Source organism: Panulirus ornatus, chromosome 19 (assembly GCF_036320965.1).
Source record: "Panulirus ornatus isolate Po-2019 chromosome 19, ASM3632096v1, whole genome shotgun sequence".
NCBI lineage: Eukaryota > Metazoa > Arthropoda > Malacostraca > Decapoda > Palinuridae > Panulirus > Panulirus ornatus.
In genome coordinates this window covers 305,683-449,861 of record NC_092242.1, presented here as the reverse complement: position 1 = coordinate 449,861, position 144,179 = coordinate 305,683, and the positions used below count along the sequence as shown (strand labels likewise).

Below are 144,179 nucleotides of genomic sequence, written 5' to 3'. Positions count from 1 at the left end.
TAGCCACTATCTTGTGAAAGTTGTATGCTCTTCCCATGAATAATTCTACTGTAGAAAAGTAAAAGAAATAGTTTCAGGAAAGAGTACACAGAGTGTTCCATTGATGATTCATGCTTTCTATCTAATACCACACACACCAACCAGTGCCATTTTGTAGGTTGCCATATATACTCAGGCTTAATACCATGTTGACATCACAGTTCTTTTTTTACCATTCCCTGTAACACCTTTTGCCTACATTGTGTGTTCAGTTTTGTTGATTCATAATCTTTAACAGTTAGTAGTTATAGACAGTACTGTATATAACTCCATATTCATGTGAAAGTTCTACTGTATTGACAATATTTTTCTCTCAGTAGCTACATCATTTCCTGAATTCTCGTACATATATTTGTAAAAATTTTGTATGGCCAAAAACGTGTACAAATGTCTGTGCAATACAGTGATCTGTGTTTGGAGAAGTTGCCCAAGTTATTCTTGTTTGAATGGGGAAAATGGCTCGTCTGATAACATGTAGATAGGTATGTGCACATTCTGATTTTTTAAAGTTGGTGAGCTGTTAGCATCACCAAGTGAACATTTAATATGCATGAACCATCATATTGCTTGAGTAAAACAAATTGATGGTCAACACATTTTTGGTTTTAAAGCAGGCAGAGTAAACAATTATGTACTTTTTTCCCTTAGACTGGAGTTTCTAGTTGTGTATTTCCAGTTTCTTTGAACTTGAGGGCAAACTTTATATGTTCATTTAGTTTATGTGAAACTAGTGATGAGTGATCACACTGCATAATGGACTTTTCAAAGAAATTTCTGAAAATTCTTTTCTAAGAAATAAAAAATATATTAATCTGTATGTAGTGTTTTAGCAACATTTTATTTTCTACTTAGATTGATTTTGTTTGCATCTTCAATATTTCTTTTTGTTTATTGATTGTTTTTTTCAAACTGTATTTTTCTGACATGCTTTATATTCAGCTGTGAAGCCTTATGCTTGGTGATGCCCAAATAGTATTTTCTTCAAGCATTTATTTCCCAAAATGCCCTTTTCACCCCACTAATCAACTGAAAGCCAACATAATTAACTTTTATTGTTGCATTAACTATCTTTTCTTCATGGCTGCCAAAATATGTTTTCACTTCCAAGGTGATCAACTGTAGTCCTTAGAACTCTAAACAGTCATGAAAAATTGGTGGCAAGACCAAGAATGCTCTGAGTGCATAAACAGTACACCCTCATGATTGTGAGTTCATGCATCTTTATTATATTTTCACCATAGTAGCAGTAAGTTGTGGGCACCATTATGTTCATATGTACAGTAGGAATATGTGTATCGTCTGCTACTATATATGGCAGTGTAGTTGAGCAGGTAGATACAGAGTTCCCTTGCTTACCACAGTTTTGCCAACCAGGCATCAAGTTTTGAGTATCTACAGTTTTCCACAGTACCATCAAAATTTTCTTTAACCATTGGATGAATGTCACATGGCCATGGGATACTTGTAGCCCAGCTTGGCAGACTGCCATTGCTAAGGATAAGCTGGAAGAGTCTCATAACCAGGCAGTGTTGCTTAGGTGAGTGTCAAGTTAGCCTTTTATGCAGTGAGCTGGCTGGCTGCTTTTGGGGAGTTTAGAGGCATGGCATCAGGGATGACATTCTGCCATTATATTATTACCTTACAGTTTTGTACATTATTTCTCAGTACTTTAAAAGAATAAGCATGTTATTTTTGAAGTCTTTCTCTCTTTCTTACTTGTTCACCATTAACCATCTCAACAAGGTAGCACCAGGAACATATGAAGAAAAAAGCCTTATTCACTTATGCTTGCTTTTATCCATGAAGTGTTCATTGTTGGACTTAAGGTATGTGTCTGAAAAGGCACCCTTTTTAACCTCCCATTTCCCACAGACCTTGTACCTTGCCAACTAAGGGGTCCTCCAGGAATGAAACCTCTGAGGTTGACAAGGAACTTCTCAAATGGAATATTCAAGAAAAATTACTTTATGCCCTTCCATTGCCGTAACATCTTGTAGTACCTCTCAAATGGAATATTCAAGAAAAATTACTTTATGCCCTTCCATTGCCGTAACATCTTGTAGTTGCACTTCTCCTTTATAAAGATTTCTTTCTCTGCATCAAGCTCAGAGTGAGTGCTGAGAGGAAAAGGACAATAACTCAACAGGAGATTGAAAGCATTCTCTTCCAATGATGTATATTTTTCCTTTACTCTCTCAAGTTGATAAGCATTTTCATTTTAACCTCATTCTTTCATACTATTTAATATAACATCATTCTGTTGGTTCTTATGGAATTTAAGATGTTTTTGTATTTAGAACAGTTCTTTTCCTAAATCAAATGTTATATTTTACAACTTTCAGATGATGCATTATGTTATTGTTTATATGCTGAAGTTTTATTACCAGTTCATTTCTCCATCTACTGTATACTGTGTGAAGAGTAAAGGAATTATAGATGATAACTTGGAATTGAAATTGTCTTGGTTCATCTGAATATATGTTAGATGTGTCTCAGTTTGCTACCACTTATCCTTCCTTCCATTTATATTCCTTCTTTATGTAGCTGATTGTAATGTAGTAGGTAATCAGCAGAATTTGTTTTTTATACTCTAAAGTCAACTTTTGTAAATGAATAGAATTCAGAGTAGATAATCTATTCTACTCTTAAATTTTTGTAAAAAGAAAATAAAGTCTATTTTTCTTATAAGAACTTTTCTCTCCTGTGATATCAACTAAATACTTCATCCTCAATTTGATATATACGTCGTAGATAATTGATCACAAGCTAAATATACATATAGAAGTAGTCATTAGGAACGTTAGGTAGGAGCCTCTGCAAACATTGCACTAGACTGGCCCTCTACCAGTGGCCTGTTGAGGGTGAGACATTAAAGGCTAAGAAGTGGCACTGGAGTTTACTAGTTATGAAGACTTTATTGCTGTGGCCATTCCCTTAAAGAAGTTCCTGAAGGGAACAGGCATCAGAGATATAGTTAGACAGAGATAGAATATATTCATTGTACATAGACGGGCTGGAGAGGAAGGTGTGTGGGGTCTCAGAGCATTGGGATGGGGGCTTGGGAGATACTGCAGTTGTTGTTAGCAGATGACATGGATCTGGTACCTCACTCCAAAGAGAAACCAGAAGCTACTGTCAAAGTTTGGCAGAATGTGTAATAAGAGGAAGTTAAGGCATAATGTGATCAAGATTAAGGTATTGAGGTGCACTAAGGTGGTAAGGCAAAGTAGGATGATTTTAGTGTAAGTTTAAATGGTGGCAGTGGATGGTAACATGAAGGGTGAAGTCAATAAGGAATACTTAGTACTTACAAGTACTTATGAGATTTTGCCAAAAGGCAAGAAAAAGAGACTCAGGTTCAGAGAGCAGTTAGGAGGGTGAAGAACAAGAGATCAGTGTCTCTAAAGACATAAATAGGCAGTTTTGAAGGTTAAGTAGTCCAGACAGTATTGCTCTGTGTGGATGCGAGTCTGAAGGTGTTGTCACTAGCATCTCTTGCATCAATTTCTTGTATCAGTTTTCTGGTCTCAGTCACATACGAGTAAAACTAATGGACAAATCAGTTTGTTTTCATCAACACAGACAAGCAAGGTTGTACTTACTATTAAGGAAGCTGTGACCATCTTTACTGCTGTCTAGTAAACAGTAAAGAAGGCTCAAACATGCTTAGAAAATGTGTTCAGATGCATTCATGCCTGGCATAAAGGAAACTTAAGTTTATATCACAAATGTGATATAGGAGAGTCCAGAGAACTCTTCTCTGAGCTCCAGCATAATTGTACTATGTGCTTGACTACATTGTGTACACCGATTCTTTAATCTCCCCTAAATACAATGGTACCTTTTATATTCAGTGAGGCATTCTTCACACTAGCATGAATACTATGAAGGCCTAGCAAAATTGCATCTCATGCAAATGAACTCAAGTGGTATAAATGTAAGTAAAACAGAGGTATTATTATTATTATTATTTTGCTTTGTCGCTGTCTCCCGCATTAGCGAGGTAGCGCAAGGAAACAGACGAAAGAAATGGCCCAACCCACCCACATACACATGTATATACATACACGTCCTCACATGCAAATATACATACCTATACATCTCAATGTACACATATATATATATACACACACAGACATATACATATATACACATGTACATAATTCATCCTGTCTGCCTTTATTTATTCCCATCGCCACCTCGCCACACATGGAATAACAACCTCCTGCCCCCTCATGTGTGCGAGGTAGCACTAGGAAAAGACAACAAAGGCCCCATTCGTTCACACTCAGTCTCTAGCTGTCATGCAATAATGCCCGAAACCACAGCTCCCTTTCCACATCCAGGCAACACAGAACTTTCCATGGTCTACCCCAGACGCTTCACAAGCCCTGGTTCAATCCATGGACAGCACGTCGACCCCTGGTATACCACATACTTCCAATTCACTCTATTTCTTGCACGCCTTTCACCCTCCTGCATGTTTAGGCCCCGATCACTCAAAATCTTTTTCACTCCATCCTTCCACCTCCAATTTGGTCTCCCACTTCTCCTCGTTCCCTCCACCTCTGACACATACATTCTCTTGGTCAATCTTTCCTCACTCATTCTCTCCATGTGACCAAACCATTTTAAAACACCCTCTTCTGCTCTTTCAACCACACTCTTTTTATTACCACACATCTCTCTTACCCTATTATTACTTACTCGATCAAACCACCTCACACCACATATTGTCCTCAAACGTCTCATTTCCAGCACATCCACCCTACTTCGCACAACTCTATCCATAGCCCACGCCTCGCAACCATATAACATTGTTAAAACCACTATTCCTTCAAACATACCCATTTTTGCTTTCCGAGATAATGTTCTCGACTTCCACACATTCTTCAACGCTCCCAGAACTTTCACCCCCTCCCCCACCCTATGATTCACTTCCGCTTCCAAGGTTCCATCCACTACCAAATCCACTCTCAGATATCTAAAACACCTCACTTCCTCCAGTTTTTCTCCATTCAAACTTACCTCGCAGTTGACTTATCTCTCAACCCTACTGTACCTAATAACCTTGCTCTTATTCACATTTACTTTCAGCTTTCTTCTTTCACACACTTTACCAAACTCAGTCACCAGCTTCTGCAGTTTCTCACATGAATCAGCTACCAGCGCTGTATCATCAGCAAACAACTGACTAACTTTCCAAGCTCTCTCATCCACAACAGACTGCATACTTGCCCCTCTTTCCAAAACTCTTGCATTCACCTCCCTAACAACCCCATCCATAAACAAATTAAACAACCATGGAGACATCACACACCCCTGCCACAAACCTACATTCACTGAAAACCAATCACCTTCCTCTCTTCCTACACGTACACATGCCTTACATCCTCGATAAACACTTTTCACTGTTTCTGACAACTTGCCTCCCACACCATATATTCTTAATACCTTCAACAGAGCATCTCTATCAACTCTATCATATGCCTTCTCCAGATCCATAAATGCTTCATATAAATCCATTTGCTTTTCTAAGTATTTCTCACATACATTCTTCAAAGCAAACACCTGATCCACACATCCTCTACCACTTCTGAAACCACACTGCTCTTCCCCAATCTGATGCTCTGTAAATGCCTTCACCCTCTCAATCAATACCCTCCCATATAATTTACAAGGAATACTCAACAAACTTATACCTCTGTAATTTGAGCACTCACTCTTATCCTCTTTGCCTTTGTACAATGGCACTATGCAAGCATTCCGCCAATCCTCAGGCACCTCACCATGAATCATATATACATTAAATAACCTTACCAACCAGTCAACAATACAGTCACCCCCTTTTTTAATAAATTCCACTGCAATACCATCCAAACCTTCTGCCTTGCCGGCTTTCATCTTCCGCAAAGCTTTTACTACCTCTTCTCTGTTTACCAAATCATTTTCCCTAACCCTCTCACTTTGCACACCACCTCGACCAAAACACCCTATATCTGCCACTCTATCATCAAACACATTCAACAAACCTTCAAAATACACACTCCATCTCCTTCTCACATCACCACTACTTGTTATCACCTCCCCATTAGCCCCCTTCACTGAAGTTCCCATTTGCTCCCTTGTCTTACACACTTTATTTACCTCCCTCCAAAACATCTTTTTATTCTCCCTAAAATTTAATGATACTCTCTCACCCCAACTCTCATTTGCCCTCTTTTTCACCTCTTGCACCATTCTCTTGACCTCCTGCCTCTTTCTTTTATACATCTCCCACTCATTTGCATTTTTTCCCTGCAAAAATTGTCCAAATGCCTCTCTCTTCTCTTTCACTAATAATCTTACTTCTTCATCCCACCACTCACTACCCTTTCTAATCAACCCACCTCCCACGCTTCTCATGCCACAAGCATCTTTTGCGCAAGCCATCACTGCTTCCCTAAATACATCCCATTCCTCCCCCACTCCCCTTACCTCCTTTTTCTCACCTTTTTCTATTCTGTACTCAGTCTCTCCTGATACTTCCTCACACAAGTCTCCTTCCCAAGCTCACTTACTTTCACCACTCTTTTCACCCCAACATTCTCTCTTCTTTTCTGAAAACCCCTACAAATCTTCACCTTCGCCTCCACAAGATAATGATCAGACATCCCTCCAGTTGCACCTCTCAGAACATTAACATCCAAAAGTCTCTCTTTCGCGCACCTATCAATTAACACATAATCCAATAACACTCTCTGGCCATCTCTCCTACTTACATACGTATACTTATGTATATCTCGCTTTTCAAACCAGGTATTCCCAATCATCAGTCCTTTTTCAGCACATAAATCTACAAGCTCTTCACCATTTCCATTTACAACACTGAACACCCCATGTATACCAATTATTCCCTCAACTGCCACATTACTCACCTTTGCATTCAAATCACCCATCGCTATAACCCAGTCTTGTGCATCAAAACCACTAACACACTCATTCAGCTGCTCCCAAAACACTTGCCTCTCATGATCTTTCTTCTCATGCCCAGGTGCATATGCACCAATGATCACCCATCTCTCTCCATCCTCTTTCAGTTTTACCCATATCAATCTAGAATTTACTTTCTTACACTCTATCACATACTCCCACAACTTTTCAGGAGTAGTGCTACTCCTTCCCTTGCTCTTGTCCTCTCACTAACCCCTGACTTTACTCCCAAGACATTCCCAAACCACTCTTCCCCTTTACCCTTGAGCTTCGTTTCACTCAGAGCCAAAACATCCAGGTTCCTTTCCTCAAACATACTACCTATCTCTCCTTTTTTCACATCTTGGTTACATCCACACACATTTAGACACCCCAATCTGAGCCTTCGAGGAGGATGAGCACTCCCTGCGTGACTCCTTCTTGTTTCCCCTTTTAGAAAGTTAAAATACAAGGAGGGGAGGGTTTCTGGCCCCCTGCTCCCGTCCCCTTTAGTCGCCTTCTACGACACGTGAGGAATGCGTGGGAAGTATTCTTTCTCCCCTATCCCCAGGGATATATATATATCTTTCTTTTCTTTCATACTATTCGCCATTTCCCGCGTTAGCGAGGTAGCGTTAAGATCAGAGGACTGGGCCTTTGAGGGAAAATCCTCACCTGGCCCCCTTCTCTGTTCCTTCTTTTGGAAAATTAAAAAAAACGAAAGGGGAGGATTTCCAGCCCCCCGCTCCCTCCCCTTTTAGTCACCTTCTACGACACGCAGGGGATATGTGGGAAGCATTCTTTCTCCCCTATCCCCAGGGATAATATATATATATATATATATATATATATATATATATTTTTTTTTTTCATACCATCCGCCATCTCCCGCGACATATATATATATATATATATATATATATATATATATATATATATATATATATATATATATATATATATATATAAAGAAAAAAAAAATATATATATATATATATTTTGGTAAAGTGTGTGAAAGAAGAAAGTTAAGAGTAAATGTGAATAAGAGCAAGGTTATTAGGTACAGTAGGGTTGAGGGTCAAGTCAATTGGGAGGTGAGTTTGAATGGAGAAAAACTGGAGGAAGTGAAGTGTTTTAGATATCTGGGAGTGGATCTGGCAGCGGATGGAAACATGGAAGCGGAAGTGGATCATAGGGTGGGGGAGGGGGCGAAAATTCTGGGAGCCTTGAAGAATGTGTGGAAGTCGAGAACATTATCTCGGAAAGCAAAAATGGGTATGTTTGAAGGAATAGTGGTTCCAACAATGTTGTATGGTTGCGAGGCGTGGACTATGGATAGAGTTGTGCGCAGGAGGATGGATGTGCTGGAAATGAGATGTTTGAGGACAATGTGTGGTGTGAGGTGGTTTGATCGAGTAAGTAACGTAAGGGTAAGAGAGATGTGTGGAAATAAAAAGAGCGTGGTTGAGAGAGCAGAAGAGGGTGTTTTGAAATGGTTTGGTCACATGGAGAGAATGAGTGAGGAAAGATTGACCAAGAGGATATATGTGTCGGAGGTGGAGGGAACGAGGAGAAGAGGGAGACCAAATTGGAGGTGGAAAGATGGAGTGAAAAAGACTTTGTGTGATCGGGGCCTGAACATGCAGGAGGGCGAAAGGAGGGCAAGGAATAGAGTGAATTGGAGCGATGTGGTATACCGGGGTTGACGTGCTGTCAGTGGATTGAATCAAGGCATGTGAAGCGTCTGGGGTAAACCATGGAAAGCTGTGTAGGTATGTATATTTGCGTGTGTGGACGTATGTATATACATGTGTATGGGGGTGGGTTGGGCCATTTCTTTCGTCTGTTTCCTTGCGCTGCCTCGCAAACGCGGGAGACAGCAACAAAGCAAAAAAAAATATATATATATATATATATATATATATATATATATATATATATATATATATATATATATATATATATATATTTTTTTTTTTTTTATACTTTATACTTTCTTCTTCCACACACTTTACCAAACTCAGTCACCAGCTTCTGCAGTTTCTCACATGAATCAGCCACCAGCGCTGTATCATCAGCGAACAACAACTGACTCACTTCCCAAGCTCTCTCATCCCCAACAGACTTCATATTTGCCCCTCTTTCCAAAACTCTTGCATTTACCTCCCTAACAACCCCATCCATAAACAAATTAAACAACCATGGAGACATCACACACCCCTGCCGCAAACCTACATTCACTGAGAACCAATCACTTTCCTCTCTTCCTACACGTACACATGCCTTACATCCTCGATAAAAACTTTTCACTGCTTCTAACAACTTTCCTCCCACACCATATATTCTTAATACCTTCCACAGAGCATCTCTATCAACTCTATCATATGCCTTCTCCAGATCCATAAATGCTACATACAAATCCATTTGCTTTTCTAAGTATTTCTCACATACAGTCTTCAAAGCAAACACCTGATCCACACATCCTCTACCACTTCTGAAACTACACTGCTCTTCCCCAATCTGATGCTCTGTACATGCCTTCACCCTCTCAATCAATACCCTCCCATATAATTTACCAGGAATACTCAACAAACTTATACCTCTGTAATTTGAGCACTCACTCTTATCCCCTTTGCCTTTGTACAATGGCACTATGCACGCATTCCGCCAATCCTCAGGCACCTCACCATGAGTCATACATACATTAAATAACCTTACCAACCAGTCAACAATACAGTCACCCCCTTTTTTGATAAATTCCACTGCAATACCATATTTTTTATTTATCTTGCTTTGTCGCTGTCTCCCACGTTAGCGAGGTAGCGCAAGGAAACAGAAGAAAGAATGGCCCAACCCGCCCACATACACATATATATACATACATGTCCACCCATGCACAATATACATATCTATACATCTCAATGTACACATATATATACACACACAGACATATACATATATACACATGTACATAATTCATACTGTCTGCCTTTATTTGTTCCCATCGCCACCTCACCACACATGGAATAACAACCCCCTCCCCCCTAATGTGTGCGAGGTAGCGCTAGAAAAAACACCAAAGGCCCCATTTGTTCACACTCAGTCTTTAGCTGTCATGTAATAATGCACCGAAACCACAGCTCCCTTTCCACATCCAGGCCCCACACACTTTGCATGGTTTACCCCAGACGCTTCACATGCCCTGGTTCAATCCATTGACAGCACGTCGACCCCGGTATACCACATCGTTCCAATTCACTCTATTCCTTGCATGCCTTTCACCCTCCTGTATGTTCAGGCCCCGATCACTCAAAATCTTTTTCACTCCATCTTTTCACCTCCAATTTGGTCTCCCACTTCTCCTCGTTCCCTCCACCTCTGACACATATATCCTCTTGGTCAATCTTTCCCCACTCATTCTCTCCATGTGACCAAACCATTTCAAAACACCCTCTTCTGCTCTCTCAATCACACTCTTTTTATTTCCACACATCTCTCTCACCCCTACATTACTTACTCAATCAAACCTTCTCACACCACATATTTTCCTCAGACATCTCATTTCCAGCACATCCACCCTCCTGCGCACAACTCTATCCATAGCCCACGCCTCGCAACCATACAACATTGTTGGAACCACTATTCCTTCAAACATACCCAGGGATATATATATATATATATATATATATATATATATATATATATATATATATATATATATATTTCTTTCATACTATTCACCATTTCCCGCATTAGCGAGGTAGCGTTAAGAACAGAGGACTGGGCCTTAGAGGGAATATCCTCACCTGGCCCCCTTCTCTGTTCCTTCTTTTGGAAAATTAAAAAAAAAACGAGAGGGGAGGATTTCCAGCCACCTGCTCCCTCCCCTTTTAGTCGCCTTCTATGACACGCAGGGAATACGTGGGAAGTATTCTTTCTCCCCTATCCCCAGGGATATATATATATATATATTTTTTTTTTTTTTTATACTTTGTCGCTGTCTCCCGCGTTTGCGAGGTAGCGCAAGGAAACAGACGAAAGAAATGGCCCAACCCCCCCCCATACACATGTATATACATACGTCCACACACGCAAATATACATACCTACACAGCTCTCCATGGTTTACCCCAGACGCTTCACATGCCTTGATTCAATCCACTGACAGCACGTCAACCCCGGTATACCACATCGCTCCAATTCACTCTATTCCTTGCCCTCCTTTCACTCTCCTGCATGTTCAGGCCCCGATCACACAAAATCTTTTTCACTCCATCTTTCCACCTCCAATTTGGTCTCCCTCTTCTCCTTGCTCCCTCCACTTCCGACACATATATCCTCTTGGTCAATCTTTCCTCACTCATCCTCTCCATGTGCCCAAACCACTTCAAAACACCCTCTTCTGCTCTCTCAACCACGCTCTTTTTATTTCCACACATCTCTCTTACCCTTACGTTACTCACTCGATCAAACCACCTCACACCACACATCGTCCTCAAACATCTCATTTCCAGCACATCCATCCTCCTGCGCACAACTCTATCCATAGCCCACGCCTCGCAACCATACAACATTGTTGGAACCACTATTCCTTCAAACATACCCATTTTTGCTTTCCGAGATAATGTTCTCGACTTCCACACATTCTTATATATATATATATATATATATATATATATATATATATATATATATATATATATATATATATATATGACTCATGGTGAGGTGCCTGAGGATTGGCGGAATGCGTGCATAATGCCATTGTACAAAGGCAAAGGGGATAAGAGTGAGTGCTCAAATTACAGAGGTATAAGTTTGTTGAGTATTCCTGGGAAATTATATGGGAGGGTATTGATTGAGAGGGTGAAGGCATGTACAGAGCATCAGATTGGGGAAGAGCAGTGTGGTTTCAGAAGTGGTAGAGGATGTGTGGATCAGGTGTTTGCTTTGAAGAATGTATGTGAGAAATACTTAGAAAAGCAAATGGATTTGTATGTAGCATTTATGGATCTGGAGAAGGCATATGATAGAGTTGATAGAGATGCTCTGTGGAAGGTATTAAGAATATATGGTGTGGGAGGAAAGTTGTTAGAAGCAGTGAAAAGTTTTTATCGAGGATGTAAGGCATGTGTACGTGTAGGAAGAGAGAAAGTGATTGGTTCTCAGTGAATGTAGGTTTCTGGCAGGGGTGTGTGATGTCTCCATGGTTGTTTAATTTGTTTATGGATGGGGTTGTTAGGGAGGTAAATGCAAGAGTTTTGGAAAGAGGGGCAAGTATGAAGTCTGTTGGGGATGAGAGAGCTTGGGAAGTGAGTCAGTTGTTGTTCACTGATGATACAGCGCTGGTGGCTGATTCATGTGAGAAACTGCAGAAGCTGGTGACTGAGTTTGGTAAAGTGTGTGGAAGAAGAAAGTTAAGAGTAAATGTGAATAAGAGCAAGGTTATTAGGTACAGTAGGGTTGAGGGTCAAGTCAATTGGGAGGTGAGTTTGAATGGAGAAAAACTGGAGGAAGTGAAGTGTTTTAGATATCTGGGAGTGGATCTGGCAGCGGATGGAACCATGGAAGCGGAAGTGGATCATAGGGTGGGGGAGGGGGCGAAAATTCTGGGGGCCTTGAAGAATGTGTGGAAGTCGAGAACATTATCTCAGAAAGCAAAAATGGGTATGTTTGAAGGAATAGTGGTTCCAACAATGTTGTATGGTTGCGAGGCGTGGGCTATGGATAGAGTTGTGTGCAGGAGGATGGATGTGCTGGAAATGAGATGTTTGAGGACAATGTGTGGTGTGAGGTGGTTTGATCGAGTGAGTAACGTAAGGGTAAGAGAGATGTGTGGAAATAAAAAGAGCGTGGTTGAGAGAGCAGAAGAGGGTGTTTTGAAGTGGTTTGGGCACATGGAGAGAATGAGTGAGGAAAGATTGACCAAGAGGATATATGTGTCGGAGGTGGAGGGAACGAGGAGAAGAGGGAGACCAAATTGGAGGTGGAAAGATGGAGTGAAAAAGATTTTGTGTGATCGGGGCCTGAACATGCAGGAGGGTGAAAGGAGGGCAAGGAATAGAGTGAATTGGAGCGATGTGGTATACCGGGGTTGACGTGCTGTCAGTGGATTGAATCGAGGCATGTGAAGCGTCTGGGGTAAACCATGGAAAGCTGTGTAGGTATGTATATTTGCGTGTGTGGACGTATGTATATACATGTGTATGGGGGGGGGTTGGGCCATTTCTTTCGTCTGTTTCCTTGCGCTACCTCGCAAACGCGGGAGACAGCGACAAAGTATAATAAAAAATAAAATATATATATTTTTTTTTTTTTTTTTTTTTTTTTTTTGTCGCTGTCTCCCGCGTTTGCGAGGTAGCGCAAGGAAACAGACGAAAGAAATGGCCCAACCCACCCCCATACACATGCCTTGATTCAATCCACTGACAGCACGTCAACCCCGGTATACCACATCGCTCCAATTCACTCTATTCTTTGCCCTCCTTTCACCCTCCTGCATGTTCAGGCCCCGATCACACAAAATCTTTTTCACTCCATCTTTCCACCAATTTGGTCTCCCTCTTCTCCTCGTTCCCTCCACCTCTGACACATATATCCTCTTGGTCAATCTTTCCTCACTCATTCTCTCCATGTGACCAAAACATTTCAAAACACCCTCTTCTGCTCTCTCAACCACGCTCTTTTTATTTCCACACATCTCTCTTACCCTTACGTTACTTACTCGATCAAACCACCTCACACCACACATTGTCCTCAAACATCTCATTTCCAGCACATCCATCCTCCTGCGCACAACTCTATCCATAGTCCATATATATATGGGGAGGTGATAACAAGTAGTGGTGATGTGAGAAGGAGATGGAGTGAGTATTTTGAAGGTTTGTTGAATGTGTTTGATGATAGAGTGGCAGATATAGGGTGTTTAGGTCGAGGTGGTGTGCAAAGTGAGAGGGTTGGGGAAAATGATTTGGTAAACAGAGAAGAGGTAGTGAAAGCTTTGCGGAAGATGAAAGCCGGCAAGGCAGCAGGTTTGGATGGTATTGCAGTGGAATTTATTAAAAAAGGGGGTGACTGTATTGTTGACTGGTTGGTAAGGTTATTTAATGTATGTATGACTCATGGTGAGGTGCCTGAGGATTGGCGGAATGCGTGCATAGTGCCATTGTACAAAGGCAAAGGGGATAAGAGTGAGTGCTCAAATTACAGAGGTATAAGTTTGTTGAGTATTCCTGGTAAATTATATGGGAGGGTATTGATTGAGAGGGTGAAGGCATGTACAGAGCATCAGATTGGGGAAGAGCAGTGTGGTTTCAGAAGTGGTAGAGGATGTGTGGATCAGGTGTTTGCTTTGAAGAATGTATGTGAGAAATACTTAGAAAAGCAAATGGATTTGTATGTAGCATTTATGGATCTGGAGAAGGCATATGATAGAGTTGATAGAGATGCTCTGTGGAAGGTATTAAGAATATATGGTGTGGGAGGAAAGTTGTTAGAAGCAGTGAAAAGTTTTTATCGAGGATGTAAGGCATGTGTACGTGTAGGAAGAGAGGAGAGTGATTGGTTCTCGGTGAATGTAGGTTTGCGGCAGAGGTGTGTGATGTCTCCATGGTTGTTTAATTTGTTTATGGATGGGGTTGTTAGGGAGGTAAATGCAAGAGTTTTGGAAAGAGGGGCAAGTATGAAGTCTGTTGGGGATGAGAGAGCTTGGGAAGTGAGTCAGTTGTTGTTCGCTGATGATACAGCGCTGGTGGCTGATTCATGTGAGAAACTGCAGAAGCTGGTGACTGAGTTTGGTAAAGTGTGTGGAAGAAGAAAGTTAAGAGTAAATGTGAATAAGAGCAAGGTTATTAGGTACAGTAGGGTTGAGGGTCAAGTCAATTGGGAGGTGAGTTTGAATGGAGAAAAACTGGAGGAAGTGAAGTGTTTTAGATATCTGGGAGTGGATCTGGCAGCGGATGGAACCATGGAAGCGGAAGTGGATCATAGGGTGGGAGAGGGGGCGAAAATTCTGGGGGCCTTGAAGAATGTGTGGAAGTCGAGAACATTATCTCGGAAAGCAAAAATGGGTATGTTTGAAGGAATAGTGGTTCCAACAATGTTGTATGGTTGCGAGGCGTGGGCTATGGATAGAGTTGTGCGCAGGAGGATGGATGTGCTGGAAATGAGATGTTTGAGGACAATGTGTGGTGTGAGGTGGTTTGATCGAGTGAGTAACGTAAGGGTAAGAGAGATGTGTGGAAATAAAAAGAGCGTGGTTGAGAGAGCAGAAGAGGGTGTTTTGAAGTGGTTTGGGCACATGGAGAGAATGAGTGAGGAAAGATTGACCAAGAGGATATATGTGTCGGAGGTGGAGGGAACGAGGAGAAGAGGGAGACCAAATTGGAGGTGGAAAGATGGAGTGAAAAAGATTTTGTGTGATCGGGGCCTGAACATGCAGGAGGGTGAAAGGAGGGCAAGGAATAGAGTGAATTGGAGCGATGTGGTATACCGGGGTTGACGTGCTGTCAGTGGATTGAATCAAGGCAGGTAAAGCGTCTGGGGTAAACCATGGAAAGCTGTGTAGGTATGTATATTTGCGTGTGTGGACGTATGTATATACATGTGTATGGGGGGGGTTGGGCCATTTCTTTCGTCTGTTTCCTTGCGCTACCTCGCAAACGCGGGAGACAGCGACAAAGTATAATAATAAAATAATAATAATAATATATATATATATATATATATATATATATATATATATATATATATATATATATATATATATATATATATATTTTTTTTTTTTTTTTTATACCTCGTCGCTGTCTCCCGCGGTTGCGAGGTAGCGCAAGGAAACAGACGAAAGAAATGGCCCAACCCACCCCATACACATGTACATACACACGTCCACACACGCAAATATACATACCTACACAGCTTTCCATGGCCCACCCCGGACGCTTCACATGCCTTGATTCAATCCACTGACAGCACGTCAACCCCTGTATACCACATCGCTCCAATTCACTCTATTCCTTGCCCTCCTTTCACCCTCCTGCATGTTCAGGCCCCGATCACACAAAATCCTTTTCACTCCATCTTTCCACCTCCAATTTGGTCTCCCTCTTCTCCTCGTTCCCTCCACCTCCGACACATATATCCTCTTGGTCAATCTTTCCTCACTCATTCTCTCCATGTGCCCAAACCATTTCAAAACACCCTCTTCTGCTCTCTCAACCACGCTCTTTTTATTTCCACACATCTCTCTTACCCTTACGATACTTACTCGATCAAACCACCTCACACCACACATTGTCCTCAAACATCTCATTTCCAGCACCTCCATCCTCCTGCGCACAACTCTATCCATAGCCCACGCCTCGCAACCATACAACATTGTTGGAACCACTATTCCTTCAAACATACCCATTTTTGCTTTCCGAGATAATGTTCTCGACTTCCACACATTTTTCAAGGCTCCCAAAATTTTCGCCCCCTCCCCCACCCTATGATCCACTTCCGCTTCCATGGTTCCATCCGCTGACAGATCCACTCCCAGATATCTAAAACACTTCACTTCCTCCAGTTTTTCTCCATTCAAATTCACCTCCCAATTGACTTGACCCTCAACCCTACTGTACCTAATAACCTTGCTCTTATTCACATTTACTCTTAACTTTCTTCTTCCACACACTTTACCAAACTCCGTCACCAGCTTCTGCAGTTTCTCACATGAATCCGCCACCAGCGCTGTATCATCAGCGAACAACAACTGACTCACTTCCCAAGCTCTCTCATCCCCAACAGACTTCATACTTGCCCCTCTTTCCAAGACTCTTGCATTTACCTCCCTAACAACCCCATCCATAAACAAATTAAACAACCATGGAGACATCACACACCCCTGCCGCAAACCTACATTCACTGAGAACCAATCACTTTCCTCTCTTCCTACACGTACACATGCCTTACATCCTCGATAAAAACTTTTCACTGCTTCTAACAACTTGCCTCCCACACCATATATTCTTAATACCTTCCACAGAGCATCTCTATCAACTCTATCATATGCCTTCTCCAGATCCATAAATGCTACATACAAATCCATTTGCTTTTCTAAGTATTTCTCACATACACTCTTCAAAGCAAACACCTGATCCACACATCCTCTACCACTTCTGAAACCACACTGCTCTTCCCCAATCTGATGCTCTGTACATGCCTTCACCCTCTCAATCAATACCCTCCCATATAATTTACCAGGAATACTCAACAAACTTATACCTCTGTAATTTGAGCACTCACTCTTATCCCCTTTGCCTTTGTACAATGGCACTATGCACGCATTCCACCAATCCTCAGACACTTCACCATGAGTCATACATACATTAAATAACCTTACCAACCAGTCAACAATACAGTCACCCCCTTTTTTGATAAATTCCACTGCAATACCATATTTTTTATTTATCTTGCTTTGTCGCTGTCTCCCACGTTAGCGAGGTAGCGCAAGGAAACAGAAGAAAGAATGGCCCAACCCGCCCACATACACATATATATACATACATGTCCACCCATGCACAATATACATATCTATACATCTCAATGTACACATATATATACACACACAGACATATACATATATACACATGTACATAATTCATACTGTCTGCCTTTATTTGTTCCCATCGCCACCTCACCACACATGGAATAACAACCCCCTCCCCCCTAATGTGTGCGAGGTAGCGCTAGAAAAAACACCAAAGGCCCCATTTGTTCACACTCAGTCTTTAGCTGTCATGTAATAATGCACCGAAACCACAGCTCCCTTTCCACATCCAGGCCCCACACACTTTGCATGGTTTACCCCAGACGCTTCACATGCCCTGGTTCAATCCATTGACAGCACGTCGACCCCGGTATACCACATCGTTCCAATTCACTCTATTCCTTGCATGCCTTTCACCCTCCTGTATGTTCAGGCCCCGATCACTCAAAATCTTTTTCACTCCATCTTTTCACCTCCAATTTGGTCTCCCACTTCTCCTCGTTCCCTCCACCTCTGACACATATATCCTCTTGGTCAATCTTTCCCCACTCATTCTCTCCATGTGACCAAACCATTTCAAAACACCCTCTTCTGCTCTCTCAATCACACTCTTTTTATTTCCACACATCTCTCTCACCCCTACATTACTTACTCAATCAAACCTTCTCACACCACATATTTTCCTCAGACATCTCATTTCCAGCACATCCACCCTCCTGCGCACAACTCTATCCATAGCCCACGCCTCGCAACCATACAACATTGTTGGAACCACTATTCCTTCAAACATACCCAGGGATATATATATATATATATATATATATATATATATATATATATATATATATAGATATATTTCTTTCATACTATTCACCATTTCCCGCATTAGCGAGGTAGCGTTAAGAACAGAGGACTGGGCCTTAGAGGGAATATCCTCACCTGGCCCCCTTCTCTGTTCCTTCTTTTGGAAAATTAAAAAAAAAAACGAGAGGGGAGGATTTCCAGCCACCTGCTCCCTCCCCTTTTAGTCGCCTTCTATGACACGCAGGGAATACGTGGGAAGTATTCTTTCTCCCCTATCCCCAGGGATATATATATATATATATATTTTTTTTTTTTTTTATACTTTGTCGCTGTCTCCCGCGTTTGCGAGGTAGCGCAAGGAAACAGACGAAAGAAATGGCCCAACCCCCCCCCATACACATGTATATACATACGTCCACACACGCAAATATACATACCTACACAGCTCTCCATGGTTTACCCCAGACGCTTCACATGCCTTGATTCAATCCACTGACAGCACGTCAACCCCGGTATACCACATCGCTCCAATTCACTCTATTCCTTGCCCTCCTTTCACTCTCCTGCATGTTCAGGCCCCGATCACACAAAATCTTTTTCACTCCATCTTTCCACCACCAATTTGGTCTCCCTCTTCTCCTTGCTCCCTCCACTTCCGACACATATATCCTCTTGGTCAATCTTTCCTCACTCATCCTCTCCATGTGCCCAAACCACTTCAAAACACCCTCTTCTGCTCTCTCAACCACGCTCTTTTTATTTCCACACATCTCTCTTACCCTTACGTTACTCACTCGATCAAACCACCTCACACCACACATTGTCCTCAAACATCTCATTTCCAGCACATCCATCCTCCTGCGCACAACTCTATCCATAGCCCACGCCTCGCAACCATACAACATTGTTGGAACCACTATTCCTTCAAACATACCCATTTTTGCTTTCCGAGATAATGTTCTCGACTTCCACACATTCTTATATATATATATATATATATATATATATATATATATATATATATATATATATATATATATATATATGACTCATGGTGAGGTGCCTGAGGATTGGCGGAATGCGTGCATAATGCCATTGTACAAAGGCAAAGGGGATAAGAGTGAGTGCTCAAATTACAGAGGTATAAGTTTGTTGAGTATTCCTGGGAAATTATATGGGAGGGTATTGATTGAGAGGGTGAAGGCATGTACAGAGCATCAGATTGGGGAAGAGCAGTGTGGTTTCAGAAGTGGTAGAGGATGTGTGGATCAGGTGTTTGCTTTGAAGAATGTATGTGAGAAATACTTAGAAAAGCAAATGGATTTGTATGTAGCATTTATGGATCTGGAGAAGGCATATGATAGAGTTGATAGAGATGCTCTGTGGAAGGTATTAAGAATATATGGTGTGGGAGGAAAGTTGTTAGAAGCAGTGAAAAGTTTTTATCGAGGATGTAAGGCATGTGTACGTGTAGGAAGAGAGGAAAGTGATTGGTTCTCAGTGAATGTAGGTTTCTGGCAGGGGTGTGTGATGTCTCCATGGTTGTTTAATTTGTTTATGGATGGGGTTGTTAGGGAGGTAAATGCAAGAGTTTTGGAAAGAGGGGCAAGTATGAAGTCTGTTGGGGATGAGAGAGCTTGGGAAGTGAGTCAGTTGTTGTTCACTGATGATACAGCGCTGGTGGCTGATTCATGTGAGAAACTGCAGAAGCTGGTGACTGAGTTTGGTAAAGTGTGTGGAAGAAGAAAGTTAAGAGTAAATGTGAATAAGAGCAAGGTTATTAGGTACAGTAGGGTTGAGGGTCAAGTCAATTGGGAGGTGAGTTTGAATGGAGAAAAACTGGAGGAAGTGAAGTGTTTTAGATATCTGGGAGTGGATCTGGCAGCGGATGGAACCATGGAAGCGGAAGTGGATCATAGGGTGGGGGAGGGGGCGAAAATTCTGGGGGCCTTGAAGAATGTGTGGAAGTCGAGAACATTATCTCAGAAAGCAAAAATGGGTATGTTTGAAGGAATAGTGGTTCCAACAATGTTGTATGGTTGCGAGGCGTGGGCTATGGATAGAGTTGTGTGCAGGAGGATGGATGTGCTGGAAATGAGATGTTTGAGGACAATGTGTGGTGTGAGGTGGTTTGATCGAGTGAGTAACGTAAGGGTAAGAGAGATGTGTGGAAATAAAAAGAGCGTGGTTGAGAGAGCAGAAGAGGGTGTTTTGAAGTGGTTTGGGCACATGGAGAGAATGAGTGAGGAAAGATTGACCAAGAGGATATATGTGTCGGAGGTGGAGGGAACGAGGAGAAGAGGGAGACCAAATTGGAGGTGGAAAGATGGAGTGAAAAAGATTTTGTGTGATCGGGGCCTGAACATGCAGGAGGGTGAAAGGAGGGCAAGGAATAGAGTGAATTGGAGCGATGTGGTATACCGGGGTTGACGTGCTGTCAGTGGATTGAATCGAGGCATGTGAAGCGTCTGGGGTAAACCATGGAAAGCTGTGTAGGTATGTATATTTGCGTGTGTGGACGTATGTATATACATGTGTATGGGGGGGGGTTGGGCCATTTCTTTCGTCTGTTTCCTTGCGCTACCTCGCAAACGCGGGAGACAGCGACAAAGTATAATAAAAAATAAAATATATATATTTTTTTTTTTTTTTTTTTTTTTTTTTTTGTCGCTGTCTCCCGCGTTTGCGAGGTAGCGCAAGGAAACAGACGAAAGAAATGGCCCAACCCACCCCCATACACATGCCTTGATTCAATCCACTGACAGCACGTCAACCCCGGTATACCACATCGCTCCAATTCACTCTATTCTTTGCCCTCCTTTCACCCTCCTGCATGTTCAGGCCCCGATCACACAAAATCTTTTTCACTCCATCTTTCCACCTCCAATTTGGTCTCCCTCTTCTCCTCGTTCCCTCCACCTCTGACACATATATCCTCTTGGTCAATCTTTCCTCACTCATTCTCTCCATGTGACCAAAACATTTCAAAACACCCTCTTCTGCTCTCTCAACCACGCTCTTTTTATTTCCACACATCTCTCTTACCCTTACGTTACTTACTCGATCAAACCACCTCACACCACACATTGTCCTCAAACATCTCATTTCCAGCACATCCATCCTCCTGCGCACAACTCTATCCATAGTCCATATATATATGGGGAGGTGATAACAAGTAGTGGTGATGTGAGAAGGAGATGGAGTGAGTATTTTGAAGGTTTGTTGAATGTGTTTGATGATAGAGTGGCAGATATAGGGTGTTTAGGTCGAGGTGGTGTGCAAAGTGAGAGGGTTGGGGAAAATGATTTGGTAAACAGAGAAGAGGTAGTGAAAGCTTTGCGGAAGATGAAAGCCGGCAAGGCAGCAGGTTTGGATGGTATTGCAGTGGAATTTATTAAAAAAGGGGGTGACTGTATTGTTGACTGGTTGGTAAGGTTATTTAATGTATGTATGACTCATGGTGAGGTGCCTGAGGATTGGCGGAATGCGTGCATAGTGCCATTGTACAAAGGCAAAGGGGATAAGAGTGAGTGCTCAAATTACAGAGGTATAAGTTTGTTGAGTATTCCTGGTAAATTATATGGGAGGGTATTGATTGAGAGGGTGAAGGCATGTACAGAGCATCAGATTGGGGAAGAGCAGTGTGGTTTCAGAAGTGGTAGAGGATGTGTGGATCAGGTGTTTGCTTTGAAGAATGTATGTGAGAAATACTTAGAAAAGCAAATGGATTTGTATGTAGCATTTATGGATCTGGAGAAGGCATATGATAGAGTTGATAGAGATGCTCTGTGGAAGGTATTAAGAATATATGGTGTGGGAGGAAAGTTGTTAGAAGCAGTGAAAAGTTTTTATCGAGGATGTAAGGCATGTGTACGTGTAGGAAGAGAGGAGAGTGATTGGTTCTCGGTGAATGTAGGTTTGCGGCAGAGGTGTGTGATGTCTCCATGGTTGTTTAATTTGTTTATGGATGGGGTTGTTAGGGAGGTAAATGCAAGAGTTTTGGAAAGAGGGGCAAGTATGAAGTCTGTTGGGGATGAGAGAGCTTGGGAAGTGAGTCAGTTGTTGTTCGCTGATGATACAGCGCTGGTGGCTGATTCATGTGAGAAACTGCAGAAGCTGGTGACTGAGTTTGGTAAAGTGTGTGGAAGAAGAAAGTTAAGAGTAAATGTGAATAAGAGCAAGGTTATTAGGTACAGTAGGGTTGAGGGTCAAGTCAATTGGGAGGTGAGTTTGAATGGAGAAAAACTGGAGGAAGTGAAGTGTTTTAGATATCTGGGAGTGGATCTGGCAGCGGATGGAACCATGGAAGCGGAAGTGGATCATAGGGTGGGAGAGGGGGCGAAAATTCTGGGGGCCTTGAAGAATGTGTGGAAGTCGAGAACATTATCTCGGAAAGCAAAAATGGGTATGTTTGAAGGAATAGTGGTTCCAACAATGTTGTATGGTTGCGAGGCGTGGGCTATGGATAGAGTTGTGCGCAGGAGGATGGATGTGCTGGAAATGAGATGTTTGAGGACAATGTGTGGTGTGAGGTGGTTTGATCGAGTGAGTAACGTAAGGGTAAGAGAGATGTGTGGAAATAAAAAGAGCGTGGTTGAGAGAGCAGAAGAGGGTGTTTTGAAGTGGTTTGGGCACATGGAGAGAATGAGTGAGGAAAGATTGACCAAGAGGATATATGTGTCGGAGGTGGAGGGAACGAGGAGAAGAGGGAGACCAAATTGGAGGTGGAAAGATGGAGTGAAAAAGATTTTGTGTGATCGGGGCCTGAACATGCAGGAGGGTGAAAGGAGGGCAAGGAATAGAGTGAATTGGAGCGATGTGGTATACCGGGGTTGACGTGCTGTCAGTGGATTGAATCAAGGCAGGTAAAGCGTCTGGGGTAAACCATGGAAAGCTGTGTAGGTATGTATATTTGCGTGTGTGGACGTATGTATATACATGTGTATGGGGGGGGTTGGGCCATTTCTTTCGTCTGTTTCCTTGCGCTACCTCGCAAACGCGGGAGACAGCGACAAAGTATAATAATAAAATAATAATAATAATAATATATATATATATATATATATATATATATATATATATATATATATATATATATATATATATATATATATTTTTTTTTTTTTTTTTATACCTCGTCGCTGTCTCCCGCGGTTGCGAGGTAGCGCAAGGAAACAGACGAAAGAAATGGCCCAACCCACCCCATACACATGTACATACACACGTCCACACACGCAAATATACATACCTACACAGCTTTCCATGGCCCACCCCGGACGCTTCACATGCCTTGATTCAATCCACTGACAGCACGTCAACCCCTGTATACCACATCGCTCCAATTCACTCTATTCCTTGCCCTCCTTTCACCCTCCTGCATGTTCAGGCCCCGATCACACAAAATCCTTTTCACTCCATCTTTCCACCTCCAATTTGGTCTCCCTCTTCTCCTCGTTCCCTCCACCTCCGACACATATATCCTCTTGGTCAATCTTTCCTCACTCATTCTCTCCATGTGCCCAAACCATTTCAAAACACCCTCTTCTGCTCTCTCAACCACGCTCTTTTTATTTCCACACATCTCTCTTACCCTTACGATACTTACTCGATCAAACCACCTCACACCACACATTGTCCTCAAACATCTCATTTCCAGCACCTCCATCCTCCTGCGCACAACTCTATCCATAGCCCACGCCTCGCAACCATACAACATTGTTGGAACCACTATTCCTTCAAACATACCCATTTTTGCTTTCCGAGATAATGTTCTCGACTTCCACACATTTTTCAAGGCTCCCAAAATTTTCGCCCCCTCCCCCACCCTATGATCCACTTCCGCTTCCATGGTTCCATCCGCTGACAGATCCACTCCCAGATATCTAAAACACTTCACTTCCTCCAGTTTTTCTCCATTCAAATTCACCTCCCAATTGACTTGACCCTCAACCCTACTGTACCTAATAACCTTGCTCTTATTCACATTTACTCTTAACTTTCTTCTTCCACACACTTTACCAAACTCCGTCACCAGCTTCTGCAGTTTCTCACATGAATCCGCCACCAGCGCTGTATCATCAGCGAACAACAACTGACTCACTTCCCAAGCTCTCTCATCCCCAACAGACTTCATACTTGCCCCTCTTTCCAAGACTCTTGCATTTACCTCCCTAACAACCCCATCCATAAACAAATTAAACAACCATGGAGACATCACACACCCCTGCCGCAAACCTACATTCACTGAGAACCAATCACTTTCCTCTCTTCCTACACGTACACATGCCTTACATCCTCGATAAAAACTTTTCACTGCTTCTAACAACTTGCCTCCCACACCATATATTCTTAATACCTTCCACAGAGCATCTCTATCAACTCTATCATATGCCTTCTCCAGATCCATAAATGCTACATACAAATCCATTTGCTTTTCTAAGTATTTCTCACATACACTCTTCAAAGCAAACACCTGATCCACACATCCTCTACCACTTCTGAAACCACACTGCTCTTCCCCAATCTGATGCTCTGTACATGCCTTCACCCTCTCAATCAATACCCTCCCATATAATTTACCAGGAATACTCAACAAACTTATACCTCTGTAATTTGAGCACTCACTCTTATCCCCTTTGCCTTTGTACAATGGCACTATGCACGCATTCCACCAATCCTCAGACACTTCACCATGAGTCATACATACATTAAATAACCTTACCAACCAGTCAACAATACAGCGACAAAGTATAAAAAAAAAAAAAAAAAAAATATATGTTTATCCCTGGGGATAGGGGATTAAGAATACTTCCCACGTATTCCCTGCGTGTCGTAGAAGGCGACTAAAAGGGGAGGGAGCGGGGGGCTGGAAATCCTCCCCTCTCGTTTTTTTTTTTTAATTTTCCAAAAGAAGGAACAGAGTGGGGCCAGGTGAGGATATTCCAAAAAAGGCCCAGTCCTCTGTTCTTAACGCTACCTCACTAACGCAGGAAATGGCAAATAGTTTGAAAGAAAAGATATATATGTTATTTGAATTTATGTTAAACTATGATACAGACATTTAAATCTCATTTTTTTTTTTTTAAAGCAGAACTCATTTCTTCTATTTTGAATTCAGGACTTATGGTTCATTTCTTGTTGAAGATAATTCCTTTTCTTCAAACACCTCTGTTAGAACAAGACCTTCTGGGCTATTTCACCCCTATGCATAAGATATTCCTGTACCTACACAGCTTACAGTTGAAGTAAACCCCTTTGCTGCTACCCAAAGGAAATGAAAGTACCTTTAAGTCATCTCCCAAGGCCAAGAGTTTCCCCCATGAACCTGAGCAGCTACAGGAAAATTCCAAATCGTAGAACAACCAGGCACAAAAGCTGCATTCGTTTCATTATTCAAATGTTATTTATTTCTGACATGTATTTATGAAACAACTTTTTGAGATGTAAAATTTTCATCCTCTAAAGGAATATAAAAAAAGTGTCAAATGAAGACTTTATTTTATGAGAGGTACACCTTGGATGTTATTGGGAATACAATAGTACTGATACATACTATGTGGCAGCTGGCAGGAATCGTGACACATCAAAAAAAGCACCTAAATGGCAGAAAACCTTTAATATGTTTAGACTAAATGAAACCACTTTGACATTATTGAAGTTTGGGAAAACTACATTTTAAAGGTGTATGAATTACATAAAAAATAAAGAAACCATCCTTGGATATATCATAACAGCACTTACAGTGATCCTCTCCCAAGTTTAATGAGGTATTACCATGCTGAAATTATGAGAAAAACTATATAGATTACATGACAAAATAATCATTCAGTGCCTAAAAATTAAGGATGACTCCAAAACACCTTGTCCTAACAGACCAACAAACTGGCAGACTGTATGACACAAGCTTTATTGCCAGCAGATATTTAACATGTTTAACCAAAAGGTACATCATGTAGTCAATAACAGGCTCAACCAACAGGCAGATCACATAGTAGTGACAGCATTCAACCAACATATTTACCAAGTTGTTAGGTTTTGAGGGACGCGTCAACCAACAAGCAAGCCATATGGTCTTGACATATCAACTAACATAAAATTCACATGGTTCTGACAGGTTAAGTAGCAGACAAAGTAATAATGACAAGTTATGCAGCAGAAAAGGAACTGAGAAGTTAAGCAGCAGGTTGAAAATAGGAAATGAGACCTCATTTATCCCAAGTGAATATGATTAAAAAAAAATTCTAGATCAAGCTAAATGTGGCCTGAAAACCTGAATCATTAGATAAATGAAAATTTTCAATTACGTACTTTAATAAACAAGTCAAATGGTAGCAAGTGTACCATTGTGGTGGGTTATAAGGAATTACTTATTTGTACAGTATGAAGAAAAAAGTTTTACACAGTTGGAGCCCCATCTCTTGAACTATCTTTACCTAGGTTGAGATTTAGACATTAAGCAGGACTAGTGAATAGCTATGACTGCAGGAAAATTTTTGATAAAATTGAAGATTTGTGTTTGTTTCATGTTGATGAATGTTATGCTCAAGATGACGTGATTATGTTCGTTGACAATGCCAGTAACCCATGTGTGAGGCAGAAAGCATTTGCCTGTTGCCTATTCACTGATAGCAAGACACAGTTGCCCTTACTGAAAGGGCTTATTCAATCAGTTCACTTTCCAGAGTTTGCCCTGAATGTTTCTTGTTGCTTTCCTTACCAAGCATGAATGATGTCCTGAAATATTTATTTCCTTGGACTGTATTCTTTCATTAGAGTGCCCCCTTGCTTACTGCATGAGACCACCACAGTTTTGAGTATATATATTTTTTTTATCATACTTTGTTCCTGTTTCCCACGTTAAGTGAGGAGGTGCAAGGAAACAGACGAAAGAATGGCCCAACCCACCCACATACACATGTATATACATACACGTCCACAAACACACATATACATACCTATACATCTCAACGTATACATATATATACACACACAGACATATACATATAAACACATGTACATAATTCATACTGTCTGCCCTTATTCATTCCTGTCGCCACACTGCCACACATGATATGACAACCCCCTCCCCCCGCATGTGTGCGAGGTAGCACTAGGAAAAGACAACAAAGGCCACATTCGTTCACACTCAGTCTCTAGCTGTCATGTATAATGCACTGAAACTACAGCTCCCTTTCTACATCCATGTTTCACAAAACTTTCCATGGTTTACCCCAGATGCTTCACATGCCCTGGTTCAATCAATTGACAGCACGTCGACCCTGGTATACCACATCATTCCAATTCACTCTAATCCTTGCATGCCTTTCACCTTCCTGCATGTTCAGGCCCCGATCACTCAGAATCTTTTTCACTCCATCTTTCCACCTCCAATTTGGTCTCACACTTCTTCTCATTCCCTCCACCTCTGACACATATATCCTCTTTGTCAATCTTTCCTCACTCATTCTCTCCACGTGACCAAACCGTTTCAAAACACCCTCTTCTGCTCTCTCAACCACACTCTTTTTATTACCACACATCTCTCTTACCCTTTCATTACTTACTCAATCAAACCACCACACACCACATATTGTCCTCAAACATCTCATTTCCAACACATCCACCCTCCTCCGCACAACTCTATCTATAGCCCACGCCTCGCAACCATATATCATTGTTGGAACCACTATTCCTTCAAACATACCCATTTTTGCTTTCCAAGATAACATTCTTGACTTCCATACATTTTTCAATGCTCCCAGAACTTTCACCCCCTCCCCCACCCTATGATTCACTTCCGCTTCCATGGTTCCATCCACTGCCAAATCCACTCCCAGATATCTAAAACACTTCACTTCCTCCAGTTTTTCTCCATTCAAACTTACCTCCCAATTGACTTGCCCCTCAACCCTACTGTACCTAATAACCTTGCTCTTATTCACATTTGCTCTCAGCTTTCTTCTTTCTCACACTATACCAAACTCAGTCACCAGCTTTTGAAGTTTCTCACCCGAATCAGCCACCAACGCTGTATCATCAGCGAACAACAACTGACTCACTTCCCAAGCTCTCTCATCCATAACAGACTGCATACTTGCCCCTCTTTCCAAAACTCTTGTATTCACCTCCCTAACAACCCCATCCATTCACAAATCAAACAACCATGGAGACATCACACACCCCTGTCGCAAACCAACAGTCACTGAGAACCAATCACTTTCCTCTCTTCCTACTTGTACACATGCTTTACATCCTCAATAAAAACTTTTCACAATTTCTAACAATTTGCCTCCCATACCATATATTCTTAATACCTTCCACAGAGCATCTCTATCAACTCTATCATATGCCTTCTCCAGATCCATAAATGCTTCATACAAATCCATTTGCTTTTCTAAGTATTTCTCGCATACATTCTTCAAAGCAAACACCTGATCCACACATCCTCTACCACTTCTGAAACCACACTGCTCTTCCCCAATCTGATGCTCTGTACATGCTTTCACCCTTTCAATCAATACCCTCCCATATAATTTCCCAGTTTTGAGTATACGTGCTTAAAATGATGTAAACCATTTTAACAAGCATAAAGTTTTAAACATTCGCAATATTTTTTTCCATTCGTTCGGCAAGTTATCACAACTGCTGCAAGCTACTTAAAGTTAAGCTTGACAGGATCCAGCACAGTGATGGTGTGAATATGCACATAGCAATAAGCGAGCAAGAAGACCATGTCATCCATGCTCTGCCTGCATTATTCTGTCCTACTGTGTTTCTTGCCAAGTGAGGAATTCCATGAGTGATATCAATGCATAACAAACTTTTGAAAACTTTCATTTATTGCTTTATGCCCTTAGATATGGCCTGTGCCAGAAGATGGGTAGGGAAGGTGATGTCTTAAAAAATTGGACCTATTTGATTGCCTTGCATGTGGTGAAAGTGCATCATCTGTTGTGAGGCATTTTGGTGATGATGATAGTCAACAGTCCGAACCATAACAAAAAATGAGAGCCTTGAACCGCATAGCTGGCTGGCTGTCTGCTTTATGAAAGTACAGGGGTTAAGTTCATGGTATCATGGGTGACATACTCCCATCACACTACACAGTACTATTTATTTACTACTTTTCTGTACAGTATTATACACAATTTCTTTATACTTTTGTAGGATAAACATATATGAGGTATAACATTCTAATTTTTAATTGTGGAATATTCATTACAGGACTTGTATCCCTGAGGTAAGGAAAAAAGAATTCTATGTTAACTAAAGGGGGCAGGAGCAAGGGGCTGGAAACCCTAACCTCCTTGAATTTCAATTTCTAAAAGAGGAAACAAGAAGGAGCTCAACCTCCTTGAAGGCTCAGGTTGGGGTGTCCGAATGTGTGTGGACATAGCCAAGATGAGAAGAAAGGAGCGATAAGTAGAGTGTTTGAGAAATCTCGATGTTCTAACTGTTAGTGAAACGAAGGTCAAGGGAAAAGGGGAAGAATTGTTTGGAAATGTCAAGGATTAGTGAGAGGGCAAGAGCTAAGGAAGTTGTAGCACTACTCCAGAAGCAGGAGTTGTAGGAGTGTGTGATACAATGTAAGAAAGTAAATTCTAGATTGATGTGGGTAAAACTGAAAGTGGATGGTGAGAGATGGGTGATTATTGGTGTATATGCACCAGGCCATGAGAAGAAAGATTATGAGAGGCAAGTGTTTTGGGAGCAGCTAAAGGAGTGTGTCAGCAGTTTTGGCACAAGAGATCAGGTATTTGTGGTCGGAGATTTTGATGCAAAGGTAAGTACTGTGGCAGTTGGCGGTATAATTGGCACGCATGGGATATTCAGTATTATGTATGGAAGTGTGAAAAGCTTTTTGAGTTGTGTGCAGAGAAAAAAAGACTGGTGATTGGGAATACCTGGTTTAAAGAGAGAAATACATAGGTATATGTATGTGAGTAGGATGACTGAAAGGCATGTAAAAGAGAGACTTATAGATGTAAATGTGCTGAGAGGGGCAGCTGGTTGGATGTCTGATCACTATCTTGTGGGGGCGGGGGAGAAGATTTGCAGAGGTTTTCAAAAAAGAGGAGACAATATCATGAAGAAGAGAGTGGTGAGTGTAAGTGAGCTTTGAAAGGAGACTTGTGTAAAGGTGTAAAGAGATAGCAGCAAAGACTGAGTGTAGAATGACAAAAGAAGTGTGGGGAGTGGGTGTGGGATTGGAGGTATTTAGGGAAACTGTGATGGCATGTGCAAGAGAGGTATGTGGCATGCAAAAGGTGGGAGGAGGGCAGATTAGATAGGGTAGTGAGTGATGGGATTAAGAAGCAAAGTTTCATGTGAAAGAAAAAAGTAAGGCATTTGGGTGGTACTTACAAGGAAGCAGTGCAAATGATTAGATGTATAAGATAAAGCAGCAAGAAGTCAAGAAGGTACAGGGGTTGAAAAAGATGGCAAATGAGAGTTGGGGTGAGAGAGTATCATTAAACTTTAGGGAGATGAAAAAGGTGTTTTGGAGGAAGGTAAACAATATGTGAAAGACAAGAGAACAAATGGGAACATCAGTGAAGGGGACAAAAGGGGAAGTGATAACAGACAGCTATGAAGTGAGTATTTTGAAGAATTTTACAGAGGGTGGATGTGTCGGAAATGAAGTGTTCGAAGACATTATGTGCTAGGAGGTGGTTTGATCGAGTAAGTAATGAAGGGTAAGAGAGATGTGTGGAAATAAAGAGTGCGGTTATGAGAGCAGAAGAGGGTGTGTTGAATGAGTGAGGAAAGATTGACAAAGAGGATATATCTGTCAGAGGTGAAAGGAACAGGGAGAAGCGAGAGACCAAATTGAAGGTGGAAGGATGGAGTGAAAAAGATTTTGAGTGATCGGGGCCTGAACATACAGGAGGATGAGAGGCGTGCAAGGAACAGAGAGAATTGGAATGATGTGGTATACTAGGGTCAACGTGCTGTCAATAGACTGAACCAGGGTATGTGAAGCGTCTGGGGTAAACCATGAAAATGTCTGTAGGGCCTGGATGTGGATTGGGGGCTGCGGTTTCGGGGCATTACACATGACAGCTAGAGACTGAGTGTGAACAAATGTGGCCTTTTTTGTCTGTTTTCCTGGTGCTACCTCACTGAAGTGGAGGGTAGTGATGCTATTTCCTGTGTGGCAGGGTAGTGACAGGAATGGATGCAAGCAAGCAAGTATGAACATGTACAAGTTTATATATGTATGTGTATGTGAAAGTATATGTATGTATATGTGCATGTATGGGCAGTTATCTATATATGAATGGATGGGCCATTCTTTGTCAGTTTCCTGGCGCTACCTTGCTGACACAGGAAACAGCAATTAAGTATAAAAGAAAAAATAATAATAATGATAAAATAATGTACATGTGAATATATGTATATGTCTGTGTTGTACGTTTATGTGTATATGTTGATATGTATATGTACGTGTACGGGCCCTTCGTTTGTTTCCTGGTGCTGCCTCACTGATGCGGGAAACAGCGATCATAATAATAATATAGTAAAAATAAATATGTTTTGGACACATGGAGATAATGAGTGAGGAAAGATTGACAAAGAGGATATATGTAGCGCCTGGAATTGGATGAAGGCAAGCAAGTACGAATATATACATCTGTATCTATGTATATGTGTGGGTATGTGTTGATATGTATATGTGCATATATGGGCATTTATGTATATGTGTCTATGAGTGGATGGTCCATTTTTTCATCTGTTTCCTGGCACTACCTTGCTGATGCAGGAATCAGCAATCAAGTATAATAATAATAAAATGTGTGTGTGTATGGATGTGTCTTGCTTCATCTGTTTCCTGGCGCTACCTTGCTAATGCAGGTCAGCAATCAAGTATGAAAAAAGAAATATGTCTCAAGGCTTACTCCCCCACCCCCTAACCCATAAGCCTAATACTTTGCTAACTGCAGTTTTTCCAATCAGAGGGTTTTCCAGAAAGTAAACTCTGAAGTTGCCATGGGACCTCTTAAGTGTTGCATCTTATCTTTCCATGGCCTCTAATTTCATGTAAAATGAAATGTTTACATGTTTTGTTGGTGCTTTCTGGTGACTTTCAGGGTCAAAGGAAAATTACAGCCAATAGACTTAAAAAAAATTACATATATTATTGTTAACGATGACATGAGAGATGCTGCTTCACCAAGGAAAACACAGTACATCTGAGGGGAGAAAATGAATCACCCAGTCTTCAGTTCACTAACCATTATGAGACCACTCCCAGCTAAATCAATCAGGCCAAAGTATCACTAAAACTATGTGGTTGATATAAAGAGAAAGAGTAGGGGTTGTAAACAAAAAGAGCAGGTGTGCAGTGCAATAAAATGGAAGACTATCTGATACCTGGATAATGCCTAGTCATTTTCTAAAAGTCTGAAGCAAATCCAAAATATTTTTAATAACCATATTTACCTGGAATTTGGAGAAGCACTCAGAAGTATCCTATCTTGATACTGACAGATTCCAATTATCTGAAGTTCAGATAAATGAGATTTCAATTTACTGAAAGGTAAACCTGCAAGTATACAACTTAGTATTAACAGGTTAACTAATACGCAGATACAAAAAAATAATAAAAACTGAAACAGCAAATGCAGACCATGTAATATTAGCATATGCTTACGTACAGGAACACCTTATATAACTAACAACAGACCTTTTTGGAAGATAATGTTTACCATGAGTAGGTAGTAGTTGGTAGGCAGCCACCAACCAGGGAGGTATATTACAAGTACTACCCACCTGGGTTAATATTAGGAGGGTTAGTGATGGCTGCATAGTTAGCCAGCACTTCAGTTGTTGTCAAGTTGCACTCTCTTGACCCAGGTAGCTACATTTTCTTTTTGATCACCCACACGTGGATTGCTGGTATTCTGTCCACATACAATCTCTCCTTGTCACAAATAACAATTTACTCATACAACTCTAGATTCCCCTGTGGTGAGTGCTCTGCACTAGCCCTGCCTTTCGCAAAATGGTACGAGCAATAGACAGAAGTAGTAGGTAGGAACATTAGGGGGAAGTAGTAGGTAGGAGCATTAAGCAGAAGTAGTAGGAATATTTGGTAGGAGCCTCTGAAAACACTGAGCTAGAGATGCCCTCTGCCAGTGGCCTGTTAAGGGTGAGGCATTTAAGGATAAGAAGTGGCAATGGAGTTCAACAGTTATGGAGACTCTTAGGCTGTGGCCACCCCCTTGAGGGAGTTCCCATAGGGAACCATGAGAAAGAAAATGTTATACTGAAAGGTTAACCAACAGGCAGACAACAAAGTAATAAGTTAACCAGCATGTGGACCATATACTATCAATCAGGTAATCATTAGGTAGAACATCTACAGACAGGTTATGAACAAGTAAAACAAAAGATCAAAATAATGAACTAGAAGATATATTATGTGATGCTAACCAGCGGGCAGACTGAGGGGTACTGATATCATATGGTATGTCATATTAATCAACAAGTAAAACTTGCAGCACTGACACATTATCCAACAGGTAAACCATGTAGCACTAACAAGTCAGCTAGCACATAAACCATACAGTTTTAACTAGTCAAGTAGCAGGAAGACCATGTGGGACTGAAAAGTTAACCATCAGGCAACATTGAGGCTCAAAGTGGTTAACCATCAGGTACATCACCCATGACTGAAACACTACTTCATCCATATTATGTTGTCAGGGATATGTTTTTATTATCAAAATTCTACAACTTAAGAACATAAAAGCAATAATATGAAAAAAAGCACTTGAAATTTGGCATTACAAAGGGGTGATAATGACATGATGTAATGATATGCTATCAGTAGATACAAAAACAGATACTAATATCTGACCAAATGTGTTTACAGCTCTTCTAGTATACAAAAACTTACACATAATGAAATTTCAAAAAACATTCAGTTAAAACTTCCTATACCTTCAATGGAATTATGCTAGAATAATTTCCTTAAATATTAAAAAAAATCACTTATCAGTGCTATGTGTGAGCAAAGAAGTAAAATGATGTAATGATAAAAAACATATCCAAACAATATTCTGACATGTTAACACCCTAATGGATTTATAATAAATATTAAATGAAATAACTTCACTTTAACACTATAGAAAAAACTGTAGTCATTGAACAAATCCAATGTTTACGTGAATAATTAATACATCACAATTATCCTTCTTTTAATGCTTATTTGCCATTTCCCGTACAGCAAGGTAGCATAAGGAACAGATGAAGAATGGCCCCATTCACTCTCAAGCTGTCATTTATAATAAAGTGAAAGCAGAGCACCCTATCCACAGTCATGCCCAACACCTTTCTGTGGTTTCTCCTGATTGCTTTGTATGTCCTAGTTCAGACCACTAACAGCATGTTCAACCCTGTATGCTATGTTGCTCCAATTTGCTCTGTCCCACAAACCTTACACTCTCCTGCATGCTAAGGCCTGAGCCCTCAAAGCATCTTTCACTCTTTTCCACCTCCTCCTCTGTTTCTCCCTTCTCCTTGTTCCCTCCACTTAACAGACATTTGTACCATCCTTTCAAAGTGCCAAAACTATTTCAGCATACTCTCTTCAGCTTTTTCATACATCCTCATCTTACTTCCACACCTCTCTCTTACCCTATCACTTCTTATTTGATCAACCCTCCTAACACCACATACTCTGTCCTCAAACATTGTACTTCCAACACATCCACCTTCTGCACTGTTTCATCTAGGGCCATGTCATGAATCCATACAACACCATCAAAAATATCCATCTCTGCCCTCAGACTCTTCAAAATACACAAGACCCTATCCCCTTCACCCATCATATGGCTTGCCTCAGCTCCCATGGTTCCATCTTCTGCCCTGTCCACTCCCTGGTATTGCTCCACTTCCTACAGGTTCTCTCCACCCAAACTCACACTCCAACCTGTCTCTGTTACTTTTTTTTTGACTAACTCTCAACTTTCTTCTTTCACAAACTCTCCCAAATTATGATACCAGCTCCAGCTTCTCACACAAATCTACCACCAGAGCTATGTAATCGGTAAACAGTAACTGACTCACCACATCTTGAACTGACTGAAGACCTGCCCCTCTTTCTAAGACCTTCACATTCATCCCCCTCATCACACTATCCATAGGCATAAGTACTTTTATTTCCAAACCTGATACAAATGTACATGACATCTTTCCAATTTTCATTTCTTCTAAAGATCTCCAACTGCAGAGTGGGGACTTGGGACTCCAGCTCTGCAAAATTAATATCCCAAAAGGTAAATGTATGTACCTGATCCATTCAGAGTAAACAGGAATGGAGTTTAAGATAACTGAGAACTGGACAAACTGTATGAAGTTATTACAAGAAAAAGTATCCATTGCAATAAAAAAATCCTTTTGAACTACGTCAACTTCTTTTCTTACAGTCACAGCTGCCTCTACTGACAGCTTTCTCTATATAAACCAATAAAAACTGTCAGCCTACACCAGAAGGATACATAAATGCTTACTGGTCCTTATGCAAATACAAAACCAATCATACATGAACTAGCATATGGTTACATTAACTTGGGTACTGGAGGAAAAGTCAAAAGATGTAGCTCAGCTACCTTAGCATCACAATCTTTCAAATGATGAAATGAATCAAAATTCAAGATAATACATAAATGTAACCACTGCTGGTTGTATCATCAAAGAATTGGGAAATTTATCCTACAGTATTGTGATTTTGTCTTAAGTTAGTTATCCAGTTCAGGCTCTCTAAACAATTCTAAGGCTTGTAAGCAAATTCTCATCAAATAACTTAAAAAGTTTTGTCATGGTTTTCACTCAATAAATTTTCATACATTCTAGATGCAAAGCAAAAGAGAAAAGTTTCATGCAAAAAAGTTAAAACCATCAGCTTCATACAATAGTCTTAATATCAATCTAAAAGAAATTTCACGCTAGAAAAATTTGTTAAAACAAGGCTGATACATTAGAAATGATAGCACTCCTTTGGTAGTAGTTTACTGCTGCCGTGAAAATGGCAATTCAGTTTCACAAAATTAAAATGTTACACTGTTGTTTACAACTGTTAAATTTTTGTTCTGTAACTAAATTCATAAGTCATGCAACTGTAGTCACAGTTTTGGCTTCTTTTCTATGACTGATCCATCAATTATCACTCAACACTCAACTTGAAGTATCCATTCCCTTACTGGCATTAAGCACAACCACAGTGTGATTTAGTTCTCATATCCTTCTGAACTTAGAGAGCAGAAGAGAGGCAAGGTTATTACTAATTTAATCTTAATTCTATTAAGGTTTATCATGATGCTGAAGTTGCACTTGATTCTAAACACTGTTTCTCCTCTTGCACCACATCTTTGTCAACAGACTCTTGCTCTTGAGATCTACACAGTTCAAAATTTCTTAATTCATGTTCAGTTTGTGTTCCAGCATCAACAGAACAAGCAGCGGGTAGGATGGAGCCAGAACGACTAGCAATGTTGAGCATTTCCCTTAAACCCTGTTGAAATGATGCTTATTGAAATAAGTGAATTTCATCCACGTTGTTTGCAATGCTTAGAGCATCATTTAAAATGATGCAATTACATTTCATGGAACTAATCTATCTATCAATTTGTACACTCATAATACACTGTATGCATCTCCCTACACTTAAAAATGGAAAGCTCTAGCAAATCCGTCTTTACACTCTATGATAACTAATCATACCATACTTTGCTCAGAGCTTCCACAAAATACTATACTAACTTACCAAAGGATTTGTCATATAGCCTTGGCTATAAAACTCTTGGAGCACTTATCTTTTCTTCTGCAGTTAAACGATATCTGAACACATCAACAAAATGAAAAATTCTCCCACACTGGAAGTAAACTTAACAAAAGTAAGATGAAGAAAACAACAAAACATATAGATAGCATGTGAATGAATGAAATGGAGGGTGAGTAAAAATTTCCAACAAACCAATGAAAGCTGCAAAGTAAATTAAATTTAAGAGCTAATTATTAAAGGAACACGTGGTTATGATGAAATCACTCCTTTCAACACTATCTTTGAAGGCAATGCTTTATGAATAACACAGCCCTCTTTTAGTACAAAGAACTGACCAAGTGTCCCTCCTATAAGTTAGGCTACATTAATATTAAGCTCAGCAAGTCACTGCATCCCATGATTACTGTGTGGCTGTCAGCTAGTCAAGAGAAAGCTGCTGTGATGTCTACTTCTTTCCATAAAATGCTAAGATTTAGAACTCCATACCTCATCTCCTTCCTAATAGATATGACTTTCCCCTTTTTCAAAATCAGTTTTTCGAGTTCAAAACTTCAATGGTTATTCACCTTCTCTCTTCATTCTATCTCTTTTAACATTTCCTCAAGCTCTATGCTCTGCCCTCAATTAGAACTTTTAATGACTGAAGCCTCCCACATGACGAAACATAGTCTTTATTCAAGTTAACATACCTATCAACAGGTCACTGCACTCACATACATCAAACGATTGGTTCTTCACAAAGATAACAGTCAATTTTAAATTATTCTTATTCTACAATTATCATCTTACAAAAAGAAACACTACAACTTAACTAACTGTTTATGCTGCATTTACAAGGGACAGTTTTTTTTTATCACCCTTTAATGTGAGAAATGAGGGATACTAGCTAGATTCCTGCATTTTTTGAAAATTTATCACACCAGGGTACTGCTTACTGTCCTCCTAGGAGGTGTTGCTCCTGGCTGGGGATAATTTCCTTTACACTCAGGATGGGTATACCAAAAAATGCATGTTAATCACAATAAATTGTAGACAAAAAGCTCGGAGCCTGAACATGCTGGAAGGTGAAAGGCATGCTACAGATAAGGGTGAATTGGAGCAATATGGTATAGAGGGGCAATTGTTGTCAATGGACTGAACCAGGGCATATGAAGCAGCCAAGGCAAACCATGGAAAGGCCTGCAGGGCTTGGTTGTGGATTGATAGGGAGGTTATGGTTTCAAAGCATTTCACATGACTGATAGAGAACAAACACAAGCGAATGAAACCTTCCTTTATCTGTTTCTGGCATTATCTCATTAATGTGGGAAATGGTGAATTAGTATGAAAGAGAGTTCTGATGAAAAAACAGCAATGATACCATTCAAGAGTAAAGAGATGTCAATGGACTGAATCAGGGCACATGAAGCAGCCAAGATTTCTCAAGCCTTGTTGTGGATAGGGAGTTGTGGTTTTGAAGAATTACACGTGAAAGCTAGAGAACAGATGCCAGCAAATGAGACCATTCTTCATCTGTTCTCAGCAATACCTCATTAATGTGGGAAATGGTGAACAAGTATGAAAGAAGGAAGAAAGAAAGTTATGATGAGAATAATAACAATTACAATAACATTAAAGAGAGAAGATGATGATTCACGGGCCTACCAGCTCTATTCATTACATGAAAATGATTATTATAATGCATGATAATGAAAAAGTATTTGGATTCCTGTACTGGCTGTGACTTCATCCGCTATTTTGAAATCTCAAGACCTGAAAATAAAAGTAATAAAGAAAATAGATGGTAGTGATGCCATAAAATCACAGTGTTTTAGTTAAACATGCTATCTTCAATCTGAACTACCTGTATCCAATATCATTTGTGTGAATGTATGAACAGATTTTACTTCCGGAGTTAGTTAACTTACTGAAAAGAATTCTGTGGAAAGATTTTTTTCATAAGTAATTGCTGTTTCCCACAACACCGTGGTAGCACCAGGAAACAGACAAAAAATAGCCCATCCACTCATACACACACATATATATACATAAAGGCCCATACATACACATAAACACATCAACATATACAAAAATACACACACACACACACACACACATATATATTTAAATTTATTTATTTATTTATTTATTTTGCTTTGTCGCTGTCTCCCGTGTTTGCGAGGTAGCACAAGGAAACAGACGAAAGAAATGGCCCAACCCACCCCCATACACAATGTATATATATACACATCCACACACGCAAATATACATACCTATACATCTCAATGTACACATATATATACACACACACAGACGCATACATATATACCCATGGACACAATTCATACTGTCTGCCTTTTATTCATTCCCATCGCCACCTCGCCACACATGGAATACCATCCCCCTCCCCCCTCATGTGTGCGAGGTAGCACTAGGAAAAGGCAACAAAGGCCCCATTCGTTCACACTCAGTCTCTAGCTGTCATGCAATAATGCCCGAAACCACAGCTCCCTTTCCACATCCAGGCACCACACACCTTTCCATGGTTTACACCTGACGCTTCACATGCCCTGATTCAATCCACTGACAGCACGGCAACCCCGGTATACAACATCGATCCAATTCACTCTATTCCTTGCCCTCCTTTCACCCTCCTGCATGTTCAGGCCCCGATCACACAAAATCTTTTTCACTCCATCTTTCCACGTCCAATTTGGTCTCCCACTTCTCCTCGTTCCCTCCACCTCCGACACATATATCCTCTTGGTCAATGTTTCCTCACTCATTCTCTCCATGTGCCCAAACCATTTCAAAACACCCTCTTCTGCTCTCTCAACCACGCTCTTTTTATTTCCACACATCTCTCTTACCCTTACATTACTTACTCGATCAAACCACCTCACACCACACATTGTCCTCAAACATCTCATTTCCAGCACATCCACCCTCCTGCGCACAACTCTATCCATAGCCCACGCCTCGCAACCATACAACATTGTTGGAACCACTATTCCTTCAAACATAGCCATTTTTGCTTTCCAAGATAATGTTCTCGACTTCCACACATTCTTCAAGGCTCCCAGGATTTTCGCCCCCTCCCCCACCCTATGATCCACTTCCGCTTCCATGGTTCCATCCGCTGCCAGATCCACTCCCAGATATCTAAAACACTTCACTTCTTCCAGTTTTTCTCCATTCAAACTTACCTCCCATTTGACTTGACCCTCAACCCTACTGTACCTAATAACTTTGCTCTTATTCACATTTACTCTTAACTTTCTTCTTTCACACACTTTACCAAACTCAGTCACCAGCTTCTGCAGTTTCTCACATGAATCAGCCACCAGCACTGTATCATCAGCGAACAACAACTGACTCACTTCCCAAGCTCTCTCATCCCCAACAGACTTCATACTTGCCCCTTTCCAAAACTCTTGCATTCACCTCCCTAACAACCGCATCCATAAACAAATTAAACAACCATGGAGACATCACACACCCCTGCCGCAAACCTACATTCATTGAGAACCAATCACTTTCCTCTCTTCCTATACGTACACATGCCTTACATCCTCGATAAAAACTTTTCACTGCTTCTAACAACTTGCCTCCCACACCATATACTCTTAATACCTTCCACAGAGCATCTCTATCAACTCTATCATATGCCTTCTCCAGATCCATAAATGCTACATACAAATCCATTTGCTTTTCTAAGTATTTCTCACATACATTCTTCAAAGCAAACACCTGATCCACACATCCTCTAACACTTCTGAAACCACACTGCTCTTCCCCAATCTGATGCTCTGTACATGCCTTCACCCTCTCAATCAATACCCTCCCATATAATTTACCAAGAATACTCAACAAACTTATACCTCTGAAATTTGAGCACTCACTCTTATCCCCTTTGCCTTTGTACAATGGCACTATGCATGCATTCCGCCAATCCTCAGGCACCTCACCATGAGTCATACATATATTAAATAACCTTACCAACCAGTCAATAATACAGTCACCCCCTTTTTAATAAATTCCACTACAATACCATCTAAACCTGCCGCCTTGCCGGCTTTCATCTTGTAATTTGAGCACTCACTCTTATCCCCTTTGCCTTTGTACAATGGCACTATGCAAGCATTTCGCCAATCCTCAGGCACCTCACCATGAATCATACATACATTAAATAACCTTACCAACCAGTCAACAACACAGTCACCCCCTTTTTTAATAAATTCCACTGCAATACCATCCAAACCTGCTGCTTTGCCAGCTTTCATCTTCCGCAAAGCTTTTACTACCTCTTCTCTGTTTACCAAATCATTTTCCCTAACCCTCTCACTTTGCACACCACCTCGACCAAAACACCCTATATCTGCCACTCTATCATCAAACACATTCAACAAACCTTCAACATATCCACCTCATCTCCTTCTCACATCACCACTACTTGTTATCACCTCCCCATTAGCCCCCTTCACCGAAGTTCCCATTTGCTCCCTTGTCTTACACATTTTATTTACCTCTTTCCAGAACATCTTTTTATTCTCCCTAAAATTTAATGATACTCTCTCACCCCAACTCTCATTTGCCCTCTTTTTCACCTCTTGCACCTTTCTCTTGACCTCCTGCCTCTTTCTTTTATACATCACCCACTCATTTGCATTTTTTCCCTGCAAAAATCGTCCAAATGCCTCTCTCTTCTCTTTCACTAATAATCTTACTTCTTCATCCCACCACTCACTACCCTTTCTAATCAACCCACCTCCCACGCTTCTCATGCTACAAGCATCTTTTGCGCAAGCCATCACTGCTTCCGTAAATACATCCCATTCCTCCCCCACTCCCCTTACCTCCTTTGTTCTCACTTTTTCCATTCTGTACTCAGTCTCTCCTGGTACTTCCTCATACAAGTCTCCTTCCCAAGCTCACTTACTCTCACCACTCTCTTCACCCCAACATTCTCTCTTCTTTTCTCAAAACCCCTACAAATCTTCACCTTTGCCTCAACAAGATAATGATCAGACTTCCCTCCAGTTGCACCTCTCAGCACATTAACATCCAAAAGTATTTATACATATATACACTTGTACATATTCATACTTGCTTGCCCTCATCCAATCCTGGTGACACCTCGCCCCACAGGAAACAGCAACGCTACCCCCTAATACGGCAAGGTAGCACCAGGAAACCAGACAAAAAAAGGCCTAATTCATTTAGACTCATTCTCTAACTGTCATGAGTAATGCACCAAAACCACAGCTACCTATCCACATCAAGGCTGCGCATACCTTTCTATGGTTCACCCGACATTTCACATGTCCTCGTTCAGTCCACTGACAGCATGTCAACCCCGGTATACCACATCATTAAAATTCACTATATTCCTTGCATGCCTCTCCCTCTCCTGTATGTTCAGGACCCAATCACTCAAAATTTTTCTCACTACATCCCTCCACCTCCAATTTGGTCTCCTGCTTCTCCTTGTTCCATTCACCTCTAACACATATATCCTCTTTGTCAACCTTTCCTCGCTCATTTGTTTCATTTCGAAACCATTTCAACACACCCTCTACTGCTCTCTCAACCACACTCTTTTTATTACCACACATCTCTCTTACCCTTGCATTACTTTTTTTTTTTTTTTTTTTTTTTTTGCTTTGTCGCTGTCTCCCGCGTTTGCGAGGTAGCGCAAGGAAACAGACGAAAGAAATGGCCCAACCCACCCCCATACACATGTATATACATACTCTTATCCTTCTCCCTTCACACCTTCTTCCAAACTCAGTCACCAACATCTGAAGTTTCTCACGCAAATCAGCTACAAGTGCTGTATCATTGACGAACAACAACTAACTCACTTCCCAGGCCCTCTCATCCCAAGCAAACTACATACTCACCCCTCTCTCCAAGACTCTTGCAATTGCCTCCCTCACAACCCCATCCATAAACAAATTAATCATAGTAACATCACAAATCCCTGCTGCAGACTAACCTCCACTGGGACCCATTCACTCTACCCATTCACTCTCTGCTCTTCCTACTCATACACATGCCCTACACCTTTAATTAAAACTTCTCACTGCTTCTAGCATCTTATCTCCCAAACAATATACAGTGTATTCTTAAGACCTTCCATAAAACATCTCTATCAACCCTATCAAATACCTTTTCAAGATTATAATGCCAAATACAAATCCATCTGTTTTTCTAATTATTTCTCACAAACATTCCTCAAAATAAACACCTGACCCACACATTCTCTACCACTTATGATGACCAATTATCAAACATCAGCTCATTACTCCAAAAATTTCATGTAAATGTAGTTTTCAAAAACAATTGTACTGTAAAAGACATCTTGATCAAGAATTCTTCCAACGAGAAGGTATGCTGTATTTACCACATTCCTTGCAAAAATTTTAACAAGATTTATATAAGTGAGACAGGCAGGGTTTGGATGATAGAATAAGACAGCATTCATAATGGTCAGCAGTCTAATGCCCTATTTGTACATCTCAATGAAAGTAATCACCCAGTTGACTGGGAAGAATGCCAAGGTAATTGTCAAGTGTAAAGACAGAGATGAAAGAAATATCATAGAATCTAGTATTAATAACTACCGTGAGGATAGTGTGTTGAATATCAGTCAAGGAATGTACAAATTAGATCCATTTATTGTAGAAAATGTTGTTAAAAGGTTTCTCAATTTAATTCAAGCAAAATGTCAATCCTGTGTGTGTGTGTGTGTGTGTGTGTGTGTGTGTGTGTGTGCGCGCGCATGTGTGTGTGTGTCCTCCACCTTTTTATGTGAGATCAGGTCTAGACACAGGTAAAGAGAGCATCAGGGTGAACCCTGAACCAATCTTGTTTCTCGATAATCACTAGGTCCTTATTCCTTCTTCTCGGTGTATATGTCTACCTTGATTTGTCTTTGGTCCTCTCATTCTGTAACTGTCCTCTGAAGATGTGTTAATACACAAAAGCACTCAGCATTCTGTGTTTTCTTTTCCATGTGTTTTTTTAGCATCTATATAATCACATGTCTGTTGTGATTTTGTGCATACATATGTATACATACATAAACATATACATACATATACATATACATATGATACAGTGGCAGATATAGGGTGTTTTGGTCGAGGTGGTGTGCAAAGTGAGAGGGTTAGGGAAAATTATTTGGTAAACAGAGAAGAGGTAGTAAAAGCTTTGCGGAAGATGAAAGCCGGCAAGGCAGCAGGTTTGGATGGTATTGCAGTGGAATCTATTAAAAAAGGGGGTGACTGTATTGTTAACTGGTTGGTAAGGTTATTTAATGTATGTATGACTCATGGTGAGGTGCCTGAGGATTGGCGGAATGCGTGCATAGTGCCATTGTACAAAGGCAAAGGGGATAAGAGTGCTCAAATTACAGAGGTATAAGTTTGTTGAGTATTCCTGGTAAATTATATGGGAGGGTATTGATTGAGAGGGTGAAGGCATGTACAGAGCATCAGATTGGGGAGGAGCAGTGTGGTTTCAGAAGTGGTAGAGGATGTGTGCATCAGGTGTTTGCTTTGAAGAATGTATGTGAGAAATACTTAGAAAAGCAAATGGATTTGTATGTAGCATTTATGGATCTGGAGAAGGCATATGATAGAGTTGATAGAGATGCTCTGTGGAAGGTATTAAGAATATATGGTGTGGGAGGAAAGTTGTTAGAAGCAGTGAAAAGTTTTTATCGAGGATGTAAGGCATGTGTACGTGTAGGAAGAGAGGAAAGTGATTGGTTCTCAGTGAATGTAGGTTTGTGGCAGGGGTGTGTGATGTCTCCATGGTTGTTTAATTTGTTTATGGATGGGGTTGTTAGGGAGGTGAATGCAAGAGTTTTGGAAAGAGGGGCAAGTATGAAGTCTGTTGGGGATGAGAGAGCTTGGGAAGTGAGTCAGTTGTTGTTCGCTGATGATACAGCGCTGGTGGCTGATTCATGTGAGAAACTGCAGAAGCTGGTGACTGAGTTTGGTAAAGTGTGTGAAAGAAGAAAGTTAAGAGTAAATGTGAATAAGAGCAAGGTTATTAGGTACAGTAGGGTTGAGGATCAAGTCAATTGGGAGGTAAGTTTGAATGGAGAAAAACTGGAGGAAGTAAAGTGTTTTAGATATCTGGGAGTGGATCTGGCAGCGGATGGAACCATGGAAGTGGAAGTGAATCATAGGGTGGGGGAGGGGGCGAAAATCCTGGGAGCCTTGAAGAATGTGTGGAAGTCGAGAACATTATCTCGGAAAGCAAAAATGGCTATGTTTGAAGGAATAGTGGTTCCAACAATGTTGTATGGTTGCGAGGCGTGGGCTATGGATAGAGTTGTGCGCAGGAGGGTGGATGTGCTGGAAATGAGATGTTTGGGGACAATGTGTGGTGTGAGGTGGTTTGATCGAGTAAGTAATGTAAGGGTAAGAGAGATATGTGGAAATAAAAAGAGCGTGGTTGAGAGAGCAGAAGAGGGTGTTTTAAAATGGTTTAGGCACATGGAGAGAATGAGTGAGGAAAGATTGACCAAGAGGATATATGTGTCGGAAGTGGAGGGAACGAGGAGAAGTGGGAGACCAAATTGGAGGTGGAAAGATGGAGTGAAAAAGATTTTGAGTGATCGAGGCCTGAACATGCAGGAGGGTGAAAGGCGGGCAAGGAATAGAGTGCATTGGATCGATGTGGTATACCGGGGTTGACGTGCTGTCAGTGGATTGAATCAGGGCATGTGAAGCGTCTGGGGTAAACCATGGAAAGTTCTGTGGGGCCTGGATGTGGAAAGGGAGCTGTGGTTTCGGGCATTATTGCATGACAGCTAGAGACTGAGTGTGAACGAATGGGGCCTTTGTTGTCTTTTCCTAGCGCTACCTCGCACACATGAGGGGGGAGGGGGATGGTATTCCATGTGTGGTGAGGTGGCGATGGGAATGAATAAAGGCAGACAGTGTGAATTGTGTGAATGGGTATATATGTATGTGTCTCTGTGTGTATATATATGTGTACATTGAGATGTATAGGTATGTATATTTGCGTGTGTGGACGTGTATGTATATACATGTGTATGGGGGTGGGTTGGGCCATTTCTTTCATCTGTTTTCCTTGCGCTACCTCGCAAACACTGGAGACAGCGACAAAGCAAAATAAATAAATAAAAATACATATATACATGTACATATTCATACTTACGTGCCTTCATCCACTTCCGACACTACCCCGTCCTAAGGGAACAGCACAAATGCATGGAGGAAAGTGAAAAAGATAACATACATTCTCTTCTCTTCCTCCACACCCAATCGTGACCCCATGTCAGTGAGGTAACACCAGGAAGCAAGACGAAGAATGTCCACATCTGCTCACACTCATTCTCTAACTGTCACGTGTAATGCGCCAAAACCACAGCTCCCTATCAACATGCAGGTCCCACAGACCTTTCCATGGATTACCCCAGATGTTTCACATGCCCTGGTACAGTCCATTGACCTCCATACTTCTCGCATGTCATAGAAAGCGACTAAAGGGGGTAAGAGCAGGGGACTGGAAACCCATCCCCTTCTTGCATTTCAATTTCTAAAACAGGAAACACACACACACACACACACACATATATTTATTTCATATCTAATTCATTTATTATACATAATTACTGCTTCCCACGTCAGTGAAGTAGCGCCAGGAAACAGACGAAGAATGGCCCATCCACACATATACACATATATGTACATAAATGCCCACATACACATAATACATACATATACATATCAACACGGAATGCGTGCATAGTGCCATTGTACAAAGGCAAAGGGGATAAGAGTGAGTGCTCAAATTACAGAGGTATAAGTTTGTTGAGTATTCCTGGTAAATTATATGGGAGGGTATTGATTGAGAGGGTGAAGGCATGTACAAAGCATCAGATTGGGGAAGAGCAGTGTGGTTTCAGAAGTGGTAGAGGATGTGTGGATCAGGTGTTTGCTTTGAAGAATGTATGTGAGAAATACTTAGAAAAGCAAATGGATTTGTATGTAGCATTTATGGATCTGGAGAAGGCATATGATAGAGTTGATAGAGATGCTCTGTGGAAGGTATTAAGAATATATGGTGTGGGAGGAAAGTTGTTAGAAGCAGTGAAAAGTTTTTATCGAGGATGTAAGGCATGTGTACGTGTAGGAAGAGAGGAAAGTGATTGGTTCTCAGTGAATGTAGGTTTGCGGCAGGGGTGTGTGATGTCTCCATGGTTGTTTAATTTGTTTATCGATGGGGTTGTTAGGGAGGTAAATGCAAGAGTTTTGGAAAGAGGGGCAAGTATGAAGTCTGTTGGGGATGAGAGAGCTTGGGAAGTGAGTCAGTTGTTGTTCGCTGATGATACAGCGCTGGTGGCTGATTCATGTGAGAAACTGCAGAAGCTGGTGACTGAGTTTGGTAAAGTGTGTGGAAGAAGAAAGTTAAGAGTAAATGTGAATGAGAGCAAGGTTATTAGGTACAGTAGGGTTGAGGGTCAAGTCAATTGGGAGGTGAGTTTGAATGGAGAAAAACTGGAGGAAGTGAAGTGTTTTAGATATCTGGGAGTGGATCTGGCAGCGGATGGAACCATGGAAGCGGAAGTGGATCATAGGGTGAAGGAGGGGGCGAAAATTCTGGGGGCCTTGAAGAATGTGTGGAAGTCGAGAACATTATCTCGGAAAGCAAAAATGGGTATGTTTGAAGGAATAGTGGTTCCAACAATGTTGTATGGTTGCGAGGCGTGGGCTATGGATAGAGTTGTGCGCAGGAGGATGGATGTGCTGGAAATGAGATGTTTGAGGACAATGTGTGGTGTGAGGTGGTTTGATCGAGTGAGTAACGTAAGGGTAAGAGAGATGTGTGGAAATAAAAAGAGCGTGGTTGAGAGAGCAGAAGAGGGTGTTTTGAAGTGGTTTGGGCACATGGAGAGAATGAGTGAGGAAAGATTGACCAAGAGGATATATGTGTCGGAGGTGGAGGGAACGAGGAGAAGAGGGAGACCAAATTGGAGGTGGAAAGATGGAGTGAAAAAGATTTTGTGTGATCGGGGCCTGAACATGCAGGAGGGTGAAAGGAGGGCAAGGAATAGAGTGAATTGGAGCGATGTGGTATACCGGGGTTGACGTGCTGTCAGTGGATTGAATCAAGGCATGTGAAGCGTCTGGGGTAAACCATGGAAAGCTGTGTAGGTATGTATATTTGCGTGTGTGGACGTATGTATATACATGTGTATGGGGGGGGTTGGGCCATTTCTTTCGTCTGTTTCCTTGCGCTACCTCGCAAACGCGGGAGACAGCGACAAAGTATAATAAAAAAAAAAAAACATATCAATATATGCATACATATACATACACATGTGCAGACATTACATACATACACATGTACATATTCATACTTGCTTGCCTTCATCCATTCCTGTCGCTACCCTGCCCCACACGAAAATAGCATCACTATCCCCAGTTTCAGCGAGGCAGCACCAGGTACAAAGACAAAAAGGCCACATTCATTCACACTCAGTCTCTAGCTGCCATGTGTAATACATTGAAACCACAGCTACCTATCGATATCCAGGTCCCACAGACCTTTCCTTGGTTTACCACAGACACTCCACATGCCCTGGTTCAGTCCATTGACCGTACATCAACACAGGTATACCACATCATTCCAATTCACTCTATTCCTTGCACGCCTCTCACCCTCCTGCATATTCAGGCCCAGATCACTCAAAATCTTTTTCACTCCATCCTTCCACCTACAATTTGGTCTCTCGCTTCTCCTTGTTCCCTCCACCTCTGATGCATATATCCCCTTTGTCAATTTTTCCTCCCTCATTCTCTCCATATGTCCAAACCATTTCAACACACCCTCTTCTGCTCTCTCAACCAGTTCATCTCTGAATATTGGAGAATGTGTGAAAGGAGAGCCAGGAATAAATGTGAATATAAGCTAGGTTCTAAGGTTTAGCAGTGGAAAGAGATAGGTTATTTGGAGTGAGTTAGAATGAAGAGGACCTAGCAGAAGTGAGATGTTTCAGATACCTGGAAAGGGACATGGCAACAAATGAAATCATGGGTTATGAAGTGAGCCATTGGGTGGGCAAGGGGGAGAATGTTCTGGATGTGTTAAGGAATGTATGGAAAGAGAGGTCAGTGACCACATTAATGCATTTCAAAAAGGTTACAGCAATAATAATGATCAGATCATCTTGATCCTTTTCCTCATCAAGATATATTTGACATTTCTATCAACAAGCTCAAAACATACTCCATATTCCAATACACTTTTATCCTAGTTTTCATCTGGTTGCAATAATATCTCTATGCCCATTTTTTCCATATGTTTGAGATCCAACATCTCTACAGTGAATATGTGTGAATCATTCTACCAATCTATACTCCTATTGTCTTTCATATCCTCTTTCCAGTAACTCCTCTTGAAAGGTCCTTTGAATAATGCTCTTCTCTTGCCCTATATGTTTACACACAAAAATCTATATGTTTAGACACACAAAAATCCATCTCATTCATTACGCATACAGCTTTAGCCATAGTACAGTAGGTCGTAGCTGGTAAGCAGCTAACGACCAGGGACGTATATTACCAGTCCTACCCACCTGGGTATCAGGAGGGTCAGCGATAGCTGCACAGTGAGCCAGTACTTCACTGGTTGTCGAGTTGAACTCCTCTGACCCAGGTAGCTGTCCTTTCTTTCTGTCTCAACTACACATGAACTGCTGGCATTCTGTCCACAAACTTACAATTATCTCTCCCTGTCACACACAACACTTAACTCACGCAGCTCATTCTTCGTAACTCTAGACTTTCCTGTGGTGAGTGCTATATGCTAGCTCTGCCTTTCAGCAAAATTGTAGAAGAAAGAGATGGAAGTTGTAGATAGGAATATTTAAGTAGGACTAACAGGTAGAAACGTAGTAGTAGTAGGTAAGAACATTATGCAGTAGTCAATAGGAACATTAGGTAAGAACCTTTGCAAACACTGCACTATATTGGCCCTCTACCAGTGACCTTTTAATGGTGAGGCACTAAAGGCTAAGCAGCAGCAGTGGAGTTCACTAGTCATAGAGACTATTGCTGTGGCCATCCCATTGAGGGAGTTCCTGAAAGGAACAGGCATCAGAGATACAGACAGATAGAGATAGATACAGTTCAATTAATTTCCAAGTACAATGTGCAAGTACCCAAAGAAATGACACTTGTCTTCCTACTTCATAAAAACATAACACTTCATCAAATTTCATGATTAAACACATACTCATCCATAACATCTTCACTTTTTAAGTGTATCAAAATATCATTTTCAGATTTCAACTCTCTTCCTTCAGAGCCTGATTAACAAAAACTAGTTCTGCCTATGATGAGAAACCCCAAAACCTAAGAATTCCAAATTTTCTATTCTAGGACCCATTTCTCCATGTCATAAATCCTATTCCACTTCTCACATTTTCAACAACACTAGCATCAGTAAAACAGACGTCATCATTTCGAAGTGCATGCATCTTTTCAAGTGCAAGAGCCTTTGCCTGCTCACTAACAACATTCATTCTCCTATCCAGTAATAATACACAATCAATATTCAGATACTAACAATTCTGTCACCATCACATTCGATATCTCTAATATCATCCTCAATGCTGCAATCTTTTATAAAAAATACAAGTGACTTGGTCCACTTCCCCTTGGTCCTAATTTTCAGTACATCCTAATATCACATTCCTTTGCCTGATAACATTCCATAGTTTCTCTCTCCTTAAATTACCACAGTTAGTCCACCTGGGTGTATCAAAAAATTATCTGAAGGGCATTATTATGAATTACTAATATGGCTCTTTCTCTGGAGTTGTAACCGTTGCTAAACCTTGAGAAAGCTAACCAACTAATGACTTAATCCATACAGTATGAATCACTCATACCTCTAGTTGAGGCACTCTTGTTTATCTTCATTAATTTAAAAAAACTGCTCACTCAATAATGTAAATGTGATTTAAAGATAAGAAAAACTGTAACAATGTCTTTCCTTATTGTAACAATGTCTTTCCTTATTCTTCTCTTCCACTGTAATTGTGTGAATGTCTGTAAGTGTTAAAAGTACATGAGTGCATATGTGCCTACCTTTTGTGATACTCTATCAGTGCAATATAGTGCATACTTGCAAGTGTGTGTTACATTTCCCTTACTTATTACAACATACAGTTTTAGTTTACCTTATTTTCTGTAGCCAGAGCTGTGATCAGTCTCTGCTGTTGTTCACATTCATCATCACCAAGAGATGCAGCTTTCCTCATTACTGCAACCATTTCACTTATTCGCTCAATCTGCGCTGCAAGCTGAAGCATTCATAAATCAATTTGTGTTGGTAACTTATCCATGAATGATAATACTATTACCTTTCCTTCTGTATCTCTTATGCCAGCTTCAAGAAAACAGCAGAATGATTCACTGTTAACATTCAATGTACATCATAATCTTTATAGAAAGGCAAAAGATTCCTTCATCAGAACCCCACTTATATATACAGGGTATTTCCTCATTCTGTGCTCTCCATCTACCACTGGTCTTCCATTATTCTAGTCAACTGCCTCAGGTGAACTCACCAAATAAATCATTATTTATTTATTTTGCTTTGTCGCTGTCTCCCGCATTAGCGAGGTAGCGCAAGGAAACAGACGAAAGAATGGTCCAACCCACCCACATACACATGTATATACATACACGTCCACACACACAAATATACAAACCTATACATCTCCATGTACACATATATATACACACACAGACATATACATATATACACATGTACATAATTCATAGTCTGCCTTTATTTATTCCCATCGCCACCTCGCCACACATGGAATAACGACCCCCTCCCCCCTCATGTGTGCGAGGTAGCGCTAGGAAAAAACAACAAAGGACACATTCGTTCACACTCAGTCTCTACCTGTCATGTAATAATGCACTGAAACCACAGCTCCCTTTCCACATCCAGACCCCACAGAACTTTCCATGGTTTACCCCAGACGCTTCACATGCCCTGGCTCAATCCACTGACAGCATGTCGACCCCGGTATACCACATCGTTCCAATTCACTCTATTCCTTGCACACCTTTCATTCTCCTGCATGTTCAGGCCCTGAGCACTCAAAATCTTTTTCACTCCATCTTTCCACCTCCAATTTGGTCTCCCACTTCTCCTCGTTCCCTCCACCTCTGACACATATATCCTCTTGGTCAATCTTTCCTCACTCATTCTCTCCATGTGACCAAACCATTTCAAAACACCCTCTTCTGCTCCCTCAACCACACTCTTTTTATTTCCACACATCTCTCTTACCCTTACATTACTTACTCGATCAAACAACCTCACACCACATATTGTCCTCAAACATCTCATTTCCAGCACATCCACCCTCCTGCACACAACTCTATCCACAGCCTACGCCTCGCAACCACACAACATTGTTGGAACCACTATTCCTTCAAACATACCCATTTTTGCTTTCCGAGATAATCTTCTCGACTCATGATCTTTCTTCTCATGCCCAGGTGCATATGCACCAATAATCACCCATCTCTCTCCATCCTCTTTCAGTTTTACCCATATCAATCTAGAGTTTACTTTCTTACACTCTATCACATACTCCCACAACTCCTGTTTCAGGAGTAGTGCTACTCCTTCCCTTGCTCTTGTCCTCTCACTAACCCCTGACTTTACTCCCAAGACATTCCCACACCACTCTTCCCCTTTACCCTTGAGCTTCGTTTCACTCAGAGCCAAAACATCCAGGTTCCTTTCCTCAAACATACTACCTATCTCTCCTTTTTTCTCATCTTGGTTACATCCACACACATTTAGACACCCCAATCTGAGCCTTCGAGGAGGATAAGCACTCCCCGCGCGACTCCTTCTGTTTCCCCTTTTAGAAAGTTAAAATACAAGGAGGGAAGGGTTTCTGGCCCCCTGCTCCCATCCCCTTTATTCACCTTCTATGACACGTGAGGAATGCGTGGGAAGTATTCTTTCTCCCCTATCCCCAGGGATAAATCATTATATAATAATTTTCTCATATCAATCACCCTTCATCAATCTATACATTGCTTTTTCAGTACCAAAATGCTCTCTGTTCAGTCATATCTCCCATATTCATAATTCTACATATTTGAAAATCATCATAAATGCTTACAACCACACATCTCTTACACTATCAGTTCTTACACAATCAACCCAACACACATTAACATATTGTCCTCAAGCATTCAATTTCCAGCATGTTCACTTTCTTCCTTTCTTCTCCATTTCAGGCTCAAAACATGTATCCATACCACACTGTTAGGATTACTCTACAGTAACTTGAAAGTTACCCATCTTTACCCAGACAGTCACTGATCTCTCCAACAAGACTCCTAATCACAAACAGAACCTTAGCATCCTCTCTCACTCTCTCAATCCATGACTCATCTCAGCACCCATATCCACTCCCAGGTTCTAAAAGCACTCTTCTTCCTTCATTTCCTTGCCATTCATACTTCCACTCCAACCACCCAGTCTCATTCCCTGCAAATGTCATTATCTTACTTCTATTTTCAGTTACTCTCAACTTACTCCATTTACACACATTCCTTAGCTCTCTCATCAGCTTCTAGAGTTTCTCTTTGGAGTTTGCTACCAAAGCTGTGGCACCTGCAAACAGCAACTGATTCACCTCCCAACCCCCCACACCACCAGTAAAACATAGGCACTTACATTACTCTAAGACCACTGCATTCACCTCCCTATGCACCCATCCACAAGCAAATTAAAGGAACATGGTGACATCACACATCCTTGATACAAACTCACCTTCCTTGAAAGTCAATTACACGCCTCCCTTCCTATTCACACACATGCTTTAACCTCTCAGTAAAACTCATAACTGCATTGTGTACCTTTCTATTTAGCCCATATATTTGCAGTATCTTCCATAACAGCTCGCAAATTATTCATAGAAAACATCTGGTATGCTCATCCTCTACCTCTCCTGAAGCCACAATGCTCTTTCCTGGTAAGACGTTCTATGCAATCAGAAGTTCTTCGCATGCTACCAACCTCTCTATCAATGCTCTCCTATGCACTTTACCCTGTACTCTCACCTCTGTAATTAGAGCATTACTTCTAATTCCCTTGCCTTTTTATATGTGGACACTATACATGCATTCTGCTAGTCCTTAGATACCTCAATTTAAACCAAACATTATTCATCATAAAATTCAGTCCAAGGAAAATGTAATGAGAGGACACAGCATCACAAATTTTGTACTCCACTATGTCTAATGATGTCAACTGACTAACCTTGGCCTGCTCCTGAGTGTTAGGCTGAGCTTGTTTTGAGTTTACCGTCACTAGTTTAGCTACTTGCTGCCGGTATTTGGACATAATCAGTTCCATAACATTTTGGTGTTCTTCAAGGGCTAATCGCAATTCTTTGTTTTCCTGCAAAAAAAAAAGGAAGAATTCTTTTTATTAAGAAAAATATCCAAAACAGAGGTGCATATTTCTAAGCATATGATAGTACTTTCATGCATAAAAGCAGCAAAAGAATCAACAGGTGCTAAAAGATGTCTGAACAATCATTAATCTTTTTTTTTTTTTTTTTTTTTTTTTTTTGCTTTGTCGCTGTCTCCCGCGTTTGCGAGGTAGTGCAAGGAAACATACGAAAGAAATGGCCCAACCCACCCCCATACACATGTATATACATACGTCCACACACGCAAATATACATACCTACACAGCTTTCCATGGTTTACCCCAGACGCTTCACATGCCCTGATTCAATCCACTGACAGCACGTCAACCCCGGTATACCACATCGATCCAATTCACTCTATTCCTTGCCCTCCTTTCACCCTCCTGCATGCTCAGGCCCCGATCACACAAAATCTTTTTCACTCCATCTTTCCACCTCCAATTTGGTCTCCCACTTCTCCTCGTTCCCTCCATCTCTGACACATATATCCTCTTGGTCAATCTTTCCTCACTCATTCTCTCCATGTGCCCAAACCATTTCAAAACACCCTCTTCTGCTCTCTCAACCACGCTCTTTTTATTTCCACACATCTCTCTTACCCTTACGTTACTTACTCGATCAAACCACCTCACACCACACATTGTCCTCAAACATCTCATTTCCAGCACATCCATCCTCCTGCGCACAACTCTATCCATAGCCCACGCCTCGCAACCATACAACATTGTTGGAACCACTATTCCTTCAAACATACCCATTTTTGCTTTCCGAGATAATCTTCTGGACTTCCACACATTCTTCAAGGCTCCCAGGATTTTCGCCCCCTCCCCCACCCTATGATCCACTTCCGCTTCCATGGTTCCATCCGCTGCCAGATCCACTCCCAGATATCTAAAACACTTCACTTCCTCCAGTTTTTCTCCATTCAAACTTACCTCCCAATTGACTTGACCCTCAACCCTACTGTACCTAATAATTAACCTTGCTCTTATTCACATTTACTCTTATCTTTCTTCTTTCACAAACTTTACCAAACTCAGTCACCAGCTTCTGCAGTTTCTCACATGAATCAGCCACCAGTGCTGTATCATCATCGAACAACAACTGGCTCACTTCCCAAGCTCTCTCATCCCCAACAGACTTCATACTTGCCCCTCTTTCCAAAACTCTCTTTCCAAAACCTTGCATTCACCTCCCTAACAAGCCCATCCATAAACAAATTAAACAACCATGGAGACATCACACACCCCTGCCGCAAACCTACATTCACTAAGAACCACTCACTTTCCTCTCTTCCTACACGTACACATGCCTTACATCCTCGATAAAAACTTTTCACTGCTTCTAACAACTTGCCTCCCACACCATATATTCTTAATACCTTCCACAGAGCATCTCTATCAACTCTATCATATGCCTTCTCCAGATCCATGATGCTACATACAAATCCATTTGCTTTTCTAAGTATTTCTCACATACATTCTTCAAAGCAAACACCTGATCCACACATCCTCTACCACTTCTGAAACCACACTGCTCTTCCCCAATCTGATGCTCTGTACATGCCTTCACCCTCTCAATCAATACCCTCCCATATAATTTACCAGGAATACTCAACAAACTTATACCTCTGTAATTTGAGCACTCACTCTTATCCCCTTTGCCTTTGTACAATGGCACTATGCACGCATTCCACCAATCCTCAGGCACCTCACCATGAGTCATACATACATTAAATAACCTTACCAACCAGTCAATAATACAGTCACCCCCTTTTTTAATAAATTCCACTGCAATACCATCCAAACCTCCTGCCTTGCCGGCTTTCATCTTCCGCAAAGCTTTTACTACCTCTTCTCTGTTTACCAAATCATTTTCCCTAACCCTCGCACTTTGCACACCACCTCGACCAAAACACCCTATATCTGCCACTCTATCATCAAACACATTCAACAAACCTTCAAAATACTCACTCCATCTCCTTCTCACATCACCACTACTTGTTATCACCTCCCCATTTGCGCCCTTCACTGAAGTTCCCATTTGCTCCCTTGTCTTACGCACTTTATTTACCTCCTTCTAAAACATCTTTTTATTCTCCCTAAAATTTAATGATACTCTCTCACCCCAATTCTCATTTGCCCTCTTTTTCACCTCTTGCACCTTTCTCTTGACCTCCTGTCTCTTTCTTTTACACATCTCCCGCTCAATTGCATTTTTTTCCCTGCAAAAATCGTCCAAATGCCTCTCTCTTCTCTTTCACTAATAATCTTACTTCTTCATCCCACCACTCACTACCCTTTCTAATCAACCCACCTCCCACTCTCATCACGCCACAAGCATCTTTTGCGCAATCAATCACTGATTCCCTAAATACATCCCATTCCTCCCCCACTCCCCTTACTTCCATTGTTCTCACCTTTTTCCATTCTGTACTCAGTCTCTCCTGGTACCTCACACAAGTCTCCTTCCCAAGCTCACTTACTCTCACCACCCTCTTCACCCCAACATTCTCTCTTCTTTTCTGAAAACCCATACAAATCTTCACCTTAGCCTCCACAAGATAATGATCAGACATCCCTCCAGTTGCACCTCTCAGCACATTAACATCCAAAAGTCTCTCTTTCGCGCGCCTGTCAATTAACACGTAATCCAATAACGCTCTCTGGCCATCTCTCCTACTTACATACGCATACTTATGTATATCTCGCTTTTTAAACCAGGTATTCCCAATCACCAGTCCTTTTTCAGCACATAAATCTACAAACTCTTCACCATTTCCATTTACAACACTGAACACCCCATGTATACCAATTATTCCCTCGACTGCCACATTACTCACCTTTGCATTCAAATCACCCATCACTATAACCCGGTCTCGTGCATCAAAACCACTAACACACTCATTCAGCTGCTCCCAAAACACTTGCCTCTCATGATCTTTCTTCTCATGCCCAGGTGCATATGCACCAATAATCACCCATCTCTCTCCATCAACTTTCAGTTTTACCCATATTAATCGAGAATTTACTTTCTTACATTCTATCACATACTCCCACAACTCCTGTTTCAGGAGTACTGCTACTCCTTCCCTTGCTCTTGTCCTCTCACTAACCATATCATTAATCTTATTCTGAAAATATGGTTTTGAGTTGAGACTAAGATATCCATCTGCTGTGTTGTTACAATGATAAACCACTCCAATGATGAATTCCTAACAATTCTTTTGTATCTAATAAGTAATCTTTCACTATCTACCAAGTAATACAGAAGATGAACTATCTATACTTATACCTCTGACACCCATTCCCTCCAGGAATTCCCATCAAGGGAGTGGCTTGGCAAAAGTCTCCAATTACCCCTGTCCTTTCATGCTATCTATCTATTCTCTCTATATCTCTGATGCCTGTCACCTCCTGGAACTCCCTTGAAGGGGTGGCTATAACAATGGAGTCTCCATCAATAGAGAACTCCAGTGTCACTTCTTAGCCTTCAGTGCCTCACCTTTTACAGGCCACTGGCAGTGGGCAACACTCACAGTGTTTGCAGAGGCTCCTACCTATTGTTCCTACTGACTACTTCTGCCTAATGTTCCTACCTACAACTTCAACCTAATGCTTCCACCTAAACGTTCCTACTTACTACTTCTGTCTACTGCTCCTACCAATTTGCCAAAAGGTGGGGCTAGCACATAGTGCTCACCGTAGCAAAATCTAGTTACAAAGAATGAGCTGCGTGAGCTAAGTGTTGTAAAGTGGTATGTGTGACAGATAGAGTGTATGTTTCAGGACAAAATGCCAGTAGTCTACATGTGGGTGAGGCAGAAAGAGAAAGAAAAAACGACTACCTGGGTCAGAGGAGTGTAACCTGACAACCACAGAAGTGCTGGCTTGCTACGCAGCCATCACTAACCCCCCCTCATACCCAGGCGGATAGTACTGGGATTTTGGCTGTCTAATAACTACTACCTAAATAGATACATAGAAAATGTGGTGACAACAGACAACAGTAAGAACATGTTGACATGAGACTGTGTAGCACTTAAAGCTATCAAAACAATATGCCCCCACCAAAAGTTTTTACTTCTGAGTGAGTTGAGGCCTATTTCACTTATTTCTTTGCTGTTTTTCTGTACTAATATGTTATTTCAATCTACATGAAAAAATTTTTACAACTCGAAAAGAGTCCATTTTTCAGAGGAATCAGGAAGTTTACAAACCTGCTCAGCCATCTAGGTAAGTTGTGGCTTATTTCATTCGTTTCTCTGCTGTTTTCTTACTCTTTTATAATGTTCTTTCATTTCACCAGAGAAAGCTTGTTATTCCCATTAGATGAAAAGCTTTAAAGAAACACCAGGAAATTTAAGTGCCTGTGCCCTTCTGATGGGCAACTGATCTTACTGCAACCCCCTCCCAGTGAGCAAAAAAGCTACTATATTTAACAGCTTATAACCCTCCCCTCCTTGTATTCTAACTTTCTAAAAGGGGGAACAAAAGGAGGAGTCACGCAGGAAGTGCTCATCCTCTTCGAAGGCTCATATTGGGATGTCTAAATGTGTGTGGATGTAACCAAGATGAGAAAAAAGGAGAGATAGGTAGTATGTTTGAGAAAAGGGGCCTGGATGTTTTGGCTCTGAGTGAAACGAAGCTCAAGGGTAAATGGGAAGAGTGATTTGGGAATGTCTTGGGAGTAAAGTCAGGGGTTAGTGAGAGGACAAGAGCAAGGGAAGGAGTAGCACTACTCCTGAAACAGGAGTTGTGGGAGTATTTGAGAGAGTGTAAGAAAGTAAATTCTAGATTGATACGGGTAAAACTGAAAGTTGATGGAGAGAGATAGGTGATTATTGGTGCATATGCACCTGGGCATGAGAAGAAAGATCATGAGAGGCAAGTGTTTTGGGAGCAGCTGAATGAGTGGGTTAGTGGTTTTGATGCACGAGACTGGGTTAAAGTGATGGGTGATTTGAATGCAGAGTAATGTGGCAGTTGAGGGGTGTTCAGTGTTGCAAATGGAAATGGTGAGGAGCTTATAGATTTATGTGCTGAAAAAGGACTGGTGATTGGGAATACCTGGTTTAAAAAGCAAGATATACATAAGTATACGTATGTAAGTAGGAGAGATGGCCAGAGAGCGTTATTGGATTACGTGTTAATTGATAGGCGTGCGAAAGAGAGACTTTTGGATGTTAATGTTCTGAGAGGTGCAACTGGAGGGATGTCTGATCATTATCTTGTGGAGGCGAAGGTGAAGATTTGTAGGTGTTTTCAGAAAAGAAGAGAGAAGAGAGAATGTTGGGGTGAAGAGAGTGGTGAGAGTAAGTGAGCTTGGGAAGGAGACTTGTGTGAGGAAGTGCCAGGAGAGACTGAGTACAGAGTGGAAAAAGGTGAGAACAAAGGAGGTAAGGGGAGTGGGGGAGGAATGGGATGTATTTAGGGAAGCAGTGATGGCTTGCGCAAAAGATGCTTCTGGCATGAGAAGCGTGGGAGGTGGGTTGATTAGAAAGGGTAGTGAGTGGTGCCATGAGGAAGTAAGATTATTAGTGAAAGAGAAGAGAGAGGCATTTGGACAATTTTTGCAGGTAAAAAATGCAAATGAGTGGGAGATGTATAAAAGGAAGAGGCAGGAGGTCAAGAGAAAGGTGCAAGAGGTGAAAAAGAGGGCAAATAAGAGTTGGGGTGAGAGAGAGTATCATTAAATTTTAAGGAGAATAAAAAGATGTTTTGGAAGGAGGTAAATAAAGTGTGTAAGACAAGGGAGCAAATGGGAACTTCGGTGAAGAGGGCTAATGGGGAGGTGATAACAAGTAGTGGTGATGTGAGAAGGAGATGGAGTGAGTATTTTGAAGGTTTGTTGAATGTGTTTGATGATAGAGTGGCAGATATAGGGTGTTTTGGTCGAGGTGGTGTGCAAAGTGAGAGGGTTAGGGAAAATGATTTGGTAAACAGAGAAGAGGTAGTAAAAGCTTTGCAGAAGATGAAAGCCGGCAAGGCAGCAGGTTTGGATGGTATCGCAGTGGAATTTATCAAAAAAGAGGGTGACTGTATTGTTGACTGGTTGGTAAAGTTATTTAATGTATGTATGATCCATGGTGAGGTGCCTGACGATTGGCGGAATGCGTGCATGGTGCCATTGTACAAAGGCAAAGGGGATAAGAGTGAGTGCTCAAATTACAGAGGTATAAGTTTGTTGAGTATTCCTGGGAAATTATATGGGAGGGTATTGATTGAGAGGGGTGAAGGCATGTACAGAGCATCAGATTAAGGAAGAGAAGTGTGGTTTCAGAAGTGGTAGAGAATGTGTGGATCAGATGTTTGCTTTGAAGAATGTATGTGAGAAATACTTAGAAAAGCAAATGGATTTGTATGGAGCATTAATGGATCTGGTGAAGGCATATGATAGAGTTGATAGAGATGCTCTGTGGAAGGTATTAAGAATATATGGTGTGGGAGACAAGCTTCTGTGGAAGGTATTAAGAATATATGGTGTGGGAGACAAGTTGTTAGAAGCAGTGAAAAGTTTTTATCGAGGATGTAAGGCATGTGTACGTGTAGGAAGAGAGGAAAGTGATTGGTTCTCAGTGAATGTAGGTTTGCGGCAGGGGTGTGTGATGTCTCCATGGTTGTTAATTTGTTTATGGATGGGGTTGTTAGGGAGGTGAATGCAAGAGTTTTGGAAAGAGGGGCAATTATGCAGTCTGTTGTGGATGAGAGAGCTTGGGAAGTGAGTCAGTTGTTGTTCGCTGACGATACAGCGCTGGTGGCTGATTCATGTGAGAAACTGCAGAAGCTGGTGACTGAGTTTGGTAAAGTGTGTGAAAGGTGACTGAGTTTGGTAAAGTGTGCGAAAGAAGAAAGTTGAGAGTAAATGTGAATAAGAGCAAGGATATTAGGTACAGTAGGGTTGAGGGTCAAGTCAATTGGGAGGTAAGTTTGAATGGAGAAAAACTGGAGGAAGTAAAGTGTTTTAGATATCTGAGGGTGGATCTGGCAGCGGATGGAACCATGGAGGTGGAAGTGAATCATAGGGTGGGGAGGGGGCGAAAATTCTGGGAGCCTTGAAGAATGTTTGGAAGTCAAGAAGATTATCTCAAAAAGCAAAAATGGGTATGTTTGAAGGAATAGTGGTTCCAACAATGTTGTATGGTTGTGAGGTGTGGGCTATGGATAGAGTTGTGAGCAGGAGGGTGGATGTGCTGGAAATGAGATGTTTGAGGACAATATGTGGTGTGAGGTGGTTTGATCGAGTAAGTAATGTAAGGGTAAGAGAGATGTGTGGAAATAAAAAGAGTGTGGTTGAGAGAGCAGAAGAGGGTCTTTTGAAATGGTTTGATCACATGGAGAGAATGAGTGAGGAAAGATTGACCAAGAGGATATATGTGTCAGAGGTGGAGGGAACAAGAAGAAGTGGGAGACCAAATTGGAGGTGGAAAGATGAAGTGAAAAAGATTTTGAGTGATCGGGGCCTGAACATGCAGGAGGGTGAAAGGCGTGCAAGGAATAGAGTGCATTGGAACGATGTGGTATACCAGGGTCGACGTGCTGTCAACGGATTGAACCAGGGCATGTGAAGCGTCTGGGGTAAACCATGGAAAGTTCTGTGGGGCCTCCTTTGCTCTCACCATTTTCCATTCTGTACTCAGTCTCTCCTGATACTTCCTCACACAAGTCTCCTTCCCAAGCTCACTTACTCTCACCACTCTCTTCACCCCAACATTCTCTCTTCTTTGCTGAAAACCTCTACAAATCTTCACCTTCGCCTCCACAAGATAATGATCAGACATCTCTCCAGTTGCACCTTTCAGCACATTAACATCCAAAAGTCTCTCTTTCACATGCCTATCAATTAACACATAATCCAATAACGCTCTCTGGACATCTCTCCTACTTACATACGTATACTTATGTATATCTCTCTTTTTAAACTAGGTATTCCCAATCACCAGTCCTTTTTCAGCACATAAATCTACAAGCTCTTCACCATTTCCATTTACAACACTGAATACCCCATTTACACCAATTATTCCCTCAACTACCACATTACTCACCTTTGCATTCAAATCACCCATCACTATAACCTGGTCTCGTGCATCAAAACTACTAACACACTCACTCAGCTACTCCCAAAACACTTGCCTCTCATGATCTTTCTTCTCATGCCCAGGTGCATATGCACCAATAATCACCCATCTCTCTCCATCCACTTTCAGTTTTACCCATATCAATCTAGAGTTTACTTTCTTACACTCTATCACATACTCCCACAACTCCTGTTTCAGGAGTAGTGCTACTCCTTCCCTTGCTCTTGTCCTCTCACTAACCCCTGACTTTACTCCCAAGACATTCCCAAATCACTCTTCCCCTTTACCCTTGAGCTTCGTTTCACTCAGAGCCAAAATATCCAGGTTCCTTTCCTCAAACATACTACCTATCTCTCCTTTTTTCTTGGTTACATCCACACACGTTCAGACACCCCAATCTGAGCCTTCGAAGAGGATGAGCACTCCCCGCGTGACTCCTTCTTCTGTTTCCCCTTTTAGAAAGTTAAAATACAAAAGGGGGAGGGTTTCTAGCCCCCGGCTCCCGTCCCCTTTAGTCTCCTCCTACGACACGTGAGGAATGCGTGGGAAGTATTCTTTCTCCCCTATCCCCAGGGATAGGGGAGAATGTTATCTAACTAATACAGAATGTTATTTAACTAATGTTATTTAACTAATACAGATAACTAAAACACTTCGCTTCCTCCAGTTTTTCTCCATTCAAAATCAACTCCCAATTTACTTGTCCCTCAACCCGACTGAATCTAATAACTTTCCTCTTATTCACATTTACTCTGAGCTTTCTTCTTTCACACTCTTTACCAAACTCAGTCACCAACTTCTGCAGTTTCTTACCCGAATCAGCCACCAAAGTTGTATCATCAGCGAACAACAACTAACTCACACCAATTCTGCATAATAGATGAAAGCAGTTCAATGAAGGCAGGAACTTTTTTCAAATATGGAATATAAAACAAGGAATCAGTACATCAAGGAAAACTTTTCAAGAAAAAGGTCAACATGGAACATAAAACATCAATTCTGTACAGCAGAAACAAGCATTTTGCTGGAAAATGAACTCTTAAGCAGAACAAAAACATGAAATCAGCATTGCAAGAAAACCTTTTTCAGTGACCACATCTCACATGAAACATGCAACATAAAACAAAATCTGTATAGCAGGAAAAATCAGTTCACTGAAAGCAGGATCTTTTCCACTGTGAAACATGAGACAAGAAAACCCTTTTCAATGAATATAACATACATACAACATGTGTATATTTGTATGTATATTTGCGTGTGTAGACGTGTGTGTATATACATGTGTATGGGGGTGGGTTTGGCCATTTCTTTCGTCTGTTTCCTTGCGCTACCTCGCAAACGCGGGAGACAGCGACAAAGCAAAATAAATAAATAAAATACAACATAAAACATTAATTCTGTATAGCAGGAAAGTAGGATCTTTATGAAATGTGGAAAAACAAAACATAAATCACTATAAAAAGAAAACTTTTTCAATGGAAATATCTTACATGCAACAATTAACATCACTCTTGCAAGTCAGAAAAAACAATTTATAGCTAATAAGATTTGCAAAAGTGGAATGTAAAACAAAAAATTTCAAGTGAAAATATCATACATGCAACATTAAAAATCAATTCTCTAGATCAGGAAAAAACATTTCATTGAAATTAGGATCATTCTCAAATGTGGAACTAAAAGATGATAACAGTATGGCAGGAAAACCATTTTCAAGAAAAATATCTTACATGCAACATCCAACATAACACATCAAATATGCATAGCAAGAAAAAAATAACTCTGGTAAACCAGTACTCAGCACATTGAGATGAGCAAAAAAATATCATTATTCTGTTACATAAAAGCTATGTACGTGTAGGAAGAGAGGAAAGTGATTGGTTCTCAGTGAATGTAGGTTTGCGGCAGGGGTGTGTGATGTCTCCATGGTTGTTTAATTTGTTTATGGATGGGGTTGTTAGGGAGGTGAATGCAAGAGTTTTGGAAAGAGGGGCAAGTATGAAGTCCGTTGGGGATGAGAGAGCTTGGGAAGTGAGTCAGTTGTTGTTCGCTGATGATACAGCGCTGGTGGCTGATTCATGTGAGAAACTGCAGAAGCTGGTGACTGAGTTTGGTAAAGTGTGTGAAAGAAGAAAGTTAAGAGTAAATGTGAATAAGAGCAAGGTTATTAGGTACAGTAGGGTTGAGGGTCAAGTCAATTGGGAGGTGAGTTTGAATGGAGAAAAACTGGAGGAAGTAAAGTGTTTTAGATATCTGGGAGTGGATCTGGCAGCGGATGGAACCATGGAAGCGGAAGTGGATCATAGGGTGGGGGAGGGGGCGAAAATTCTGGGAGCCTTGAAGAATGTGTGGAAGTCGAGAACATTATCTCGGAAAGCAAAAATGGGTATGTTTGAAGGAATAGTGGTTCCAACAATGTTGTATGGTTGCGAGGCGTGGGCTATGGATAGAGTGGTGCGCAGGAGGATGGATGTGCTGGAAATGAGATGTTTGAGGACACTGTGTGGTGTGAGGTGGTTTGATCGAGTAAGTAATGGTAAGAGAGAGGTGTGGAAATAAAAAGAGCGTGGTTGAGAGAGCAGAAGAGGGTGTTTTGAAATGGTTTGGGCACATGGAGAGAATGAGTGAGGAAAGGTTGACCAAGAGGATATATGTGTCGGAAGTGGAGGGAACGAGGAGAAGAGGGAGACCAAATTGGAGGTGGAAAGATGGAGTGAAAAAGATTTTGTGTGATTGGGGCCTGAACATGCAGGAGGGTGAAAGGAGGGCAAGGAATAGAGTGAATTGGATCGATGTGGTATACCGGGGTTGACGTGCTGTCAGTGGATTGAATCAGGGCATGTGAAGCGTCTGGGGTAAACCATGGAAAGCTGTGTAGGTATGTATATTTGCGTGTGTGGACGTATGTATATACATGTGTATGGGGGTGGGTTGGGCCATTTCTTTCGTCTGTTTCCTTGCGCTACCTCGCAAACGCGGGAGACAGCGACAAAAAAAAAAAAAAAAAAGCTATAATCATTGTCAAAGCCTGAAAAATCTTTATCACTGTTGCTTAAACAAAATGAGCTTTTGTTGGCTTCAAATAAAGCATCATTTATATTTCTATCTGGAGCGGGAGGCTGGAAATCCTCCCCTCTCATTTTTTTTTTAATTTTCCAAAAGAAGGAACAGAGAAGGGGGCCAGATGAGGATATTCCCTCAAAGGCCCAGTCCTCTGTTCTTAACGCTACCTCACTAATGCGGGAAATGGCGAATAGTATGAAAGAAAGAAAGAAAAGAAATATTTCTATCTACAATATCAATAATGACACAACTGAAAGACAGCACAATTGTTTGCTGTCACAGTGTCAAAGAACTTTTTCACTAAATCACACATCTGTGAAACAATGGGCTGATACACCCTTCCTGTGGGTATGATGCCATAACATGAAGCTCATGCATGTTTGTTTTTTTTTTTTCAATATTCATTTACAGACACATCTACATATAATTGGGGCATTAGTCCACCATGAATAACAGCTAACCAAGTGTTCAATTCTGGCAATAACTTTTCAACGGCCTTAGTTTTGTGTGATCTAAACTGATCCCATACTCAACAAACTGTTCTTTCAGAGACCACCTGGATGCCTTGACAATAATTTTCCTAACCAGTTTCATCCATCCAACCAGTAGACACGAATAAATGCAAGAGGTATTTTTTATTTTGACTTTTCATTTTTAAATATTAAGAATGGTGGTAGTTTTGTGACATCACAAAAGGGTAAAGCTACTGAATAATATGTCTCCTTGTGTCCTATAGCTTTCACTGACATCCAAAGTCTTCCTTGCTGGCATGTCAAATGTTAAGACAATTCATCCATATTCCCTATTTGGCCTAGATCAAAGCAAGTATTTTTCATGAAATGTAAAATTCAAATATTTTTTCTGTGTAATCTTTTTGCATATTTTGTACATGTGTGCATGTGGGGACCATGCCTCTTCATAAACCTATTGCACCAACCAGCTGTTCATGCAAAAGCAGAGTTATTTTTCTCCTAGTATTCTTCTCACCTCACTAGTATTCATTCTTATAGAAAAAGAAATATAATATGTTCCTGTGCTTTACAACCCTCTGATTTACTTCCTTTTCAAGCTGCAGCCAGTTTTCAGGATGGACTTCAAAGATTAGGCTTCACTGTGTGGCTGTTTTGAAGGTGGCCCATATTCTCTTCTTACAGTTTGGTGTCCATGCTCATTCACATATTGTACCACTTCAAGTTTCAGCTTATGGTATTTGCATATCTCTTTTGTCATGCAGCCATAGTTTTGTTAGAACAATGGCTAGAACAATGGCAAAATCATCTGCTTAAAATCTCATAGAACAGTACTCACTCAGATGTCTTGTTATTATCATGATCGTTACTCATTTCACTGATGTCCATAATAAGCACTCCAACCACACACTGTCAATCTATCCATATCTCTGATGCCTTTTACTTCCGGGAACTCCCTAAATGGGGAGACCAAGGCAAAAGAGTCTCCATAACTGGTGGACTCCAGTGCTGCTTCTTAGCCTTTTGTGCCTCACCCTTAACAGGTTGTTAGTAGAGGGCAACTCTAGCACAGCATTTCCAAAGGCTCCTACCTAATGTTCCTACTGAGCACATTGTTTCCAAGGGCTCCTACCTATTGTTCCTACTGACTACTTCTACACACAATCACTAGCAGCTGAATACAAGAGCCTTTACAATGTTTTATTGGATGACAATAGTGAGTCATCACAAGTGCAGTGGAGTTACTGCAAATGCTAATGACAGACAGAGAAGTAATGGTCTATTAAGAAACATTACATGGTTGCATATAGGTACATAAAGCACATTTCCATGAATGCTGATAAGACAGCAAAGATTAGATAAAAAAAATTTAAAAAATATGAAAACATCAAACATTAAGTAACAGCATATTTCCATGAATGTTGATGAGAGGTTAAAAGTAAGATAAAATCCATTGCAAATACACAAATCTTAAGTAAAATTCTCCACTAAATCATAATACGAAAAAGTTAAGTTACTGGGTAAGTCAATTACCAAATTTAACAAAGAAGTTTACAAGTGTAATGAATTAGGTAGGGACATAATGTATAGGATACACGAGTTCCTGAGTCTTGTACCACAGCAGAAAGGCTGGAAACAATCTGAGCCCAGTGTTGTCCTCACACTGACCGCCTGCTCCTGCAGTGACAGCAAGTCACAGATGCTACTCGGCTTCCATTGTTCTTCACTTTTATTGCTAGCTTTACTTTTCTTTTAAAAGCTTAAGGATGTTCCTGTATGAAAATGGTATGAAAAATGTTCCAAATAAGAAATGAAGGAGATAGTCGCGTCCATGAGAGTTCAGCGGAAACTGCTACCCTATATGGTAGGTGGTGCATCAACCCCACCTCCCCTTTAAATTTCCAATACCTATAATTAGTGCAATTTCTTTTTCTAGAAATCAAGTCATCATGTTCTTTAGTAAAAAACAACATATATTCTACTCTGTGGGTGTCTGGGGATAGGTTAGGTAGAATTTAGCCAACTAGCGAAAGCAATTCAGGGGTGCATTTTCTTTAACTTCACAGATTATATGCTGGGTGACTTTTGGAGACATTTTCCAGGGAAAGAATGTATCTTTTATGAAGTAAATAAAGTAAAATACAGTAAGTCTTCTTTTTTAACAAAAAGCTTCATAAAAAATACAAAAACTGTTTCTAATGAATTAATACTTAACTGTTACTAGTTCAATAAACATTACTTCCGAGGCTGGCCAATCCTAAGCACACAAAAAGTTTTGTAACGTTTTTATTTCTATGACTTGTTGCTCAAAAACTATCAAAACCATCGTCTTTTCTTATGAATTAAGAGTTAAGCTTTCTTACTTTAGGATTTATTTATTTTCATATTTATTATACATAATCGCTGCTTCCCGTATCAGCAAGATAAAGCCAGGAAACAGAAGAAGAATGGCCCATCCACTCATATGCACATATACATACATAAACGCATATATACATATCAACATATACATACATATTCCTGTGAGTCCACGGGGAAAATGAAACACGATAAGTTCCCAAGTGCACTTTCGTGTAATTATCACATCATCAGGGGAGACACAAGAGAGAAATATAAGTCAGTTGATATACATCAAAGAGACGAAGCTAGAACGCCATTTGGTAAACATGCGATTGTCCAGTCACATGTTTACCAAATTGCATCCTAACTTTGTCTCTTCAATGCACATCAACTGACTGTTATATTTCTTTCTTGTGTCTCCCCTGATGATGTGATTATTACACGAAAGTGCACATGGGAACTTATCGTGTTTCATTTTCCCCGTGGACTCAAAGGAATATCTTGATCATGCACAAAATTGTGATCCTTTCTATACATACATATACATACACACACAGACATAACATACATACACATGTACATATTCATATTTGCTTGCCTTCATCCATTCCTGTCACTACCCCACCCTGCAAGAATACAGCATCGCAATCCCCCACTCCAGTGAAGCAGGGCCAGTAATACAGAGAAACAGGCCACATTCATTTACTCTGTCTCTAGCTGTCATGCTTAATGCACTGAAACCACAGCTCCCTTTCCATATCCAGGCCCCACAGACCTTTCCTTGGTTTACCCTAGACGCTTCACATGCCCTGGTTCAGTCAACTGACAGCATGTTGACCCCAGTATACCACATCATTCCAATTCACTCTATTCCTTGCTTGCCTCTCACCCTCCTGTATGTTCAGGCCCCGATCGCTCAAAATCTTTTTCACTCCATCCTTCTACCTCTAATATGGTCTCCCACTTCTCCTCGTTCCCTCCACTGCTGACACATATATCCTCTTTGTAAATCTTTCCTCCCTCATTCTCTCCAAATGTCCAAACCATTTTAACACACCCTCTTCTGCTCTCTCAACCATATTCTTTTTATATCAACACATTTCTCTTACCCTTTCATTACTTACTCTGTCACACCACCTTGCACCACATATTGTCCTCAAACATTTCATTTCCAACACATCCACCCTCCTCCGCACAACCCTATCTATAGCCAATGCCTCGCAACCATACAACATTGTTGGAACTACTATTCCTTCAAACATACCCATTTTTGCTCTCCGAAATAATGTCCTCTCCTTCCACATATTCTTCATTGCTCCCAGAACCTTCGCCCCCTCCCACACCCTGTGACTCACTTCAGCTTTCATGATTCCATCTGCTGCTAAGTCCACTCCCAGATATCTAAATTACTTCACTTCATCCAATTAGTTTCCATTCAAACTTACATCCCAATTAACTTGTCCCTCAACCCTACTGAACCTGATAACCTTGCTCTTATTCACATTTACTCTCAACTATCTCCTTTCACACACTTTTCCAAATTCAGTCATCAACCTCTGCAGTTTCTCACATGAATCAGCCACCAGAGCTGTATCATCAGCAAACCACAACTGACTCACTTCCCAGGTCCTCTCATCCATAACAGACTGCATACTCGCCCCTCTCTCCAAATCTCTTGCATTTATCTCCTTAACCACCCCATCCATAAACAATTCAAATAACCATGGGGACATCACACACCCCTGCCGCAGGCAAACATTTACTGGGAACCAATCACTCTCCTCTCTGGTTGTCAAACTATATCAACAGAGGTTCTACTGTTTGTTTGTCCACATATTCATTCCTAGCTAGAAAGCTTTTTATTTAAGCAGTGGATGCCTGTATGAACTTCTCCAAAAGCCTTTCACCAAACATCACTCAATGACAAGTCATGCAATAAGAACAATGGCAAGCCAAACATCAAAACATTTTGACCAAGTTTTCCCACATGAGACATGGCTAACATTTTGACTCCTTCAAACTCCTCTATTATGAACTGGTCATTGTCTAATTGATTTTCCTTACCATATCACTCTATAAATGTTTTACATAGACATGATTTGGCATTTGTAATGGTAAACTGATGTGATGAATTAACTTACATGCTGAGGACTTGATTTTCCTAGCAAAATTTTTGTTGTTACTCTTCATTTGTCAATGCTAGAAATCTTAGTAAATTACATTTTCCTACTTTGAAGAACAGCATAGATGAGAAAGAACTAGTAATTTCTTATCCACTTCTAGACATGATAATTTTGCATGACTTTTAAAGAGTGCATCCCTCTGAACTTCCCATACATTACATACATATGTACAATACATGAACATACGACCAACATTTCAAGAAAATATCATTTTACTAAGCAAAATCATGATGCCATATTTATCTAAAAAAAAAAATAATACTGCAAAAATATAGTGGTTGGCAGCTCTGTAAATATGAGCAGTATCCCTTACTAGGGTGAATAAGACACCTGTAGATATAAATAGCTGCTCAGATGGTTAGTAATTATGGCAACTACATATAGGTACATTTGCTCTCTTCCACTAATTTTAATCTATTATGCTTGATCGCCGTCTCCCGCATCAGCAAGGAAGGGCTAGGAAACAGACAAAGAAAGACCCATCCACTCTCATGTACACACATATATACATACATATACAAATCAACATATACATACACATACATATACATATATACACTATGTACATATTCATACTCGCTTTCCTTCATCCATTTCTGGAGCCACATCGGCCCACAGGAAACAGCATCGCTACCCCCTGCTTCAGCAAGGTAGCATCAGGAAAACAGACAAAAAGGCCACATTCATTCACACACAGTCTCAGGTTGTCATGTGTAATGCACAGAAACCACAACTCCCTATCCACATCCAGGCCCCACAGACCTTTCCATGCTAAAGTTTACCCAAGACATCTCATATGCCCTGGTTCAGTCCACTGACAGCACCTCAACTAAGGTATACCACATCATTCCAATTCACTCTATTCCTTGCATACCTCTCACCATCCTGCATGTTCAGTCCCCAACTGCTCAAAACCTCTTTTTTCATTCCATCCTTCCACGTCCAAATGGTCCCCTACTTTTACTTGTTCCCTTCACTTCTCACATATATCCTCTTTGCCAACCTTTCCTTCCTCTCTCTATATGTACAAACCATTTTAACACACCCTATTCTGCTCTCTCAACCACACTTTTTATTACCACACCTCTCCCTCTCACCCTTTCATTTCATTAATAAAAAATGCTCTATTTGGATGAAAACAAGTATTTATAGAAGAAAATTTTTATGACAAAATCACAGAAATGTGATTTTTCATTGTGGGCTGTCTGGCAAACAGGACTGAATCTGATCCTAACCTCAGTGAACTCTTAATTAACAAAGATAACTCTACCACCACAGTGAACTGCTTCATTTGGCTTCTTACACAATATCAATACTAAAGAAACCCAAGTTTGAAGCTGATACCAATCTAATACCAACCCAAAAAAAAACCTAGGAGAGTGTATCAGCTCAGTGCGATCCTAATAAGTGGCTACAACCTAACACCATCATTACAAAACCCTCAGATGAGACCATAAACCTAACAATCACAATCTTAAGATGAATATCATAATCCACAACCTTACCTTGAGTACCTTTTGTTGTTTTAGGAGCTGCCTTCTATTTACACAGCTTACTTTTCAACCAAACATCTTTATTGTGGGATGAGTCTACTATACAAGTAAATATTCGGCAAGCTGTTGATATCCTATGAAAGGCCAAACTAGAATATACCCTCAAGTTTGGTCACCATACCTAAAGAAGTACAAAGAGCTAACAAAGAAGGTCTAGAGGAGTGCAACAAAGATGGAACTGGAAAAAAACGAACTGAGTTACGGATTATAGCTAGAGCCTTTAAATTCGCCAAACTTGATAGAGAAAAGAGTGAGGAGTGACCTGAGCACACACATTCAGTTTTTAAACAGATTGATGACATGAAAAGAGAAGTTCCTCAAGATATATATGAACAGAGCAACGAGAGGACTTAACATAAAATTAGGTAAGAAACTCGTTCATAAAACAGGTAGAGAAATACTTTTACATTATAAAAATGGAGGATGAAAGGAACAGGGTGACTTGAGGACAAATATGATGGTAAAGAATGTTCATGAGATGGGGTCCTATGAGTGTACAAACCCCCTTATGCTGCAAATAAGTAATTACAAAAAGATTCTTAGTGACCTTCATTTCAAATGCTCAAGGTCTATGTTTCATTTCTGCTATTTCTAGAGAGAATGAGATGATTTCAGCACTCACCTGCTGAAGCTGTCGAATATGTCTATTCTCTTGTTGGATGGAGTGAATCAGGGCACTACGTGGCCGATTGTTTGCTGCTTCATTCAGCTCATTCATCTCCTCACAGTACTGCCAAAGTACAATGGCTGAAATTCTTGAAGATAAAAGTACAATGCAAGTTCAAGTGTCACATGACAAACCTAGAGTGGTCATAATTTCAAACAAAATGTGTGTTACATTTTGCTAAAATGGAAACAATACTGCTGATGAGTTCTCATGACTGGGGAGGAAGCTATGGAAGGGAGCAATGAGGAAATAAAGCATCCATCCCTATGGAAGGTGGGCTGGTATCCCTGGAATCCCCTGCCATAACACTACAGGGCACTTCACAACCTTACCATACAAGCCCATTTTCAATCACAATTCATCTTAAACTTTCTGAATATGATTTCACCTCTAGGTCAGCACTGATCAGAAAATTGGTCTCTGTATTGGTAATCATGATGTTAAAATAAGTTAACTGAAGTATATAAAGGCAATAAATACATAAAACCCCTTAGTATACGAAAAATCTAAAATTGCGAGATTGGGAAAACTGAGACAAGCAATGCAAAGCACATGGATAGAGGTCTGCAACTGAAAGGGAAGATACAAGTTTGGGAAGGGTAATGAAAAGAAATAAAACAGAATAAGAGAGGATTATGCATAAAAAAGGAAAGATGGGAGGGTAGGAAACTGATAAAAGAAGAGTTCCTACCTATGGGAACCAATCATGAAATTTTGCTAGACAAGCGCGGTTGCACTTGGTGCTCATTACATCTTTCAGCTGCTCATCCAGATAGGACTTCAGCTATGTGTCTTATCTTCTTTTCACTCCTTAAATAATCAAGATATATATTCATATATTTATTCATTATACTCTGTCACTGTCTCCCACGTTAGCAAGGTAGAGCAAGGAAACAGACAAAAGAATGGCCCAACCCACCCACATACACATGCATATACATACACGTCCACACACGCACATATACATACCTAACATTTCAACGTATACATATATATACATACACAGACACATACATATATACACATGTACATACTTCGTACTGGCTGCCTTTAGTCATTCCCATCACTACCTGCCACACCTGAAATGACACCCCCCCTCCCCCACACACGCGTGCAAGGTAGCGCTAAGAAAGGACAATAAAGGCCACATTCGTTAACACTCAGCCTCTAACTGTCATGTATAATGCACCAAAACCACAGCTCCCTTTCCACATCCAGGCCCCACAAAACTTTCCATGGTTTATCCCATATGCTTCACATGCCCTGGTTCAATCCATTGACACCACATCAATCCCAGTATAACACATCGTTCCAATTCACTCTGTTCCTTGAACCTTGAACCCTACTGCATGTTCAGGCTACGATCGCTCAAAATTTTTTTCACTCCATCTTTCCACCTCCAATTTGGTCTCCCACTTCTTGTTCCCTCCACCTCTGACACATATATCTTCTTGGTCAATCTTTCCTCACTCATTCTCTCCATGTGACCAAACCATTTCAATTACCCTCTTCTGCTCTCTCAACCACACTCTTTTTATTGTCACACATCTCTCTTACCCTTTCACTACTTACTCAGTCAAACCACCTCACACCATATATTGTCCTCACACATCTCATTTCCAAGACATCCACCCTCCTCCACACAACCCTATCTATAGCCCATGCCTCACAACCATATAACATTGTTGGAACCACTATTCCTTCAAACAAACCCATTTTTGCTTTCTGAGATAATGTTCTTGCTCTCCACACATTCTTCAATGCTCCCAGAACCTTCGCTCCCTCCCCAACCTTGTGATTCAATTCCACTTCCATGGCTTCATCCGCTGCCAAATCCACTCCCAGATATTTAAAACACTTCACTTCCTCCAGTTTTTCTCCATTCTAACTTACCTCCCAATTGACTTGTCCCTCAACCCTACTGTACCTAATAACCTTGCTCTTATTCACATTCACTCTCAGCTTTCTTCTTTCACACACTTTCCCAAACTCAGTCACCAACTTCTGCAGTTTCTAACCCGAATCAGCCACATCAGCGAACAACAACTGACTCACTTCCCAAACCCTTTCATCCACAACAAATTGCATACTTGATGCTATCTCCAAAACTCTGGCATTCACCTCCCTAACAACTCCATCCATAAACAAATCAAGCAACTATGGAGACATCACACACCTCTACCACAAACCGACATTCACTGGGTACCACTCAATTTCCTCTCTTCCTGCTCGTACACATGCCTTACATCCTCAATAAAAACTTTTCACTGCTTCTAGCAACTTACCTCCCACACCATATACTCTTAATACCTTTCACAGAGCATCCCTATCAACTCTATCATATGCCTTCTCCAGATCCATAAATGCTACATACAAATCCATTTGCTTTTCTAAGTATTTTTCACATACATTCTTCAAAGCAAACACCTGATCCACACATCCTCAACCACTTCTGAAACCACACTGCTCCTCCCCAATCTGGTGCTCTGTACATGCCTTCACCCTCTCAATCAATACCTCCCCAAATAATCTCCCAGGAATACTCAACAAACTTATACCTCTGAAATTTGAACACTCACCTTTATCCCTTTTGCCTTTGTACAATGGCACTATACATGCATTCCACCAATCCTCAGGCACTTCATCATGAACCATACATACACTGAATATCCTCACCAACAGTCAACAACACAGTCACCCCCTTTTCTAATAAATTCCACAGCAATACCATCCAAACTCACTGCCTTGCTGGCTTTCATCTTCCGCAAAGCTTTTACTACCTCTTCTCTGTTTATCAAACCATTCTCCCTGACCCTCTCACTCTGACCACCATCTCGACTAAAACACCCTATATCTGCCACTCTATCATCAAACACATTCAACAAAACCTTCAAAATACTCACTCCATCTCCTTCTCACTTCTCCACTACTTATCACTACCTCCCCATTTGCCCCCTTCACCGATGTCCCCATTGTTCTCTTGTCTTACGCACTTTATTTACCTCCTTCCAAAACATCTTTTTATTCTCCCTAAAATTCAATGATACTCTCTCACCCCAACTCTCGTTTCCCCTCTTTTTCATCTCTTGCACCGTTCTCTTGGCCTCCTGCCTCTTTCTTTTATACATCTCCCAGTCATTTGCACTATCTCCCTGCAAAAATCATCCAAATGCCTCTCTCTTCTCTTTCACTAACAGTCTTATGTCTTCATCCCACCACTCACTACCCTTTCTAATCTGCCCACCTCCCACCTTTCTCATGCCACAAGCATCTTTTGCGCAAGCCATCACTGCTTCCCTGAATACATCCCATTCCTCACCCGCTCCCCTTACATCCTTTGCTCTCACCTTATTCCATTCAGCACTCGATCTCTCCTGATACTTCCTCACACAAGTCTCCTTTCCAATCTCACTTACTCTCACCAATCTCTTCTCCTGAAATTCTCTCTTCTTTTCTGAAAACCTTCACAAATCTTCACCTTTGCCTCCACAAGATAATGATCAGACATCCCTCCAGTTGCACCTCTCAGCACATTAACATCAAGTCTCTCTTTCACACACCTATCAATTAACACATAATCTAATAACACTCTCTGGCCATCTCTCCTACTTACATACGTATACTTATGTATCTCTCTCTTTTTAATCACATATTCCCAATCATCAGTCCTTTCTCAGCACATAAATCTACAAGCTCCTCACCATTTCCATTTACAACAATGAACACCACATATACACCAATTATTCCCTCAACTGCCACATTACTCACCTTCACATTCAAATCACCCATCATTATAACCCGGTCTCATGCATCAAAGCTGCTAACACACTCACTCAGCTGCTCCCAAAACACTTGCCTCTCATGATCTTTCTTCTCAGGCCCAGGTGCATATGCACCAATAATCACCCATATCTCTCCATCCACTTTCAGTTTTACCCATATCAATCTAGAGTTTACTTTCTTACACTCTATCACATACTCCCACAGCTCTTGCTTCAGGAGTAGTGCTACTCCTTCCTTTGCTCTTGTCCTCTCACCAACTCCTGACTTTACTCCCAAGACATTCCTAAACCACTCTTCCCCTTTACCCTTGAGCTTAATTTCACTCAGAGCCAAAACATGCAGGTTCCTTTCCTCAAACATACTACCTATCTCTCCTTTTTTCTCATCTTGGTTACATCCACACACATTCAGACACCCCAGTCTGAGCCTTCGAGGAGGAGCACTCCCCACATGACTCCTTCTTCTGTTTCCTCTTTTAGAAAGTTTAAATACAAAGAGGGGAGGACTGCTAGCCCACCACTCCCACTTCCTTTAGTCGCCTTCTACGACATGCGGGGAATGAGTGGAAAGTATTCTTTCTCCCCTATCCCCAGGGAAGAGCAGTGTAGTTTCAGAAGTGGTTGACGATGTGTGGACCAGGTGTTTGCTTTGAAGAATGTATGTGAGAAATAATTAAAAAAATAGATGGATTTGTATGTAACATTTATGGATCTGGAGAAGGCACATGATAAGAGTTGATAGAGATGCTCTGTGGAAGGTATTAAGAGTATATGGTTTGGGAGGTAAGTTGCTAGAAGCACTGAAAAGTTTTTATTGAGGATGTAAAGCATGTGTATGAGTAGGAAGAGAGGAAAGTGATTGGTTCCCAGTGAATGTCGGTTTGCGGCAGGGGTGCGTAATGTCTCCATGATGATAATCTAATGATGATAATTCTTTGAAACAAAATTACTAAAGGATATCTTACCTTCTAATGCAATTTGGTTTAGGTATGTAGATGATGTTCTTTGTGTTTGGCCAACAAATGAAAATTTACACACATTTCTCCCCTTACTTAACAATTTACTACCTTCCATCAAATTTACTGTAGAAAAGGAAAATAATGGTGTTTCCATTTTTAGACTGCATGATCCACAGGCAAGGAAACAAGTTTAAGTTTAGCATGTACAGAAAACCTAACAATGTACGCTCATATATCCGTTATTACTCAACATGACAGAGTTAAATTATCATTTCAATCTATGTTCCTTAGGGCATTACGTATTTGTAGTCCAGAGTTTATTGATGATGAGTTTGAGAAGATATATTCTATTGGATCTAAGTTAAAGTACCTTAGATCTTTCATTGATAAATCCCTTAAGTTAGCAAAGAAATCATTTTATAAAGTTGAGCCCAAACCTCCCATTGACATCAAGAATCTTTTACTTCTCCCTTTTAATAATAATTTTACTTTACTTCCCATGTTTCTTAAATCCTTTAATGTAAATGTTGCCTTCAGCAACAACAATACTATAAAGAATATCTTAATCAGGAACTCACCACAAAATTCTCCTGGGTGCATCTATAAAGTGCCATGTAGAAATTGTGACAAGTTTTATGTTGGGCAGACTGGTAAGGATCTTTCTGTTACACTTAAGCAACATAAATATAGTATAAGAACAGGACAAGAATGAAATGCCTTGTTTAATCACATTTAAAACTATGATCATCGTATTGACTGAAGTAATGCCATCTCAGTTATTAACTCTAACTCCGGTACCATGAGAAATATCATTGAATCTTCTATCATTAAATGCACAAAGAATTATAACCTTAATATTAGTGAGGTCTAAGCAAATTGGATAACTTTATTGTTGATAAAATTTGTAAACAATTCACCTTCTTGTCCACATAATAAGTTTATGATACGCTTGTTGTCTGTCTTAGACAATCACATGTTTACTAAATAGCGTCCAAGCTACGTCTCTTCGTTGTATATCAACTGACTGTTACATTTCTCTCGTGTCTCCCCTGATGATGTGATTATTACACGAGTGCACTTGGGAACTTATCGTGTTTCATTTTCCCCGTGGACTCATAGGAATACATACCCATGTATATATTCGTAATACCCCATTATACAGGTAATATCATTGCTACCCCTCGCCTCACTGAGGCAGCACCAGAAAAACAGACAAAAAAGGCCACATTCGTTCACAGTAAGTCTCTAGCTGCCATGTGTAATGCACTGGAACCATAGCTCCCGATCCATATCCAGGCCCCAAAGACCTTTCCATGGTCTACCCTAGACGCTTCACATGTCCTAGTCAGTCCACTGACAGCACATCAACCCAGTATACCACATCATTCCAAATCACTCTATAGTAAAAAGCCACAATGATATAACAGCCCTGCATCACATCTAAATGAATCCCAGAACTTTTACTCAGCCATCCATCCACTCTTACACATGCATTTGCTCCACTATAGAAGGCTTGTAAACCATTCAACAGTTTTCCCCTTATACCATACACCCTTAACAAATCCCTCAATGCAATCCACTCAACTTTGTCATATGCTTTCTCCAGATCCACAAAATCTGCATACAACTTCTTACCTTTTGCTATATACTTTTCCATGGCCATCTTTACTACAAGAATCTGATCCACACATCCCCTATCTTTCCTAAAACCCTCCTTATTCTGCATTCAGTCACCTCCATCACCCTCAATTAATATTCTTGCATACACTTTTCCAGGTATACTTAACAGACTTATTCCCCTATAACTGCTACATACATTCTTTGCACTACTTCCTTTGAATAAAGGAATAATAATAGCTTTCACCCAATCCTCAGGCATAACCTTCTGTTTCCATGCTAAATCACATATAAGATGCATCCACTCTATCACACTTTCTCCTCCGTAATTCAGCATTTCAGCCATAATCCCATCAACTTCAGGTCCCTTTCCTACCTTGAGCCTCATTGCCCTTCTTATCTCCCTTCTTGCTAAAGGCCCTTTTACTTGCATCCTCCTCCTTCCATCCTCCATACCCATGAACGTAATACTGCTGCCTCCTCTCCCCCCACATTTATCAGTTCTTTAAGATACTCTTTCCAACTTCCTTTCACTTCCTCCTTTTGATTCAATTCCCCTTCCTTACTTTTCACATCAACATTTCCATTCTAACATCCATCTCCTTCCTTTTTCACCTCCTTCCAGTATAGTGTCTTCTTTCTTTCAAACTATTCGCCATTTCCCGCATTAGCGAGGTAGCGTTAAGAGCAGAGGACTGGGCCTTTGAGGGAATACCCTCACCTGGCCCAATTCTCTGTTCCTTCTTTTGAAAAAAAAAAAAAAAAAAAAAAAAAAAAAAAAAAAAAGAAGAGAGGGGAGGATTTCCAGCCCCCCACTCTCCCTCCCCTTTTAGTCGCCTTCTACGACACGCAGGGAATACGTGGGAAGTATTCTTAATCCCCTATCCCCAGGGATATAGTGTCTTATCATCCCAAAACTTTTCACTTAACTTTCTTCCAAAGTCTTCATGTACTCTTCCTCTGCTTTCCCCTATCAGCTTCTTAACAATGCACTTACAATTATTGTATTCTTCCCTCCTCTTATTGTGCTGAACTTTCACTGGTACATTCCTATCAAGCAATCTACCATATGCCTTTTTCTTCTCTTAAAACACCATTTCTAATCTCTTATGTTGACCATGCATTGCCCTTTTTATTCCTGTATCTTCCTACTTTGGCTCCAACTACTAATTCAACAACCTTTACTAGTATTTCCCTAAACATTTTAAACACCTCATTCACACATGATTGCATTCCTATATTTATTGTACTTCCATCTAAGCTTTCAGTTACCTTCCTCTCATGCTCCTCCCTGCATTTTTCCAGATTCATTTTCTCACTTGCCAACATTCTTACCTCTCCATTCTTCTTTACATCAAACCTCAACTTCTCCCTGATCCTCATACCCACAAGAACTGCAAAATGGTCAGTCTCCAAAGAATCCTCTCACAACTATAGCAGGAACTTTCTCAGTCTTTCATCCACTTCCACATAATCAACCAAAGCATTTTGCCCTTCTATTCTATCTTCCTCATTCATGTATACATGTGGATCATCTTGTGCTGAAAAAAAGGTGTTTGCAAAGAATAAAGCCCTCTCAGCACAGACATTAACAAGATAACTTCCATTCTCCTTTACTTCTGGCACTCCCTATTTACCAACTTTTTTTTATGTTGAAGGCTTCCGTCATGGATAAAAGCCCACATCATGGCTGGGCCTTAATTGAGATAAAGAGAGAAATATGAAGTGGAAAAAGAAAAGACAAGGGAAAGTTTCAATGAACTTTTGAGGATGTGAAAGACCTATTTTTGAAATGTGACAGGTCATAAGTATTTAGAAAGACATTAGAAGGTAGAGAGTTGCAAAGCTTTGATGTGTAGGGAAAGAGGCAGGTATCAAAACAGCCCACCCTTGAGTTACCGATGGCCACACAATAATTATGTAATCATGTGACGTAACAGCTTGCTGAGTATTGCTCGGTCTAGCTAGTGGTGGGGGCACACAAGCAGCTTGCTCTTGGGAACAAAAACCAAAGAAATACCTACAGAAGAGGGAAAGTGAACCAACATTATGGTGTAGGGCAAGGGGGTCAAGTTCGGAAGTTAGCCTGGGACAGTTTATAAGTTGGATTGCTTTCAACTCAACTCTGTAAAGTTAGGATACAGAGCCAGAACTACCCCAAATGTGAGAGCAGTACTCCATACAATCAATCCCTTGCATAAACAGAGCAATTGTTCAGAGGACAAAAAGTTTCAACATCTAAACAGGACACCCAGTTTCTTACAGCTATTCCTATAATGTGAGGTTTCCAAGAAAGAGTGGATGTTACAGTATTACCAAACAAGTTCACCGAGTCAAGAGGTGGAATTACAGAACTGCCAAAGGAAAGGCTCAAGTTGTGAGGAGTTTTTGATAGACAGATGGGTAGAAATTGGGTCTTGGAGGTATTAAACTTAACAAAATTTTGTGTATCCCACTGAGATATCCTGTTCAAGTCTGAGTTCATTGAGGAAGCTGTGTCAAGACGAGATGCAGATCAAGTGAGAGAAGAGATAGCAGAACTAAAAGATGTGGATAAATGCAGTGTTGCATTGTCAGCATATGAGTCAAGAGGTGGAATTACAGAACTGCCAAAGGAAAGGCTCGAGTTGTGAGGAGTTTTCGATAGCCAAGTGGGTAGAAATTGGGTTTGGAGGGATCAAACTTAACAAGATTTTGTGTATCCCACTGAGATATCGTGTTCAAGTGTGAGTTCACTGAGGAAGCTGTGTCAAGATGAGATGCAGATCAAGTGAGAGAAGAGATAGCAGAACTAAAGATATGGATAAATGCAGTGTTGAATTGTCAGCATAGAGTGCACTGAATTATTTGAGGTGGAGAGGAAATCGTTGGAAAAAAAAAGAGAAAGAGTGAAGGGGACAGGACAGAACCTTAGGGACACTGCTGTTGAAAAAGAAAACTGGGGAGGCTGATACATCAACAATCACAGATTGGCCAGAGGGGAAGCTAGATATGAAGAAGCAAAGTGAGAGAGGGAAGCCAAAGAAGGAGAGCTGAGAGATGAAACTCCAATGCCTCACCCCTCTAATAATCCTTAGATATGTCAAAGGCAACTACACATGACTCCCCAGAGTCTTTCAGGGATGATGAACACACATCAGTAAGACAGGAAAAATATCACCAGTGGATCTCATCTTATGGAAGCCATACTGGTGATCAGAGAGAAGACTGTGATTTTCAGGATGTTAAGGATATGTAAGTTGAGGATGGATTCAGTCTTTGGAAATGGTAAATGTCAAAGTAGTAGGACGATAGTTAGATGGGTCGGAACGGTCACCCTTTCTTAGGGATGGGTTGTATCAATATATGCTTCCAAGGAGAAGGAAAAGTTTTTGTTTTTAGGCAGAACAGAAAAGATGAGCAAGCACAGGTGCAAGTTCAGAACACTCTTTCAGTGAACAGGGATGGATGCCAGCAGGGCCATAAGCCTTGCTTGTGTCCAGAGAAAGAAGTTCTTTTTGGAAAGTCTGAAGAAATTATGGGAAGAGGCATAGGATGAGCAAGAGGAGCATCAGGGGGTGAAGGAATGTTAGAGTCATTCAAGGTAGAGTTAGAGGAGAACCAGGAACCAAAAAAAGTTGCTTTGTCAACGGGAGAGACAGCTATAGTACCGTCAGAACAGAAAAACAAAGGAAAGGTAAAGTGACTGAAGTTACAGATGCCCTTAGCTAAAGACCAGAAAGACCTATCAGTGGATGATGAGAGGTTATCGAACTTCCTTTGAAGAAAGGAACACTTTGCCATATAGATAATGTTTCTTTTTCTTTTAAACTATTAGCCATTTCCCGCGTTAGCGAGGTAGCGTTAAGAACAGAGGACTGGGCCTTTTTTGGAATATCCTCACCTGGCCCCCTCTGTTCCTTCTGGAAAATTAAAAAAAAAACGAGAGGGGAGGATTTCCAGCCCCCCGCTCCCTCCCCTTTTAGTCGCCTTCTACGACATGCAGGGAATACGTGGGAAGTATTCTTAATCCCCTATCCCCAAGGATAGAAAATATATATATATATATATATATATATATATATATATATATATATATATATATATATATATATATAATGGCGAATGGTACGAAGTGGTAGAGGATGTGTGGATCAGGTGTTTGCTTTGAAGAATGTATGTGAGAAATACTTAGAAAAGCAAATGGATTTGTATGTAGCATTTATGGATCTGGAGAAGGCATATGATAGAGTTGATAGAGATGCTCTGTGGAAGGTATTAAGAATATATGGTGTGGGAGGCAAGTTGTTAGAAGCAGTGAAAAGTTTTTATCGAGGATGTAAGGCATGTGTACATGTAGGAAGAGAGGAAAGTGATTGGTTCTCAGTGAATGTAGGTTTGCGGCAGGGGTGTGTGATGTCTCCATGGTTGTTTAATTTGTTTATGGATGGGGTTGTTAGGGAGGTAAATGCAAGAGTTTTGGAAAGAGGGGCAAGTATGAAGTCTGTTGGGGATGAGAGAGCTTGGGAAGTGAGTCAGTTGTTGTTCGCTGATGATACAGCGCTGGTGGCTGATTCATGCTTGCCACAATTACGGCCAGTGATTCAAGGTCCTTGAGATGTGCAACAGGTGTGTTTATGATGGAATAAGCACAAACACCCACCTCTGAACTGGAATCGTGAGTGGAGGTTATAGTTAGATATGAAAAGGGGACCAGTGAGACCATAATCTGACAACTGTTTCTCAGAAAGATTTAAGATTCTATGAGAGGTACAAGACAGATGGCGTTCAACTGAGGATAGGTTAACAGAGAGACCACAAATGTTGGTATACTGAATAGAAGAAAAGGAAGGTCTCACATAGAGGGAAAGGTCATGGGTGGAGCTGGTACTACTACTGCCAGAGCCCTCCCTCTAACTGGCAGTAGAGTCAGGCAGAAACCCGGAGATTCTTAGCACCCCATGATCTCAGGGACTAGGGGCCATAGATTTGATGGACACTTTCAAGATGATACTACTTACAAATTTCCCACATTTACATTCATATCACCAATTAAGACCATGTTTCTCACTCTTAAAACTGTTTATAGAGTCATTCTAATTTCTCCAGAAATGCTTCATTTCATACTTACTTCGTACAGTCTTCATATTTACACTCGCATATACACATACCCATGCATACTTCACAATTCCAATCTTTCCTTTCACCTACACTATTCTTGACCCATTTCATCCATGTTCTGTAACACCCTTCCACACTCTCAGTGATAGCAGAATTGCACATCCTTTCCCTCTTCCATAATAATTTTCATTCATTCCCATCCATACCGCTCCTCTTTCCAAGCCCTCCCATAACTTGCATTCATCATTTTTATTTACACCCCATACATCCTGCCCAATATATGGGTTTCCCAAATTCCAAGCACATCCAAGTTATAACTTTAAACTTCTCCACAAGCTCCCTCCTTTACTCTCAACAGTCATCCAATGTACATTCAGTGCCATCACCCTCAATCGCTCGTCTCTTTTACTCCTCGGATTAACTGGTGGACTTCAATGTCGCTTCTTAGCCTTTTGTGCCTCACTTTTGACAGGCCAATGGCAAAGGGCAATTCCAGCACAGTGTTTCTAGAGGCAGCAAGGCTCCAAAATTGTCCAAAAAAAACTAAAAATATCCTAGTACACCTCAAGCACTTGTCTGTATCTAAAAGACTGCCCTGATGGAATTGGGCAATTAACTCCCTTTAGTTCCACCCCTAAGGGTGTAGTACTATGAGGTCACCACAAGAAAGTGAAACTTGGATACTCCAGAAAACTAGAGAATCCACTTGAGGTACTGTACTTCTCAAACTTTTCCCAATTTTGTGCCTATTCACAGTAGGAGCACCTTCTAACCTCACTGGTTATGATACTGCCACTACTATTTTGACTTCAAAAATAACATGATACCAATTATTACCAGACTTCGAGAAAGTATGCCAAGACACAAGTAATGTAAACTGGATTAGGCTCTCAAATGTGTACATTGATAAAATGTGGATTAACTTCCAGAATAAAATCCTTTCCTTTGACAAAGATAACAATCCTAGAAAGTTGAAAAGGAGCAGTGAGTGGGATATACCAAAATGGATAATAAGAGATATTAATCATTCAATTAAGCATAAAATAGATGTGAACAGGGTAACTTCAGTAATAATATCCTAAAAAGACCCTTTACCAAGTGACCATTGAGAAATGGCTTTCCTTCATAAAAAGTACAGTATTTCAATTCACTGTTTATTATCTAAAATTCCTCAAGTATACCACAAAAACAAAATGCACTTCTAGGGACTGAAAACCTACACAATTTTCAAGTCTGTATTGGTATGTCTAGAAAAATATACCTTATTAAGTCAACTCTTTCTTAAATCTCTCCCAGAATAATGAGAGCATTTCCAATCATAAAAATTTCAACAAATTGCTATATTATAAGGGAAAACGCCAAAAAAAACTGAAAGCTTGCCAATGTAACACAAACCTTCAAAAATGGAGACAGATAATGCAGTTTGAATTAACATTCTAATAGCCTTACTTCAATTCCAGAAGAATTGCCAGAAACAATAATTAGAGATAAAATTTCTAAATTTCTAGAATATATTGTTAACAACAGCAAATTATGATATACAATATGACAATGGGACACCGAATTACCCTCGAATGTTAAGTACCTAGAATTTCAGAAGGCCTTCAGTAAAGTACCACATAAAAGACATCACAGTAAAATCAAAGCTCATGGCATAGAAAATAAAATTCACTAATGATTAATGGACTGACTCACAAATAGAAAACAACTTGTGGTTTTATATGGAGAATCATCTACCTAGCTTCATATGACAGAGTTCAATCCCATGGACCCTTATTTTTCATTATCTAAATCACAGAACTAGAGACAGGACTCACCAGCAGAATTACAAAATTTACTAGTGACATTGAACTGGGAATTCATAAAGGAAGATTGTCAAAGAATTCCAACTTATTCATACAATTTGATAGAGCAGTTAGAGATATGGCAAATAAGCATCCTAGCCCTGGAATTACTAATCATGAACATAAAACACCTTGTAAACTTTTTCTGACAGTCATTTTCTAGATGTTAAATATGTATAATGCACAAAAACCAGATCCCATCATAAACAGGCAAGCCCTAAGGACAAATCCATCATTTTCCCTGACTAATTCACATGTCCTAGTTCAGCCCAGTGTCAGAACATTGCCTACTCAACAGCACAAACATGCAAACACACAAAAACTTGAAATTATTCATATGTAAATAGGTGCATTACACATGACAGCTAGAGATCGAGTGTGAACGAATGTGGCCTTTGTTGTCATTTCCTAGCACACATGGAGGGGGATGCCATTTCATGTATGGCAGGGAGGCAGCAGGATTGGATGAAGGCAGCATGTATGAATATGTACATGTGTATATATGTATATGTCTGTGTACGTATATGTATGTATACGTTGAAATGTATAGGTATGTATATGTGCGTGTTTGGGCATTTATGTACATACACGTGTATGTGGGTGGGTGGGCCATTCTTTTGTCTGTTTCCTTGCGCTACCTTGCTAATGCAAGAGACAGCGAAAAAGTATAATGAGATAAATAAATAGGTGTTACCAGATTTCACCTGCATGTGGTTACACAAGTAAAAAGTTACCATATAAGTGGTAGTATCACTGTCAATGGACAAAAAGGAGTACATAAGAAAAGAGTCTGTAAAAGGAGATATTCTGAAAAAACAATTTTGGAGAAAGCAAAGGACAATCCAAACCTTTAAATTAGTTCATCAGGAACAATCTTTTGGTGAAAGGGCAACTAATCAGGCTGTAGGACTCGGAAGGAAGACTCCTTGAGGATGACAAGGAAATATGTGAGGAGTTGAATGACAAGTTCAAAAATGTTTTCAATGTGAAGGACAATAATGCACCAGCATTACCAAGGCGGGAGGGGAATAAATTCTTGGAACATATATCAATCAACATAAATGACAATTAGGCTAATACAAAAACTTAACCCATATAAAGCCCATGGTCCTAATGAGGTCCCTTCAGTATGAGCTGTAAGAATGTGAGGAGGCACTTGCTAGACAACTACAATGGTTGTTCAGTAATGGATTAGTATATGGTATAGTTCCAAAGATGTGAACAATGGCAAAGGTTTAGCCTCCATTTAAGAAAGACCGGGAAACTACACTAAACTATATAAGCCAATCTCACTCACAAGTGAAGTTTGTAAAAATTGGAAAAGATTATCAGAAAGGAAATGTTTAGGGAAGGTAGGTCATGCAAAACAAATCTTCTAGACTTCTATGATAGGCTGAGCTCCAACACAGATCAAAGAGAAATACAGATAGAATGTGTGTTCTTGGGCTGCCTGAAAGCTTTTGACATGATTCCACACCAGATGCTGAACAAAGGCTAGATCTACAAGCAGGGGTAAAGGGTGGGCTACTTTACTGGATACGAGACTACCTTATCAGAAGGGTACAAAGAACACAAGTACGAGGTGCATCCTCAAAGTGGGCTGGAGTTACAAGTGGCATGCCCGAGGGCTCAGTCCTGGACAACTGCTATTCTTGGTGCATGCAAACCAGAATCATATTTATACATCTCTGAGAATGATGCCAAGTTCACATGAAAAGTAAAGAATGACGACTGCCTCAACCTACCTACTGTGGGATCTAAACAAACTCCAAAATTGGTCATATAAATGGATGGTGAGATTCAATCAAAGTAAGTGTAAGGTGATGAAGATGGAACAGAGTCAATAAGAAAATTAGCAAAAAATAAATTACAGGAATCTGCATTTGCAGCAGATCCTAATCTGTAATGAAAACTTATAGGAGACTTAAGAGGCAAATTGTCTGCCAGCAAATATAAGAATCACATTCAAATATATGGACAAGGACATGTTCATTAATCTATTCACTACATTCATCAGACACAAACTATATCATGCCTTACAAGCCTGTTCGCCACATCTAAAGAAGCACAAAGATCTGATCAGGTAGGTATAGAGAAGAGCAACTAAGATGATACCTGAATTAAGAGAACTTAAGCTACAATGAGAGGCTTAGGGCTACAAAGCTCTCCAACATGGAGAAGAGGAGAGAGAAAGAGGGGACCTAATAACAGTCTTGAAGTTTCTAAATCAGCTGGATGATACTGACTGGGAACAGTTCAAGATACAGCACCAGAGTAACCAGGAAAAAGCTGGATAAAAAGCTGGGTAAAACTAGTTAGAAAAAATTTTTAAGAAACACTGGTTCAGTATAATGGTGGACAGCTGGAATAAACCAATCAATGAAGCAGTGAATCCTTGCAATTCACAAAAGTTTTAAAAGGCTACTTGATGGCATAAAAGTTCAGAAGACGGGGGCCCACAACTGTAGAACTCTTTCCCCGTACTGTACAAATAGGTAATTAATTACATCAAGATACAAGTTTCTCGAATTTGCATGGAGGAACTTACTGTATCAGTACGTCAAGGAGAATATGAGATCTAGGGGGATGACACACCATCACTGCTTGACCTCGTCTTACACAACATGGAAATAGAACACATCACATATGAAGCACCTTTAGGAAAAAGTGATCATATACTACTTGATTCTAACTGTGATGAAGGGAGACACAAGTAGGGAATCAGAAAAAGCACAGGGCCATAAAAGGAAATACAGTCGAGACAAATATACAGAGCTGATCAAGTCCTTTGAGAGTTTACTGGAAAAACCAGTTGTGCAACAAAAGTACAGACTACTGCTATGTGGGGTTCTGTGAAATCTACTGCAAAGAAGTAAAGACATGGGTACCATGAAAAAGAAAAAGGGGAGGCAAATGGAACAGAAAGAGGCATGGCTCAACATGAAATGCCAAAAAGCAAGAGAGCTCAGGGATGTACTGTGGAAAAGGTAAAAATAACTGTAGCTGGATAGCATTAAAAACATATGGTACAGCAAGAAATGAGTACTGTAAAGAAAGAAGGAAGGAAGAAAGAGGTATGAAAAGAGCACTATGAACGAGCTGAAGATAACCCAAAACTTCCTATAATTTTATCAGAAGTAAATTATCAGTTACAGAATAACTAATCAGGCTACAGGACCCTTGAAGACAAAGAAATATGTAAGGAGCTATATGACAAATCTAAAAGGAGGATAAGGTATCACCAGTGTTAAAAGGATGGGATGAGGAACAAGTCTTGAAGAGTATAAAGATGAGTATAAATCAGGCAATTACAACAACTTGAGCCATGTAAGGACTATGGACTGATGAAATCTCCCCATATGTACTGAAGAAATGTACAAAATACTGTTCATTAGGAAAGCAGTGGAAGGGGCAGTTCCAAAGACATGGTGGACAGAAAATGTCATGCCTCTACTTGAGAAAGGAAGCTGGAAAATTAAGCTGAACTGCAGGCCTGTCTCACTGATAGAACACATAATTAAAAAAATATGCTGAATAACTACCCACGAAAAAAAAATCTTAATTGGGAGACAACACTGTTTCAAAGATATGCATTGCAAACCTTTTAGACTTCTATGTCAGGGTGAGCTCAGTCTTTGGATTACCTACAGAGAAGGGAACACACGATGCAGGTGAGAGACACTCTTAAAATGGGATGAGGTTACAAATGGAGTGCCACAAGGCTTGGTCTTAGGCAAAATTCTTTTCTTGGTGCATGTGCATAACTTGCCTGAAGGAACTGACTTGAACCTAAACATGTTTGCAGATGATGTCAACCCATGGAAGAAATAAGAAATAAAAACAATTGCATCAGCTTACAGGGGGATTAGGTCAAACTACAAAATTGGTCTGATAAATGGATGATGAAATTCAATCAAGGTAAGTGCAAGGTAATGAAGGTGGGACACATCAAGACAAGGTCCCAAGGTGAATATTACTCAGTGGTGAAAAATGCAAAAAGAACTGATGCATGAAAGAGTATTCAGGGTCAACATTGTACCTAATCTGCTACCAAAGATATACATCTGGGGAAAAAATGAGAAAGAAATAAAGTCTACTTACAAATATCAAAACTGCATTCAAGTATATGAATAAGGAAATGTTTCATTAGCGATTCACAACATATTCTAAACCAAAGCTGGATTATGCCTCTCTGGTCAACACAGATAAAGAACAAAGACATGAATGCAAAGGTATAGAGAAGAGCAACCAAGATGGTACCTAAATTTAAGCCAGATGAGCTACATAGAAAAGTTGATGACCATATACCTATCCACCTGAGAGGACAGAAGAGACAGGGGTGACCTGATAATAGCCTCCAAGTTCCTAATTAAACTGGATGATGTTGACAATATGCAATTCTTAACAAGATGCAATATTGGAGTTATCAGAGGGAGGGGGGGAGTTGATCAAGAAAGATGTAACGGAATGTAATGACCTCTCAATTTATGTACTAATTACATTCTTGGAAGTGATCATGTGAATCAACAACACGTAATTCATATTTATATATTTATTTATCTTGCTTTGTCGCTGTCTCCCACATTTGCGAGGTAGCGCAAGGAAACAGACGAAAGAAATGGCCTAACCCACCCCCATACACATGTATATACATACACGTCCACACACGCAAATATACATACCTATACATCTCAATGTACACATATATATACACACACAGACACATACATATATACCCATGCACACAATTCAAACTGTCTGCCTTTATTCATTCCCATCACCACCTCGCCACACATGGAATACCATCCCCCTCCCCCTCATGTGTGCGAGGTAGCGCTAGGAAAAGACAACAAAGGCCCCATTCGTTCACACTCAGTCTCTAGCTGCCATGCAATAATGCCCAAAACCACAGCTCCCTTTCCACATCCAGGCCCCACAGAACTTTCCATGGTTTACCCCAGACGCTTCACATGCCCTGATTCAATCCACTGACAGCACGTCAACCCCGATAATTCATATAATGTACAAAATTGAGAGTAGGAGGTTTTATTATCAATAAGACGGTAGCAAATATTATAAGTGAAAAAACTGCAGTATACATGTACCACAAAAAGTTAAAAAATACTATAACGTAAATACTGCATGATGAATTCTATTAATAAAAACAGAAATAACAAACTTTGAATACTGGTGCAGTCTTTTCTTCATGTGCAATGTAAATTCTTGAAGGCATTCTCTTCCGAAACAATCCAACCTCATTTGCACTGTAATTCTGCTAGCGAGAACAACAGCCATCCTCGATGATGGTCTTCTTGATTCCCAGGAGATCTTTAGCAGCAACAACTTCAGCAGAAACAGCCTCACCAGTTATCTTGATGTTGTGGTAATTGTAGCATTTCCTAAAATTCTTGGCCAACCAGGACTTACTTGAATGTCCTTGCTGCTCCTTCCCCCACTGTTAAGTCATCACATATAATTCGGACCTTTGCTTGTATCATAAGCATGCTGATGGGAACAGTTTCATGAGTCTGGTGTTCAATCTATGTGCTAAACATTCATCCCATCTTCTCTATAATCAAATTTATATCATACAAAGTCTTAGATATACTAATTAATCATCCACTTTTGGCACTCTCCTTGATCACCAATGCACTTTCATGAATAGCTCGTAAAGTAGATTCACTATGTCCAAGGGCATGCTTAATATCAGCTTCATTAACCTCTCTCATAATGTTTGAACAAATCCATCTTAACCTCACTGGTGATGGCCTTATGCTTCTTAGCACCAGTGGTACCAAAACTTAAAAGATGCTTTGGTGGCATGATAAATGGGGCAAAACACATGTAATATCTAGCATACAGCAGCACCAAATACTGTAGCACTTCTCACATGGCACTGGCAATGCCACACCATCACACTGCCAGACCACTGATGATTGTGTCATCCCAATCTTAAGCCCACGTAAATTAAAAAGGTGTGAATGGACCATGAGCATTATTCTAAAATTGGCATGTCAAATACGCATAAATTGAGGGGTCACTGTACTGGTTTAATGTAAAGAAAGTGGATGGATGGAATGGTGTACATATGGAGACATTGGATAATGGCAGCTTACAAAGATTTGAAGGTCTTCTTGATTGTATATATAATAAAAGAGACAGGGCCCATGAGTGTAAAATTTGTTGACTATAATGTATGAATAGGTTATCACATATCTAGCCTGATTAACAGTACTGATTATCTCTACTGCCTTGCACATTGTCTATCTATCTATCAATCTTAGGCTCTAGAGTTGTTTTTTCATTTATGAAGGATTTTCAAGAACATTTCTGAGCTTATCCCATATATCTTATTTCACTTGGTAGTTCATTGAATAACCTCCCCATTTCTCTCAATAAGCATGTAAATCTTGCTTTTTTATCTTCTTGGTATGATCTAAGGTATTACTGGTGACTCAACTACTCTCTTCCATGCTGGGACACTTTTAAACCAAGTATATTTCCTCTGATACCCCCACTTTGCTGAAGTGCACAGATCATCACATAACTCTCTCTTCTTTCTTAGCTGTGGAGTTGAAGTTCTTTTCACCTCATGATAATTTAGGTACTTCATTCCCTTATTTTTGATTGTGAAATGTTTCTGAATTTTCCTTGCCTTGATGATGACAATACAATATGTTTCCTTGCATTGCCTCGCTGATGCGGGAGGGAGCAACAAAGTGTAATGAATATAAATAAAATAAATAATATATATATATATATATATATATATATATATATATATATATATATATATATATATATATATATATATATATATATATTATCCCTGGGGATAGGGGAGAAAGAATACTTCCCACGTATTCCCTGCGTGTCGTAGAAGGCGACTAAAAGGGGAGGGAGCGGGGGGCTGGAAATCCTCCCCTCTCAATTTTTTTTAATTTTCCAAAAGAAGGAACAGAGAAGGGGGCCAGGTGAGGATATTCCCTCAGTGGCCCAGTTCTCTGTTCTTAACGCTACCTCGCTAACGCGGGAAATGGCGAAGTTTGAAAAAAAAAAAAAAAATATATATATATATATATATGTGTGTATATATGTATATATATATATATATATATATATATATATATTTCATGTGAGAAACTGCAGAAGCTGGTGAATGAGTTTGGTAAAGTGTGTGGAAGAAGAAAGTTAAGAGTAAATGTGAATAAGAGCAAGGTTATTAGGTACAGTAGGGTTGAGGGTCAAGTCAACTGGGAGGTGAGTTTGAATGGAGAAAAACTGGAGGAAGTGAAGTGTTTTAGATATCTGGGAGTGGATCTGTCAGCGGATGGAACCATGGAAGCGGAAGTGGATCATAGGGTGGGGGAGGGGGCGAAAATTTTGGGAGCCTTGAAAAATGTGTGGAAGTCGAGAACATTATCTCGGAAAGCAAAAATGGGTATGTTTGAAGGAATAGTGGTTCCAACAATGTTGTATGGTTGCGAGGCGTGGGCTATGGATAGAGTTGTGCGCAGGAGGATGGATGTGCTGGAAATGAGATGTTTGAGGACAATGTGTGGTGTGAGGTGGTTTGATCGAGTAAGTAACGTAAGGGTAAGAGAGATGTGTGGAAATAAAAAGAGCGTGGTTGAGAGAGCAGAAGAGGGTGTTTTGAAATGGTTTGGGCACATGGAGAGAATGAGTGAGGAAAGATTGACCAAGAGGATATATGTGTCGGAGGTGGAGGGAACGAGGAGAAGAGGGAGACCAAATTGGAGGTGGAAAGATGGAGTGAAAAAGATTTTGTGTGATCGGGGCCTGAACATGCAGGAGGGTGTAAGGAGGGCAAGGAATAGAGTGAATTGGAGCGATGTGGTATACAGGGGTTGACGTGCTGTCAGTGGAGTGAATCAAGGCATGTGAAGCGTCTGGGGTAAACCATGGAAAGCTGTGTAGGTATGTATATTTGCGTGTGTGGACGTGTGTATGTACATGTGTATGGGGGGGGGGGTTGGGCCATTTCTTTCTTCTGTTTCCTTGCGCTAACTCGCAAACGCGGGAGACAGCGACAAAGTATAAAAAAAAAAAAAAAAAAAAAAAAAAAAAAAAAAAAATTATATATATATATATATATATATATATATATATATATATATATATATATATATATATATATATATATGTATATATATATATATGAACAGACGAATTAGGCTTGTGTACCTAATAAGGTTATCCCTGGGGATAGGGTATCCCTGGGGATAGGGGAGAAAGAATACTTCCCACGTATTCCCTGCGTGTCGTAGAAGGCGACTAAAAGGGGAGGGAGCGGGGGGCTGGAAATCCTCCCCTCTCGTTTTTTTTTTTTTTTTTCCAAAAGAAGGAACAGAGAATTGGGCCAGGTGAGGGTATTCCCTCAAAGGCCCAGTCCTCTGTTCTTAACGCTACCTCGCTAATGCGGGAAATGGCAAATAGTTTGAAAGAAAGAAAAGAAAAGTTTGTTGAGTATTCCTGGTAAATTATATGGGAGGGTATTGATTGACAGGGTGAAGGCATGTACAGAGCATCAGATTGGGGAAGAACAGTGTGGTTTCAGAAGTGGTAGAGGATGTGTGGATCAGGTGTTTGCTTTGAAGAATGTATGTGAGAAATACTTAGAAAAGCAAATGGATTTGTATGCAGCATTTATGGATCTGGTGAAGGCATATGATAGAGTTGATAGAGATGCTCTGTGGAAGGTATTAAGAATATATGGTGTGGGAGGCAAGTTGTTAGAAGCAGTGAAAAGTTTTTATCGAGGATGTAAGGCATGTGCACGTGTAGGAAGAGAGGAAAGTGATTGGTTCTCAGTGAATGTAGGTTTGTGGCAGGGGTGTGTGATGTCTCCATGGTTGTTTAATCTGTTTATGGATGGGGTTGTTAGGGAGGTGAATGCAAGAGTTTTGGAAAGAGGGGCAAGTATGCAGTCTGTTGTTGATGAGAGAGCTTGGGAAGTGAGTCAGTTGTTGTTCGCTGATGATACAACGCTGGTGGCTGATTCATGTGAGAAACTGCAGAAGCTGGTGACTGAGTTTGGTAAAGTGTGTGAAAGAAGAAAGTTAAGAGTAAATGTGAATAAGAGCAAGGTTATTAGGTACAGTAGGGTTGAGGGTCAAGTCAATTGGGAGGTAAGTTTGAATGGAGAAAAACTGGAGGAAGTAAAGTGTTTTAGATATCTGGGAGTGGATCTGGCAGCGGATGGAACCATGGAAGTGGAAGTGAATCATAGGGTGGGGGAGGGGGCGAAAATCCTGGGAGCCTTGAAGAATGTGTGGAAGTCGAGAACATTATCTCTGAAAGCAAAAATGTCTATGTTTGAAGGAATAGTGGTTCCAACAATGTTGTTTGGTTGCGAGGCGTGGGCTATGGATAGAGTTGTGCGCAGGAGGGTGGATGTGCTGGAAATGAGATGTTTGATGACAATATGTGGTGTGAGGTGGTTTGATCGAGTAAGTAATGTAAGGGTAAGAGAAATGTAAGGAAACAAAAAGAGTGTGGTTGAAAGAGCAGAAGAGCGTGTTTTGAAATAGTTTGGTCACATGGAAAGAATGAGTGAGGAAAGATTGACCAAGAGGATATATGTATCAGAGGTGGAGGGAATGAGGAGAAGTGGGAGACCATATTGGAGGTGGAAAGATGGAGTGAAAAAGATTTTGAGTGATCGGGGCCTGAACATGCAGGAGGGTGAAAGGCGTGCAAGGAATAGAGTGAATTGGAACGATAATGGTATACAGGGGTCGACGTGCTGTCAATGGATTGAACCAGGGCATGTGAAGCGTCTGGGGTAAACCATGGAAAGCTCTGTGGGGCCTGGATGTGGAAAGGGAGCTGTGGTTTCGGTGCATTATTACATGACAGGTAGAGACTGAGTGTGAACGAATGGGGCCTTTGTTGTCTTTTCCTAGCGCTACCTCGCACACATGAGGGGGGAGGGGGTTGTTATTCCATGTGTGGCAGGGTGGCGATGGGAATAAATAAAGGAAGACAATATGAATTATGTACATGTGTATATATGAATAAGTCTGTGTGTGTATATATATGTGTACATTGAGATGTATAGGTACGTATATTTGCGTGTGTGGACATGTATGTATATACATGTGTATGTGGGTGGGTTGGGCCATTCTTTCGTCTGTTTCCTTGCACTACCTTGCTAACGCGGGAGACAGCGACAAAGCAAAATAAATAAATAATAAATAAATAAATATACGTTGAATTGTATACGTATGTATATGTGCGTGTGTGGACATGTATGCATATACATGTGTATGTGGGTGGGTTGGGCCATTCTTTCGTCTGTTTCCTTGCGCTACCTCACTAATGCGGGAGACAGCGACAAAGTATAACAAATAAAAAATAAATAAATAGGAAGAGACAGAACAGCTGACAAGTCTTTGTTAGTAATTCACAAGATAACAATAGGGCATGGTATCTACACCATAAATCTATGATAGGAGCAAAATACAGGAAAGAAATAAATGTAAAGAAGTGGATGATAAAAGGATAATTGATAACAGCTGTATATGATAAGATTAATCAGCAGGCTGGGGTAGATATGGGGCAAGCATCTAAAGACAGTGCATGCCTGTGAGCTTTACAAATCTTCTGACAAGGCAAGAAAGTGTACTCACCTCTTTCATGCTCTCAACTTGCTTGAACATTCCCTGAGCTTGGGATAACAAAGAATCAGCTGAGGAGTCATGGTCTCGCAGACGGGTAGCCAACTTACGGGCATCAGTTAGCACCTGCTGCAGCACCGACATCTTGTCTGGTAATGAGATGTTTCATCACACAAGGGAGTATTATATCTTATGAAATTTTTCAAGAATGAAGATGATTTGATGAAGATACTAAAAGGAAATCCACAGCATTGTTAAGGAATAACAGCAGAAATCAATAGAACATATTCAAAACCATCACACATTCAAAACCATAGTCAAGTCATACATTTTTTTTTTACAATAATGACCCCTGAGACCATTTGCTTTTCAAAAAAAAAAAGTTGCATAAGTCTGCATCTAGTATCTCAACCATTACACATTCATTTCTTCATGAATTCTAAGAAAATGAAAAGACTTGACCACATCAAACATAGGAAAGTTTATCTATATAAATGTAATACAAAAAAAAAAGTTGAATTACATATTTGTACCTAGTAACTTAACAATAACACATTTTGAATTACTCATAATTTCTATGGTAATGAAAAGACTGACCAGATCAACATGAGAAGTTCATCTATATAGATGAGTTACAATGTTATGAGAATATATGTAATTAAAACTTCAAAATTCAAAATGCCTTCTAAAATGTCATATATGAGTTCCTTAACTTTAACATACCTTCAGCTGATTTTGAAAGTTGTCTACCCCTACAGCTCAGCCTAAGGCCAAGGTGCTATGTTACTCCTTTGTTCCATTAGGCTGTTTAAGGCCATGGCCTACTATAGGTCTCTACAACACCCATATCCTGACTGGTCTAGTACACTCTGTAGATACTTATCCAATACCATTTCAAATATGTTAAGTGTATAGTCTATGATGTTCCTAGTGGTTCCAAACAATGTATTAAACAATCATGGACCCCATATGTTATGAAAAATTTCTATTTGAATCACCACAACTTTTGGTTTTACCAATATCATGACTGTCATGTCAAGGTAGAAACAACTCCAAGAGTACACCAAGCCCTCCATGTTTCCAAGTGTAAATCATGATGAAACTCTCCCATCTGTGTTCCAGAGAGTACATCTATGGTGTTTTTACTTGCTCCCACTTGTTCAGATCATTAAACAGTGTCAATGTAGGCTGCAAATGTTATTCTCTTTGTGAAAATATTATTGTTTTGAAGACCATTTTCATTCATCTTTTCTCTTGAAGTCTACAAACTCCGTGTACCATCCAAATATGGAACTGGTAACTGCATATGTTTTGTGTTTGCTGAAGGTGTAGTGGTCAAATATTACCAGTCCAAAATCAACACTGCTCTTCTGATATAAGTGTTCATTTCTGCCCCACATTTTATAAATTAAATTTCTTCACTTCCCCCGTGCCTGAGTTGGTGGAATTTTCACCATGAAAAAGCAAGTTCTTTTCAGGAACCCAGTGAAACAGTTTACATCTGCTTGAAATTTCTCAGAACATTATTATACTGATGATACCTCCAAACTTCTTCAAGCATCATCTGTACAGAATATGAAACAATGGCTTATATTTCCATCAACATCTGATATTAGAATAACAAAGAGCAGAGATGCATGTACAGTTATTTGGGGAACTGAGCTTTTAACCTCTGAGGCAACAGAAATAACAAGTTTTATATGTTACGATGCTAACAAAGAAGTCAAGAACTTGTATATCCATTTTCCAATTTTTCCAGTATTCCTCATCTTACGCAATTTGAACACTATGACTAAATTGGGTCTTAGTCAATTAGTTGTATATCCATCTTCCCATTTGTCCAGTTATCTCCATCTTACGAAGATGCTATGTTCATATTCATCAAAAGGATTTTGCAAAGTCCATATGTACTACAATAGCACTATGTTTGTTCTTCAGTGCCTCAACAATTTCATTACAACAAACAAGCAACTGGGAGAGATAAGATCTTTCCACCATAAAACCAAGATGTCACACGTTACATAAATTACCTGATTCCAAGCAGTTGACTTAGCATACAGTAAGCATATACTATTAGCACTCAAAATTTTTTATGATTTGCTATGTCCACACTATTGGTCAAAAGCTTTTTGGGAATACTTTGCTCCCTCCTCTATTGATTGGGGGTAAGGTGAGTCGGTAGCATACTTTCTAGAATTATGCTAGAGTCCAAGGATTTTCTGCAAATGATGCTCAGTGTGTGTGCTAATGTTGTTTGCATTTCTTTAAGCAGAAATAGTTCCAGATATCTGACCCTGGGAGCAGAATGTATGGGCACACTCTCAATGACCCTCTTAAAGTCCTGCAGTGTGATAAAATAAAATCTGCTATGTGTAACATGGAAAGATTGCTGTTTACAGAAAAGTCATTCGGGCAATTTATCTTTAATCTATGGCTCAAAGAAGAGCTATTTCCAAATTCATCTCCCTATCATCCATGTAATAACCTATTTGTATGGTACTAGAAGGAAGCTTTAAACTTATGATTCCCCATCTCTTGAAATTTCTCTTCTAAAATATACCTCTTTAAACTTAGATAACCAAATTCACAATTTCATAATTCAGTTTCAATCAAGTTCATCCATTAGTCCTACACTAAAACTGTCAGTTTTGAAATCTGAAAAACCTTTTCTTGTAAGGCAGTGGTCTGCAACCAATGAGACATTCCTTGAATAATATCAGGTTCTGGATCATTCTAACCCCCATACGACTTAACTTTTTCCTTTCCAATCACTAAAAATTTACATTTTTTAAGTTGTCTTAAATAAATAGATGAATAAACAAATATGTGTATATATGTATATATCTGCAAGTGTGTATGTACATGTATGTATATGCTGATATGTATATATATGTATATGTGCATGTATAGGTGATTGGGAATACCTGGTTTAAAAAGAGAGATATACATAAGTATACATATGCAAGTAGGTTAGATGGCCAGAGAGCGTTAATGCATTATGTGTTAATTGATTGGCACGCGAGAGACTCTTGGATGTTAATGTGCTGAGAGGTGGAACTGGAAGGATGTCTGATCATTATCTTGTGGAGGCGAAGATGAAGATTTGTAGAGGTTTTCAGAAATGAAGAGAGAATGTTTGGGTGAAGAGAGTGGTGAGAGTAAGTGAGCTTGGGAAGGACACTTGTGTGAGGAAGTACCAGGAGAGACTGAGTGCAGAATGGAAAAAGGTGAGAGCAAGGGGAGTGGGGGAGGAATGGGATGTATTTAGAGAAGCAGTGATGGCTTGCACAAAAGATGCTTGTGGCATAAGAAGCATGGGAGGTGGGAAGATTAGAAAGGGTAGTGAGTGAAGGGATGAAGAGGTAAGATTAATAGTGAAAGAGAAGAGAGAGGCATTTGGACGAGTTCTGCAGGGAAATAGTGCAAATGACTGGGAGATGTATAAGTGAAAGAGGCAAGAGGTCATGAGAAAGGTGCAAGAGGTGAAAAAGAGGGCAAATGAGAGTTGGGTAAGAGAGTATCATTAAATTTTAGGGAGAATAAAAAGATGTTTTGGAGGGAGGTAAATAGAGTTGGGTAAGAGAGTATCATTAAATTTTAGGGAGAATAAAAAGATGTTTTGGAGGGAGGTAAATAAAGTGCATAAGACAAGAGAACAAATGGGAAAATCGGTGAAGAGGGCTAATGGGAAGGTGATAACAAGTGGTGGTGATGTGAGAAATAGATGGAGTGAGTATTCTGAAGGTTTGTTGAATGTGTTTGATGATAGAGTGGCAGATAATGGGTGTTTTGGTCGAGGTGGTGTGCGAAATGAGAGGGTTAGGAAGAATGATTTGGTAAGCAGAGAAGAGGTAGTAAAAGCTTTGCGGAAGATAAAAGCCGGCAAGGCAGCGGGTTTCGATGGTATTGCAGTGGAATTTATTAAAAAAGGGGGTGACTGTGTCATTGATTGGCTGGTAAGGATATTCAATGTATGTATGACTCATGCTGAGTGCCTGAGGATTGGCAGAATGCATGCATAGTGCCACTGTACAATGGCAAAGGGGATAAAAGTGAGTGCTCAAATTACAGAGGTATAAATTTGTTGAGTATTCCTGGGAAATTATATGGAAGGGCATTGACAGAGAGGGTCAAGGAATGTACACAGCATCAGATTGGGGAAGAGCAGTGTGGTTTCAGAAGTGGTAGAGGATGTGTGGATCTGGTGTTTGCTATGAAGAATGTATGTGAAAAATACTTAGAAAAGCAAATGGATTTGTATGTAGCATTTATGGATCTGGAGGAGGCATATGATAGAGTTGATAGAGATGCTCTGTGGAAGGTTTTAAGAATATATGATGTGGGAGGTAAGTTGTTAGAAGCAGTGAAAAGTTTTATTGAGGATGTAAGGCATGTGTACGAGTAGGAAGAGAAGAAAGTGACTGGTTCTCAGTGAATGTCGGTTTGCGGCAGTGGTGCATGATGTCTCCATGGTTGTTGAATTTGTTTATGGATGGGGTTGTTAGGGATGTGAATGCAAGAGTTTTGGATAGAGGGGCAAGTATGCAGTCTGTTGTGGAGGAGACAGCTTAGGAAGTGAGTCAGTTGTCGTTCGCTGATGGTACAGCGCTGGTGGCTGATTCGGGTGAGAAACTGCAGAAGCTGGTGACTGAGTTTAAAAAAGTGTGTGAAAGAAGAAAGCTGAGAGTAAATGTGAATAAGAGCAAGGTTATTAGGTACAGTAGGGTTGAGGGACACAAGTCAAATGGGAAGTAAGTTTGAATGGAGAAAAACTGGAGGAAGTCAAGTATTTTAGATATCTGGGAGTGGATTTGTGGATTTGGCAGCAGATGGAACGATGGAAGCAGAAGAGAGTCACAGGATGGGGGGAGGGGGCAAAAGTTCTGGGAGCACTGAAAAATGTGTGGAAGGCCAGAATATTATCTCGGAAAGCAAAAATGGGTATACTATAGATAGAGTTGTGCGGAGGAGGGTGGATGTGTTGGAAATGAGATGTTTGAGGACAATATATGGTGTTAGGTGGTTTGATCGAGTAAGAAATGAAAGGGTAAGAGAGATGTGTGGTAATAAAAAGTGTGTGGTTGAGAGAGCAGAAGAGGGTGTTTTGAAATGGTTTGGTCACATGGAGAGAATGAGTGAGGAAAGATTGACCAAGAGGATATATGTGTCAGAGGTGGAGGGAACGAGGAGAAGTGGGAGACCAAATTGGAGGTGGAAAGATGGAGTGAAAAAGATTTTGAGCGCTCAGGGCCTGAACATGCAGGAGGGTGAAAGGCGTCCAAGGAATAGAGTGAATTGGAACAATGTTGTATACCGGGGTCGACGTGCTGTCAATGGACTGAGCCAGGGCATGTGAAGTGTCTATGGTAAACCATGGAAAGTTCTGTGGGGCCTGGATGTGGAAAGGGAGCTCTGGTTTTGGTGCATTATACATGACAGCTAGAGACTGATTGTGAACGAATGTGGCTTTTGTTGTCTTTTCCTAGCACTACCTCGCATGCATGCAGGGGGAGGGGGTTGTCATTTCATGTGTGGTGGGGTGGCGACGGGAATGAATAAAGGCAGCAAGTATGAATTATGTACATGTGTATATATGTATATGTCTGTGTATGTATATATATATGTATACATTGAAATGTATAGGTATGTATATGTGCGTGTGTGGACATGTATGTATATACATGTGTATGTGGGTGGATTGGGCCATTCTTTCGTCTGTTTCCTTGCACTACCTCACTAACGTGGGAGACAGCAACAAAGTATAATGAATAAATGAATGTGTGAGCGTGTATATGAGCGGATGGGCCGTTATCATCATTAATATACTTAATCTTGTTTCCTGTGTCAGCGAGGTAGCGCCAGGAAACAGACAAAGAAAGGCCTATCCACTCCCCTCTCATTTTTTTTTTCTAATTTTCCAAGAGAAGGAACAGAGAAGGGGACCAGGTGAGGATATTCCTTCCAAGGCCAAGTCCTCTGTTCTTAACGCTACCTCGCTATCACAGGAAATGGCGAATAGTATGAAAAAAAAAAATATATAGAGTGACAGATATACGGTGTTTTGGTCGAGGTGGTGTGCAAAGTGAGAGGGTTAGGGAAAATGATTTGGTAAACAGAGAAGAGGTAGTAAAAGCTTTGCGGAAGATGAAAGCCGGCAAGGCAGCAGGTTTGGATGGTATTGCAGTGGAATTTATTAAAAAAGGGGGATGACTGTATTGTTGACTGGTTGGTAAGGTTATTTAATGTATGTACAATTCATGGTGAGGTGCCTGAGGATTGGCAGAATGCGTGCATAGTGCCATGGTACAAAGGCAAAGGGGATAAGAGTGAGTGTTCAAATTACAGAGGTATAAGTTTGTATGTATGTAGCATTTATGGATCTGGAGAAGGCATATGATAGAGTTGATAGAGATGCTCTGTGGAAGGTATTAAGAATATATGGTGTGGGAGGAAAGTTGTTAGAAGCAGTGAAAAGTTTTTATCGAGGATGTAAGGCATGTGTACGTGTAGGAAGAGAGGAAAGCGATTGGTTCTCAGTGAATGTAGGTTTGCGGCAGGGGTGTGTGATGTCTCCATGGTTGTTTAATTTGTTTATGGATGGGGTTGTTAGGGAGGTAAATGCAAGAGTTTTGGAAAGAGGGGCAAGTATGAAGTCTGTTGGGGATGAGAGAGCTTGGGAAGTGAGTCAGTTGTTGTTCGCTGATGATACAGCGCTGGTGGCTGATTCATGTGAGAAACTGCAGAAGCTGGTGACTGAGTTTGGTAAAGTGTGTGGAAGAAGAAAGTTAAGAGTAAATGAGAATAAGAGCAAGGTTATTAGGTACAGTAGGGTTGAGGGTCAAGTCAATTGGGAGGTGAGTTTGAATGGAGAAAAACTGGAGGAAGTGAAGTGTTTTAGATATCTGGGAGTGGATCTGGCAGCGGATGGAACCATGGAAGCGGAAGTGGATCATAGGGTGGGGGAGGGGGCGAAAATTCTGGGGGCCTTGAAGAATGTGTGGAAGTTGAGAACATTATCTCGGAAAGCAAAAATGGGTATGTTTGAAGGAATAGTGGTTCCAACAATGTTGTATGGTTGCGAGGCGTGGGCTATGGATGGAGTTGTGCGCAGGAGGATGGATGTGCTGGAAATGAGATGTTTGAGGACAATGTGTGGTGTGAGGTGGTTTGATCGAGTGAGTAACGTAAGGGTAAGAGAGATGTGTGGAAATAAAAAGAGCGTGGTTGAGAGAGCAGAAGAGGGTGTTTTGAAGTGGTTTGGGCACATGGAGAGAATGAGTGAGGAAAGATTGACCAAGAGGATATATGTGTCGGAGGTGGAGGGAACGAGGAGAAGTGGGAGACCAAATTGGAGGTGGAAAGATGGAGTGAAAAAGATTTTGTGTGATCGGAGCCTGAACATGCAGGAGGGTGAAAGGAGGGTAAGGAATAGAGTGAATTGGAGCGATGTGGTATACCGGGGTTGACGTGCTGTCAGTGGATTGAATCAAGGCATGTGAAGCGTCTGGGGTAAACCATGGAAAGCTGTGTAGGTATGTATATTTGCGTGTGTGGACATATGTATATACATGTGTATGGGGGGGGGGGTTGGGCCATTTCTTTCGTCTGTTTCCTTGCGCTACCTTGCAAACGCGGGAGACAGCGACAAAGTATAATAAAAAATAAAATAAGTTTGTTGAGTATTCCTGGTAAATTATATGGGAAGGTATTGATTGAGAGGGTGAAGGCATGTACAGAGCATCAAATTGGGGAAGAGCAGTGTGGTTTCAGAAGTGGTAGAGGATGTGTGGATCAGGTGTTTGCTTTGAAGAATGTATGTGAGAAATACTTAGAAAAGCAAATGGATTTGTATGTAGCATTTATGGATCTGGAGAAGGCATATGATAGATTTGATAGAGATACTCTGTGGAAGGTACTAAGAATATATGGTGTGGGAGGCAAGTTGTTAGAAGCAGTGAAAAGTTTTTATCGAGGATGTAAGGCATGTGTACGCGTAGGAAGAGAGGAAAGTGATTGGTTCTCAGTGAATGTAGGTTTGCGGCAGGGGTGTGTGATGTCCCCATGGTTGTTTAATTTGTTTATGGATGGGGTTGTTAGGGAGTTGAATGCAAGAGTTTTGGAAAGAGGGGCAAGTATGCAGTCTGTTGGGGATGAGAGAGCTTGGGAAGTGAGTCAGTTGTTGTTCGCTGATGATACAACGCTGGTGGCTGATTCATGTGAGAAACTGCAGAAGCTGGTGACTGAGTTTGGTAAAGTGTGTGAAAGAAGAAAGTTAAGAGTAAATGTGAGTAAGAGCAAGGTTATTAGGTACAGTAGGGTTGAGGGTCAAGTCAATTGGGAGGTAAGTTTGAATGGAGAAAAACTGGAGGAAGTAAAGTGTTTTAGATATCTGGGAGTGGATCTGGCAGCGGATGGAACCATGGAAGCGGAAGTGAATCATAGGGTGGGGGAGGGGGCGAAAATCCTGGGAGCCTTGTAGAATGTGTGGAAGTCGAGAACATTATCTCCGAAAGCAAAAATGGGCATGTTTGAAGGAATAGTGGTTCCAACAATGTTGTATGGTTGCGAGGCGTGGACTATGGATAGAGTTGTGCGCAGGAGGATGGATGTGCTGGAAATGAGATGTTTGAGGACAATATGTGGTGTTAGGTGGTTTGATCGAGTAAGCAATTTAAGGGTAAGAGAGATGTGTGGAAATAAGAAGTGCGTGGTTGAGAGAACAGAAGAGGGTGTTTTGAAATGGTTTGGGCACATGGAGAGAATGAGTGAGGAAAGATTGACCAAGAGGATATATGTGTCGGAGGTGGAGGGAACGAGGAGAAGTGGGAGACCAAATTGGAGGTGGAAAGATGGAGTGAAAAAGATTTTGAGTGATCGGGGCCTGAGCATGCAGGAGGGTGAAAGGCGGGCAAGGAATAGAGTGAATTGGATCGATGTGGTATACCAGGGTCGCAGTGCTGTCAATGGATCAGGGCATGTGAAGCGTCTGGGGTAAACCATGGAAAGTTCTGTGGGGCCTGGATGTGGAAAGGGAGCTGTGGTTTCGGGTATCATTGCATGACAGCTAGAGACTGAGTGTGAACGAATGGGGACTTTGTTGTCTTTTCCTAGCGCTACCTCGCACACATGAGGGGGAGGGGGATGTTATTCTATGTGTGGCGGGGTGGCGATGGGAATGAATAAAGGCAGACAGTGTGAATTGTGTGCATGTGTATATATGTATATGTCTGTGTGTGTACATATATGTGTGTACATTGAGATGTATGGGTATGTATGTTTGTGTGTGGGGACGTGTATGTATATACATGTGTATGGGGGTGGGTTGGGCCATTTCTTTTGTCTGTTTCCTTGCGCTACCTCGCAAACGTGGGAGACAGCAACAAAGCAAATAATAATAAAAAAGTTGTGGAAGTATGTGATAGAATGTAAGAAAGTAAATTCTCGATTAATATGGGTAAAACTGAAAGTTGATGGAGAGAGATGGGTGATTATTGGTGCATATGCACCTGGGCATGAGAAGAAAGATCTTGTGAGGCAAGTGTTTTGGGAGCAGCTGAATCAGTGTGTTAGTGGTTTTGATGCACGAGACCGGGTTATAGTGATGGGTGATTTGAATGCAAACGTGAGTAATGTGGCAGTTGAGGGAATAATTGGTATACATGGGGTGTTCAGTGTTGTAAATGGAAATGGTGAAGAGCTTGTAGATTTATGTGCTGAAAAGGGACTGATGATTGGGAATACCTGGTTTAAAAAGCGAGATATACATAAGTATACTTATGTAAGTAGGAGAGATGGCCAGAGAGCGTTATTGGATTACGTGTTAATTGACAGGTGTGCGAAAGAGAGACTTTTGGATGTTAATGTGCTGAGAGGTGCAACTGGAGGGATGTCTGATCATTATCTTGTGGAGGCTAAGGTGAAGATTTGTATGGGTTTCCAGAAAAGAAGAGTGAATGTTGGGGTGAAGAGGGTGGTGAGAGTAAGTGAGCTTGGGAAGGAGACTTGTGTGAGGAAGTACCAGGAGAGACTGAGTACAGAATGGAAAAAGGTGAGAACAATGGAAGTAAGGGGAGTGGGGGAGGAATGGGATGTATTTAGGGAATCAGTGATGGATTGCGCAAAAGATGCTTGTGGCATGAGAAGAGTGGGAGGTGGGTTGATTAGAAAGGGTAGTGAGTGGTGGGATGAAGAAGTAAGAGTATTAGTGAAAGAGAAGAGAGAGGCATTTGGATGATTTTTGCAGGGAAAAAATGAAATTGAGTGGGAGACGTATAAAAGAAAGAGACAGGAGGTCAAGAGAAAGGTGCAAGAGGTGAAAAAAAGGGCAAATGAGAGTTGGGGTGAGAGAGTATCATTAAATTTTAGGGAGAATAAAAAGATGTTCTGGAAGGAGGTAAATAAAGTGCGTAAGACAAGGGAGCAAATGGGAACTTCAGTGAAGGGCGCAAATGGGGAGGTGATAACAAGTAGTGGTGATGTGAGAAGGAGATGGAGTGAGTATTTTGAAGGTTTGTTGAATGTGTTTGATGATAGAGTGGCAGATATAGGGTGTTTTGGTCGAGGTGGTGTGCAAAGTGCGAGGGTTAGGGATAATTATTTGGTAAACAGAGAAGAGGTAGTAAAAGCTTTGCGGAAGATGAAAGCCGGCAAGGCAGCAGGTTTGGATGATATTGCAGTGGAATTTATTAAAAAAGGGGGTGACTGTATTGTTGACTGGTTGGTAAGGTTATTTAATGTATGTATGACTCGTGGTGAGGTGCCTGAGGATTGGCAGAATGCGTGCATAGTGCCATTGTACAAAGGCAAAGGGGATAAGAGTGAGTGCTCAAATTACAGAGGTATAAGTTTGTTGAGTATTCCTGGCAAATTGTATGGGAGGGTATTGATTGAGAGGGTGTAGGCATGTACAGAGCATCAGATTGGGGAAGAGCAGTGTGGTTTCAGAAGTGGTAGAGGATGTGTGGATCAGGTGTTTGCTTTGAAGAATGTATGTGAGAAATACTTAGAAAAGCAAATGGATTTGTATGTAGCATTTATGGATCTGGAGAAGGCATATGATAGAGTTGATAGAGATGCTCTGTGGAAGGTATTAAGAATATATGGTGTGGGAGGCAAGTTGTTAGAAGCAGTGAAAAGTTTTTATCGAGGATGTAAGGCATGTGTATGTGTAGGAAGAGAGGAAACTGATTGGTTCTCAGTGAATGTAGGTTTGCGGCAGGGGTGTGTGATGATGTCTCCATGGTTGTTTAATTTGTTTATGGATGGGGTTGTTAGGGAGGTGAATGCAAGAGTTTTGGAAAGAGGGGCAAGGATGAAGTCTGTTGGGGATGAGAGAGCTTGGGAAGTGAGTCAGTTGTTGTTCGCTGATGATACAGCGCTGGTGGCTGATTCATGTGAGAAACTGCAGAAGCTGGTGACTGAGTTTGGTAAAGTGTGTGAAAGAAGAAAGTTAAGAGTAAATGTGAATGAGAGCAAGGTTATTAGGTACAGTAGGGTTGAGGGTCAAGTCAATTGGGAGGTGAGTTTGAATGGAGAAAAACTGGAGGAAGTGAAGTGTTTTAGATATCTGGGAGTGGATCTGGCAGCGGATGGAAACATGGAAGCGGAAGTGGATCATAGGGTGGGGGAGGGGGCGAAAATTCTGGGAGCCTTGAAGAATGTGTGGAAGTCGAGAACATTATCTCGGAAAGCAAAAATGGGTATGTTTGAAGGAATAGTGGTTCCAACAATGTTGTATGGTTGCGAGGCGTGGACTATGGCTAGAGTTGTGCGCAGGAGGATGGATGTGCTGGAAATGAGATGTTTGAGGACAATGTGTGGTGTGAGGTGGTTTGATCGAGTAAGCAACGTAAGGGTAAGAGAGATGTGTGGAAATAAAAAGGGCGTGGTTGAGAGAGCAGAAGAGGGTGTTTTGAAATGGTTTGGTCACATGGAGAGAATGAGTGAGGAAAGATTGACCAAGAGGATATATGTGTCGGAGGTGGAGGGAACGAGGAGAAGAAGAAGACCAAATTGGAGGTGGAAAGATGGAGTGAAAAAGATTTTGTGTGATCGGGGCCTGAACATGCAGGAGGGTGAAAGGAGGGCAAGGAATAGAGTGAATTGGAGCGATGTGGTATACCGGGGTTGACGTGCTGTCAGTGGATTGAATCAAGGCATGTGAAGCGTCTGGGGTAAACCATGGAAAGCTGTGTAGGTATGTATATTTGCGTGTGTGGACGTATGTATATACATGTGTATGGGGGTGGGTTGGGCCATTTCTTTCGTCTGTTTCCTTGCGCTACCTCGCAAACGCGGGAGACAGCGACAAAGTATAATAAAAAAAAAAAATATATATATATATGAGTTGGGGTGAGAGAGTATCATTAAATTTTTGGGAGAATAAAAAGATGTTCTGGAAGGAGGTAAATAAAGTGCGTAAGACAAGGGAGCAAATGGGAACTTCAGTGAAGGGCGCAAATGGGGAGATGATAACAAGTAGTGGTGATGTGAGAAGGAGATGGAGTGAGTATTTTGAAGGTTTGTTGAATGTGTTTGATGATAGAGTGGCAGATATAGGGTGTTTTGGTCGAGGTGGTGTGCAAAGTGAAAGGGTTAGGGAAAATTATTTGGTAAACAGAGAAGAGGTAGTAAAAGCTTTGCGGAAGATGAAAGCCGGCAAGGCAGCAGGTTTGGATGGTATTGCAGTGGAATTTATTAAAAAAGGGGGTGACTGTATTGTCGACTGGTTGGTAAGGTTATTTAATGTATGTATGACTCATGGTGAGGTGCCTGAGGATTGGCGGAATGCGTGCATAGTGCCATTGTACAAAGGCAAAGGGGATAAGAGAGAGTGCTCAAATTACAGAGGTATAAGTTTGCTGAGTATTCCTGGTAAATTATATGGGAGGGTATTGATTGAGAGGGTGAAGGCATGTACAGAGCATCAGATTGGGGAAGTGCAGCGTGGTTTCAGAAGTGGTAGAGGATGTGTGGATCAGGTGTTTGCTTTGAAGAATGTATGTGAGAAATACTTAGAAAAGCAAATGGATTTGTATGTAGCATTTATGGATCTGGAGAAGGCATATGATAGAGTTGATAGAGATGCTTTGTGGAAGGTATTAAGAATATATGGTGTGGGAGGCAAGTTGTCAGAAGCAGTGAAAAGTTTTTTATCGAGGATGTAAGGCATGTGTCCGTGTAGGAAGAGAGGAAAGTGATTGGTTCTCAGTGAATGTAGGTTTGCAGCAGGGGTGTGTGATGTCTCCATGGTTGTTTAATTTGTTTATGGATGGGGTTGTTAGGGAGGTGAATGCAAGAGTTTTGGAAAGAGGGGCAAGGATGAAGTCTGTTGGGGATGAGAGAGCTTGGGAAGTGAGTCAGTTGTTGTTCGCTGATGATACAGCGCTGGTGGCTGATTCATGTGAGAAACTGCAGAAGCTGGTGACTGAGTTTGGTAAAGTGCGTGAAAGAAGAAAGTTAAGAGTAAATGTGAATAAGAGCAAGGTTATTAGGTACAGTAGGGTTGAGGGTCAAGTCAATTGGGAGGTGAGTTTGAATGGAGAAAAACTGGAGGAAGTGAAGTGTTTTAGATATCTGGGAGTGGATCTGGCAGCGGATGGAACCATGGAAGCGGAAGTGGATCATAGGGTGGGGGAGGGGGCGAAAATTCTGGGAGCCTTGAAGAATGTGTGGAAGTCGAGAACATTATCTCGGAAAGCAAAAATGGGTATGTTTGAAGGAATAGTGGTTCCAACAATGTTGTATAGTTGCGAGGCGTGGGCTATGGATAGAGTTGTGCGCAGGAGGATGGATGTGCTGGAAATGAGATGTTTGAGGACAATATGTGGTGTGAGGTGGTTTGATCGAGTAAGTAACGTAAGGGTAAGAGAGATGTGTGGAAATAAAAAGAGCGTGGTTGAGAGAGCAGAAGAGGGTGTTTTGAAATGGTTCGGGCACATGGAGAGAATGAGTGAGGAAAGATTGACCAAGAGAATATATGTGTCGGAGGTGGAGGGAACGAGGAGAAGGGGGAGACCAAATTGGAGGTGGAAAGATGGAGTGAAAAAGATTTTGTGTGATCGGGGCCTGAACATGCAGGAGGGTGAAAGGAGGGCAAGGAATAGAGTGAATTGGAGCGATGTGGTATACCGGGGTTGGGTTGACGTGCTGTCAGTGGATTGAATCAAGGCATGTGAAGCGTCTGGGGTAAACCATGGAAAGCTGTGGGTAAAAGCTTTGCGGAAGATGAAAGCCAGCAAGGCAGCAGGTTTGGATGGTATTGCAGTGGAATTTATTAAAAAAGGGGGTGACTGTATTGTCGACTGGTTGGTAAGGTTATTTAATGTATGTATGACTCATGGTGAGGTGCCTGAGGATTGGCGGAATGCGTGCATAGTGCCATTGTACAAAGGCAAAGGGGATAAGAGAGAGTGCTCAAATTACAGAGGTATAAGTTTGCTGAGTATTCCTGGTAAATTATATGGGAGGGTATTGATTGAGAGGGTGAAGGCATGTACAGAGCATCAGATTGGGGAAGTGCAGCGTGGTTTCAGAAGTGGTAGAGGATGTGTGGATCAGGTGTTTGCTTTGAAGAATGTATGTGAGAAATACTTAGAAAAGCAAATGGATTTGTATGTAGCATTTATGGATCTGGAGAAGGCATATGATAGAGTTGATAGAGATGCTTTGTGGAAGGTATTAAGAATATATGGTGTGGGAGGCAAGTTGTTCAGAAGCAGTGAAAAGTTTTTTATCGAGGATGTAAGGCATGTGTCCGTGTAGGAAGAGAGGAAAGTGATTGGTTCTCAGTGAATGTAGGTTTGCAGCAGGGGTGTGTGATGTCTCCATGGTTGTTTAATTTGTTTATGGATGGGGTTGTTAGGAGGTGAATGCAAGAGTTTTGGAAAGAGGGGCAAGGATGAAGTCTGTTGGGGATGAGAGAGCTTGGGAAGTGAGTCAGTTGTTGTTCGCTGATGATACAGCGCTGGTGGCTGATTCATGTGAGAAACTGCAGAAGCTGGTGACTGAGTTTGGTAAAGTGCGTGAAAGAAGAAAGTTAAGAGTAAATGTGAATAAGAGCAAGGTTATTAGGTACAGTAGGGTTGAGGGTCAAGTCAATTGGGAGGTGAGTTTGAATGGAGAAAAACTGGAGGAAGTGAAGTGTTTTAGATATCTGGGAGTGGATCTGGCAGCGGATGGAACCATGGAAGCGGAAGTGGATCATAGGGTGGGGGAGGGGGGCGAAAATTCTGGGAGCCTTGAAGAATGTGTGGAAGTCGAGAACATTATCTCGGAAAGCAAAAATGGGTATGTTTGAAGGAATAGTGGTTCCAACAATGTTGTATAGTTGCGAGGCGTGGGCTATGGATAGAGTTGTGCGCAGGAGGATGGATGTGCTGGAAATGAGATGTTTGAGGACAATATGTGGTGTGAGGTGGTTTGATCGAGTAAGTAACGTAAGGGTAAGAGAGATGTGTGGAAATAAAAAGAGCGTGGTTGAGAGAGCAGAAGAGGGTGTTTTGAAATGGTTCGGGCACATGGAGAGAATGAGTGAGGAAAGATTGACCAAGAGAATATATGTGTCGGAGGTGGAGGGAACGAGGAGAAGGGGGAGACCAAATTGGAGGTGGAAAGATGGAGTGAAAAAGATTTTGTGTGATCGGGGCCTGAACATGCAGGAGGGTGAAAGGAGGGCAAGGAATAGAGTGAATTGGAGCGATGTGGTATACCGGGGTTGACGTGCTGTCAGTGGATTGAATCAAGGCATGTGAAGCGTCTGGGGTAAACCATGGAAAGCTGTGTAGGTATGTATATTTGCGTGTGTGGACGTATGTATATACATGTGTATGGGGGTGGGTTGGGCCATTTCTTTCGTCTGTTTCCTTGCGCTACCTCGCAAATGCGGGAGACAGCGACAAAGCAAAAAAAAAAAAAAAAAAAAAAATATATATCTAAACTGCATTTAAATTTTCTAAAAGGGGAAACAGAAGAAGAAGTCATGCTCATCCTCTTCAAAAGCTCAGATTGGGGTATCTGAATGTGTGTGGATGTAACCAAAATGAGAAAAAAGGAGAGATAGGTAGTATATTTGAGGAAAGAAACCTGGATGTCTAGGCTCTCAGTGAAATGAAGCTCAAGGGTAAAGAGGAGGAGTGGTTTGGGAATGTCATGTTAGTAAAGTCAGGGATTGGTGAGAGGGCAAGAGCAAAGGAAGGAGTAGCACTACTCCTAAAGGAGGAGTTGTGGCAGTATGTGATAGAGCGTAAATAAAATGAATTCTAGATTGATGTGGGTAAAACTGAAAGTGGATGGAGAGATATGGGTGATTATTGGTGCATATGGTGTACATGGTGTACATGGGGTTTTCTGTGTTGTAGATGGAAATGGTGAAGAGCTTGTAGATCTGTGTGCTGAAAAAGGACTGGTGATTGGGAATACCTGGTTTAAAAAGAGAGATACACAGAAGTATGTGAGTAGGAGAGATGGTCAGAGTGTTATAGGGATTATGTGTTAATTGATAGGCATGCAAAGGAAAGACTTTTGGATGTTAATGTGCTGAGAGGAGCAGCTGGAGGGATGTCTGATCACTGTCTTGTGGAGGTGAAGGTGAAGATTTGTAGAGGTTTTCAGAAAAGATGACAGAATGTCGGGGAGAAGAGAGTGGTGAGAGTAAGTGAGCTTGGAAAGGAAACTTGTGTGAGAAAGTACCAGGAGAGAGTGAGTGTAGAATGGCAAATGGTGAGAGCAAATGACGTAAGGGGAGTGGGGGAGGAATGGGATGTATTTAGGGAAGCAGTGATGGCTTGCGCAAAAGAAGCATGTGGCACGAGAATGGTGGGAGAAGGACAGATGAGAAAGGGTAGTGGGTGGTGGCATGAAGAAGTATGATTGTTAGTGAAAAAGAAGAGAGAGGCATTTGGACAATTTTTGCAGAAAAGTAATGCAAATGACCGGGAGATGTATAAAAGAAAGCAGCAGGAGGCCAAAAGAAAGGTGCAAGATGTGAAAAAGAGGGCAAATGAGAGTTGGGGTGAAAGTATCATCAAATCTTGGGATGAATAAAAAGATGTTTTGATTGGAGGTAAATAACGTGCATAAGATAAGAGAACAAATGGGAACATTGGTGAAGGGGGCTAATGGGGAGGCAATAACAAGTAGTGATGAAGTGAAAAGGAGATGGAGTGAGTATTTTGAAGATTTGTTGAATGTGTCTGATGATAGAGTGGCAAACATAGGGTATTTTGGTCAAGGTGGTGTGCAAAGTGAGAGGGTCAAGGAGAATGGTTTGGTAAACAGAGAAGAGGTAGAGAAAGCTTTGTAGAAGATGGAATCCAGCAAGGCGGCGAGTCTGGATGGTACTGCAGTGGAATTTATTAAAAGGGGGGGTGACTGTGTTGTTGATTGGTTGGTAAGGATATTCAGTGTATGTATGGATCATGGCGAAGTGCCTGAGGATTGGCAGAATGCATGCATAGTGCCAATGTACAAAGGCAAAGGGGATAAAGGTGATTGTTCAAATTACAGAAGCATAAGTTTGTTGAGTATTCTTGGGAAATCATATGGCAGGGTATTGACTAAGAGGGTAAAGGCATGTACAGAACATCAGATTGGGGAAGAGCATTGTGGTTTCAGAAGTGGTAGAGGATGTGTGGATCAGGTGTTTGCTTTGAACAATGTATGAGAGAAATACTTAGAAAAACAGACGGAGTTGTATGTAGCATTTATGGATCTGGAGAAGGCATATGATAGGGTTGATAGAGATGCTTCGTGGAAGATTTTAAGAGTATATGGTACAGGAAGTAAGTTGCTACAAGTAGTGAAAAGTTTTTACCAAGGATGTAAGGCATGTGTACGAGTAGAAAGAGAGGAAAGTGATTGGTTCCCAGTAAGTGTTGGTTTGTGGCAGGGGTGAGTGATGTCTCCATGGTTGTTAAATTTGTTTATGGATGGGGTGGTTAGGGAGGTGAATGCAAGGGTTTTGGTGAGAGGGGTAAGTATGCAGTCTGTTGTGCTAGGAAGAGAGTTAGTTGTTGTTCGCTGATGATACAGTGTTGGTGAGGAACTGCAGAGGTTGGTGACTGAGTTTGGTACACTGTGTGAAAGATGAAAGTCGAGAGTAAATGTGAATAAGAGCAAGATTATTAGGTTCAGTAAGGTTGAGAGACAAGTTAATTGGGTGGTAAGTTTGAACAGAGAAAAACTGGAGGAAGTGAAGTGTTTTAGATATCTAGGAGTGGACTTAGCAGCAGAAGGAACCATGGAAGTGGAAGTGAGTCACATGGTGGGGAGGGGGTGAAGGTTTTGGAAGCACTGAAGAATGTGTGGAAGGTGAGAACAATATCTCGGGGAGCAAAAATGGGTATGCTTGAAGGAATAGTGGTTCCAACAATGTTATATGGTTGCAAGGCATGGCCTATAGATAGGGTTGTACGGAGGAGGGTGGATGTGTTGGAAATGAAATGTTTGGGGACAATATGTAGTGTGAGGTGTTTTGATCAAGTAAGTAATGAAAGGGTAAGAGAGATTGTGGTAATAAAATGCATGTGGTTGAGAAAGCAGAAGATGGTGTGTTGAAATGGTTTGGCAACATGGAGAGAAAGAGTGAGGAAAGATTGACAAAGATGATGTATGTGCCAGAGGTGGAGGGAATAAGGATAAACGGAAGACCAAATTGGGGGTAGAAGGATGGAGTGAAAAAAATTTTGAGCATCTGGGGCCTGAACATACAGGAGGGTGAAAGGTGTGCAAGTAATAGAGTGAATTGGAAAGATGTGGTATACTGGGGAGGACATGCTGTCAATGGATTGAACCAGGGCATGTGAAGCATCTTGGGTAAACAAAATCTTGCTTTCATGTACATAAATAATTTTTTTTTTTTTCTTTTTTCTTTTTTTTTTTTTTTTACTTTGTCGCTGTCTCCCGCGTTTGCGAGGTAGCGCAAGGAAACAGACGAAAGAAATGGCCCAACCCCCCCCCCATACACATGTATATACATACATCCACACACGCAAATATACATACCTACACAGCTTTCCATGGTTTACCCCAGACGCTTCACATGCCTTGATTCAATCCACTGACAGCACGTCAACCCCGGTATACCACATCGCTCCAATTCACTCTATTCCTTGCCCTCCTTTCACCCTCCTGCATGTTCAGGCCCCGATCACACAAAATCTTTTTCACTCCATCTTTCCACCTCCAATTTGGTCTCCCTCTTCTCCTCGTTCCCTCCACCTCCGACACATATATCCTCTTGGTCAATCTTTCCTCACTCATTCTCTCCATGTGCCCAAACCACTTCAAAACACCCTCTTCTGCTCTCTCAACCACGCTCTTTTTATTTCCACACATCTCTCTTACCCTTACGTTACTCACTCGATCAAACCACCTCACACCACACATTGTCCTCAAACATCTCATTTCCAGCACATCCATCCTCCTGCGCACAACTCTATCCATAGCCCACGCCTCGCAACCATACAACATTGTTGGAACTACTATTCCTTCAAACATACCCATTTTTGCTTTCCGAGATAATGTTCTCGACTTCCACACATTCTTCAAGGCCCCCAGAATTTTCGCCCCCTCCCCCACCCTATGATCCACTTCCGCTTCCATGGTTCCATCCGCTGCCAGATCCACTCCCAGATATCTAAAACACTTCACTTCCTCCAGTTTTTCTCCATTCAAACTCACCTCCCAATTGACTTGACCCTCAACCCTACTGTACCTAATAACCTTGCTCTTATTCACATTTACTCTTAACTTTCTTCTTCCACACACTTTACCAAACTCAGTCACCAGCTTCTGCAGTTTCTCACATGAATCAGCCACCAGCGCTGTATCATCAGCGAACAACAACTGACTCACTTCCCAAGCTCTCTCATCCCCAACAGACTTCATACTTGCCCCTCTTTCCAAAACTCTTGCATTTACCTCCCTAACAACCCCATCCATAAACAAATTAAACAACCATGGAGACATCACACACCCCTGCCGCAAACCTACATTCACTGATAACCAATCACTTTCCTCTCTTCCTACACGTACACATGCCTTACATCCTCGATAAAAACTTTTCACTGCTTCTAACAACTTTCCTCCCACACCATATATTCTTAATACCTTCCACAGAGCATCTCTATCAACTCTATCATATGCCTTCTCCAGATCCATAAATGCTACATACAAATCCATTTGCTTTTCTAAGTATTTCTCACATACATTCTTCAAAGCAAACACCTGATCCACACATCCTCTACCACTTCTGAAACCACACTGCTCTTCCCCAATCTGATGCTCTGTACATGCCTTCACCCTCTCAATCAATACCCTCCCATATAATTTACCAGGAATACTCAACAAACTTATACCTCTGTAATTTGAGCACTCACTCTTATCCCCTTTGCCTTTGTACAATGGCACTATGCACGCATTCCGCCAATCCTCAGGCACCTCACCATGAGTCATACATACATTAAATAACCTTACCAACCAGTCAACAATACAGTCACCCCCTTTTTTAATAAATTCCACTGCAATACCATCCAAACCTGCTGCCTTGACGGCTTTCATCTTCCGCAAAGCTTTCACTACCTCTTCTCTGTTTACCAAATCATTTTCCCTAACCCTCTCACTTTGCACACCACCTCGACCAAAACACCCTATATCTGCCACTCTATCATCAAACACATTCAACAAACCTTCAAAATACTCACTCCATCTCCTTCTCACATCACCACTACTTGTTATCACCTCCCCATTTGCGCCCTTCACTGAAGTTCCCATTTGCTCCCTTGTCTTACGCACTTTATTTACCTCCTTCCAGAACATCTTTTTATTCTCCCTAAAATTTAATGATACTCTCTCACCCCAACTCTCATTTGCCCTTTTTTTCACCTCTTGCACCTTTCTCTTGACCTCCTGTCTCTTTCTTTTATACATCTCCCACTCAATTGCATTTTTTCCCTGCAAAAATCGTCCAAATGCCTCTCTCTTCTCTTTCACTAATACTCTTACTTCTTCATCCCACCACTCACTACCCTTTCTAATCAACCCACCTCCCACTCTTCTCATGCCACAAGCATCTTTTGCGCAATCCATCACTGATTCCCTAAATACATCCCATTCCTCCCCCACTCCCCTTGCTTCCATTGTTCTCACCTTTTTCCATTCTGTACTCAGTCTCTCCTGGTACTTCCTCACACAGGTCTCCTTCTCAAGCTCACTTACTCTCACCACCCTCTTCACCCCAACATTCACTCTTCTTTTCTGAAAACCCATACAGATCTTCACCTTAGCCTCCACAAGATAATGATCAGACATCCCTCCAGTTGCACCTCTCAGCACATTAACATCCAAAAGTCTCTCTTTCGCACGCCTGTCAATTAACACGTAATCCAATAACGCTCTCTGGCCATCTCTCCTACTTACATAAGTATACTTATGTATATCTCGCTTTTTAAACCAGGTATTCCCAATCATCAGTCCTTTTTCAGCACATAAATCTACAAGCTCTTCACCATTTCCATTTACAACACTGAACACCCCATGTATACCAATTATTCCCTCAACTGCCACATTACTCACCTTTGCATTCAAATCACCCATCACTATAACCCGGTCTCGTGCATCAAAACCACTAACACACTCATTCAGCTGCTCCCAAAACACTTGCCTCTCTTGATCTTTCTTCTCATGCCCAGGTGCATATGCACCAATAATCACCCACCTCTCTCCATCAACTTTCAGTTTTACCCATATTAATCGAGAATTTACTTTCTTACACTCTATCACATACTCCCACAACTCCTGTTTCATGAAATTTGTAAAAAGAGAATTTTGCAACTGAATGAACATGGGTCATAAAAAGTATTTACTCATGTACAATGATGTACGAGAAAGAGATCTAGGAGTGAATACCATGCCTAGTTTATCACATGAGCCATACATTAGGAGAACCATGAAAAAGGCAAACTGTCTACTGGCAAATCAATGAGCAAATACATGTTCATAAAAAAATTTTGATACATATTCACCATTTCCCACATAAGCAAGGTAGTGTTAAGAACAGAGGACCGAACCTTAGAGGGAATATCCTCACTTGGCCCCCCTTCTCTGTTCCTTCTTTTGGAAAATTAAAAACAAGAGGGGAGGATTTCCAGGCCCCTGCTCCCTCCCCGTTTAGTCGCCTTCTATGACATGCAGGGAATATGTGGGAAGTATTCTTTCTCCCCTATCCAGAACACTTTCCTCATACTTCTTCATCTCTTCCTGCACTGATAGGTAGTGACAAAAGATGAAGATTAGCCTCACTTGCCCACATCCACCCTCCAGCTGTCATGTATAATGCACCAAAACCAAAACCCTCTATCCACAGCAAAGCTCCTTTGAGCTTTTTGCAGTTCCCCTAACGTCTTCACATCCCCTGGTTCAGCCCAGTGACATAAGGTCACCCCCTACAATACCCCATCAACACACAACAAATCAAAATTGATAGCTAAAACTCCAAAAGTCCTTTCAAAATTTTCACTTTTGTTTTATGTACATAAACTAATTTCAAATAAACTCTAAATATCAGTTTCCATGAGGGCATTATGATCTTCATATTTCCAAAATTGAGCCACTTCTCTTAACCACCATTTTGGCTCACTAGTCTGGTCACTCCACCTGAAGCACATAGATCTAATGGAAGGATACAGAAAAGAGCAACGAAGATGGTACCTGAATTTTGAGAACAGAACTAAAATGGGAAACTGAGGGCTACAAACCTGTACATCATGGAAGAAAGGAGAGAGAGAAGAAGGACTTGATAACAACCTTCAAGTATCAAAATTAACTGGATGATAGTGACTGGGAGTAATTCTTCAAGAGATGCAGCACTGGAGTAACCAGTGGCCATAACAAAAAGCCGAGTAAAAAATCTGTCTATCTACCTATCTATCTATATCACTGATACCTGTTCCCAGCTGGAACTCCCACAAGTGGGTGGCCAGAGCAATAGAGCCTCCATAACTAGTGAACTCCAGTGTCGCTTCTTAGCCTTTAGTGCCTCACCCTGAACAGGCCACTGGCAAAGAGCAACTAGCGCAGTGCTTGCAGAGGCTCCTACCTAATGTTCCTACTGACTAATTCTACCTAATGATCCTGCTTTATGTTCCTATCTATTACTTCTACCTAATATTTCTATCAAAGTTCCTACCTAAATGTTCCAACCTACTACTTCTATTGCTTCTAACATTTTGCCAAAAGGGAGGGTTAGCACATAGAACTAACTCTAAGAAAATCTTGTTTTACGAAGAATAAGTTGCGAGTTAGGCGTTGGCAAGAGTTATGCAGACAAGGAGATATTGTATGTCTGTGGACAGAATGACAGTAATCCACGTGTGGGTGAGGAAAAAAGAAAAGACAGCTACCTGGGTTGGAGAAGTGCAAATTGACAACCACTGAAGTGCTAGCTTACCACACAGCCATCACTAATCCTCCCAATACCCAGGCGGATGGTACTGGTAACATACCTCCCTGGTCGTGGGTTGCCTACCAACTACTAACTACCTCACCTACTGCAACAACACTACTAAAACCATTTCAAAACATTCCAAGGCTCCTCTTGCCCACAATGCAGCTACCACAAAGGAGACATGAAGCACTAACTACTCAATTGCTCTGCGCTCTCTGTACATAGAGACACACAGAAAATCACAATTCATGACCAGTGGTCCCAACTAGTGGATGTCGCTAGCTTTCTGAGTGGTGCAAATGCCTCTTACAGATAGGAAGAACTCTTGGCACAGGAAATAAGCAAGTAAACAAAAAAGTATTGAACAAAATATCAATGTATCATCATTCAACTATTATAGTAACAATAAGGAAGGCCAAGACCAGAAATGATAAACTGACAAATATAAATATATAACAATATCACACAAATGCCAAAATGAAACCACAGAAACATTTCCAAAAGTAATGGAAAAATGCTGAACAAGGTGGAATATATCCTAACCACTCTCAGCACTAACCACAAGTTTTATTACTTCTCCCAGGGTAAATTAAGTAATATATCTTTGATGTGAGAACCTGCAGAAGCTGGTGACTGAGTTTGGTAAAGTGTGTGAAAGAAGAAAGTTAAGAGTAAATGTGAATAAGAGCAAGGTTATTAGGTACAGTAGGGTTGAGGGTCAATTCAATTGGGAGGTGAGTTTGACTGGAGAAAAACTGGAGGAAGTGAAGTGTTTTAGATATCTGGGAGTGGATCTGGCAGCGGATGGAACCATGGAAGCGGAAGTGGATCATAGGGTGGGGGAGGGGGCGAAAATTCTGGGAGCCTTGAAGAATGTGTGGAAGTCGAGAACATTATCTCGGAAAGCAAAAATGGGTATGTTTGAAGGAATAGTGGTTCCAACAATGTTGTATGGTTGCGAGGCGTGGACTATGGATAGAGTTGTGCGCAGGAGGATAGATGTGCTGGAAATGAGATGTTTGAGGAAAATGTGTGGTGTGTGGTGGTTTGATCGAGTAAGTAACGTAAGGGTAAGAGAGATGTGTGGAAATAAAAAGAGCGTGGTTGAGAGAGCAGAAGAGGGTGTTTTGAAATGGTTTGGTCACATGGAGAGAATGAGTGAGGAATGATTGACCAAGAGGATATATGTGTCGGAGGTGGAGGGAACGAGGAGAAGAGGGAGACCAAATTGGAGGTGGAGAGATGGAGTGAAAAAGATTTTGTGTGATCGGGGCCTGAACATGCAGGAGGGTGAAAGGAGGGCAAAGAATAGAGTGAATTGGAGCAATGTGGTATACCGGGGTTAACGTGCTGTCAGTGGATTGAATCAAGGCATGTGTATGGGGGTGGGTTGGGCCATTTCTTTCGTCTGTTTCCTTGCGCTACCTCGCAAACGCGGGAGACAGCAACAAAGCAAAAAAAAAAAAAGAAAAAAAAAAATTCTTTGATTTTTGCTTTTTTCACTAATCTTTTTTAATCTTGTACTATCTAATAAATAAAAGTTTTTAACATTGTCATTTTGCTATCTATGATGTCTATCAGTGTTTGCAAACTATGTTGTGAGCACTAAGGTGAAATAATCATATCCCTTTGACTTACTATGATTCTTTCTATTATTTTCTTATCAATTACTGTTCTGCCAACTCCTTTGAATATGACAATTTGGATGGTATGTACTGTATCATTATGGTACATTTTAGCATAAATAGTTAAAATTACCAATTCAAACATCCACCTCTTTGAAAACTGAAATAATAATTTTCCATTGGTTTTTTATGTTTTGCTTGAGTCTGACCCTCATTTACACTGCAAATCACTACCTCTTGAGATCTAACCCCTTGTTATCCAATAATAACAAAAAACACCCAAAAGGAACCAGAGTTTAGAGAGGGGAAATAACAAGCAGTGATTTGTCATAGAAATAAGGATGAGACACCTTCAAAAGACATCACAAAACAGTCAGAAAAACAATTGTAATTAAACCTAACATAACCTGATTAAACAGTAATAATAGCCATATTTCTACGTTCTGTCGTATCCCATATTTTCTCTAATGTACTTAAGCCACACTTCTATGATCTTTAGTATTATCTAATAATATATAATGCAGGCATTCATCCTCTCCAACTGTTACTATGTTCTCAAACACTACATTACCACTGAAAAACATATGTAGTCACACAATAGCCAATGTGCAGCTAAACAGACTTTTACTGAACATATCATTATATAAAGTAAGAACCCTACTGATGCCGGTTTCATCCAGCTCTAAAGAAAAGTGGCAAGGCTAAATTGATACTTAACCAAAAAAGATTTAAATAAATCCAAATCGACCTCTTGCCCAAATAGCCACGACTAGCATCCAGGATTTCCTTAAGAAGATTTAATCATGTCAGTAATCCAGTAACTTCAGGTCAACAAGCAATTCCTGCTGTCTGAATGGTCTCTTGTCACACTGCTAACCGTCACAGCAAAAATCCCAAACAGGCAAAAGAATTTAATGTCAAACACAGACTTTCACAGGTGAACTAACATATAATACCAATATTACTTATAATGTTCAATGTTTTTCCCTGAAATCCAAAATACGTACCGTACATCTGGATGCAGTTACGTCACGTGATAATACGTTTTCATGCCAGAAAAAGAGAGAGAATAGCAATACAAACACAAGATGTCTGCTACTGCTCCGTCAAGACCAAAACAAAGCTGTGAGAGTGCAAGTGAAATATCCAAATAGTATCTAAAATTCTTTTTGGTTATAATATATATATATATATATATATATATATATATATATATATATATATTAACATACACATTATAATATATCATGTTATGTATACTTTATGTATCCTCAGTCAGAGCTCATACATAAAAAAAATATTGCTTTTGACATGAAAAATTATCGTATATATTACTTTGATATATATATATATATATATATATATATATATATATATATATATATATATATATATATATATAATGCTATTCATATTTTTAGGTGTAATACATATACGTACATACACCTTTTATTATATCTTGTCATGTTTACTTAATATATCCTCATTCAAGACTTATTCTAAGATACAAAAGCAAGAAATATTGGTTGCGATATTGAAAAATCCTTTATGGTATATATCATTTTGATATGATACATATCAGAGAGAGAGAGAGAGAGAGAGAGAGAGAGAGAGAGAGAGAGAGAGAATGGATGTGAGTGGATATAGCCTTTCCTCTTTTCCTTTTAATACGCTGCCTCGCTAAGGCGTGACACGGCGATCTGGTATATAGAAAATAAATATACTCAATTCACACTTTATTCAATGCACGAAAACTATTTTTTTTTCAGCCTGAACGCATCAACCGGAGGGTGTACTCGGATATAAGAATTGGACTCAGGTATCACTGCATGCCATGAAGTGCAGGCTGCGAGGAATCTACACTTATATCTTTATGAATATTATAACAACGGGGGCTTATTACATTGCACACACTACCAGCATCGACGCTAATGACTGCACTCTACATATTCCAACTCTGCTTCCAGGAAACAATTGAGTAATGGTGATTCCATCAGAGTATTATGTAATGGAAATGAAATTGAATGTCACATGTAATCTCTTTAGGAGTAACATTAGTTATCATCGGATGACGTATCGCTTTTGATTTACTTCTAAAAGTTCAAACAAACTCAGATTACTCCCCAGAAACACTCAATTTCGATGTGACACTAAAAAAAAACCTACTCGTACCGGCTTTGACTCAATATCCTTTCTTTTCGACTATACTTCATCATGGAATGATGGTCACTATTAGAAACTGAAGGATCGATTGCAGGTTAAGAAATATAACATCGTGACGGTCCAACGAGGACACATATCGGCTTTGGTCAATTTAGTATGGTTCATATTCTCCCAATAGAATACAGAGTAGAACTGTTGTGGTATGGACAACTGTGTACCATAAAAAAGTGCCCCACAATATACGAACGAGGTATAACGTTAAAATGGTTCATAATTACCACAGGTTTGGAACAGACACTTGTGATTTATCATGAGTTAAACATGGAATAAGAGGTTTTAGTATGAGTTTATGTATATCGGTATAGTTTTATGGAATGATCTGACTACTATCAGTCAACAAATATCAAACTGAAAATGTTTGAAAGATAGGAGGTAAAATCGTTCCCATGGAATGAATAGGTGCTAATGATCTTAATGCTTTTCGCGGATACACATAAGACGGAGTAATGTGCTTCAAGGAATTGAGCACGAGTAACAACAGCAACAGTGTTTTATCAATTAATGTGCAGAAGGTGAGATAGATAGGACAAAGTATTACTAGGGTAGGATTGTCGCAGAAAACATGGGGTCGTGTGGAACACCTGAAGGTGGAGTAAGTGGCGGCTGCCAGTTTGTGCTTGGGTTGCAGGGGTTCCGCGGTGGTGGCGGGCGGAGGCCATGTCTCATGTGAGTTCTGCCAAAGGTGGACTCGAAGATGAGGCACTGCAAGGAAACCTGCCAATGAGATAAAACGTCAGGAATCATGGAGGGAACTTTTACAGCAGGAGACGCCGTTAGGGCAGTTTGAGATGAGTCGCATGGGCAAGCCTTTAGATAGCGGAGTGGTTCACATGTTGTCTAAAGCAAGTTAAGTGCCTGACTGCCATATTACATTGATGCCCGAGTATATATGAGGCAGGGAGGACAGATCACAAAGGATGTCAGGGAAGCAGAAGTGTTCCTCTTTGGAATAGGAAAGATCACTGATTGGTGGGATGGTGCCCAGGTATATTAGAAGCAGGAAGGACAGATTACAAAGTCGGTGTCGTCCCTCTGAGAAATAGTAAACGTTGTTGATTGGTGCATCCGTGGGAGTGGACCAATAACCTTATTCATCTAGAGATCAGGCGAGATCACACGCCGTGACCTAACACCAAGACAAGTTGCTGTCAGTAAGGTGACTTTGTGAAACGACACTGGGTTTCTACATATGTTTGTAACCAGTTTTTAATTATTCTACATTGGTGTTGATAACAATGCTCATTTGTTTGATAATGATATTAGTCATTATGAAATAATTTCATTTAGCATTTCAATTATAGTTTGTACACTCGTTGTTGTTCTTTAATCTGTGATATTCATTTCAATTGTATTAAGGAGTCCACATGGGAAATATGTATTTTGCTTATGACTTCAGTAAAATATGAAATAATCTTTTCTGTCAGTGTATTTTACCAAAATGAATCAAATAAGAAGATAAAAGAAGTATTCGAATCTTCTCGTAATGGACATAATTTACGGTTGTATTTTAATTAGGACATAAGGGGAGTGGGGGAGGATTGGGATGTATTTAGGTAAGCAGTGATGGCTTGCGCAAAAGATGCTTGTGGCTTGAGAAGCGTGGATGGTGGGCAGATTAGAAAAGGTAGTGAGTGGTGGGATAAAGAAGTAAGATTATTAGTGAAAGAGAAGAGAGAGGCATTTGGGCGATTTTTGCAGGGAAATAATGCAAATGACTGGGAGATATATAAAAGGAAGAGGCAGGAGGTCAAGAGAAAGGTGCAAGAGGTGAAAAAGAGGGTAAATGAGAGTTGGGTAAGAGAGTATCATTAAATTTTAGGGAGAATAAAAAGATGTTTTGGAAGGAGGTAAATAAAGTGCGTAAGACAAGGGAACAAATGGGAACTTCAGTGAAGGGGGCGAATGGGGAGGTGATAACAAATAGTGGTGATGTGAGGAGATGAAGTAAGTATTTTGAAGGTTTGCGGAATGTGTTTGATGATAGACTGGCAGATATAGGGTGTTTTGGTCGAGGTGGTGTGCAAAGTGAAAGGGTTTGTGGAAATGATTTGGTAAACAGAGAAGAGGTAGTAAAAGCTTTGCGGAAGATGAAAGCCGGCAAGGCAGCGGGTTTGGATGGTATGCAGTGGAATTTATATATATAAAAAAAAAGGGGGTGACTGTATTGTTGACTGGTTGGTAAGGTTATTTAATGTATGTATGACTCATGATGAGGTGCCTGAGGATTAGCGGAATGCTTGCATAGTGCCATTGTACAAAGGCAAAGGGGATAAAAGTGAGTATACAGAGGTATAAGTTTGTTGAGTATTCCTGGTAAATTATATGGGAGGGTATTGATTGAGATGGTGAAGGCATGTACAGAGCATCAGATTGGGGAAGGGCAGTGTGGTTTCAGAAGTGGTAGAGGATGTGTGGATCAGGGGTTTGCTTTGAAGAATGCATGTGAGAAATACTTAGTAAAGCAAATTGATTTGTATGTAGCATTTATGGATCTGTAGAAGACATATGATAGAGCTGATAGATGCTCTGTGAATGGTATTAAGAATATATTGTGTGGGAGGCAAGTTGTTAGAAGCAGTGTGTAATATATATATATATATATATATATATATATATATATATATATATATATATATATATATATATATATATACATATATATATATATATATATATATATATATATATATATATATATATATATATATATATATATATATATATATATATATATATATATATATATATATATCATATGCCTTCTCCAGATCCATAAATGCTACATACAAATCCATTTGCTTTTCTAAGTATTTCTCACATACATTCTTCAAAGCAAACACCTGATCCACACATCCTCTACCACTTCTGAAACCACACTGCTCTTCCCCAATCTGATGCTCTGTACATGCCTTCACCCTCTCAATCAATAACCTCCCATATAATTTACCAGGAATACTCAACAAACTTATACCTCTGTAATTTGAGCACTCACTCTTATCCCCTTTGCCTTTGTACAATGGCACTATGCACGCATTCCGCCAATCCTCAGGCACCTCACCATGAGTCATACATACATTAAATAACCTTACCAACCAGTCAACAATACAGTCACCCCCTTTTTTAATAAATTCCACTGCAATACCATCCAAACCTGCTGCCTTGACGGCTTTCATCTTCCGCAAAGCTTTCACTACCTCTTCTCTGTTTACCAAATCATTTTCCCTAACCCTCTCACTTTGCACACCACCTCGACCTAAACACCCTATATCTGCCACTCTATCATCAAACACATTCAACAAACCTTCAAAATACTCACTCCATCTCCTTCTCACATCACCACTACTTGTTATCACCTCCCCATTTGCGCCCTTCACTGAAGTTCCCATTTGCTCCCTTGTCTTACGCACTTTATTTACCTCCTTCCAGAACATCTTTTTATTCTCCCTAAAATTTAATGATACTCTCTCACCCCAACTCTCATTTGCCCTTTTTTTCACCTCTTGCACCTTTCTCTTGACCTCCTGTCTCTTTCTTTTATACATCTCCCACTCAATTGCATTTTTTCCCTGCAAAAATCGTCCAAATGCCTCTCTCTTCTCTTTCACTAATACTCTTACTTCTTCATCCCACCACTCACTACCCTTTCTAATCAACCCACCTCCCACTCTTCTCATGCCACAAGCATCTTTTGCACAATCCATCACTGATTCCCTAAATACATCCCATTCCTCCCCCACTCCCCTTACTTCCATTGTTCTCACCTTTTTCCATTCTGTACTCAGTCTCTCCTGGTACTTCCTCACACAGGTCTCCTTCCCAAGCTCACTTACTCTCACCACCCTCTTCACCCCAACATTCACTCTTCTTTTCTGAAAACCCATACAAATCTTCACCTTAGCCTCCACAAGATAATGATCAGACATCCCTCCAGTTGCACCTCTCAGCACATTAACATCCAAAAGTCTCTCTTTCGCACGCCTGTCAATTAACACGTAATCCAATAACGCTCTCTGGCCATCTCTCCTACTTACATAAGTATACTTATGTATATCTCGCTTTTTAAACCAGGTATTCCCAATCATCAGTCCTTTTTCAGCACATAAATCTACAAGCTCTTCACCATTTCCATTTACAACACTGAACACCCCATGTATACCAATTATTCCCTCAACTGCCACATTACTCACCTTTGCATTCAAATCACCCATCACTATAACCCGGTCTCGTGCATCAAAACCACTAACACACTCATTCAGCTGCTCCCAAAACACTTGCCTCTCATGATCTTTCTTCTCATGCCCAGGTGCATATGCACCAATAATCACCCACTTCTCTCCATCAACTTTCAGTTTTACCCATATTAATCGAGAATTTACTTTCTTACATTCTATCACATACTCCCACAACTCCTGTTTCAGGAGTATTGCTACTCCTTCCCTTGCTCTTGTCCTCTCACTAACCCCTGACTTTACTCCCAAGACATTCCCAAACCACTCTTCCCCTTTACCCTTGAGCTTCTTTTCACTCAGAGCCAAAATATCCAGGTTCCTTTCCTCAAACATACTACCTGTCTCTCCTTTTTTCACATCTTGGTTACATCCACACACATTTAGGCACCCCACTCTGAGTTGATAGAGATGCTCTGTGGAAGGTATTAAGAATATATGGTGTGGGAGGAAAGTTGTTAGAAGCAGTGAAAATTTTTTATCGAGGATGTAAGGCATGTGTACGTGTAGGAAGAGAGGAAAGTGATTGGTTCTCAGTGAATGTAGGTTTGCGGCAGGGGTGTGTGATGTCTCCATGGTTGTTTAATTTGTTTATGGATGGGGTTGTTAGGGAGGTAAATGCAAGAGTTTTGGAAAGAGGGGCAAGTATGAAGTCTGTTGGGGATGAGAGAGCTTGGGAAGTGAGTCAGTTGTTGTTCGCTGATGATACAGCGCTGGTGGCTGATTCATGTGAGAAACTGCAGAAGCTGGTGACTGAGTTTGGTAAAGTGTGTGGAAGAAGAAAGTTAAGAGTAAATGTGAATAAGAGCAAGGTTATTAGGTACAGTAGGGTTGAGGGTCAAGTCAATTGGGAGGTGAGTTTGAATGGAGAAAAACTGGAGGAAGTGAAGTGTTTTAGATATCTGGGAGTGGATCTGGCAGCGGATGGAACCATGGAAGCGGAAGTGGATCATAGGGTGGGGGAGGGGGCGAAAATTCTGGGGGCCTTGAAGAATGTGTGGAAGTCGAGAACATTATCTCGGAAAGCAAAAATGGGTATGTTTGAAGGAATAGTGGTTCCAACAATGTTGTATGGTTGCGAGGCGTGGGCTATGGATAGAGTTGTGTGCAGGAGGATGGATGTGCTGGAAATGAGATGTTTGAGGACAATGTGTGGTGTGAGGTGGTTTGATCGAGTGAGTAACGTAAGGGCAAGAGAGATGTGTGGAAATAAAAAGCGTGGTTGAGAGAGCAGAAGAGGGTGTTTTGAAATGGTTTTGGTCACATGGAGAGAATGAGTGAGGAATGATTGACCAAGAGGATATATGTGTCGGAGGTGGAGGGAACGAGGAGAAGAGGGAGACCAAATTGGAGGTGGAGAGATGGAGTGAAAAAGATTTTGTGTGATCGGGGCCTGAACATGCAGGAGGGTGAAAGGAGGGCAAAGAATAGAGTGAATTGGAGCAATGTGGTATACCGGGGTTAACGTGCTGTCAGTGGATTGAATCAAGGCATGTGTATGGGGGTGGGTTGGGCCATTTCTTTCGTCTGTTTCCTTGCGCTACCTCGCAAACGCGGGAGACAGCAACAAAGCAAAAAAAAAAAAAGAAAAAAAAAATTCTTTGATTTTTGCTTTTTTCACTAATCTTTTTTAATCTTGTACTATCTAATAAATAAAAGTTTTTAACATTGTCATTTTGCTATCTATGATGTCTATCAGTGTTTGCAAACTATGTTGTGAGCACTAAGGTGAAATAATCATATCCCTTTGACTTACTATGATTCTTTCTATTATTTTCTTATCAATTACTGTTCTGCCAACTCCTTTGAATATGACAATTTGGATGGTATGTACTGTATCATTATGGTACATTTTAGCATAAATAGTTAAAATTACCAATTCAAACATCCACCTCTTTGAAAACTGAAATAATAATTTTCCATTGGTTTTTTATGTTTTGCTTGAGTCTGACCCTCATTTACACTGCAAATCACTACCTCTTGAGATCTAACCCCTTGTTATCCAATAATAACAAAAAACACCCAAAAGGAACCAGAGTTTAGAGAGGGGAAATAACAAGCAGTGATTTGTCATAGAAATAAGGATGAGACACCTTCAAAAGACATCACAAAACAGTCAGAAAAACAATTGTAATTAAACCTAACATAACCTGATTAAACAGTAATAATAGCCATATTTCTACGTTCTGTCGTATCCCATATTTTCTCTAATGTACTTAAGCCACACTTCTATGATCTTTAGTATTATCTAATAATATATAATGCAGGCATTCATCCTCTCCAACTGTTACTATGTTCTCAAACACTACATTACCACTGAAAAACATATGTAGTCACACAATAGCCAATGTGCAGCTAAACAGACTTTTACTGAACATATCATTATATAAAGTAAGAACCCTACTGATGCCGGTTTCATCCAGCTCTAAAGAAAAGTGGCAAGGCTAAATTGATACTTAACCAAAAAAGATTTAAATAAATCCAAATCGACCTCTTGCCCAAATAGCCACGACTAGCATCCAGGATTTCCTTAAGAAGATTTAATCATGTCAGTAATCCAGTAACTTCAGGTCAACAAGCAATTCCTGCTGTCTGAATGGTCTCTTGTCACACTGCTAACCGTCACAGCAAAAATCCCAAACAGGCAAAAGAATTTAATGTCAAACACAGACTTTCACAGGTGAACTAACATATAATACCAATATTACTTATAATGTTCAATGTTTTTCCCTGAAATCCAAAATACGTACCGTACATCTGGATGCAGTTACGTCACGTGATAATACGTTTTCATGCCAGAAAAAGAGAGAGAATAGCAATACAAACACAAGATGTCTGCTACTGCTCCGTCAAGACCAAAACAAAGCTGTGAGAGTGCAAGTGAAATATCCAAATAGTATCTAAAATTCTTTTTGGTTATAATATATATATATATATATATATATATATATATATATATATTAACATACACATTATAATATATCATGTTATGTATACTTTATGTATCCTCAGTCAGAGCTCATACATAAAAAAAATATTGCTTTTGACATGAAAAATTATCGTATATATTACTTTGATATATATATATATATATATATATATATATATATATATATATATATATATATATATATATATAATGCTATTCATATTTTTAGGTGTAATACATATACGTACATACACCTTTTATTATATCTTGTCATGTTTACTTAATATATCCTCATTCAAGACTTATTCTAAGATACAAAAGCAAGAAATATTGGTTGCGATATTGAAAAATCCTTTATGGTATATATCATTTTGATATGATACATATCAGAGAGAGAGAGAGAGAGAGAGAGAGAGAGAGAGAGAGAGAGAGAGAATGGATGTGAGTGGATATAGCCTTTCCTCTTTTCCTTTTAATACGCTGCCTCGCTAAGGCGTGACACGGCGATCTGGTATATAGAAAATAAATATACTCAATTCACACTTTATTCAATGCACGAAAACTATTTTTTTTTCAGCCTGAACGCATCAACCGGAGGGTGTACTCGGATATAAGAATTGGACTCAGGTATCACTGCATGCCATGAAGTGCAGGCTGCGAGGAATCTACACTTATATCTTTATGAATATTATAACAACGGGGGCTTATTACATTGCACACACTACCAGCATCGACGCTAATGACTGCACTCTACATATTCCAACTCTGCTTCCAGGAAACAATTGAGTAATGGTGATTCCATCAGAGTATTATGTAATGGAAATGAAATTGAATGTCACATGTAATCTCTTTAGGAGTAACATTAGTTATCATCGGATGACGTATCGCTTTTGATTTACTTCTAAAAGTTCAAACAAACTCAGATTACTCCCCAGAAACACTCAATTTCGATGTGACACTAAAAAAAAACCTACTCGTACCGGCTTTGACTCAATATCCTTTCTTTTCGACTATACTTCATCATGGAATGATGGTCACTATTAGAAACTGAAGGATCGATTGCAGGTTAAGAAATATAACATCGTGACGGTCCAACGAGGACACATATCGGCTTTGGTCAATTTAGTATGGTTCATATTCTCCCAATAGAATACAGAGTAGAACTGTTGTGGTATGGACAACTGTGTACCATAAAAAAGTGCCCCACAATATACGAACGAGGTATAACGTTAAAATGGTTCATAATTACCACAGGTTTGGAACAGACACTTGTGATTTATCATGAGTTAAACATGGAATAAGAGGTTTTAGTATGAGTTTATGTATATCGGTATAGTTTTATGGAATGATCTGACTACTATCAGTCAACAAATATCAAACTGAAAATGTTTGAAAGATAGGAGGTAAAATCGTTCCCATGGAATGAATAGGTGCTAATGATCTTAATGCTTTTCGCGGATACACATAAGACGGAGTAATGTGCTTCAAGGAATTGAGCACGAGTAACAACAGCAACAGTGTTTTATCAATTAATGTGCAGAAGGTGAGATAGATAGGACAAAGTATTACTAGGGTAGGATTGTCGCAGAAAACATGGGGTCGTGTGGAACACCTGAAGGTGGAGTAAGTGGCGGCTGCCAGTTTGTGCTTGGGTTGCAGGGGTTCCGCGGTGGTGGCGGGCGGAGGCCATGTCTCATGTGAGTTCTGCCAAAGGTGGACTCGAAGATGAGGCACTGCAAGGAAACCTGCCAATGAGATAAAACGTCAGGAATCATGGAGGGAACTTTTACAGCAGGAGACGCCGTTAGGGCAGTTTGAGATGAGTCGCATGGGCAAGCCTTTAGATAGCGGAGTGGTTCACATGTTGTCTAAAGCAAGTTAAGTGCCTGACTGCCATATTACATTGATGCCCGAGTATATATGAGGCAGGGAGGACAGATCACAAAGGATGTCAGGGAAGCAGAAGTGTTCCTCTTTGGAATAGGAAAGATCACTGATTGGTGGGATGGTGCCCAGGTATATTAGAAGCAGGAAGGACAGATTACAAAGTCGGTGTCGTCCCTCTGAGAAATAGTAAACGTTGTTGATTGGTGCATCCGTGGGAGTGGACCAATAACCTTATTCATCTAGAGATCAGGCGAGATCACACGCCGTGACCTAACACCAAGACAAGTTGCTGTCAGTAAGGTGACTTTGTGAAACGACACTGGGTTTCTACATATGTTTGTAACCAGTTTTTAATTATTCTACATTGGTGTTGATAACAATGCTCATTTGTTTGATAATGATATTAGTCATTATGAAATAATTTCATTTAGCATTTCAATTATAGTTTGTACACTCGTTGTTGTTCTTTAATCTGTGATATTCATTTCAATTGTATTAAGGAGTCCACATGGGAAATATGTATTTTGCTTATGACTTCAGTAAAATATGAAATAATCTTTTCTGTCAGTGTATTTTACCAAAATGAATCAAATAAGAAGATAAAAGAAGTATTCGAATCTTCTCGTAATGGACATAATTTACGGTTGTATTTTAATTAGGACATAAGGGGAGTGGGGGAGGATTGGGATGTATTTAGGTAAGCAGTGATGGCTTGCGCAAAAGATGCTTGTGGCTTGAGAAGCGTGGATGGTGGGCAGATTAGAAAAGGTAGTGAGTGGTGGGATAAAGAAGTAAGATTATTAGTGAAAGAGAAGAGAGAGGCATTTGGGCGATTTTTGCAGGGAAATAATGCAAATGACTGGGAGATATATAAAAGGAAGAGGCAGGAGGTCAAGAGAAAGGTGCAAGAGGTGAAAAAGAGGGTAAATGAGAGTTGGGTAAGAGAGTATCATTAAATTTTAGGGAGAATAAAAAGATGTTTTGGAAGGAGGTAAATAAAGTGCGTAAGACAAGGGAACAAATGGGAACTTCAGTGAAGGGGGCGAATGGGGAGGTGATAACAAATAGTGGTGATGTGAGGAGATGAAGTAAGTATTTTGAAGGTTTGCGGAATGTGTTTGATGATAGACTGGCAGATATAGGGTGTTTTGGTCGAGGTGGTGTGCAAAGTGAAAGGGTTTGTGGAAATGATTTGGTAAACAGAGAAGAGGTAGTAAAAGCTTTGCGGAAGATGAAAGCCGGCAAGGCAGCGGGTTTGGATGGTATGCAGTGGAATTTATATATATAAAAAAAAAGGGGGTGACTGTATTGTTGACTGGTTGGTAAGGTTATTTAATGTATGTATGACTCATGATGAGGTGCCTGAGGATTAGCGGAATGCTTGCATAGTGCCATTGTACAAAGGCAAAGGGGATAAAAGTGAGTATACAGAGGTATAAGTTTGTTGAGTATTCCTGGTAAATTATATGGGAGGGTATTGATTGAGATGGTGAAGGCATGTACAGAGCATCAGATTGGGGAAGGGCAGTGTGGTTTCAGAAGTGGTAGAGGATGTGTGGATCAGGGGTTTGCTTTGAAGAATGCATGTGAGAAATACTTAGTAAAGCAAATTGATTTGTATGTAGCATTTATGGATCTGTAGAAGACATATGATAGAGCTGATAGATGCTCTATGAATGGTATTAAGAATATATTGTGTGGGAGGCAAGTTGTTAGAAGCAGTGTGTAATATATATATATATATATATATATATATATATATATATATATATATATATATATATATATATATATATATATATACATATATATATATATATATATATATATATATATATATATATATATATATATATATATATATATATATATATATATATATATATATATATATATATATCATATGCCTTCTCCAGATCCATAAATGCTACATACAAATCCATTTGCTTTTCTAAGTATTTCTCACATACATTCTTCAAAGCAAACACCTGATCCACACATCCTCTACCACTTCTGAAACCACACTGCTCTTCCCCAATCTGATGCTCTGTACATGCCTTCACCCTCTCAATCAATAACCTCCCATATAATTTACCAGGAATACTCAACAAACTTATACCTCTGTAATTTGAGCACTCACTCTTATCCCCTTTGCCTTTGTACAATGGCACTATGCACGCATTCCGCCAATCCTCAGGCACCTCACCATGAGTCATACATACATTAAATAACCTTACCAACCAGTCAACAATACAGTCACCCCCTTTTTTAATAAATTCCACTGCAATACCATCCAAACCTGCTGCCTTGACGGCTTTCATCTTCCGCAAAGCTTTCACTACCTCTTCTCTGTTTACCAAATCATTTTCCCTAACCCTCTCACTTTGCACACCACCTCGACCTAAACACCCTATATCTGCCACTCTATCATCAAACACATTCAACAAACCTTCAAAATACTCACTCCATCTCCTTCTCACATCACCACTACTTGTTATCACCTCCCCATTTGCGCCCTTCACTGAAGTTCCCATTTGCTCCCTTGTCTTACGCACTTTATTTACCTCCTTCCAGAACATCTTTTTATTCTCCCTAAAATTTAATGATACTCTCTCACCCCAACTCTCATTTGCCCTTTTTTTTCACCTCTTGCACCTTTCTCTTGACCTCCTGTCTCTTTCTTTTATACATCTCCCACTCAATTGCATTTTTTCCCTGCAAAAATCGTCCAAATGCCTCTCTCTTCTCTTTCACTAATACTCTTACTTCTTCATCCCACCACTCACTACCCTTTCTAATCAACCCACCTCCCACTCTTCTCATGCCACAAGCATCTTTTGCACAATCCATCACTGATTCCCTAAATACATCCCATTCCTCCCCCACTCCCCTTACTTCCATTGTTCTCACCTTTTTCCATTCTGTACTCAGTCTCTCCTGGTACTTCCTCACACAGGTCTCCTTCCCAAGCTCACTTACTCTCACCACCCTCTTCACCCCAACATTCACTCTTCTTTTCTGAAAACCCATACAAATCTTCACCTTAGCCTCCACAAGATAATGATCAGACATCCCTCCAGTTGCACCTCTCAGCACATTAACATCCAAAAGTCTCTCTTTCGCACGCCTGTCAATTAACACGTAATCCAATAACGCTCTCTGGCCATCTCTCCTACTTACATAAGTATACTTATGTATATCTCGCTTTTTAAACCAGGTATTCCCAATCATCAGTCCTTTTTCAGCACATAAATCTACAAGCTCTTCACCATTTCCATTTACAACACTGAACACCCCATGTATACCAATTATTCCCTCAACTGCCACATTACTCACCTTTGCATTCAAATCACCCATCACTATAACCCGGTCTCGTGCATCAAAACCACTAACACACTCATTCAGCTGCTCCCAAAACACTTGCCTCTCATGATCTTTCTTCTCATGCCCAGGTGCATATGCACCAATAATCACCCACTTCTCTCCATCAACTTTCAGTTTTACCCATATTAATCGAGAATTTACTTTCTTACATTCTATCACATACTCCCACAACTCCTGTTTCAGGAGTATTGCTACTCCTTCCCTTGCTCTTGTCCTCTCACTAACCCCTGACTTTACTCCCAAGACATTCCCAAACCACTCTTCCCCTTTACCCTTGAGCTTCTTTTCACTCAGAGCCAAAATATCCAGGTTCCTTTCCTCAAACATACTACCTGTCTCTCCTTTTTTCACATCTTGGTTACATCCACACACATTTAGGCACCCCACTCTGAGTTGATAGAGATGCTCTGTGGAAGGTATTAAGAATATATGGTGTGGGAGGAAAGTTGTTAGAAGCAGTGAAAATTTTTTATCGAGGATGTAAGGCATGTGTACGTGTAGGAAGAGAGGAAAGTGATTGGTTCTCAGTGAATGTAGGTTTGCGGCAGGGGTGTGTGATGTCTCCATGGTTGTTTAATTTGTTTATGGATGGGGTTGTTAGGGAGGTAAATGCAAGAGTTTTGGAAAGAGGGGCAAGTATGAAGTCTGTTGGGGATGAGAGAGCTTGGGAAGTGAGTCAGTTGTTGTTCGCTGATGATACAGCGCTGGTGGCTGATTCATGTGAGAAACTGCAGAAGCTGGTGACTGAGTTTGGTAAAGTGTGTGGAAGAAGAAAGTTAAGAGTAAATGTGAATAAGAGCAAGGTTATTAGGTACAGTAGGGTTGAGGGTCAAGTCAATTGGGAGGTGAGTTTGAATGGAGAAAAACTGGAGGAAGTGAAGTGTTTTAGATATCTGGGAGTGGATCTGGCAGCGGATGGAACCATGGAAGCGGAAGTGGATCATAGGGTGGGGGAGGGGGCGAAAATTCTGGGGGCCTTGAAGAATGTGTGGAAGTCGAGAACATTATCTCGGAAAGCAAAAATGGGTATGTTTGAAGGAATAGTGGTTCCAACAATGTTGTATGGTTGCGAGGCGTGGGCTATGGATAGAGTTGTGTGCAGGAGGATGGATGTGCTGGAAATGAGATGTTTGAGGACAATGTGTGGTGTGAGGTGGTTTGATCGAGTGAGTAACGTAAGGGCAAGAGAGATGTGTGGAAATAAAAAGCGTGGTTGAGAGAGCAGAAGAGGGTGTTTTGAAGTGGTTTGGGCACATGGAGAGAATGAGTGAGGAAAGATTGACCAAGAGGATATATGTGTCGGAGGTGGAGGGAACGAGGAGAAGAGGGAGACCAAATTGGAGGTGGAAAGATGGAGTGAAAAAGATTTTGTGTGATCGGGGCCTGAACATGCAGGAGGGTGAAAGGAGGGCAAGGAATAGAGTGAATTGGAGCGATGTGGTATACCGGGGTTGACGTGCTGTCAGTGGATTGAATCAAGGCATGTGAAGCGTCTGGGGTAAACAATGGAAAGCTGTGTAGGTATGTATATTTGCGTGTGTGGACGTATGTATATACATGTGTATGGGGGGGGGGGGGGGTTGGGCCATTTCTTTCGTCTGTTTCCTTGCGCTACCTCGCAAACGCGGGAGACAGCGACAAAGTATAATAAAATAAAATATAATATATATATATATATATATATATATATATATATATATATATATATATATATATATATATATATTCCTGTTCGCTGCTTCCCGTGTTAGCAAGGTAGCACCAGGAACGGACGAAGAAAGGCCTGATTCACTCAGCTTTCGTTCTCTGTCATGTTTGATTCACCGAAACCATCGCTCCCATATCACAAACGCACCCTGAAGACCTTCCAATGGTTTCCTCCCAGCTGCTTCATATACCTCAGTTCAGCCCAATGACAGTATGTCACTTCCTGTATATCATATCATTTCACTTTATCTCTGGTACGTCTTTCACCCTCCTACACGTCCAGGCCCCAAACACAAAATCTTACCTACTCCATTCACCCCTCTATTTTGGTCTCCCCCTTCTTGTTCCCTCCGTTTCTGACACATCCTCTTTCTCAGCTTTTCCTAACTCATTCTCTCCATGTGTCTAAACTATTTCAGCAACTCCTCTTCAGATTTCTCAACAACACTCTTCTTATTTCCACACTTCTCTCTTACACTCCCAATACTTACTCGATCAGCCCTTCTCACAACACATTCTTCTCAACCAATTCATTACCGTACATTCTTATCTATGACCTATGCCTTGCATACTTACAGCATCGCTGGGAGTGCTATATCTTCAAACCTGCCCATTTTCGCTCTACCCAGATGGTGATCTCTCCATACACCCCTTAATGCTCCCAGAACCTTCGCCACCTCACCCACCCAATGACTCACCTCCGCCTCCATGGATCCACTCGCTACTATGGCCACTCCCAGGCATCTAAAACACATACTTCCTCCAAGTTTTCTCTATTCAAACTCAAACCTCAACAAACTTGCCTCTTTGCACGGTTAAACCTTATAGCCTTGTTCTTCTTCATATTTACTCTCAGATTCCTTTTACACATTCTCCAAACTGACACCAACTTCCGTATCATCAGTAATCAATTGACTCACTTCCCTAGCTCCCTCACCCGAGACCCTTTCATTTACCTACCTCACCACCCCATCCATAAACAAATTAAACAGCCATGGTGACATTATGCATCCTTAACGCAGACCCATCCTCTCTACGTGCTCGCATTCAAGCCTTACTCTCTTCATAAAAGCTTAATGCTTCTGGCAGTTTTGATCCCACACCATATATTCGTATTACCTTCCACAAAGTATCTCTATCAACTTATCATATGCTTTCCCCAGATGCATAGATACCACATGCAAATCCTTTGTCTTTCTGTAACTCATAATTTTCAAAGCAAACACCTAATCCACAAAATTTCTACCACTCCTGAAACCACTTTGTTCCTATCCAGTTTGATGCTATGTTCATGCTTCCACTATTTCAATCAACATTCTTCCACTTAACAAACTTATACTGTACCTTCGTAATCCGAACACTCTCCTATAACCCGCTTGCCTTTACAGTGCCACTATACATACATTCTGCCAAACTTCAAGCACCTGACCATGATCTATGCATATATTGAAAATCCTAACTAACCCGTCAACTACACAGTTACCGATTTCTAAAGAAATTCAACTGCAATACCATCTACTCCAGTTGTCTTGCCACAATTCATCTTATACAAAATTCATTATCTCCTCTCTTCACTAAACCTCTTGCACTGACTTCGCATACCCTCCCGAATCAAGCACCCTACATCTGCCACCTTATCATCAAAAACATTCAATAGTACTTCTAATTACACCCTCCATCTCTTCAACTTATTCATGCATGTTACCACTTCCCTATATGCCCCCTTCACTGATGTTCCCATTTGTTCTCTTTTTTTTTCATGCTTTTATCTTCCTTCAAAAAATATTCTCCCTGAAGCTTTGTGATGCTCACTCACTCCACCTCATATTTCCCCTCTTCTTCAACTCGTGCACCTTTCTTTACCTCCTCCGGCCTTCTCTTGCACATCTCCAAATCACACTTTCGTTCTTTGTAAGTAACGTTGATATCCCCTCTTTTCTCTTCACTGCCTTCCGCATACTATACATTTTTCGTGCACATGCCAGCACTGCTTACCTTAATATGTCCCATTCCTGACCCATTCCCCTAGTTTTGTTAACTCACTCTTTGCTGTTCTACACTCAATCTATCCTGGTATTTCTTCACATTTCTTTTTTGCAAACTCACTTCCATAACCCTGTTCTCGTCAGTGTATTTTCCCGTTTTCTGATTTCCCATACAAATCTTCACCCTTGCCTCCACCCAAAGACAATCTTATATAGACATTTGGCTTCACCAGGCAGTGATCAAGAGTGACCCAGGGCCTCTCAGAGGGAGGAGCATAGGGTACGTCGTACCCATAACAAGGGGTCCAAAAGGGGTCCCGGGAATTTCCTGGGATCTCAGTTAATGCAGAAAATGCACAGATCGCTCCATTCCACCCCTCTCTCATCTTTCATACCCTTTTTGGACTTATAGCTCAAGTCATAAAACCGCAATGTATATGAATAGGATGACTAATGGAGAAGGGAAAGACGCCTGAAAGAAACTTTGTAACCCCTGATAAAATTCCTCTCAGGGGCATTGAAATTTAATCTTAAAAGACTCGCACGCTTACGAATTATACGTAATCCAGTAATGCCCACAAACCATCTTTCCTATAGCATTAGTTATCACAGGAAATGTGTGTTTCATTTAAATTTTTCTTTAAACATTTGTTTTGATTACACTAATCTGCAATCATATACATAGATAAAAAAATGTAAACCGTCCACGTCAGTGAAGTGTACCTGTCTTTGCCTTGCGCAAACATTAACGTACTTTGGAAATAAAACATTTGCATCTCATTAGCTAATTGAAATATTTGTTAAATTTTTTTTTGTAACGGTGGTATAAGTGAAAACGATTGGAAATGATTAACCTTTAACCATTTTAGATGAAACGAGATACAATAATTTTCGTTACTGTACGATATTCGGCTCAGGCGGTCAAGCCATACCCACAACAGTTGAGTCGATACCGAGACTCAAGATTCAAGACTCAAGTTGAGAACTTGGGGCGACAAGAAACCGTGGCGGATGATAACAAGCAGTTTTTGGGCTTGCAATTTTGAACACCATCATGCTCGAGGAGGACGATCCCAAAGAGTATCGCTGGGAGAGTGGATATGAGAAAACATGGTATAGTAACTCAAATGATAAGCATGACTGGAAAAACTGCTTCAGGATTTTCTGTAACATTCAGTGGTCAGGGTTTACAGATGTGTATCAGATTTGAGCACTTGTAGAAGTAGCCAAACAGCAAGAGCAATAATATAATAGTAGTGGTGGAGATATTTGGATTTTTAAACATCAATGCTTATTCTCAAGTTTCTGAAGTGGCCGCCTGCCTCAGTATTCTAAAACGACCAAATCCAGTAGTATAACGGCAGGTCCAATGAAATACACCTGCATTGTTGCTTAAGACCCAGTCAGCTGATGAGATTTGTTGATATAAGGAGGGCTAGGTTATCCTGGGTTAATCTATACTTGCTTGTGTAGCTCTTACCAATACACAGCAGGAAGTATGGCATCATATGAGCCACATAATTCGTGAGAGTGCATGCAGTCTTTGTATTACCTTTTATACTTGAAGACGGTATATGGATGTAGTTTAATGCAGATAACTTGAATGACTCTGGCTGTTGAATGGCCTAAATCCCAAACCAATGAACCAACCATGGTGTCGCATCATCAGGTTGAAGCTCAAGAAACAAAACCATAAAAATACACACAAAAATAATAATGTAAACAAATAACATTACTTAACTATATTTCCTACAGTATTACAGTTGTGTTTCACCAACTATCTTGCAATCCTCTTAAAGCTTGTCAAAATCACCTATGGCGCTCTCAGATATGTTGAAAGCATTGTTGTAGCCTCCATCACCAAAGCATTTGAGAAGTTGGCGTAAGCCATTCCATCCTCCCTTCCTTTGGTTTCCTTGCTTCTCTCCATTCCTTAATATGCATAGTTACTTCTGTCTATTCCACTTTAGCAGTTGTTCATGGAGCGACTTCCCATGTTGATGGTATACTGCTTGTTGCTAAAGGTTGCTAAATGGGAGTTCCATAAGGTTCCATACTTAGGCCTCTTCTGTTTCTGGTATATGTTAACATTTTACATTTTACCGTGACAGTGAAATGCAAACATCTGCTGTGTTTAGAGAGCTTTGCATTTCAAATGTTAGAAAAGGACATATCAGTGACAAAGAATACCATGGGTTCAGAGATGGAATTAGTGAATGTTAACCAGAGAATAAGTAGTCACTGTATTTTGTTAAAACAGCCTGTTTTCTGGAAAACATTTGAATCATATTGATTCTATCAAGGTATTGTATAATAGACTAGAAATTCTGTAAAAGTTACGTGCAACTAAGACTGTTTTATCATGTAATAGTAGTCTTTTTAATAAATTGAAGGGTAGGAAGCAGGTTATGCAAAATAATGTCATAAGATTGTGGCATTCTATCCACAGTCAAACAATATCTCCTTGTCATGTATAACACTTGACAAAACTTAAATTGCACAACTCATTTTTTGTACTCTAGATTTTCCTGCAATGTGTGGTATGTGCTAGCCCTGTCTTTTGGCAAAATGCTAAAAGCAGTAGACAGAAATAGCAGGTGGTAACATTATACAAGATCTTTAAGAAATAGCAGGTGGGAACATTAGACTGGAGTTTTAGGTAGAAGTAGTTGGTAGGAACATTAACCAGAAGTATTAGATTGGAACATGATGCAGAAACTTTAGGTTGACACATTAGGTAGGAGTAGATGGTTGGTAGGAAGCCTCTGAAAACACTATGCTAGAGCTGCCCTCTGCTAGTGGCCTGTTAAGGGTGAGGCACTAAAGACTAAGGAGTGACACAAGTTCACATTTTATGGAGACTCTGTTGCTGTGGCCACCCCCTTGAAGGAATGAGTGTCAGTTTTAGATAGATAAGTAGTTGGTTGGCAGCCAACAAGCAAGTAGGTATATTACCAGTACTAACCTCTGGAGTATCAGGTGGGTTAGTAACAACTGTATAGTGAGTCAGCACTTCAGTGGTTGTCAAGTTGCACTCCTCTGACCCTGGTAGCTGTCTTTTTTTTCTTCCTCACACACACATGGACTGTAAGCATTCTGTCCACAAACATACAATCTCCTTGTCATGCATAATAATTGATAATGCTTAACTTGCACAGTTCATTCTTTATAACTAAGTTTTCCTGCAGTGAGCACTATGTGCAAGCTGTGCCTTTTGACAAAATGGTAGGAGCAATAGGTAGTAGTAGTAGGTATGAACATTTAGGTAGGAGCATTTGGGAGAAACATTGAGTGGAATTTGTTGGCAGGAAATAGGAAGGAGCATTAGGTAGAAGTAGGTAGAAGGAACTTTAGGTAGGAGCCTCTGCAAGCACTGCTAGAGTTGTCCTCTGCCAGTGGCTTATTGAGGGTGAGGCAGTAAAGGCTAAGAAGAGGCACTGGGCTCACTAGTTATGGAGATTATTGCCGTGGCCACCCCTTTGAGGGAGTTCCAGTGGGGAACAGGCACTAGAGATATAGATAGATAAAAGATGTATGCTAAATACTCCTCCCATAATTCATAGTGGCTTTAGCATGGTTCTTGTCCTTCCAGTACAGAATGGAACCCTTGAAATATGGACAAATGCATGACACCAGAAATGACATTGGCCCAAAATTTGAGATGTAACATTGAAATGGTTCATAATCAGCACAGTGATAGAGCAAGGATAAGTTACCAATGGGGTGTCACAGGTAACACCCTCCCCTGCTCTCTCAACCATACTCTTTTTATTACCACACATCTCTCTTACCCTTTCATTACTTACTCGATTAAACCACCTCACAGAGCATATCCTCAAACATTTCATTTCCAATACATCC

The 144,179-nt window shown here is 40.6% G+C and overlaps 2 protein-coding genes across 6 annotated transcripts in view; one reads left to right on the top strand and one right to left on the bottom strand.

Annotated features, from left to right (window-relative positions):
• Positions 1-25,804: 25,804 nt before the first annotated feature.
• LOC139755301 (FGFR1 oncogene partner 2 homolog) lies at positions 25,805-123,112 on the bottom strand. 5 transcript variants are annotated; one of them, XM_071673417.1, is made up of 6 exons: positions 122,985-123,112; positions 96,922-97,058; positions 72,923-73,030; positions 54,443-54,583; positions 51,321-51,443; positions 25,805-36,841 (listed from the first exon to the last, which is right to left on the bottom strand). In XM_071673417.1, the coding sequence occupies exons 1-6, from the start codon at positions 122,989-122,991 to the stop codon at positions 36,641-36,643; spliced, it is 717 nt and encodes a 238-aa protein (XP_071529518.1). In that variant the 5' UTR covers positions 122,992-123,112; the 3' UTR covers positions 25,805-36,640. The 5 variants fall into 5 exon arrangements, with proteins under 5 accessions (XP_071529518.1, XP_071529522.1, XP_071529520.1 ...); XM_071673421.1 differs by having other exon boundaries at positions 25,805-32,869; XM_071673420.1 differs by lacking the exon at positions 25,805-36,841 and adding an exon at positions 50,081-50,216.
• An 18,132-nt stretch (positions 123,113-141,244) lies between these two features.
• Positions 141,245-144,179, top strand: part of Ssl1 (general transcription factor IIH subunit 2 Ssl1) — an 81,238-nt gene continuing 78,303 nt past the window's right edge. Inside the window, exon 1 of the mRNA XM_071673416.1 lies at positions 141,245-141,431. Coding sequence (XP_071529517.1) covers positions 141,373-141,431 — 59 coding nt within the window. The 5' untranslated portion in view covers positions 141,245-141,372. The remainder of the gene's footprint in view (positions 141,432-144,179) is intronic.

Bases quoted from the DNA above. Each gene is read 5' to 3' on its own strand.
- LOC139755301 (XM_071673417.1), bottom strand. The intron at 51,444-54,442 runs GTTAGTCAGTTG...TGAATGCTTCAG, and splicing joins ACACTCAGGAGCAGGCCAAG to CTTGCAGCGCAGATTGAGCG. The intron at 36,842-51,320 runs GTAAACTAAAAC...TCATTTCAACAG, and splicing joins CTCTGGCTACAGAAAATAAG to GGTTTAAGGGAAATGCTCAA.